General features: G+C 39.9%; 2 protein-coding genes across 2 annotated transcripts; one reads left to right on the top strand and one right to left on the bottom strand.

Annotated features, from left to right (window-relative positions):
* Positions 1-31,961: 31,961 nt before the first annotated feature.
* Positions 31,962-115,970, top strand: SCML2 (Scm polycomb group protein like 2). Its single transcript, XM_053579784.1, has 13 exons — positions 31,962-32,025; positions 36,574-36,644; positions 37,563-37,797; positions 41,411-41,499; positions 49,518-49,761; positions 80,829-81,043; positions 83,999-84,122; positions 93,577-93,780; positions 94,830-95,009; positions 107,364-107,483; positions 108,227-108,460; positions 112,374-112,525; positions 114,508-115,970. The coding sequence occupies exons 1-13, from the start codon at positions 31,962-31,964 to the stop codon at positions 114,646-114,648; spliced, it is 2,073 nt and encodes a 690-aa protein (XP_053435759.1). The 3' UTR covers positions 114,649-115,970.
* Positions 115,971-125,739: 9,769 nt separating this feature from the next.
* LOC128577693 (protein Tob1-like) lies at positions 125,740-127,300 on the bottom strand. Its single transcript, XM_053579972.1, has one exon. The coding sequence runs from the start codon at positions 126,563-126,565 to the stop codon at positions 125,966-125,968; it is 600 nt and encodes a 199-aa protein (XP_053435947.1). The 5' UTR covers positions 126,566-127,300; the 3' UTR covers positions 125,740-125,965.
* Positions 127,301-144,179: the final 16,879 nt, after the last annotated feature.

The following is a 144,179-nucleotide window of genomic DNA, read 5'->3' as shown; positions in this document are numbered from 1 at the left end:
GCAACAAAAAATAGCCGGGCATTGTGGTGGGTGCCTGTAGTTCCAGCTACTTGGGAGGCTGTGGCAAGAGAATCACTTAAGCCCAAGAGTTGGAGGTTGCTGTGAGCTGTGATGCCACAGCACTCTACCGAGGGCAACACAGTGACACTGTCTCAAAAAAAAAAATTTGTTAAGAGGGTAGATCTCATGTTAAGTGTTCTTACCACAAAAACAAAAACAAATGGACACAAGGAAACTTTGGCAGGTGTAGGACGTGTCTATTATCTTTACCTTGATTGTGGTGATGTTGTTTATATGTGCCCAAACCCATCAAATTATACACATTAAATATGTACAGTTCTACACATAGCCATTACACTCCAATAAAGCTATTAAAAAAAAGAAGAAGGATGAAGAACGTGCCAACTATTAGTTGCAGTTCTGGGTTAGTTCCCCAGTTCATGTAAGGACCCCAGGCCAAAGAAAAGTTACTATATGGTGAAAGTCACTAGAACTAAAAATGAGGGGCAGAGGCCAAAGTAGAAACCAATGACAAGACTGGAGCCCCCAGCAGGAAACTGAGACGTTAAGTAAATTTCCAATGGCAAAGTAAGAACCTTGGATATACTAATTAAGGACCCACATCAGAATCAAGTGATGAGGAAGGGTAGTTAGATGCTTATATCTGGCCTTCGAGTGACTGGAGTCTGTTAAATACTTCCTGCCTTAGCTTAGATTCATGCTGGGATCCAGATAAGTGTTGACTTTATAGGTAGGGGTAAGACCTGACACATTCCTTTCTCTCTGATAATTATTTCTGCTGTATATATATCATCTCCTTCACTGGTCTGAAAGTTCCTGAGGTCAAGGCTTTCTCTGGTTCACCTTTCATTGTATCTAATTCAGTGCATTGCATAGACTGAAAGTGGTTGGCAAATATTTGTTGAGTGAGGTGAGGAATAGGCCTGGATTTCTGGGGTGAAAAAACGGGGAATGGGAGTGTGGTTTAGGGAATAAAAAAGGAGCTGTGGATTCAAAGAGCATAGTTCTGGTCCCTCAAAATCTGCACACACAATGATATAGGGTAAGAAGCTGGGACTAGGGAAGAGTGAGAAAGATGCCAGGCTGGAGCAGGGTAAGCTGGGTTGAGTCACTGCAAACCCTACTCTGGCCAGGTTGGGAGAGAAACGGAGTTATGGGGCTCCCCCGGGTAGCTATTGATTATATGAGGAAGATTATATATACATAGAGGTCATATATACTATGAAGAGGGAGGGTAGGGAGTAGCTGAAAATTGAAACTTAATAAATATGTAAATTAGGAAATAATCACATGTATAATATAGTGATTATTTACCTTACAGAAGGATTTGTTACAGGGTTGCTATTAAAAACAAAAATAACAAAAAAACAGGGTCCACTGAGACATATGATATTTGATTCCCACTCCCACAGCTCTACTAGGCATTGCCCTAATGAGAACTCTCTGAGGCAGCTCTGGCTTGGTGGCAGGTTTCTGCTCAGGCCCCCAAACTGTCTGCAACATCTTTCGAAATCTAGGTGGAGGTATCCATGTCCCTACAGCCCCTGTATTCTGCAAACCTGCAGATTCAACATCATGTGGATGCAGCCCAGGCTTACAGCTTTTGCACTTGGTGTGGCGGCCTGAGCTGTACCTGGAAATGTTTGTGCCATGACTGGGGCAGCCAAGGGGTGCTGTACTAGAATGAGGGGGACAGAATCTTGAGGCATCCCTGGGCAGTGAGCCTGTGGAAGGAACCTTGGACCTGAACTCTGAAATCATTTCACCGTCCTAGAGCTCTGGGCCTGTGATAGGAGGGAAGACTCAAAGATCTCTGAAAGGTCTTTGAGGCCATTCCATTGTCTCGATGAATAGCAACTGACTTCTTTCCAGACATACTAATCTCTTTAGCAAACAGTTGCTTGACCACACCCTTGGTATAGGCTTTTGAACACATTTTTTTACTCTTTACATGGCCAGTGTGTGAATCTTTCAAATCTTTTTGCTCTGCTTCCCTTTTAGTTATATATTCTGTCTTCAAGTTATTTGCTCTTGCATCTCAGTGTTGCCATTAAAGTAACCACACAGCAGCCTACTTTGCTGCTTAGATATCCTAGTTCATTGCTCTTAAATTCTGCATTCCATAAAGTCCTGGGACATGGACATGCTTCAGCTAAGGTCTTTGTGACTGTTTAAACAAGGATGGCCTTTACTGCAGTTTCCTTTGCTCCTCATTTCTGTCTGAGACCTCATCAGAATGGCTTTGCTATCCATATTCTACCAGTGCTTTGATCATGACCACTTAAGTAATCTCTAAGAAGTTCCAGACTTTGCCCACAATTCTTTTCTTTTCCTAACCCCTCACCAGAATCAACCTTAATGCTCCACTCATGACAGTGCTGGCTTTTTCTAGCCTGCACTTCTGAATTCTTCCAGCCTCTGTCCATTACCCAGCTTCAAATCTGCTTGCAATTAAGCAGCCAAGATTGGTCCATAGAGACAGGCCAATCCACTTTCAAGACAACACTGGACCTCATGTCCCACAAAAAATGCTGCTCAAACTAGGAAATTCTCGGTCATCCACCATATTCACTAGACCTTACACCAACTGACTACCCCTTCCTCTAGGCTTTGGGCCACTTCTTGCAATGAAAAATAGTCAATTCCCAACAGGTTGTGGAAAAAGTCTTTTGCATTTTCATTACCACTTGCTCTATAGGCTTCTTCACCGCTGGCATAAACAAGTTACCCTTAAGATGGCAAAACTGTGTCAATAGTTTAGGTGCATATTTTGACTAATTGTGCTACTTCTTGTTTGAGATATAATAAACTAAATTTTTGATTAGAAATCAGACATTTCATATTTAATGACCTAGTGATCCTAGAGCAAGACCCTAAACTGTGAATAACTGGGTGTGTTAAGTGATTGTTACCATTAAGTCAGTCAAGGAAATACTGACTTAGACCAGTGCCTCTCAGACTTTCACAGGCATACAAATAGGTATTTGCTTGTGAAACTAATTCTGCCTTTCAACAAGTTCTTAGACAATGCTGAAGCTGTTGATCCACCATTGATTAGCAAAGATCAGTGGTTCTCAACCTTCCTAATGCCATGACCCTTTAATACAGTTCCTCATGTTGTGGTGACCCCCAACCATAAAATTATTTTCATTGTTACTTCATAACAGTAATTTTGCTACTGTTATGAATCGTAATGTAAATATCTGATATGCAGGATGTATTTAGGCGACCCTGTAAAAGGGTCATTTGACCCCTCAAAGGGGTCATGACCCATAGGCTGAGAACCGCTGATTTAGAACAACTCTGTTCAAAATAACTTGATTAGAGATTGAAATGACAGCCACTAGCCACATATAGCTATCCAGCATTTGAAATGAGGCAAGTATGACTGAGGGACTAATTTTTAAATTTTATTTCATTTCAATTAATTTAAATACAAATAGCCACATGTGGAAGCCAATGGAACCCATATTTAGAACATAGTTCAGGATAAATACTGAAGAAATTACTGAAGAAATTACTCTAGAATCATTTCAGGTTAGTAAGTTATGCAGGCTTCACAAGCCTTTGATTTAGATATAGTAAAGACTATGGTTATACATTATTCCTGGAAGCCTCAATACAGCCATGTTGTCTTTATAATATGCTTTCTAGGAAATTTTTATTTATTTCAACTTCTGCAATTTGGCTTCTAAAGTTTGCTTCTCATTTACAAAGTTTTCCAAAGTCATCAATATTCAAGAAAGGGAAATCGAATAACTCATTTATTGAAATAGTTATTATTGAAAAAAATTATCCTAAAATAATCCTGAATGTCCAATTCAGAAATAGTAAAACATATTTGGGGCTGTTGGCAACTCTACTTACCGAGGATTTAAAATACTTAGGGTTGTTCACACTAAAAAACATTTGCAGTCATTTCCTTAGAGAGACCGCCAGAAACTTGGCCCATCCTGCACTGTCAAAACATTTTATGAAAATTTAGAGCTTGCCTGTTATTTGTGGAAACTGTGCTAGCAAATGGGTAGACGACAAGGACCTGATTGTTCATGACACTAAACCTTCAATGTGTTGTGTCATGCTTTGGAAGTTTGCAGACTTAGGCTTGGTATATTTTTCTTTCCCTCTCCTAGCCAGCACTATATAATAAAAAAGGTTTGCACACTATGAGTTTACACAAAGCATCCCACAAAGCCACAGATTTCCATCTTCTTTTCTCAGGCACATGGGTTGATGATCCCTACCACTGGAGGGGAGAAGAGAAGCCATTGTGAGTACTGTGGTATTCAAGGCCTACTCGACCCAGGCCTTTAGACCGTGTGGTTGACTGATTCTCTCTAGATGCCTAGAGGCAAAGTTTGGAAAGACATCTTGCTGGGAATGTGTGAAGGAGAGTTTGTCGGAAATTTCCAAAAATCAGAAGCTAAACAACTCTTTCAGAAAAGGAGAAAAATGTTCTCTGAGTGAATTTTATGTTAGCTAGTCTAATTTCACTGTGTTCTATATTCAAAGTCTACAGTATTTTTTATGAAAGACTATTTTTATTCATTTACATAAACATGTATGAGTTCATTTGTTTAACAAATGAATATCTATTTGAGCCTATGAGTAATACATGAACATCATTGGTCACTCTTACCATTAAAATTGCTTATTTATTTGTTTGCTGACTATGCATCTATCACAGGATCTGGTGTGTGGTAGGCTCAGTAAATACTTCCTGCCTGAACAAAGAGCGAATGTGCATGGCATATCATGCAGATGAGTTACAGTGCTGGATGCTGGCCTTAGCCTGGTGGTCTGGAACAGCCCTTACAGGGGCTTATGTTTGGTGAGATTGTTTTCCATTCACTTTAGAATCCAGTGAACTTTGAATCAGTCACAACCCCCAAAAGGAGTAGAGACTACTTTAACCTAGGTCCCCCAACTCCTTATTCTTTCTCTATTGCTCTCATGAAAGACCCTAAGTGTTCACAAACTATTTACATTGGAAATACAGGTACAGTACTGCTGTAAAGCTCATATAGACTTTTTTAATTTCAGTTATGTCTTTCCGTATTCAAGCCTGTGAATGTCTAAGTGCCCAAAACATTGCCTTTTATTCTTTTCATCTACTTGTTCATTAAATCAACCTTGCTATTGTTGTTGTTCTCCACTAAAAAAATCTTCCTTGGCTGGGCACGGTGGCTCACACCTGTAATCCTAGCACTCTGAGAGGCTGAGGTGGGTGGATTACCTGAGCTCAGGAGTTCGAGACCAGCCTAAGCAGGAGCAACACCCTGTCTCTAAAAAATAGCTGGGCATTGTGGCGGGCACCTATAGTCTCAGCTACTCCAGAGGCTGAGGTAAGAGGATAACATGAGCCCAAGAGTTTGAGGTTGCTGTGAGCTATGATGCTATGGCACTCTACTGAGGGCGATGAAGTGAGACACTGTAAAAAAAAAATCTTCCTTAAATCTTGATGAGAGATTTTGTACTTAAAGCATTCTTGACTTAAACTGTCATTTCAGAGAAATAATTTGAAATATTTTAAAATGGTAAGCCTTTGGTTTTGAGTTTCTCTGGTGTGTGTTTGTCACTGAAGTGGTGTGGATTCAATATTTATATTTTTCCAATTCCTCATTTAAAAACTATTGACAAAAAATATGTTTGCTGGCCAGGTGCAGTGGCTCATGCTTATAATCTTAGCACTCTGTAAGGCCAAGGCAGGAGGATCCCTTGAGCTCAGGAGTTCAAGCCCAGCCTGAGCAAGACGGAGATCCCTGTCTCTACTAAAAATAAGAAAATCAGCCAGGCATTGTGGCAGGTACCTGTAGTCCCAGCTACTCAAGAGAGTGAGACAGGAGGATCACCTCCTGCTACTGAAGAGTTTGAGGTTGCTGTGAGCTAGGGTAATGCCACCATACTCTAGCCTGGGCAACAGAATGAGATACTGGCTCAAAAAAAAAAAAAATGTTTGCTTCTTTACTTGACTCTTTTGAGCATGGCTTTATTTTATTTTGGAGATTTTTCTTACATTATTTTGCCTAAATCCTTTTGTATCAGTGGTTCTCAACCTTCCTAATGTCACAGCCCCTTAATACAGTTCCTGTGGGTTGCGACCTACAGGCTGAGAACTGCTGTTTCATATACTGTCAATCTTAAATATCCTCATTTGGAGCCCTTGATGAACAGCTGGGCTTCTCAGATTTTAACCCACATCATAATCCTGTGGGAGACTTCTTAAATCACAGATAGGTGGACCCTATCTCTGGGCTTCTTTTTTTTTTAATAATAATTATTAGAATGTATTTTTTATTTAATAAAGTTTCAATAGCAAGATTTATTAAATACAGAAGTAGCTTTCCAGTGTTTTCTACATAGTCTGAGCCTAAATAGGAGAATACAGAAACAGACATTATGCTCTCCACTTTTAACAGATGATTTGGTGAACACTTAAAAAAGTACAAGGTATCAGGGGTGGTGCCTGTGGCTCAGTCGGTAGGGCGCCGGCCCCATATGCCGAGGGTGGCGGGTTCAAGCCCGGCCCTGGCCAAACTGCAACCAAAAAATAGCCGGGCGTTGTGGCGGGCGCCTGTAGTCCCAGCTACTCGGGAGGCTGAGGCAAGAGAAACGCTTAAGCCCAGGAGTTGGAGGTTGCTGTGAGCTGTGTGATGCCACGGCACTCTACCGAGGGCCATAAAGTGAAACTCTGTCTCTACAAAAAAAAAAAAAAAAAAAAGTACAAGGTATCCAGTGGCAACCAGCATTGATTAAGTTATAAAAACAAAGGTTGTTTCATCTATGTAAAGATTACTACGCTAATATTCTTGGGAAATATTGTTTGCTGCATTGACAAAATATTTTATAGTTTCTTTGTAGCCCAGATAGAGGACTCCGAGCTGGATGATTGTTGGTCATGTTCACTGATTGTATAAAGTAGTTCTCCGGGTTTCTTATCCAGTGGGTTTGCAGTGAGGCTCAAGAATCTGCAGTTCTGACAAGTTCCCAGGTGAGGCAGATGACGCTAGTCTGCAGACCACGTTTTGGGCTGACCTAACAGATCAAGGCATTAAATATCAACAGCTGCTGACATCATAAAACGAGAGACAACCAGGCATTATGTGCCTTTTGATAGAAAAACACCTAGGAATCATTCCTTTTTTTTTTCTTTTTTTTTTGAGACAGAGTCTCACTTTGTCACCTTCGGTGGATAGAGCGCTGTGGCATTGTAGCTCACAGCAACCTCAAACTCTTGGGCTCAGGCGATTCTCTTGCCTCAGTCTCCCGAGAGTAGCTGGGACTATAGGCACCTGCCACAATGCCCGGCTATTTTTTAGAGCCAGAGTCTTGCTCTTGCTCCGGCTGGTCTCGAACCAATGAGCTCAGGCAATCTACTCGTCTCGGCCTCCCAGAGTGCTAGGATAACAGGTGTGATTCACTGCACCCAGCCCTAGGAATTATTCTTGCAAAAAAAAAAAAATCTTATATCTTATCAAGACTCTAAATTACAAATTTATAGAAAAAACAAGGGACAAAGTAACATATGGGGATGCAATTAGCAAAATTCAGAACTAGGGGGAGGTGCCTGTGGCTCAAAGGAGTAGGGCACCAGTCCCATATACTGGAGGTGGCGGGTTCAAACCCGGCTCTGGCCAAAAACTGAAAAAAAAAAAAAAAAATTCAGAACTAGGGAAACCAGGATTTTTCAAATAAAGTGCAAGAAGAAAAGAAAATGGAGGAGGAACCTATAGAATAAAGAGACTTCAAAGGCATATAAATCAATTGCAATTATGGACCTTATTTTTTCTACAGCTATAAAATGTGTATATATGGAACAATTAGAAATTCAAATGGTGAATGCAGATATTTGATGATGTTAAGAAATTATTTTAAGTTATTTAGAGGATATTACAGTTACGTGGTTGACAGGATAAGAGCCCCCCCATGTCCACATCTTTTTTTTTTTTTTTTTTTAAGACAGAGCCTCAAGCTGTTGCTCTGGGTAGAGTGCTATGGCATCACAGCTCACAGCAACCTCGAACTCCTGGGCTCAATTGATTTTCCTGCCTCCACCTCCCAAGTAGCTGGGACTACAGGCGCCTGCCGCAATGCCTGGCTATTTTTTGGTTGCAGCCGTCATTGTTGATTGATGGGCCCAGGCTGGATTCGAATCCGCCAGCTCAGATGTATGTGGCTAGCGCCTTAGCCACTTGAGCCATAGGCGCTGAACCCCATGCCCACATCTTAATCCCCAGAACCTGGTTCTGTGAATATGTTCCCTTTTATGGCAAAAGGCACTTTTGGATCTCACATAAGGATCTTGTATGAGGAGATTAGCCTTGACTATCCAGGTGTGTCCAATATAATCACAGGGTCCTAATGAGGGAAAGAGGCAGGTAGGAGAATCAGAGTGAGAGAAGGAGATGGGATGATGGTAGCAGATGTTAGAGAGAAAAGGAAAGAGGGCTTTGAAGACAGAGGAAGGGACTACCAGCCAAAGAATGCAGGGGGTCTTTAGAAGTTGGAAAAGACAAGAAAATAGATTTCCCCTAAAGCCTCCTAGAGAAATGCAGCCCTGTTGACCCATTCTGGACCTTTGACCTCCAGAGCCATAAGATAAACTTTTGTTGTTTTAAGCTACTAAGTTTGTGATAATTTGTGACAGCTGCAATAGAAAGCTAACACAATTATATTATTAAAAGAGTCATCTTTTAGAGGCACATAATGAAATATTTACAAAATACATGATATAATGTCTAGGATTTGTTTAAAAATAGTATGGGAGTTGGGAGAATGGAGAGAGGTAGCATGAGCAGGATTGGCCATAATTATTGGTGCTGAATAATGGGTGCACAGGGGTTCATTTACTGTTATATTTTTGTGCATTTCAAAAATTAAACATGCACATGTGCATGCCAGAAAAATAAATTTTAAGGGTTATAACCTAAAAGACTTCCAAAGACCTAGGTTTAGGCTCACCTAGGAATGCTAACACAGCCAGAATGAAAGTATTATCAGGACTGATCGAGAGAGACCATTTTTCAAGGAACTTGGACAGGAGAAGATCCAAGGGGCACAGCCCAAGAAAGACAGGGGGAAACAAATGTTATGAGACCCTAGGAAAGTGGAAGAGTTAAATTAGCAAAGACATCAATGTGCACAAAGAACAGAAAGACAGGAGACTTAACTGGTCAAGGAACAAAAAATATGTTTCATAGAGCAAAAAGTGCTATTTGTCATCTCTTAGGATCTGTGTCACCTTGGTGTTCAAGAGTGGCTTGTTGTTTTAAGCCACTAAGTTTGTGGTAATTTGTGATAGCAGCAATAGAAAGCTCATACAGTTATATTATTAAAAGAGTCATCTTTTAGAGGCACCAAAATACATGACATAATGTATCATGTACATTATATCATCTATAATGGGTGACCACTTCTATACACCATTTTACTTCCTTTTGCCCTCTTTCCAAGTTCTCCTGAACCCATACTTTCCTAATCGCACTCTTCCGTTAGCTGGACTTTGCCTCCTATTTCCATTGTTGCTGTTACTTTGAATTTTTGCCTTTCCAGTCAATTTCTCTTGGTTGTTTATTTATTTATTTTTTTGCAAGACAGAGACAATCAACAAAAAAATTCTCAAATCAGTAGAATACGTGAAATGGAAAGGGCCTTTAAATGTGTTTGCTTTCCCACCCACTATGTTAATTTACAAATCTGTATTTAGACAAAGGGCTCTAAGGGCAAGAAGGGTCAATAGTTTATCTACCCAGTAACTGACACAGGTGTGAAGAGAAACCTGCCCTTGACAATGAATAAAGCAAAGCTTTCATTATTAAGATAAACAAGGTTTAACATAATTGGAAGCTTTAATTAAAGAGAATTATGAGAAGGAGAAGGAGAAAATAATTGGAAGACAAATTACAATAGTTTTAATCAAAAAGAAAAGCTTGTAGGAAAGAGGGGTACAGTGAAGTTGTCTGTAACACTTGCTAAGAATGATGGTGATGCTTTATCAACAGGGAGGAGTCTCAGGGACATAATGTTAAGTGAAGAAGCCAGACATGAAAGAGGACATACTGTATAAATCTATTCATAAGATATCCAAGCGGTCACTTCATACTGGTCAAGGGAACAATACAACAAGAGGACATTACAATTATAGATATTTATGCACCCAACTTAAAATGCTCCCAGATTTATGAAACAGACCTTGATTGGTTTGAGCCATATGATATCCCGTAACACTGAAATAGCTGAGGACTTTTAACACCCCTTTGACAGAACTGGTCAGATCCTCTAAACAGAAATTAAACAGAGATAAAAAGGACTTAAATGTGACCCTAGAACAAATGGGCTTAATAGACATATATAGAACACACCATCTCTTTTTTTTCCTTGCAGTTTTTGGCTGGGGCTGGGTTTGAACCTGCCGCCTCCAGCATATGGGGCTGGTGCCCTACTCCTTTGAGCCACAGGCGCTGCCCTAGAACACACCATCTCAAAGCCAAGGAATATACAGTTTTCTTGTCAGCCTCTGGAACATACTCCAAAATAGATCATATCCTAGAATACAAATAAAACTTCGACAAAATTAAAAGAATTGAAAATATATATTTTTTTGAGACAGAGTCTCACTTTATTACTCTCAGTAGAGTGCTGTAGCGTCTCAGCTCACAGCAACCTCCAACTCCTGGGCTTAGGTGATTCTCCCGCCTCAGCCTCCCGAGTAGCTGGGACTACAGACGCCCGCCACAGTGCCTGGCTATTTTTTGTTACAGTTTGGCTGGGGCCAGGTTTGAACCTGCCACCCTCAGTATATGGGGCTGGCGCCCTATCCACTGCGCCACAGGTGCCACCCAAAATTATATCTTATATATTCTCAGACCACATGCAATAAAGTTGGATCTCAACTCCAACAAAAATGTCCATCCTCACACAAAGGCATAGAAATTAAACAACCTTATGCTGAATGATAAATGGTTCCAGGAAGGGATAAAGGACGAAACTGTTGAATACCTTAAACATAACAATGAAGCTACAAGTTACCAAAACCTGTTGAGATACAGCAAACTCAGTTTTAAGAGGGAAATTTATTGCATTAGATATCTACATCAGAAAAGCAGAAATAGAGTACATGAACAAACTCATGAATCATCTTATGAAAATGCAAAAAGAAGAACAATCTAATCCTAAACCCAGCAGAAGAAAAGAAATAACCAAAATTGAATCAGAGATTAATGAAATTGAGAACAAAAGAATCATTCCAAAAATTAATGAAACAGTGTTGGTTCTTCGAAAAATAAATAAAATCAATAAACCTTTGGCTAGATTAACTAGAAACAGAAAAGTAAAAACCTCTAATAACCTCAATCAGAAATGATAATAGGGAAATAACAAAAGATGTCACAGAAATTTGACAATGTGGAAGAAATGGACCAATACCTGGAATCACACCCTCTCCCTAGACTTAACCAAGAAGAAATAGATCTCTTGGATAGACCAATTTCAAGTGCTGAGATCAAAGAAACAATAAAAAATATCTCCCAACAAAAAATTGCCCTGGTCCACATGGCTTCACACCAGAATTCTATCAAACCTTCAAAGAAGAGCTTATACCTATATTGTAGAAATTATTCAAAAAAATGAGAAGGAAGGAATCTTCCCCAACATGTTCCATGAAGCAAACATCACTCTGATACGAAAATCAGGATGAGAGCTAACTAAAAAGAGCTACAGATGAATTTCATTAATGAATATAGATGTAAAAATTCTCAATAAAATCCTAGCCAACAGATTACAGATACTCATTAAAAAAATTACACATCATGATCAAGTAGGCTTCTTCTCAGGGATGCAAGGCTTGTTTAACATATGCAAATCCATAAATGTAATTCACCATATTAACAGAAGCAAAAACAAAGACCATATGATTCTCTCAGTAAATGCAGAAAAAGCATTTGATAAAATTCAGCATCCTTTTTTAAAACAAGAACACTTACAGACATAGGAGGCACATTTCTTAAACCACTTGAAGCCAACTATGACAAACATACAGCTAATACCATGCCGAATGGAGTAAAACTGAAAGCTTTTCCACTTCAAACTGCAACCAGATAAGGATGTCCTCTATTGCCACTACTATTCAACATAGTGCTGGAAGTTCTAGCCAATGCAATCAGGCAAGAGAAGGATATAAAGGGCATCCAAATGGGGGCAGAGGAGGTCAAACTCTTGCTCTCTGCCAATGAAATAATCTTAGAGAACCCCAGAGACTCAATGACAAAACTCCAGGATGTGATAAAAAAATATAGCAATGTCTCAGGATACAAAAATAAAATCAATGTTCACAAATCTGTAGCCTTTGTATATGCCACCAACAGCCAAATTGAGCAGCTAATCAAGGACACAATTCCCTTCACAGTAGCTTAAAAAAAAAAGAAAGAAATACCTGGGAATATACCTAACAAGAGGTGAAGGATCTCTACAAAGAAAATTATGAAACCCTAAGAAAAGAAAAAGCAGAAGACATTAACAAATGGAAGCACATACCATGCTCCTGGTCGGGAAGAATAAACATTGTTAAAATGTCTATACTTCCTGGTGGTGCCTGTGGCTCAAAGGAGTGGGGCACCGGCCCCATATACCAGAGGTGGTGGGTTCAAACCCAGCCCCAGCCAAAAACTGTAAAAAAAAAAAAAAAAGTCTATACTTCCCAAAGAAATCTAAAGATTCAGTACAATCTCCATTAAAATACCAACATAATACTTTCAAAATTTGGAAAAAATAATTTTGTTTCATATGGAAGCAGAAAAAACCCCACGTAGCTAAGGCAATTCTGAGTAATAAAAACAAAGCTGGGGCATCACCTACCAGACTTTAGGCTATATCACAAGTCCCCAGTGATTAAAACAGCAGGGTATTGGCATAAAAATAGAGACACAGACATTTGGAACTGAATAGAAAACCATGAGATGAAACTAACATTTTACAGCCACCTGATCTTTGATAAAACAAACAAGAACATACACTGGGGAAAAGAATCCCTATTCAATAAATGGTGCTGGACAACTGGATATACACATGTAAAAAACTGAAACTAGACCCACACCTTTCACCACTTACAAAAGTTGATTCAAGATAAAAGATTTAAATGAGCCAGACGCCGTGGCACGTGCCTGTAGTCCCAGCTACTTGGGAGGCTGAGACAGGAGGATCGCTTGAGTCCAGAAGTTCTGGGCTGTAGTGCGCTATGCCAGGTGTCTGCACTAAGTTAGGCATCAATATGGTGACCTCTGGGAGCGTGAGGCAGTGGGGGGAGGTCCTTAGGAGGAGTGAACTGGCCCTTGTCACAAACGGAGCAGGTCAAAACTCCTGTGCTGATCAGTAGTGGAATCGTGCCTGTGAATAGCCACTGCACTGCAGCCTGGGCAACATAATGAGACCCTATCTCTTACAAAAAAAATCTAAGGCACAAAACAGTAAAAATCCTTGAAGAAAGTGTGGGAAAAACACTTGAAGATATCGGTCTGGGCAAAGATTTTATGACAAAGACTTCCGTGGCAATTGCAACAACAATAATAAGTAAATAGCACTTAATTAAACAAAAGCTCTGCACAGCTAAGGAGACAACAACCAAAGCAAGTAGACAACCTGCAGAATGGGAAGAGATATTTGCACATTAGGAATTGGACAAAGGCTTGATAACTAGGACCTACAGAGAACTCAAATTAACAAAAAAAGAGCTAACAATTCCATTTGTATCACTGGGCAAGAGATATGAATAGAACCTTCTCTAAGGAAGACAGACAAATGGCTAACAAACATATGAAAAAATGCTTATTGTCCCTAATCATCAGAGAAATGCAAATAAAAACCACCCTGAGGTATCATGTAACCCCAGTAAGATTAGCCCATACCACAAAGTCCCAAAGCTGTAGATGCTGGTGCAGATACGGAGAGAGGGGAACACTTTTATACTGTTGGTGGGACTGCAAACTATTGCAGCCTCTTTAGAGGGAAGTGTGTAGAGTCCTCAAAGAACTCAAATAAGATTTCCCATTTGACCCTTCAATCCCATTACTAGGCATCTACCCAGAAGAAAAACAATCATGTTACCATAAGGACATCTGCACTAGGTTATTTATTGCAGCTTAATTTACAATTGCCAGGACGTGGAAACAACCTAAATGCCCATCAACTCAAGAATGGATTAACACATTGTGGTACATGCACACCATGGGATACTATTCAGCCATAAAAAAGATGGTGACTTCACATCTTTTGTAATATCCTGTATGGAGTTGAAACACATTCTTCTTAGTTAAAGTATCACGAGACCGGAAAAGCAATTATCCGATGTACTCAATACTAATATGAAGCCAGTAAATGATCTAATTCATGTCCACAGTGGAGAAAAACTCATTTCAGTTCAAGTTGGGGGAGGGGAGAGGTATTGAGAGAGGAAGAGAGAGAGAGGGGGTTGGGGTGCCCTCACTGAATGGGCATGGGGTGGGGATATTTGACACACCTTCTGTGTGTGGAACATAACCACAAGAAGGATTCTACCTAACAAAATCAAATATTTTGAGCTCGTTGTTTGTACCCTCAGGTTAATCTGAAATGAATTTACTTAAAAAAAAAATATCCAAGAACAGGCAAAGCGAATCCCTAGTGACAGAAATCAGAATCATGGTTACTTTGGAGGGGGGTTCCTGTCTGGGAGGAGTCATGAGGGGAATCTTTTGGGGTATTGGAAATGTTTATACTTTGGTATCAGTGTGAGTATATAGGTATATATGCATGTTAAAATTAATTGAGCTATAATTTATGATGTGCGCACTTTATTATGTATAGGTTAAACCCCAATTGAAGGGGAAAAACCAGGATGAGACGTCTGAAGTGGCCTTGTGGAATTGCTGATCTGGCTAGCCTGCTGCCTACTCTGGTCCTTGCTTGTCGCTTTCCCTGTAACCATCAAACCCTATCTTCTCTGACTACCCCCAGCCTCTGCCCACATTAGCTGGCACTCTCCAGTGTGGCTTTTGGAGGACCAGTGACCTATCAAATCTTGTCCTAGCCAAGGCTGTTCTTGCAGAGGTTATGTCTCCATTAGGAAAGGTGAGCAGAGCCCTTGGAGCTGTAGCAGCAGCTAGGGAGGTTGGGATCTGCAACTCTTTCTATAACTTTTCTGCTTGATAACCTTCACTGGCTCCCTATCGCCCACAGAATGAAATTCAGATACCTGGGCACAGCACTCCAAGATCTGACTAAATTGACCCCTTCTTACTTTGCTTGGCACAGGACCCTCCAGTGACTTTTCATGACTTTGTGCACATGCTGTTCCTGATGAGTTTCTGGGTCCGTATGCCAAATTGCATTCTTCCCCTTTCAACTCGAATGTCACTTTGTTTACCCTCTTAAGAAATAGGCACATGAGGAACTAGTAATTGTGAAGTATTTATTATGGATCAGATAGCATTAGAGTGCTTTTCATACCCTATCTTCTTTAACCTTCACTCTAAGACACTTTCTCTAGGTTAGTTTTATCTACTCTTAGCTCACAGTATTACAGTGACTTACATATGACAGTCTGTGACCCCCCCCTGGGTGCACCAGACATGGTGCCTCAGGTCTAGAAGTTCTCAAAGACCTTACAGAAATATTGAGGCCTTCATTCTCACAGTTGGTTGGCATGAAACATGAAAAGAAGACTGTTTCAATAATAGTCCCAGCAGGAACAGAAGATACAGTCATAGTGATTTTAAAGAGAATTTACGATTTACAGAGGTGTGGGCAGCTTTAAGTTAAGGGAACTATCAAGGGATGCTGAAGGAGCCAGGGACTGGGAGATGATGAAAGATGTACCTGCTTTTCCCGCCACTCACTCACCTGCCTGAAGACCCAGTGAGAACCAAAGCTGTGGAGGAGGAGTCCCTGCCAGGAACTGTCATTGTAGAGCTACTGTCGGTGCCAAAACTGAGGTCCCTAGAAGGAAGGGATACAGAGTGACTCAAATGGAGAAAAAAGAGCCCCAAAAATGTAAAATCAAAATTAATAAATATTTATTTACTTATTTTTTGAACACTTAAAAAAATTTATTGGGGGCGGTGCCTGTGGCTCAAAGGAATAGGGTGCCCGGAGGTGGTGGGTTCAAACCTAGCCCTGGCCAAAACTGCAAAAAAAAAAAAAATTATTGGTTCAGGTTCATTGAGGGTACAAAGAATTAGGTGCTGCTGATTGTATTTGTTAGGTAACGTCCCTCCTACAATTGTGTCCCCCCCCCAAGAGATGTGCCATACACCATGACCCCCCCTCCTTCCTTTCCTCTTCTGGCTCCCTTGTTTCCCTGCCCCCCACCTTTAATTGATTTGAGTTTTTCTCTTATGTGGGTATGTATTAGATTGTCTAGTGGTTTCATATTAGAATTGAATATATTGGATTCTTGCTTCTCTATTCTTGTGATACTTTACTAAGTTAATAAATATTTAAATGCCCAAAGGGCCAGTGGTCAGCTAATCAACTGCAATTCTATTTATCCAGTTACACAATATTATTTAATATACATAATATAGGTACATCCATTATAAAAGGGTTTGATATGATGAAGGTATGATAATAGATCCTAGTTCTTATGAGAATCTTAAAACATACATCTGTCTGTGGGTCTGTTTCTCTCTTCTTCGGACTGCTTGTAAACTCCCGGAGTATTCAAATTATCTCAGTCATCTTAGCAGCCTCACTTCTAGCACAGCAGCACACAACAAGCATTCAATAAATCACTGAATGAAAGACTGAGTGAATGTAATAAAGGTCAAGTGTAGTGTAGTAGAGTGCTCATTGAGGTTATGCCAGTTTTCACAGCATATAAAATACTAGACTTGGCCAAAGTCAGCTTAGATGTCATACGTTCTGTTGGCAAAAGACTAATGTAATTTTTTTTTAAAGTGTGGGGATCTGTTAAGTAAAGACCATGTGGTTTTCTGATAGATTTAAATAGTATTTTCTCATCTGTGAAGAAAGTGTAGCAGATTTATTATCTCCATTTTAAAAATGAAAAAAAAATTTCTAAAGAATTATAGTTAGTCGATGATAGACTTGAGATTCCACACCAGAGTTCAGGTCTCCTGTCACAGCCACATCCTATCACTATGACATGTTGGCTGCCTTCCCATCAGACTATCTTTGCTGTTCTTCTAGCACAGATTTTATTTCTTGATATTTTTCCAGGGAAGTTACTATTTTGAAGTTAGGAAAAGAGACTTACTGTAAACAAAAATAACAGTACTAAAACCAACTCATATCTACTGATATGTGCTCTTGGTTTAACAGAAGAAAAGGGCAATTTTTTAGAAACAAGGATTTAAAGATGTTTGTAAATTATTTTTAATTTTAACTATTTTAATTAATTATTTAATACCTACTATATGGATTTTTTTACTGAGGTGAAAATATAAATGGTGAGTTTACTAGTTACACTGTAGTTTTCTAGTTTCTGCCAGACTTAGGCTTCTGTGTTTTAGGAAGAAGTGCATGAAGTGAAGAAACTCAAAGGCGCCTTCACTAATCCTAAGATACCAACTTGAAAACACAGTATTGTTTCAATACAAGGGTGTGTATTGATGAAAATCTAGATTTAACTTGCTTATCTAGGAAATAAAATTATTTTCATTCTGTTTGCCTAATATTAAACTCTGAAGAAAGATACAAAAGGAAGTAATCAAACACACTTGAGTTACAGAAGTAGTGTGCATTGGACTTGGATTGGGTGGGGTTATCACAGGTTTGGAGCTAGGTCAGAATTATAGGAGCAATTGGACAGGAATAATCTGAGGCTTGAAAAATAAATTATGAAAACTCAGATCTCACCAGCCTTAGCTCTTACTCTTTCAGTTTAAAAGTCTCTCATTTTCATATTTTTTTAGGCAAAATTAATTGAACATTATAATAGTAGGTATTCATCCATTCACTCATTCAACCAATTTTTACTGAATTCCTGCTATGTGCATGACACTTCCACGTGATATATATATAAAAAAAAAAACCCAGTGATGTTCTAACATATGTTTGTGAATTAAAATGCAGTCTTAAATTTATTTTGGCAAAGAGGGAAAAGCAGTGTACAAGTAAATAGAATAATTATGATTGAAAGTTTATAAACACAGAAGATGATAAAAGCATGACTGATGACAAGGGTGGAAGGGATAGTCAGAAATATTTGAGTACATGTTCTGAAGCTAACTCTGCCACCTATTTGCTTTGTAATATCCATTTTCCTCACCTGTAAAATAGGAATAAAAGTTCCAAATCATTAGAGAGTACACTTACCTAACAAGAAAGTTGTGCAAGTACATTACAAACATTGGAAATTTGTCTCTAACCAGACTAGCATGATTCTCAGCACATAGCAGGTGCTTAGTAAATGGTAGCTATTTTTATTATCAATAACTGATTTAATATAGCAGTCACACTTCTATAAATCCACTGGTGAACATAATAGTTGAGAAGATGTTCTAATGTAGGTAATGTAAATTACATTTTTAGAGTAAGGGTTTCAGTGATTTCACGTTAAAAACACAAATGTGGAAAGTAGATGAGGCGTGAGACAGGCAATTTAGCAATCAGAGTAGTATTCTTACAGTTTTTTTTCTTTTTGCAGTTTTTGGCCTGGGCCGGGTTTGAACCCACCACGTCCGGTATATGGGGCCGGCACCCTACTCCTTGAGCCAGAGGCACCGCCCCAGTATTCTTACAGTTTTAATAAAAGGTCCACAGATGTAAAACAGGTATAAATGATAAATCTTTTATATATAGAATGTAGAGGTGAATTTCAAATATTTCATTGCCTCACAATTAGAAACATAGTGGTCACTAATTAAGAATTTAAGTGTCGGTGGGGCCGGCCCCATATACCGAGGGTGGCGGGTTCAAACGCAGCCCCGGCCAAACTGCAACCGAAAAACAGCCAGGCGTTGTGGCAGGCGCCTGTAGTCCCAGCTACTTGGGAGGCTGAGGCAAGAGAATCGCCTAAACCCAGGAGTTGGAGGTTGCCGTGAGCTGTGACACCACAGCACTCTGCCGAGGGCCATAAAGTGAGACTCTGTCTCTACAAAATAAATAAATAAAATGAAGTAAAATAAAAAAGTGGATTAAAAAAAAAGAATTTAAGTCTCCCACCCCCAGCCCTGCTATTGTCCATATTAAGGGGTTGCTTAGATTAAACCTCTAATTTCTTTCCATTAAAGATCTCTTTCTAACTTTCAAACATTTTTGAACCTGGATCTTAGACCATTTCGACATTCTGTATGTGATATATATTATACAATTGATGTGACCAAATCTCTTTTTAATATCTACATACCATTGGCCTAGTCTATTTTTACCTTAAAGGTTGCTCGAATTTGATTATTTTTTCATTTTAAAGGATTCAAGAACAACCATAGCAATTTGGTTTTGTGCCATTCACAAATGTTTAGATAGAGTAAAAACACTTTAATTTAGCTTTTGTTTGATACTGCGAAAGTTGTGAATGAAAATAATTTTATTCTACATTATTATGTAGAAAACGGATATATTCCACAGATTATTTTGTTCGTTCCAGGCTCTGATTTCCAAATTATGATTTTAAAAGTGTCCTATATACGATCACGAAAGCAAAACCTCCACCCAGCTATGGAAAAGCGTTGTGGAGAAAGGCAGTGTACCAGTTGTTTACTTTTGATTGACAGAGAACGTTGCGTTATTTTTCAAACAACAGTTTGAAATCAGTTTCTACCTAACCTCGCGAGGAAAGGTTTCGCGCGCTTTCTGAGCGCGTTTTCTGCACGGGATTTTGTGCTGAGCAGTTAGACGGTCGTTCGCTCTGAGGTAAGACATACCCCCCCTTCCTCTTGAAGCGACTTCCACCTGCGCCGTGGGCTCCATCCGGGACAAAGGGGAGGTGGCAGAGGGTACCCCAAAACGCACTGTTGGAGGCTCCTGAGTAAGTGAGCAAATGATTTCTCCTCAGGTTAATCTAGTTAGCTGAAACCTGGGCAGAGAAACAGCTAAATCCAGAAAAGTGGAGCTGGGAGGGAGGGGAAAGCGTGGCAAAAACTCACGAAAAAAAAAACCCCAAAAGCTGTTGTAATGAATATGTAGCAACCCACGAAAGAGTGGCTTTCCTCACCTGCTGAAATGAGTTTTTTCTCTGCTCCTCGAACTTGAGTTCTTAGGGAAGCGCTTGCTTTTTGGGTGCGTGGCCAGGCTGGGTGGTGGCCGGAGTTGAAAGCGATGGCCAAAGGGAGCAAGTTCCCGGAACGCCACTTGACGCGGAACCCGGGGTCCCACTTAGGAGCTAGCTCCCCATGGCATGGGCTGGGTGCGTTGGCTGAAACTGGCTTTGTTTGGGGGTGATGGGCTGCAGCTGGCTTGTTTGGGGGTGCATGGGCTGTATCTGGCTTGTTTTGGGGTGCGTGGGCTGCATCTGGCTTGTTTTTGGAGTGGGGCTGGGGCGGCTGAGGGAAAACTGCCAAGGACTTGACAGGGTTCGAAGTGTCCTCAACATTGGCCACCGCGGGCGCTCGTGCTCGCGCAGGCACACGGCCGAGCCCCCGGCTCGGGCCCCGCACGAGGCAGCGGTCATAGGGCGTGCTCGCGGCAACCGCAGGGCACGCGGACGGGCCGCGAGGGGGGCGGGGCGGCGGTGGCGGTTGCGGGGCATGCGCGTCTCCGCGCGCGTCTTCTCAAACATGGCGGCGGCGGTGTGAAGCGCGGTGCCGGTTCGCGGGACGAGCGTGACAGAATTTAGTTGCTTTTTGCCTACGAGACCCGAGGTGAGTGGCGACTTCACCGTAAGGGACGGAGAGGACGAGCGGTGGCATCGGAGCCCTGACCGTTGCCCGTGGGTGGGTAGGAGGGGAGGAAACCCTCGGCGGCGCGTCCCTCAGGAACGCCCCCTCACCATCCCGCCGGCGTCCCTTCTCGGTTTTTACCCGCACCCCCGCCAGCCTCAGCCCCTTTCGTAACTCTCCTGAACACTATCCTGGGGCCCCTTCGTCGGCGGCGGGCCCACGCAGAGGGGGGCGTTCGGGCGTCTGGCCGCGGACTTCCAACCTCATCAGCGGCGCGGACAGCGCCCTGCCTTTTCGCGGAGTTTCCCGCGTGGGTAGTGGGCCAGGCTGAGGTGCCGGGCCGTTGCGGGTGGGCGGCGGGGCTGAGGAATGGGTTGACTTTGCGTAGTTTGGGCTGAGACGGGCCCGGGCGCCTTCCGGGGACTTATGAGGTTACTTTGGGAGTTGGAGAGGAAAACGTCAGTCCGGAAGGATGCGCCAGTGGCGGGGCGCGGGCGCGGGTCCCAATGCCAGGTGCACTCCACAGAGCTCCTAGCGGGGGTTGAGGGTGCCAGTGGCTGCCCCTCGGGGTGTAGCGGGACCGGAGGACGCGGCGCGGGCGGGGAGGCGACGGGGGCGGGAGTGCGTGTGTGCGTGTGTGTGTGTGTGTGTGTGTGTGTGTGTGTGATTCCGAGTTTGCAAAGGGGCCGCGAGGAGGCTGCAATTGCCGTGTCCTCGCGGCCTGACTTTCGGGACCATTGCTGTCTTCATGTAGAAGCAGCCCCGAAGTGGTTCCTTTTCTGGCTTTTTTCACCTGGATAGTGCTTGTGCGCTATCCAAGTGCGAAGAGCCGGAGGGGGAACCAGAGCGGGAGCGGGCGGATTCCATCGGTTTGGCGCCTTGAGGTTGTACGTACCCCATTCCCCTCCCATCCCATTTGAGCAGCCCAGGTATTTAAGTTACAGGTTCCCATTTCAGACTAGCGATTTCTTGAAAAAGGTGATTAAACATTTGATATCACAGATGGTGATTGCAATTGAAATTTGCCTCTTGTTTGAAGAATGTGAAGATGGCACTTTGATAACTGTGTGGTGACTTTAGACCATCTCTAGAATGTGAATGAATGGATTAGTTAGTGGGGGGGATGAGGCAGTGAAAGTCCGTAACTTGCTTATGATCTTGTGATTTACAAAGTTATCGAACATTTTTTTTTTTTGGTGCCATGGCGTGATACGTCACAACAAACTCAAATTCTGGGGCTTGAGCACTCCTCTTGCCTCCGCCTCCGGAGTAGCTGGGACTACAGCCACCGGCCACGACGCCCTGCTAGTTTTTTTTTTGTTGTTGTTGTTTTGTTTTTAGAGACGGGGAGTGGCGGTCGTCTCACTCTTGCTCAGGCTGGTCTTGAACTCCTGAGCACAAGCAGTCCACCCTCCTCAGCCTCCAAGAGTGGTAGAATTATAGGCTGCTGCTGCATTTTTAATGCCCCCAGAGCTATTTGGAGAAAAAATGTATTTTAAGATGTGCGCTTACGGAGGACAAGTTTCTATGATCAGCAGTTGCATTATAACAATTCATAGACGTGTGTTCTTTACGATAACAGTACTTGGGGAGTGTTTTTCAGTAATGACAATTTCCCCGCCTTTGCCATTTTTTTTTTCTTAATTACCCATTAAATAATGTACTGTATTTCTCATGATGAATATTCTTTCAGGCTGTTTGTGGTTTTGTCTTTTTAATGGGAAGAATGTGAAAATATGCTTTTGGAAATGAATTGGGATTTTGAGAAAGGAGTTTATAAACACCTGAAGCCTTTTGTTTGTTCTGCTCTAGCTTTATCCATAACTTTTAAAACAGTTGAATGGGATGAAAAATAATCAGCCAAACACCATTGAAAACAGCTTTGAAATTTTTGAATTAACTTTATATACAGGGTGTCCGTAAAGTTGGTGTGCAATTTAAAATAGTTGTCTATTTTAAGGCCAGACACTCCTGTAATTTTACCCTAGCACTCTGGGAGGCTGAGGCAGGTGTATTGCTCAAGCTCAGGAGTTTTGAGACCAGCCTATGCAAGAGCAAGACCCAGTCTCTAAAAAAATCACCCAGCCTTGTGGCGGGTGCCTGTAAGTGCCAGCTACTCCAGAGGCTGAGGCAGGAGGATCACTTGAGCCCAAGAGTTTGAAGTTGCTGTGAGCTCTGATGCCACCACACTCTACCCAGGGCGCAGAATGTGACTCCGTCTCAAAAAAAGGTTGTCTATTTTAAATTGCACACAAACTTTATGAACACCCTGTATATCATGGCAACCTTTTGAGCTTTTCTTTCTTTCTTTTTTTTTTACTTTGGAGACAGAGTCTCATTATGTCGCCCTCGGTAGAGTGCCGTGGCAACCTCAAACTCTTGGGCTCAAGTGATTCTCTTGTCTTAGCCTCCCCAGTAGCTGGGACTAAGGCGCCCGCCACAGAGCCTGGGTATTTTTGTTTGTTTAGCAGACCGGGGCAGGTTCACACCCACCAGCCTGGTGGCCTGTGCCCTGAGCCATGAGCCTCTTGAGGTTGTATACCTGTTTACCCCAGAGAACCTGATTTCTTTTGGAACTGATAGTTTGGGGAAAAGGTTAAATATGTACCGAGAACATTGGAGTCAATCTTGAAGAGATGGTGAAATCTGTTATTTTATTTTATTATTATCTTTTTTTTTTTTTTTTTGAGTCAGTTTCACTTTGTTGCCCTAAGTAGAGTCCGTGGAGTCACAGCTCACAGCAAGCTCCAACTCTTGGGCTTAAGCAATCTTGCCTCAGCCTCCCAAGTAGCTGGAACTACAGGCACCTGCCACAATGTCCGGCTACTTTTTTGTTGCAGTTGTTTAGTTGTCCTGGGCTGGGTTCGAACCTGGCTCCCTTGGTATATGTGGCTGGCGCATAACCACTGTGCTACGTGCGCTGAGCCAGAGGTGGTGTCTTTTTCTGACAAGGCAGTCAGTCATTCCTTTGGATTTATGGTTCAAGCAACACATCTTCATTAAGCACCTGTGCTGTCTTTAGTATGGAATTCAGTGTTCAGAACTGGCTGTGTGTACTAGTTTCTGGGTGTTTACGGCTTCCCACCAGTAATTTATTCCTGGAAATTTCAAAGTGGTAGCTAAGAAAATTGATATGAATGTAGAACAAGTATTCCTGTTATTTAAATAACAAATTCAGGGAATATTTTTGTCATAATTTTCGTAATTTTCAAAATTCTGGGTTGTAACTGCAAATTATTTCTGACTTTTGGGATATTAATGTTATGTCTTATGATTATGTTAAGCTGTACATTTTTATGAGACATTTTCTGGGTCAAATAGATAACATACTGGTTAGGCTTGAGGGGAAAAATGAGTTGCTGGCATAAATTGAAATCAGTATGTGATATGTAGATCGGTATTTAAATACTAAGTAGCTTCTATGACTAGTTTAGACTCTAATTAGATTGTAACTGACATTTTAAAGTATTTTCTTATTTCAAAATATTTCAGAAATTTTTCTGAGCTCAAAAATAACAAATAAAAAGTTATGATGGTCAGCTATAAGCCAGATGTGACTCTCATTTTCTTTTGGGCTTGTTCCTTTTTAGCTGCCTGCCTGTTCCTCCCAGATGCTTCCTATCACCCCTCTTCCTGCTCCTGTTGCCTTTGCTGTTGGTGTCTGTTTCCGCATCAGTAAAATGGTCAGGGTAATCCTTCACTGTCTCATTGAGAAATAATTGATGATAGTAAAAGTGCTTTGAAAGGGCTAACTACGAAGTCTTTTGAATGAAAATGATATAGCCCCTTGTTCCATTTAAGGGAGATGGAAATCCTAATTTTAGTTTGATCTCTTAAGGATGGAAGAGGAAATTTTCACTTGAATATTTTACTGTTCCTCTCTTTGGGTTAGTAGAAATGACTATTGTAACTTCAGTAACTGAAATACTGGTGGATGCAAAGGATCCTCTGCTATTTGAGTTTTAGTCACCTTTAGTTGGGCTTTTTTTGGCCAGGTTACTCTGCCATTCACCACCCCCACTTTCTTTAAGCTCTATTCTCATTCCTTGTGAATGGAAATCTTAGGTCATCTTATCCATTAGCTTCCCTCCCTGGGTCTCACTGTCGTCTTCTAGTCGTATTCCTGGTTTTCAGGATATATAAGATAGGAACAAAGTGAGCTGTGTCAGCTTTAGAGCTGTGAGGTGAAGATTGGTTTGGCATTGCCAGATGATGTTTTGAGGTTTGAAATGGGCAAATCAAGCAAATCAGCTATTATTTTTGTCTTAAGCATTACTATATAATATTTTAGAGAATTTGAAGTGATTGCTGATTCTCAGAATCAAAAACCTGGAAATTTTGAAAATGACAAATATTGGTGATTTTGAAAGAAAGAATTTTTACCCATCTCTGGCTTTGGGCTTAATCATGATCTCTTTGTCTTGGGGAAATAGATGAAAGAAACCACTGCTACTTATCTTAGATGAAAACAGTATGATTAATTTATACCATTATGTAAATACTGGTGTAATTTAGTGGTGAGTAAGTTTTCCAGTCTTTAACTAGCTTAGGCTTTGGTTACTTTAAGTATAGAAATGATTTTACTGTCTGTTGTGATAACATCTCACTTATGAATGATAGCAGAAGTGATGGTTCTTAAAGTGGGATAACTTAAGAAAATTTCAGAAACCATCTAAGCTTTGAAATGTGCACGTTCTTTTTTTTTTTAAGTAAGGCATTTTTGCTTATTTTGTCTTTATATTGTCCCAATGGAAGTAAACCTTGACAACCTTAGAAATAATAGTACTGGTGGTTTTCATGCTAAGTGATTTATGGTAAACATAACATCTATAAACATTTCTCTTAATTTCACTTTTTCATTCATGTAATGGAAAAGATTTAATCTAAGAAATGGATGAAATGTGTGAAAAGTTAAAGCTTTTGAAGCTCCTATAGTAGTTTGTATGATAGTCGTGTTCTTAATTAACTGATCATCTGACATAGGCTAGATGAATTGTTTAAAGAGTTAAAAAAGGAATAGGCTTGTTGAGTCTGTGTGAATAAAGACCTGGGAAACATTTGGAGGTAGCATTTGACTACCTACTACTTGTGACCTGTGTTTATGGCTGTGGCTCTGCCCCTTCCTAAGTTTATAGGAGCAAATTGTTGAAAGAGCGGAAAGAGTGCCCACCTTTTGTGGTAATGTGCCATTGTAAACTTCAGAAGGGACAGATGTATTGCAATTTTAGGGCATACCTTGAGGATGCTCTCTTTTCTCTGGGAAAAGTTGGTGCATCTGTCTTTGCTCCTCTTTAGAATACACACTCAATTTTTCTTAACACTGTTTCTCATAAGGATTGACCATTGCTGAATTTGTTTGGTATGTGCCTTGTAGCCTTGACATAGTTTTTTTAAGCATACATATTGACAAAGTCATTTTTTTTGTTAACATTTGGTCACTTCCCACATTTCATTAAACTGGTTTATAAGTTGAATGTATACTTATTTTTAAATTAAACACTGATTCAAATGTGTTTACATGTACCCTTTGCTATGAAACTTGTCTTTTTCCTTTTGAAAGATTTCCAAAAGTATTATTGTATTTGGAGCATTTTTGATACACTTTTATGTTAAAAGTAATATAATCAGTATTTAATTTTTAACTAAGGTAGAGTTTCATAAATCTGTTCAAATGAAATGCCAGCATCTTTGGTCATTAAAATTAAATTACTTGGTTTTAGATTACTTTAGAAACTGATTTAAGTTTTCTGTTTTGAAATTTTGAGAAATTGTAGAAATATTTAAATGGCTAATTTGTTGACACCTGCTTCACGTTTGAAGTATTGTCAGGGATGTTTAGTTTTCTGGGCACTTCAGATTGTGGTTTATTGCATGCTTCTTTGCAGTCTGTTGTCTAGTGGGGATTGTTGTCATCATTTCCATTACTTCTTGTAGGGCCGATGTTAGAAACCGTAAATCTAGACTGTAGTGATAATAGGAACAGGCTGTAACCTGATCCAGTTCTTTTGTCAAAATGTCTCACCATGAGCTGCCTCTAGTAAATTGACATGCCCTGCCATTAACTCCAGTCCTCCACAAATGTCAGTGGGCAGCAGGTCTTTGGGCAATTAGCCTGTGGCTGTGCTTTAAAACCCTAGGAATTTACAACTATAAACTGGGATTTTGGCAACTCTTGTCTTTCATTTATCTGTTTTCTGACTAACATACTTTTTAACTAAATACATAGCTTTCACATAATTAAAATTGCAAGACATTAATTCTTCTAACTTGTAGGCTTTGATGCTTTTTATAACTTAAAAAATTTTGAGAATAGTTAAGTCATCTTGGCTTTGTTTTGACACAGAAAGATTCGTTTCTAATTTGTTGGGTTAGGTTATTACTAAAGCATAATTAAAATTGCTCTTCTGGAAACCTTAATTTTCCTCGAGAAGACTTGATTTGATGAATCCTTGCTACCAAAAATGTTCTTTTTAAAAATAAACCTCAGAAATGTGGAGATAAAATTGTTCTTTTAAAATATTTATTAGTCATACCTTAGAGATGGAATATTAATTGTATATGTAGTTACATTAGAGTTTAGTTTTTTGATTACTTTTATAGATATGTCAGAAAAGGATAGCTGCCATTACCAGAAACAAAATCTTAGTTAAAAGAGAGCTTCTCTTTGTCAAAGAAAGATAGTAACTACAATATATTTCAATTAAATCAATGTTTTGCATTTAGACATAGTGTGAAGTGTTTCTTGAAACAAAATAAGAAACTATTTTCAAGGCAAAATGAAAAATTTAAAGGTGTTTTATGCAGTTAACTCAGACTCCTTATAACATACTGGACGATAAAGAGGGGCTTTTTTGTTTGTTCAAGTCTTAAAATAGTGTCTATAACAAGGATTAAGAAAGGAAGAAAAAACTTTTATACCTGTGCTATTTCATTGATCACTGGTCTATTGTGTATATAACTTTCATCACTTATTCCAACATTTTCTTAGTAACACCAGCAAACATATTCATGAACCTTGAAACTTCTATACATTTGGTGTATTCAAGGGGATGTGATGACACATTTTTGCTATAGATTATTTTGTGAGCACTTACTATCTTTTCCCTTTTTGTGTGTGAATATTGGTTTCTCTAATGTAGACATCATCTGCACAGGGGCATTGCATCATTTTATACATTTGACCAGTGGCTTAAAGTTGGAAATGGCCCTGGGAGATTTCTTACCATTGGACTTGTTTAGTTCCTATTCTTGTCAAACTGTTTTACCCTGATTGACTCTTTAGGCAGTGGTCTCTAATTAGAGACTCAAGGTGTAACTTAACCTTATCTTTAAAACAAAGCAAAACTAAAGAGAAAGGGAAATAGAAAAAAGGAAAAGGAAAAAACCCTCTGACCAAACAAACAAACAAAAAAAAACCCCAGAAAACAAATGAATAATAGAAGGGCCTTATAATCTTAGACTTATAGATCTGTTAATTTACTAATTGTATTCCTTTGAAACTCTTTTCTCAACAAATTGTAGAGTTTTCTTAAGAATTAGATAAGAATAATTGGGAATTTTAGGCTTAATAATTATACTATTAATCTCTATTCTTTATATTATCTAATTATTGAGAGAATGGTTTAAAACAGGAAAGACTTTTCAAAGCATTTATTAATCTGTCAGCTCTTAATTCTGCAACAAGCTAGAACCCATATAACAAATGGTTTTGTACAAGATTTCAGATCATGCTTATTTAATGTTTTTGGGTACAACTGCTAGATTTAGTATAACTATAGTCTTTTGGTAAAGGAAATCTCAATGTCAAATGCTATAAAAATAGTACTAACTTTTCTTTTGGGGCTTACTTACATTTGAATATGCAGTGGAGTTGCTCCTAAATATGCATTTAGTGAAGCAACTTCTTTATGCTGCCTCCTCCCACACACAGTTTTTAATTTTTTTTTTTTTTTTTTTTTTTTGAGGTAGAGTTTTACTTTGTCACCCAGGCTAGAATCTGTGCCATGGCCTCAGTTTAGCTGACAGCAACCTCAAACTCCTGGATTTAAGTAATCTTCCTGCCTCAGCCTCCCAAGTAGCTGGGACTACAGGGGTGTGCCACCATGCCTGGCTAATTTTTCTATTTTTGGTAGAGACAGGTTCTTGCTTTGTTCAGGCTAGTCTTGAATTAATTCCTGAGATCAAGGAATCCTCCTGCCCCGACTACTGCTCTGGGTTGGGGTGTGTGTATTTATTTATTTATTTATTTTGCAGTTTTTGGCTGGGGCTGGGTTTGAACCCACCACCTCTGGCATATGGGGCCAGTGCCCTATTCCTTTGAGCCGCCGCCCTAGGCTTTTTTTTTTGAGACAGAGTCTCACTTATTAACCCTTGGTAGAGCGCTGTGGTGTCACAGCTCACAGCAACCTCCAAATCCTTGGGCTTGGGCTTGGGCGATTCTCTTGCCTCAGCCTCCCGAGTAGTTCAGATTATAGGCACCCGCCACAACACCCGGCTGTTTTTTGGTTGCAGTTTAGCCAGGGCTAGGTTTGAACCCACCACCCTTGGTATATGGGGCCAGTGCCTTACCCACTAAGCCACAGGTGCCACCGGGCTTAATTTTTTTTAACACCAAAACTTTCTCTCCCATGTAACATAGAGAACTACCTTGGGGGTCTTGAGATTTTCTTACAGTGCTAAAGCAGGTTCAAAGCACATTGAAAACAAAGATAAGCTTTTTTGCAGTTTTCCCTACAGACTACTACTATGGAAGTGAGGTGTGTCTTTATTTCTAAAGGAATGTAAGCCTCTTAATTTTTTCTAGAAAGAGCTACTGTCCTTATATCTGGTATGTAAATTGTATAGATATGTTCTTAACTCTGTGGTATAGATGTTATTTGAGGCACTGAGGATTCAACTATCAATTAGTTGATGGTATCCAACAATCTTCTATTCCTTTAATTTATATAATCTAAACCCTTATATTGTGACTAAAAGACAAAAGCAAGTTACTGTGTAATGCTGGGGCATTTTAAGGGGGACAGTAGAACCTCTTATTTTTTTTCAAGTTATAGTCAAAGTTAATTTCTATTAAATTAGCCAATATTCCTTTACGTAGGGTTTTTACAAATTCTTCTTAGTATTTAGTCCTAGGAAGAAGTTTGACTTTTCTGTTGAATTTGTATATACTTTTATATTGTAACGAGACTTACACAAACCAAATGTTTTTCTTTTTGCTAGGAAGCCCAGAGGCGAATTATTTAGGTGAGTACTAAATTTCTTCCAATTAACTAGTACATTTTTATTTGTTCTTAATTAAGAAAACCTCCACTTTAAGTATGTTTTTACATTGACACTGCTAATTTTTTTTTAAACAGCAAAGTATAATACACAGAAATTATATAGAAAATGATTTTGGTGATCAAACATTATCACAAAAGTACTATTCGATAAATACAGTTTTACGCTTAAAAAATTACCCTAACATTCTAGTAAATGTATTTTCATCTACCTTTGTGTTTATCACTTTTTAGATTGCAAAATAAGTGATAACTTTTGTCCTATTTTGAGTGGTGATCTTGAGAATAGTGGAGTTTTTCCATAAGGCATGAGGTTTTAAATGGCATTTATTAGTTGTCCAGTTTTCATTTTAGCTAAACGTGTTGGCTTTATGAATTTATAGCATAGACAGAATTTCATTTGAAGATTATTGATATATAGAATTTAGAGAGTATATATTTAAAAGTGGTTCAAATGTATGTCAAATATGGGTTTAAATACATGATATTTAAAAACTGAAAGGATGTACCAGATGGTTAACAGCAGGTGGTTTGATCGTAGAATTGTAAGTGATTTTCACCATTCTTACTACTTATCTATATTCCAACTTATTTATTTTTGATAATAAATGTGTGAAAAACAAACATAAAATTCAGTTTCTAGTAGTCCATGAGCGCATTTTGGTTCAGAAAGGACCAAAGCCATTTTCAGTACTCACCTACCTTAAAAGAAATAATGTATTTCATGAATTTAAAGTCATCCACCATGACGTAACGTCAAGTTTCCTTTGGCGTTAGCTAGAATATATAACTTTTCTGATAGTACCAATTAGTAGATGATGGCTGCTTTCTTTGTAGTAATGGTATGTCTGATTATTATGAATACATATTGGTTATTACTGCTTAATTTAAGAATGACTAAAACTTGCGATTCCTGTTTCATTAAAAAAAAAAAAAAAAACCCTTTTTGGTCTATACTTTGGAAGAGTAACCAGGTAATGCTTGGAAATCAAATTGGAACATGGTTTCATTTTACAACATAATTTATGTTAAGTGTTAATGCTAAAGCTCACTCATCTCAGGAAGTTTTAATTAGGACAGATGGGGTAGGATAAGGAACAGTTTTTCAGCTTCCACTTGTTTTACTATGCTGGGTGTTCTGCCTACAGTGTCTCATGTTATTTTTATGACTATGCTAAAGTTTAGGTGCTATTAGCCTTAGTTTAAACATGGGAAAACCAAGAGTCAGGGAGAGAAAGTAACAGCCTTAAGCAATTGAAATGATATTTCTAAATGTAATTGTAAATGTAATTGATATAGCATTATTAGTAGCTATGATAACACTGCTGTACTGTAGCTCAGGTGATAGAGTGAGAAGAACAGTTTTTGATATCGTTGGATTAATATCTATCATGCTTGTCACTGCATATGGCTGAACTCGCACTGCTCAGAGATTGCAACAGTGTGGACCGGGGCTTACACGCACACAGCATATACAACATCATACACAACTGAATAGCAATCAGAATATAAATGCAGGGGAGTCGGAGAGTTTGGCTCACATTCCACACATGCGCACTGCAGACCCGGGACGAGTTGGCTGCTAATAAGCAGGACAGGCAGTAGCGGCAAAAACACCTGGCGTGCCGGATAAATGTCCTTGGTGGGCTGCATGTGGCCTGCGGGCCGTAGTTTGAGGACCCCTGCTCTACAGTATATTAGAAACTAAGCCCTATATAGAAAATGAAGATGTTAATTATTAAATTAAAACTGGCTCCTATTAAAGTTTTAGTTTATAGTTTTTCAAATTGCTCTTTCACATTATTTCCGTGGCCTCCCAGTATTGCTGACTCTTTTCTTTTTATTAGATTCAATGGATGTCAAAAAGGAGGATCAAGTGAAAACTTCACAGTTAAGCACATCTTCTGTGCAAGATGGTAGGTTTTAAAGTAGTTTAATACAACATAGTTTTCTTTCTCACTGAGTGTTAAAATGAGCTCTTAGTATTGTTTTTTTTTGGTATAGTCCATGTACAGTAAAATCTAAGCAGTAAGAAAGGTCAAGAAATTGTATTTTGTTTTGGAAGTTTTACTTTGGTTTTACTTAGTGATAAATTGGTATGGATTAAGTAAGAAGATCACTTTGTGGATTTCAGTACAAATTTTGCCAAATTATAGGTCTCTAGTTGTTAGTTACCGTGTATTAACAATTTAAAATAATTTCTTCATTATTAAAAACTCTTCTTTTAACATTGGAGTCAATGTGAAATTTCTTTTTTCGTGATCAAAAGACAGTTCAGCGGTAGACATTGGGGGATCTGGCAGACCTGTTCTAGAATCCTGGCCTCACTCCTTACTGGCTGTGTAATCTTGGGCAAATTATTTAATGTCTCTTAGACTCTTTTCTCTTTTCTGTAGCACAGGGACAATAATAGTACTTACTTCATGGTGCTATTGGAATTAAATAAGGAAAATGAATGTAAAGCACCTAATGTAACACCTAGGTGTATAGTGAATGTTAACTTTATTAACCCTGAATTATTAATTCATATTTAAGTTCTTTATTGTGAATAGCATGTATATAATACTGCATCAGAGACACTTGGGAGATAGTCTGACACGTAGGCCTACTTTTAATGAAAATGAGAAAAGTCATATGTACACAAAAGGCATGAAAAAAATACCATAGCAAACTATTGTTTTACCAGTGATTTCCAGAGATTTTTTTGTTCCTTGTCTTTCTGTTGTACCTTCTGTGCCAGCTCCAAACCCTCCAAGAAATTAGAGGCCGCTAGGTTACAATATTTTAAATATAAAAGCTTTATTGGGATATAATTCACATATCATACAGTTCACCCCCGTTAATAATATATGTAATATATTATCTATATATAATAATTACATATATATTCTTAAAGGTAGCAACTAGTAACTTTTCAAAATTCTCAAAACTTTTGACTAAAAAAATGAGATTACTTAATCAAATTGACAACCATCTGCAGATGTTTCTCAGGACCTAGACCCTAACATCTCATCTTAGAAATCAGAGAAGCTCCAAGAGGATTTTTAAAAATCATTAACTGGTATATCCACTGCACCTGACCTACTCCTAATAGGAATCCAGTCATGAGCATGACAGACATGATTCCTGCCCTCCTTGAGCTCAATTGGCAAGATAGATATTAAACTAATACCTAGTTATAGTTGTGATAGACACTGTGAAGTAGTAGATATTGTTCAGCTGAGAAGCTTCATATGTTTTGCCCATCTTCCTCACATAGCTTGTGAACCCAAGTCTAGCACTAGTAGAAGACATAATTCTGATTTACTTTGAAGAAGACCGGGGGACTCATATAGATTATATTTAGTGCTAACAGGTGTTGGAGCTAATGTATGGACTAGAATAGAGTGCTAGTCAAACAAGAACAGGGACCTAGGGCACATGTGAATAACCATCAGATCACAAGGTTATGTTCTGTACACTTGGGCCTCTTTTCTGAGAGAATATACCCTCCCCCCAATATATTAATAACTATATAATACAGAGGCAGACTGGGACTCCTCAGGCTTAGCTAAGACTTTCTGACTACTTTGATTTCTGGTTGGGAATTCCAGCTATGGTAGTGATGGACACCCATCTATTTTTTTGGTTGCAGTTGTCATAGTGGTTTAGGAGGCCTGGGCCAGGCTCGAACCCAGCTTGAAATCTGGTGTTTCAAATCTAAATTAGTAAAGCCTAGAGCTGTGTATGTTTTCCCTATGTTATTGGTAGAATCTCAGCATATGGGCAGCTAAAATGGACAGTTTTAATCAAGGCAGACTAAAATTTTTGCCTCATGAAAAAAAAAATTAAAGCTCCTAATGATAAGTGCTACATATGGTCATGAGCTAGCAATCTGACAGAAAATGATCATATTACAGAGCACTAGCAATAAGGATTTATTAACTCAAATTATAGCCCATTCAGTTAGAAATGGTGGTACAATATTTTTTAAAAAGTTTGTTAGGGAGATGGATTAAATATTTTCAGTGTCACTGAAAAATTTTACAAATGTCATGGGGGTATAAATGTGAAATGGTTTCATCTAAAATAATCCGTATCAGTCAGTTTTTTCCCCATTCGTGTCTTGTTTTGTTTTGTTCTTTTTACTTTAAAAATTTTTTTTGTTTTGTTCTTTTTTAATGCTCTCCACGATCTTATGGTTGTAGAGCTTCTTTTAGAATCCTGGGTTTCCTGATTGTCAGGTTAGTGCTAGGAGGACTCTGGAATATCTGTTCAGTTTAATTTTGGAGCCATGGATCTCAGTTTTTACTTTTGACAGAGCTATCTAGGATTCATAAATTTAGGTAAAACTATGACATTTCGTTTTTTTTGTTTGTTTGTTTTGTTTGTTTGTTTTTTGAGACAGTCTCACTTTGTCGCCCTCGGTAGAGTGCCATGTTGTCACAGCTCATAGCAACCTCAAACTCTTGGGCATAAGTGACTCTCTAGCCTCAGTCTCCTGAGTAGCTGGGACTACAGGTGCCCACCACAACACCCATCTATTTTTTTGGTTGCAGTTGTCATAGTGGTTTAGCAGGCCTGGGCCAGGCTCGAACCCAGCTTGAACCTGCTAGCCCTGGTATATGTGGCTGGCACCCTAACCACTGAGCTACGGGGCCAAGCCTGACATTTAGTTTTATAATATGCCATTTATGGAGTGATTTGTATATATTCTACTTCATTTAATTCTCAGAACATCTAGTACCATATGTATTACTTTTCCCATTTTGTACATAGATGAAGGAACTGAGGCTGAAAAGTGACATGACTTGCTTTGGGTCACATAGGTAATAAGAAGTAGAGCCATACTAAAACTAGGTAGGTCTGACTCTGACCCCCATATTCTTGACGCTCCTATGCTTTACTTTTAACACTGTGTGTACTGTTTGCTTCACATCATCTGGAAGCAGAATCAAATCTAGTATTTTCTTTAATGAAACAATTTCTTATATTTATTGTGAAAAAAAGCGAGGTGCAAAATGTTACATAAGACATGCTCAATGCCATATGTAACATACAAATACATGCAGTCATGAATGGTAGTACACTGAAGCTGGTTTGTATATGCTTAGGACAGCCAGATGTGCACATCTCTTCCCATCTTCATGGTTGGTGGCTTTACCCTACAGTTAGCCATGACTGTAGTAGTTACATCACAGAAAATTGTAAATGCTACCATTCAGGTTTTTTGTTGTATTTTCCAGAGAGCTTGTGTTAAACATTTATCAACACTCTAGTTTTTTTCTTTTAGGGGAGGTTTACGTGTAGGATATAAAAAGCTGGAGATATAGATTTCTCCAGGAAGGAGAACTATCAACCCCAATATTTTTATAGGGAGGAAACTTAATAAATGTATAGAAAAACCTCATAGTTGATGAGAATAAACTTCATATGAATTAATAGTACCTTCAGCACTACTGACAAGTCTTTTTCTCAGTGTCTTCACAGTTTGGCTGGCAGAGTGAATTTCGTGTTCAAGCCAGGCAATGCACTCTGCTTTCTTTCTTTTTTTTTTTTTTGTAGAGACAGAGTCTCACTGTTTGGCCCTCAGTAGAGTGCCATGGCATCACACAGCTCACAGCAACCTCCAACTCCTGGGCTTAACGATTCTCCTGCCTCAGCCTCCAGACTAGCTGGGACTACAGGCGCCCGCCACAACGCCCGGCTATTTTTTTGGTTGCAGTTCAGCCGGGGCCGGGTTTGAACCCGCCACCCTCGGTATATGGGGCTGGGGCCTTACCGACTGAGCCACAGGCGCCGCCCCTGCACTCTGCTTTCTGATCTTCTCTAGTATTATAAGATGTATCATGAAGATGAAGTGAGAAAGGACAAGAGTTTGTAGAACATGCAGATCACTAAAACAATCCATATCAGTGACTGTACTGATAATTGGTTAATGGCTTTGTTCTGCCACTATCCTCTTGACACTCTGAATGGAGATCTAATAGTCTATTGAGAAACCACTCTGGTTCTCAGATATTGTTATTTCCATAAAGCATTGCAGGAGTGAAATGCTGTTAGATCATGCACCTAAATGCCTTTAGCCCCCCATAAATTACAGGGAAGCATTTTCATATTAATGGGATAAAATTATGAAAACACATTTCTTGAGTAAATTTATATTAGAGACAAATAGACTCTGTTACTCTATAAAAATTCCTTTAGGTATTTCTAGCAGCCACATTTTTAAAATCACTAAACTATAATCCTCATTACATTGAGAAGAACTGGATTGTAATTTATATCAGGACCATTATTATCAGGAAATTGTCTTATTTTTAATTTTCATGCTGATAATCAAATGTACATTGGAAGTTTGAATCTGCTTTTTTAGGAAGTATTTTTTTAAGAGGTATAGAATTAAAACCCATTTTCTTCTTGAAAGATAGTATATTCCTTGTATATACTTAAAACCCCTATTTTGAACATGTGCTTTTTTTTAGATTCTTTTCAATGGGAAAAGTACTTGGAAGAGACTGGATCTGTAAGTGCTCCTTCAGAGTACTTCAGACAGGTATAGTAAAATTCTGTGATATTGTGTATATTAATGTAAACTATTAACTTGAAGTGTTTGATTGTTAGGTTCTTGTAGGGTAGGAGAGATAGTGGGATTGTGGTCATGCCACTGAGGATCCAGATGGCCTGTTTGTGTTCATTCATTAAGAACGTACTCTGTGTCAGGTACTCTAAGCCTTTATGATTGCCCATCTGAGGGAAAGACAGGCATGTAAAAAAAATAAATATGAAAAGCATGATAACTCTATACTGGGAGGGCTTATAGAAAAGGTACTACCCTGTTTTCCCCAAAATAAGACAGTGTCTTATTTTAAGGTGTGCTCCCAAAGATGCACTAGGTCTTATTTTCAGGGACGTCTTATCTTTCCTGTAAATAGGTCTTATTTTCGGAGGATGTCTTATTTTCGAGGAAACAGGGTATATAAGATGGTTGGAATGACATTCCAGGCAGAGAGAACATCCAAAGCCAAGGCACATGGGTGTAAAAGAATCCCAGCGTTGAGGGAGGGCATGAGGTGGCTAAAGGCAATAATGTGGAAATGATGTTAAAGATGTGGGGGCTTTTCAACTGTAGTTGGACTATTGGCAATGGTGAGCTGCTGGTTGACAAGGGGAATGGCCTAATCATGTTCTTACTTTAGAAAGCCACTTAGGATACATTTTAGAACCTGTATTTGGGTTGCCAGGAAGTGGACAGATGAATGAGACCAGCAGCGGGCAGTATTTTTTATGCTACATTGTCAAGCCAAGGAGAGAATTTGGAGATCTTTTTCTTGATCCTTATAGCTCTGACCTAAACTTGTCAGTCTGCTGTGACTGTTACTTAAAGTGTTCCTCACGTATCCTGGTAACATAATTGACCATGTGTTTTTCTCCCATAGTTGCTGCATTTTAACAAAATTTTCTTTATATATAGTCTAAGATTCCACCAACTAATGACTTCAAAGTCGGCATGAAATTGGAAGCACATGACCCTCGCAATATGACTTCAGTATGTATTGCTACAGTTATTGGAATTACTGGAGCCAGACTGCGTTTACGGCTCGATGGTAGTGACAACAAAAATGATTTTTGGAGACTTGTGGATTCCCCAGATATACAACCTGTTGGGACATGTGAAAAGGAAGGAGACTTACTTCAACCTCCACTGGGTAAGAATAGAAACAGTTTTTAAAATAACATATTCTTCAATATTCAATAGAAACACTTTTAAGTGGCCTTTAAAAATCTCTTTTCTTAGGCATTCTTGCAAATAGATGGTTAGTGTGGAGAATGTATGATTCAGTGAGGAACTCAGTACCATCTGTTGTGGAGTTTTGCATTATGTATGCTGAAAGTTCCCCAGCCAGGGCAACGACTTATGCTAAGTCTTCAAACTTGTAATGGCAGAAGCATCTCTACTAGATCATATATACAGATTCAGAAATTCTACTGGGGGAAGAATTCTGTAGTATTTGGTATAAATCACGTTCTCTCTCGATACTGTCCACTAAGCCATTCAGCAGTTTTGGTATGAGGGTGAGCATAGGGGAAGGGTATGATTCCACATTCAGGTTCCATTTTCAAACATGGGAATTTCATCCTCCCTACAGTGAAGAACTGGAGTGAGTGTGTAGGAGTCAGTGCCTTTAGGTCTTTGAAGAGAAGAAGATGGAACTTATAGCACAGGTTTTAGAGTACAAAATATGTAACACTTAATTTTGGCCAAGTTTTTAAAAGGTAAAAAGGGTGTGACTCTAAATTTGGGCAAAATTTTTCTTTATAAAATTTAAATGTACCATGATATGCTGTAGAAGAAAATGATTTAATTTGATCACTATTCTACCTTTTGTGTGAACGGTGGATTTTGGTTTTTATTTGCTTTTTGCCTTTTCTTTCTTCATATCATCTGCATTTTTGCCTTGTTCATACTATTTCTTAAATTCTAAAGAATTATGTATGAGATATAAGTGCAAACCTGAGGCTTAGTGCCTCCCTGTTTGGATTTTATTTCTCTGCAATATGATTATATGTTTTTGCACTTTGTTTTAAAGAAAATCCAGCTATTGTAATTGGCGGCATTCAAATACATAACTAGATTTATGATTCTTTTTAAACTTTTTAGAGTTTGTTTTAGTTAAAAACATAGAAAATGCATAGCAGTACATGCTGATTATTTTGGCAATATACAGGGCGGACATAAAGTGTGTGCAATTTAAATTAGTTTACTATTTAAGTTTCACATGAACTTTATGTCCACCCTGTATGTAAAAATATACAATTGGCACTAATTTGCTTTTTAGGTGCTTTTAAATAACTTAATTTCCATTTTAATATAATACAACTTTTTATTTTTCCTTTTTAAAAGTTTTATTTATTTGGCTTGGCGCCTGTAGCACAGTGGTTATGGTGCCAGCCACATGCACTGAGGCTGGTGGATTCTAGGCCGGTCCGGGCCAGCTAAACAACAGTGACAACTGCAACAAGAAAATAGCTGGGCATTGTGGCAGGCGCCTATAGTCCCAACTACTTGGGAGACTGAGGCAAGAGAATCATTTAAACCCAAGAGTTGGAGGTTGCTGTGAACTGTGATGCCATGGCACTCTACTCAGGGCAATATAGTGAGACTCTGTCTCAAAAAAAAAAAAAAAGATGTATTTATTTAAACATTAAATTCTTTTACAGGCGGACCCCAGGTTACAAATGAGATAGGTTACATAGGTTTATTGTTAAGTTGAATTTGTATGTTAGTTGGAACAGGTACATTTACCTATTAGCCTCCTTTCATAAGTGTGAATCATATGTCAGTTCAGTGTTTATAACTTGGGGACTATCTGTATTTAAAATATTTTTTAAAGTTTTAACATACAAACTAAAAAGTGTATGGCTTTTAACATACAAATCATAAGTGTATGGCTTATAAATGAATACCTGTATAACTACCACTCAAATCATGAAATAGAATATTATCCACCCTTGAAGGCCCACTTCTGCTGATACCCAGCCATAACTTCTCCCTTCCCAAAGGCAATACCATCTAGACTTCCTAATATTAGAGATTAATTTTTTCTGTTTTTGGACTTTTTATATAGGTACCTTAATCTATTTTTGGTCTTTTAATCTATATTTAACTTCAAGCAATTTTGGAATTAAGAAAAATGTTATGTTCAGAAAAATCTTTGTGCATAATGGAACAGGAGAAGAGTGGAGGTTAATAGAAAGGCATACGGACCAGAGAATGATTCTTATGCAATATTCTATAGAGAATGTTGGAGATAGCTAATGAATAATAGAAAACTAGATACAAATAATAATTTTGATTTATTATAAGAGAATATGTAATAAATCACCCCCACCCCTGTTTTTTTTTTTTTTCTTGCAGCAATTGTTTAGTCAGATTAAAGGTAGTTTTGGTATAGGATTATTAGAGGGTGGCTTTTTATCTTACCCTATTTGCATGTTTTGTCCTATTGATGGAGAAAAGGGAAAAATATGTACCCATTGCCAGTGATTCATGTACCTTCCTATCTTAATGCATGAATCTATCTTGATATATGCCAAGTTCTCTCCAATTCTGGCATTAAGGCAGGTGTTGCATGAAACAGATTGCCCCCATGAAGGAATAAAACTAGCAGATGCCCCTGTTGCATGTGTCAGATGCAGTGATATCATTAATTGGAGAGATTTCTAAAAAGATACCTGTTGAGTGTATTTTGATAGCATCTAATACAAATTCTAAAATATCATATTTAGTATGTATGAAGATTGCTAAAGTGAAAGCTATCTTCCTCCTAACATTTATGGAAAATCTCATATAAAAAAGGTGAAAGAATTTTGCAGTGAATACCCACATACGTAGTATCTGGATTCTAGTATTATCATTTTACTATACTTGCTTTATCACTTCTCTATCCATCTATCTGCCCTTCTATCAATTCCTCAATCCATCTTAATTTTAAATGAGTTTCAAAGTAAGTTATTGACATAAGTATTCTTACTCTATAAATACTTTAGCATGTATATCATTAATTAGAATTGAGTATTCATAGTTTTTGTCTTTTGAGGTAAACTTACAGTGAAATGCACAATAGTGAAATGTGTACATTTGCTGAGTTTGACAGAAAACTGTCTTGCAGCCTTTGCCCCTACTTACGGTGGGATGGAAGCTCTTCTGCACTCTGGTTTGGATCACCCATAGTATATTAGCCCATTCCCAACATACATATATTTGTTAGTGAATCCTAGCCAGTGGATTGTCTTAAAATGAGAGTTTCCAGCCCACTGTAGCATTGTTGCCAGACAGTACAGTGGGGACAGTAGCAATAGGAGGAAGGTGCCTCTGTTTTTCTTACCCATGTCTCAAGTTCTTAGATAAGAAAGTCGTTCTCTCAGCTGGGCACAGTGGCTCACGCCTGTAATCCTAGCACTCTGGGAAGCTGAGGCAGGTGGATTGCCTGAGCTCACAGGTTTAAGACCAGCCTGGAGCAAGAGTGAGACACTGCCTTTAAAAATAGTAGGGTGTTGTGGTGGGTGCCTGTAGTCCCAGTTACTTGGGAGGCTGAGGCAAGAGAATCACTTAAGCCCAAGAGTTTGAGGTTGCTATGAGCTGTGAAACCACAGAAGTCTACCGAGGGTGACAAAATGAGGATCTGTTTAAAAAAAAAGAAAGAAAAGAAAGTCGTTCTCTTGAGAAGAATGGTGACTAAAACCTCTTTTTTTAATATCAACTTGCTATAGTATTTCAGGGTAGCTTTTTCATGGTATCTAATTTATTTTATGAAATAGGGTACCAAATGAATGCATCATCTTGGCCAATGTTTCTTCTACGAACACTAAATGGATCTGAAAGGGCACCTCCAGCATTCTTCAAGCAGGTAAGAAAGATGTTATAGAAAGCTTCTATCAGCTGGGCCATGATTCTACTATTTTAGTGGGGATGCTTAAATGCTTTGTTGTCTCTGACATGGAAAAGCAGAAATGCTTTTAAAATTGACAAACGTATTAGTTTTCTAGAGTTGCCATAACAAAGTACCACAGACTGAGTGGCAAACGAGAGATTTATTTTATCATGGTTCTGGAGGCTAGAAGTTCAAGATCAAGATGCCGTCTGGGTTGGTTTCTGGTGAAGCCTCTTTCCTTGGCATGCAAATGGTCTTTTCTGTGTCTATGCACATCCCTGGTTTTCTTTCCTTTTCTTATAAGGACTCCAGTCCTGTTGGATTGGGTCCCTACCCTTATGGCCTCAGTTAACCTTTATTCCTTAAAGGTCCTATTTCCAAATACACATTGGAAGTTAGTGCTTCAACATAAGAATTTTTGGAGGAGGGTGGCGCCTGTGGCTCAAGGAGTAGGGCGCCGGTCCCATATGCCGGAGGTGGCGGGTTCAAACCTAGCCCCGGCCAATAACCACAAAAAAAAAAAAAAAAAAAGAATTTTTGGAGGACACAATTCAGTCCATAATAGTAGCTTAAACAGTGGAAATTTATTTTCTTACAGTTATAGAGACTAGAAATCTGAGGTTAAGGTGTCAGCAGGGTTGGTTTCTTTTGAGGCCTCTCTCCTTGGTTTGTAGATGGCCATCTACTCCCTGTGTTTTCACATGGTCTGTGAGTCTGTGTTCTCATTTCCTCCTTTTTATAAGGATATCACTTATATTGCATTAGGGCCCACCCAAATGACCTCATTTTAACCTAATTACTTTTTTAAAGACCCTATGTCCAAATACAGTCACATTTTGAGGTGCCAGGGGTTAGAGAATCACCGTATGAATTTCTTCCATGTGAGACTTGTTTTAATTCACCTATTTAAAATTGCATAACCTCTTTCTCTACATTGCTCTCTGGATCTTCCTTATTGTGCTTTACTCTCTGTTTTTGCATAGCATTTATTTCTAACATTGTATATGTTTTATTTTAAAAAAATACTTTGTCATTTGTCTCTTCTCATTAGCACGTAAGTACTGTAAGGGTGGGATTTTGTCTGTTTTGCTAATTAATATACCCCAAGAACTTCCAATAGTGTCTGGCATGTAGTAGATACTCAGTAAATATTTGTAAAGGAATAATGAAAGTTAAAGGAATAGAATTCTTGATTAAGTCAAGGATGTAGTTGATTGAGAAGGTAAAAGTTGGTGATACATATAGCAGTTTGTGGTCAGTAGACTTTGTGAATATAAAAGTAAACAAAGTATAAAAATCTCCTCTCCTTATGGAGCTTACCTTCTAGTTGAGAAAATGCTTAATAAAACATGCTAAATAAATAAAGTGTATGCATTATATTTAATAGTTATTTATACCATACTAGATGGGTTGGCTAGGAGAGTCTCACTGAGAAGGTGCCATTGAGTGAAGATCTGAAGGAAGAGAGAGAACCATGAAGGCTTCAAGAGTAAGAATAGTAATAGTAGAAGAGTAATGCAGAGAATGTTGAAACTGGCTTCAGAGTTGGTAGGATATGGAAAGAAATAGCCTTTAAGGAGAACCACATTGTAGGTAATCAAGAAGGGAAGTTAAGGGTGGCGCCTGTAGCTCAGTGGGTAGGGTGCCAGCCACATACACCCAGGCTGACTGGTTTGAACCCAGCCTGGGCCAGCTAAAACAACAATGACAACTGCAACAACAGAAAGCTGGGCATTGTGGTGGGCGCCTGTAGTCCCAGCTACTGGGGAGGCTCAGGCAAGAGAATTCTTAAGCCCAAGAGTTTGAGGTTGCTGTGAGCTGTGATGCCATAGCACTCTACCGAGGGTGACATAGTGAGACACTGTCTCAAAAAAAAAATAAAATAAAATAAAGAAAAGTTAAAAGCTGGGCATGGTGTCACATGCCTGTAGTCCCAGCTGCTTGGGAATTTGAGGCAGGTGGATCATTTGAGCCTAGGAGTCCCAGGAGTGTTAAGTCCAGCTTGGGTAACATAGTAAGAATCTTGTCTCTCTTTTTTTTATTGGAAGGGGGAGGATAAAAAAAAAGGCATTCTTGACTAGTTACCTTCTAGAATAGAACCATTTTTGTCACAATAGTAAGAGAAAAGAGAAAGATACCATGATTATTTTAGCTATTGGTTTTGCAAATTTTATCTTTGTGTTTAGGAAGTTATTCACGAACTGATGATGACAAACTCAAATTCTTTAAAAACCCATTTCGCTTAACATAATCTCCAGTTTCTTTCATGTTGCTGCAAATGAAATGAAGGATTTTTTTTAATGGCTGAATAATATTCCATTGTGTGTATATACCACATTTTCTTTATCCATTCATCTGTTGACAGACACGGGTTGATTCCATGTTTTGGCTATTGTGATAGTTCTCCAGTAAACATAGGAGTGCAGGTATCTTTTCAGTATATACTGACTTCCTTTCTTTTGGATGTATACCTAGCAGTGGGATTGCTGGATCATATAGTAGTTCTATTTTTAGTTTTTTGAGGAACCTCCATACTTTTTTCCATAATGGCTTTACTAATTAACAGTACTACCAAGAGTGTACAGGTGTTCCCCTTTATCCACATCCTGGCCTGAATTTGTTATTTTTCTGTTTGAGAGTAGCCATTCTAACTGGGATATGACAGTATCTCATTGTGGTTTTGGTTTACCTTTCCCTTAGAAAGGCATATCATTAGAGTGATTAATGATATTTGAGCATTTTTTTCATATGCCTATTGGCGATTTGTATGTTGTCTTTTGAGAAATGTCTATTCAGATCTTTTGTCCATTTTTAAATCAGATTATTATTATTTTTTTGCTGTTGAGTTCCTTGTATATTCTGGTTATTAGTTCCATATCAAATTGATACTTAGCAAATATTTTATTCCATTCTTTGTCTTTTCACTTTGTTGATTGTTTCCTTTGCTTTTGGAAGAAGGTCAGTGAAATCAACCAGACATAGAAAGACAAATATAACATGTTGTCACTCCTGTGTGGGAGCTAAAAAGTGGATTTCATGGAGATAGACAGTAAAATGGTGGTTATCAGAGTCTAGGTAAGGAGAAGTTGGTTACCAAGTATAAAAATACAATAAGTGCTAGTATTCAATAGTACAATAGAGAAGTTATATGTAACAATACTATATTGTTTATTTCAATATAGCTTGAAGAATTGTAATGTTCCCAACACAAAGAAATGGTTGAGGTGATTGATATCCTAGTTACCCTAATTTGGTAATTACACATTGTATACATGTATCAAAATATCACATGTACCCCCAAAATATGTACAAATACTACATATGAAAAAATTAAAAAATATATCAAGCTAGACCTCCCATTTGAACCTGCAATCCCATTACTGGGCATCTACCCAGGAGGAAAAAAAATCCTTTTATCATAAGGACACTTGTACTAGACTGTTTATTGCAGCTCAATTTATAATCGCCAAAATGTGGAAACAGCCTAAATGCCCACCAACCCAGGAATCAATTAACAAGCTGTGGTATATGTATACCATGGAATACTATTCAGCTATTAAAAAAAATGGAGACTTTACATCCTTCGTATTAACCTGGATGGAAGTGGAAGACATTATTCTTAGTAAAGCATCACAAGAATGGAGAAGCATGAATCCTATGTACTCAATTTTGATATGAGGACAATTAATGACAATTAAGGTTATGGGAAGGAGGGAGGGGGTGGGGCCTTGGTGTGTGTCACACTTTATGGGGGCAAGACATGATTGCAAGAGGGACTTGCCTAACAATTGCAATCAGTGTAACCTGGCTTATTGTACCCTCAATGAATCCCCAACAATAAAAAAAAAAAAAAAAGCAACTTTGTTATAACCTTTTGTGGACAGCAGAGGGAACCATTTTGCCAGTTATCTAAATCTGAAGGTAGCTTGTGTGTTTGTTTGTTTGTTTGTTTGTTTGTTTGTTTTTTTTTCTTTTTTTTTTATTGTTGGGGATTCATTGAGGGTACAATAAGCCAGTTACACTGATTGCAATTGTTAGGTAAAGTCCCTCTTGCAATCATGTCTTGCCCCCATAAAGTGTGACACACACTAAGGCCCCACCCCCCTCCCTCCCTCTCTCTTTCTGCTTCCCCCCCCATAACCTTAATTGTCATTAATTGTCCTCATATCAAGATTGAGTACATAGGATTCATGCTTCTCCATTCTTGTGATGCTTTACTAAGAATAATGTCTTCCACTTCCATCCAGGTTAATACGAAGGATGTTTGTTTTTTTAATTGAGACAGAGCTTCAATTTGTCACCCTCGGTAGAGTGCTGTGGTGTCATAGCTCACAGCAACCTCACACTCTTGGGCTTAAGTGATTCTCTTGCCGCAGCCTCCCTAATAGCTGGGACTACAGGCGCCTGCCACAACGCCCGGCTTTCTTTGTTTGTTTGTTTGTTTGTTTAGCAGGCCTGGGCTGGGTTCCAACCCACCAGCCCTGGAGCATGTGGCCGGCGCCCTAACCACTGAGCTACGGATGCCCAGCCAAGGTAGCTTGTTTTGAGATAAACCCCCTTCATTTACTGTGTTTGGAGAAAAAAATAGTAGTTCCTTTGATTTTTTTTTTTTTTAAATAAAAATTAGTTTTCAGAGCTATGTTCATATTTATTTATATGGCTTTACTAATCTATATAAAGTTGATAGAATATTGGTGAAATTTCAAAGAATTAATAAACAGTATGAAAATCTTCAGAGAATAAATTTCATTTTGTCTAATCATTTTCTGGTTTTTGTCACTTGCCAGCTAATAGTAGTGTTGACAACATTAGTCACATTGGGATATCTTTTAGGTTATGTAGATCAATCTTAAAATTCTATTTCTTTTTGCTCATTCTCATCTTTTAATTTTGTTTTGTAGCAGAAAATATATATTGTCATTTGAACTTAGTTTAATCTGTTATATGACAGTGTAAGGTCCTGGGATCCTTATGTGTGCCTTGAATGTTTTCTGCATCCTGTGAATGTCCAGGACAGATTAGTCAACCTCCATGGTTATTTGTTAAGTCCTTCCCCTTTCTCTCATGTGCAGTGACAGTTGACCTTTAGCTCCTTCATGTAGCTCTGTATTCATCAAATACTTTGATCTTTGATCAAGCTAACTTTTTTTTATTAAATCATAGCTGTGTACATTAGTATGATCGTGGGGCACCATACACTTGGTTCATAGACTGTTTGACACATTTTCATCACACTAGTTAACATAGCTTTCGTGGCATTTTCTTGGTTATTTTGCTAAGACCTTTACATTCCACATTTACTAGGATTCACATATACCCTTGTAAGATGCACCGCAGGTGTAATCCTATTAATCCCCCTCCCTCCACCTCCCTTTCCCCCTTCTCCCTATTCTTAGGTTGTAACTGGGATATAGCTTTCATGTGGAGGTCCTACATTAGTTTCATAATAAGGGTGAGTACATTGGGTACTTTTCCTTCCATTCTTGAGACACTTTACTAAGAAGAATATGTTCAGCTCCATCCATGTAAACATGAAAGAGGTGAAGTCTCCATCTTTTTTAAGGCTGCATAATATTCCATGGTGTACATATACCACAATTTATTAATCCATTTGTGGATCGATGGGCCCTTGGGCTTTTTCCATGACTTAGCAATTATGAATAGGGCTGCAATAAATATTCTGTTACACATATCTTTGTTATGATGTGATTTTTGGTCTTCTGGGTATATGCCCAGTAGAGGGATTACAGGATTGAATGGCAGATCTATTTTTAGATCTCTAAGTGTTCTCCATATCTCTTTCCAAAAGGAATGTATTAATTTGCATTCCTACCAGCAGTGCAAAAGTGTCCCCTTTTCTCCACATCCACGCCAACATCTCTGGTCTTGGGATTTTGTGATGTAGGCTAGTCTCACTGGAGTTAGATGATATCTCAAAGTAGTTTTGATTTGCATTTCTCTGATGATTAAAGATGATGAACATTTTTTCATATGTCTGAAGGCCGTGCGCCTGTCTTCTTCAGAGAAGTTTCTCTAGCTAACTTTTGACCTGACAACTTTAAGGATAGTTTTTAAGAATCAGATTAAGAATATATAATTAGAGAAAGCTAATAATTAAGGAACTTTCAGATTGTAAGGATATAAAGTACAGGATGACTTTTTCTAATGCCCCCTTAAAACCCATCTCATCATCCTAAGGGGGCATTTGAAAAAGGAACCAGGCCAGGCACACAGGCTGACGGCTTATAATCCTAGCACTCTGGGAGGCTGAGGCAGGTGAATTGCTTGAGCTCAGGAGTTCCAGACCAGCCTGAGCAAGAGTGAAACTCCGTCTTTACTAAAAATAGAAAAAAATGAACTGAGTGTTTTGCCGGGTGCCTGTAGTCCGAGCTACTCTGGAGGCTGAGGTAAGAGGATCGCTTGAGTCCAAGAGTTTGTGGTTGCTATAAGCCGGTCTGATGCCATGGCACTCTACTCAGGGCGAGTGAGACTCTGTCTCAAAAAAGGGGAAAAAAAGAAAAAGGGACCAACCTACCAGGTATACTTTTTTGATTGTTTTGGTAAAAGAATTGAGAACTTGTTACTGTTCTCAGGTGATTTTTTAGTTCTTTCATTTAAAGAAAAAATGCTGGGCGGCGCCTGTGGCTCAGTCGGTAGGGCCCCGGCCCCATATACCCAGGTGACGGGTTCAAACCCGGCCCTGGCCAAACTGCAACCAAAAAATAGTCGGGCGTTGTGGCGGGCGCCTGTAGTCCCAGCTACTCGGGAGGCTGAGGCAAGAGAATCGCTGAAGCCCAGGAGTTGGAGGTTGCTGTGAGCTGTGTGAGGCCACGGCACTCTACCGAGGGCCATAAAGTGAGACTCTGTCTCTACAAAAAAAAAAAAAAACCTAAAGAAAAAATGCTTGATGTTTGGTACTGTTCTAGAAATAACAATATGAATAAAATGTTGGAGTGAGCGCATTTCAAGAGTGGTATCCCAATTTCTAGAGTGGCTATATTTGAAGTAGGCCCAGAAGTGGGTTGGGGTTGGTCAGGGAAGCATTCAAAGAGGCCGGGAGAGCTGGGCTTTAAACTGGGTGATTTAGAGTTGGCCAGGCAGTTGATGGGGTAAAGGTGTTCCAAGGAAGGGGGTCCAAGACAGACTGCCTACGTTTAAAATCTACCTCTGATAGGCAGATGGTAGTTTTTGATTAAATTTGGGGTGAGAGGGATGAGTCTAGGGCAGTGACTCTCAGTATCATTACAATCACCTGGGGGAATTAAAATGTGCAGAAACCGAGGCAGTATTGCTGGTGGTGATTCTAATGTTCAATAAGATTTCAAGCCACTGATTTATGACTGTATTTCTAGGCTTTTGGTGTGGGTGGCCAGGTTGCTGTTACAGGATGAAAATCAGATTGAAAGAAAAGATGTTGATTGCTTTTAACCATAGCACTTAGACTCTCTAAGAATCCCGTTAGCATTTACATGCCTTAACTTTTTATACATAAGGAATACTTTTAAAATAATTCTGGATATTATCTTCTGTTCTTCATTTTCTTTGGACTTCTTGCCTTTTAACATATCCTATATTTATTAGCTTTGTCTCACTGTCTCTTCTAAAATTTCTTGTTCATTGCTCTTCCCCCAACCATTACCACCACCCCTAGAATGTAAGTTCCACCAGAACAGGGATCTTTGGTATTTTTCTTCACTATTGAATCTTACATTCCTGGTCCTGGTAGATAATACATGTTTCTTGAATGAATGGATGAATGAATCAGACTATCAGGCTGGTTTTGTTTCTTTCCAGGTTCTTGGATCTGCTCCAGAATAAAAAAGCAGATGTTGGAAAGCAGAGTTTCAGATTTGCGAGAACTATTTTTCTTCTTACATTAATTGATAATTAAACATAGAGCTTAATTTTTTATCGCCAAGGATTGTAAGAGAATACACTTGAACAAATGGTTCTTAACATGTCTTAACAATGAATTTTTTTAAATGTTTTGGTAGGAACCACCAATGCCACCCCTAAATAATTTTAAAGTGGGGATGAAACTCGAAGCTGTAGACAAAAAGAATCCTTGTTTGATCTGCCCTGCAACTATTGGAAATGTTAGAGGAGATGAAGTTCATATTACATTCGATGGCTGGAGTGGAGCTTTTGATTATTGGTGCAAATATTATTCTCGAGATATTTTCCCAGTTGGGTGGTGCAACCTGACAGGAGATGTATTGCAACCACCAGGAACTAATGGTAAGATAATTAACTACATGTGTTTTTATTTTATTGAAGTTAAATGTAATTGCTGCTGGTGGCATTGTGGTTATATTGGTGACATTAGGGCTTCGTGCCCAACTCAAGGGGCAGGCAGACCAGGAGAAGTACTATCCAGACTCCAGACTTGGAGGTAAAGGAATCTCATGATCAGAATTCTTGAGGGGCACCCCTGTACTGAAGAACATGGGCAAAGCTAAAAGTCACATTTGGACCATTGAAGCCTTGTTGCTGTCAACATTGTTGGATGGGGGCACAATAACTAACCTTTATAGTTATATTCAATTAAAAATTACATGTGATGTTCCATTGTTCATATCCCAAAGATATTTTTAAAAGGTTGGCATAAAAACTGTTATAAACACGTTTTATATGATTTTGTTCCTATTCTTAAATTGATACTTCAGTAGTCTTAAGTAAAATTTACATGTCAATGAAAACTTTTAACTGTATAGATGCCATTGTAGATTAGTATGTTACTTTAGTTATGGTAGTGTTTATTAGTTATAGCATTGTTTCCTAAGTTGAATATTGTGATCATCCAGGTATTTTATTTTAAGAAAAGTGATCAAAATGTTGAAGCTCCTTGGTGACTTCCAGGGGCTTAGATATGCCTAACTTGATCTTTTATGATGGAATAACTGCTGAGACTTAAGTGGGGTTTCAAGCACAGAACTCGGTCATTGGCCTATGTTTAATATAAACTTTTTTTTTTTTAAGGCAAGCATGGAACTAAGTTCATTAAGGAAGAGAATGATAGGTTTACAGAGTAAGAAAGTTTACAAAGCAGGATACATTTGCCATAGACAGCGAATGCGCCTCCATTGTTAGGGCAAGTAGGCAAAGAGGCCTTTTTAATATAAACTTATTAGTGGGATAGAATGTAAACATACTTAAAATTTATCCCATTGAATGTATTTATTTTAATGAGGAAAAAGGAAAAGATACAGAAAATAAGTTAAGGGAGGTGTGTAGAGGAAGACTGGCAAGGTAAGAGCTTATAGCTATATTATTCTTGTAACTGCTGTTAGAATATTCTGTGATTTGGGACTTTAACAGATCCTGTTATAATGCAATACTACATAAACTTTTTATGAGGTACTTATATAACCAGTTTCCTGCTGCCATAATTCTAGGAAGTTAATATTAATAGTTAATGTTATAAAATTTAGTATGATATAGATCTGTGTGCTTATGATGCTAAGATTAAAAAAAAAGCATAGTCTCTACCCTGAAGAAGTTTACCTTTTAGTGGAAGAGAGATGAATTGGAAGGATAGATTTTGTTTTGTTTTGTTTTGTTTTTTAAAGGATACAGAATTAGGAATGCCAAAATATAGATGTATCCTAGATATGGAGTTGACCCAAAACATTCCAGTCTGGGTTGGAGGGAAAGGTGGTTGGGTAAAGGAAAGCGTCACAAAAAGATGTAAAATGGAAGTAATATAGTATTCTTCGCCATTAGGTTTTTGTTTTTCTTTTAGCATTTCGAATATATCTCATTCTTTCCTGGCCTGTAAAGAAACTTGCTTATTAGTCTAATGAGGGTTCTCTTAAGTGTGACTGATGCTTTTCTCTTGCTGCTTTTAGAAATCTCTCTGACTTTTGACAGTTTGACTATTTTTGTATTTTTTGTATTTTCCTGGTGATTGCTGAGCTTCCTGTATCTGGATATCTAAATCTCTTGATTTGGAAAGTTTTTGAGCTATTATTTCATTAAACAAGGCTTTATGCCTTTGGGCTTCTCTTCACATTCTGGGATAGTCAGTTCATTTTTTTATTGTATTTTTCTTTATTTTGAATTCAACTGATTTTTTTAGTATTTTATTTTTTAAATTTTTAATTAATATGAGGGTTCAAATGTTTAGATTATATTATTTGCATTTGTTAGGTATAGTTCAAGTTGTAGTTAAGCCCTTCATCTAGGCGTTGTGTATATCCTTACTTTGTGCCCATTGAGAGTTTACCAATCCTCAACCCTTCTCCTCTTTTCTCCCCCCTGCTTGAATTTAATTGTGTTTCTCACGTGGGGGTGTAGTTGTTTATGTATTGGTTTCATATTAGTGTGAATACTTTGGATATTTAATTTTCCATTCTTGTGATACTTTATTAGATAAATATTCTTCAGCTCATTCAGTTTAATACAAAAGATATAAAGTCTTCATCATTTTTATGGCTGAATAGTATTCCATGGTATACATATACCACAGTTTATTAATCCATTCATGAGTTGATGGGCACTTGAGTTGATTTCATTTCTTGGCAATTGTGAATTAAGCTGCTTTCAAAATTCATATATTTGTTTGCCTTATAATATCCCACATGTCAATGTAGGCTTTGTTCACTTTTTTCTTTTTCCTCCTTTTTGTATGACTATTTTCAAAAGACTTGTGTTCAAGTTCTGAAATTCTTTCTTTTGCTGCTTCTAGCCTATTGTTAGAACTCGCAGAAGATTTTTTACTTTGTTTATTGAAATCTTCAATTCCAGAATTTCTTTTTTTTCTTTTTTTTTTTTATTAAATCATAACTGTATACATTGATATGATCATGGGGCATCATACATTTGCTTCATAGACCATTTGACACATTTTCATCACAATGGTTAACATAACCTTCCTGGCATTATCTCAGTTACTGTGCCAAAACATTTACATTCTACATTTACCAAGTTTCACAAATACCCCTGTAAGATGCACCACAGGTATGATCCCACCGATCCTCCTCCCTCTACCCGCCACCCCCCTCCCTCCCCTACCTTTCCCACTTCCCCCTATTGTTAGGTTGTAACTGGGTTATAGCTTTCATGTGAGAGCCCCAACTTAGTTTCATAGTAGGGCTGAGTACATTGGGTACTTTTTCTTCCATTCTTGAGATATTTTGCTAAGAAGAATATGTTCCAGCTCCATCCATGTAAACATGAAAGAGGTAAGGTCTCCATCTTTCTTTAAGGCTGCATAATATTCCATGGTGTACATATACCACAATTTATTGATCCATTCGTGGATTGATGGGCACTTGTGCTTTTTCCATGACTTAGCAATTATGAATTGGGCTGCAATAAACATTCTGGTACAAATATCTTTGTTATGTTGTGATTTTTGGTCCTCTGCCCAGCAGAGGAATTACAGGATTGAATGGCAGATCTATTTTTAGATCTGAGTGTTCTCCATATCTCTTTCCAAAAGGAATGTATTAATTTGCATTCCCACCAGCAGTGCAGAAGTGTTCCCTTTTCTCTACATCCATGCCAACATCTCTGGTCTTGAGATTTTGTGATATAGGCTAGTCTCCCTGGAGTTAGATGATATCTCAAAGTAGTTTTGATTTGCATTTCTCTGATGATTAAAGATGATGAGCATTTTTTCATATGTCTGAAGGCCGTGTGCCTGTCTTCTTCAGAGAAGTTTCTCTTCAAATCCCTTGCCCAGCCTGCAATGGGATCCCTTGTTTTTTTCTTGCTGATGCGTTTGAGTTCTCTGTGGATTCTGGTTATTAAACCTTTGTCAGAGATATACCCTGCAAATATCTTCTCCCATTCTGAGGGCTGTTTGTTTGCTTTACTTACTGTGTTCTTGGCTGTGCAGAAGCTTTTTAGTTTGATCAAGTCCCAGTAGTATATTTTTGAAGCTGCTTCAATTGCCTAGGGGGTTCTCCTCATAAAATACTCGCCCAGACCAATTTCTTCAAGGGTTTTCCCTGCACTCTCCTCTAGTATTTTTATAGTTTCATGTCTTAAGTTTAAATCTTTAATCCAATGAGAGTCTATCTTAGTTAATGGTGAAAGGTGTGGGTCCAATTTCAGTCTTCTGCAGGTTGCCAGCCAGTTCACCCAGCACCATAGGTGAAATAGGGAATAGGTTAAATAGGGAATCTTTTCCCCACTGAATGTTTTTAATTGGCTTGTCAAAGATCAAATAGCGGTAAGTAGCTGGATTCATCTCTTGGTTCTCTATTCTGTTCCAGACATCTACTTCTCTGTTTCTGTGCCAGTACCATACTGTTTTGATCACTATCGATTTGTAGTAAAGTCTGAGGTCTGGTAGTGTGATTCCTCCTGTTTTGTTTTTATTTCTGAGTAATGTCTTGGCTATTCGAGGTTTTTTCTGATTCCATATAAAACGAAGTATTGTTTTTTCAAGATCTTTAAAATATGACAGTGGAGCTTTAATAGGGAGTGCGTTGAAATTATATATTGCTTTGGGTAGTATGGACATTTTGATAATGTTGATTCTTCCCAGCCATGAGCATGGTATGTTTTTCCATTTGTTAACATTTTCAGCTATTTCTTTTCTTAGAGTTTCATAGTTCTCTTTATAGAGATCTTTCACGTCTTTTGTTAGGTAAATTCCCAAATATTTCATCTTCTTTGGCACTACTGTGAATGGGATAGAGTCCTTGACTGCTTTTTCAACTTGACTGTTGTTGGTGTATATAAAGGCTACTGATTTATGGATGTTGATTTTGTAACCTGAGAAGCCGCTGTATTCCTTGATAACTTCTAGGAGTTTTGTAGTAGAGTCCCTAGTATTTTCCTTTAAATTTACTGAGGTTAGACTTGTGACCTAAAATGTGGTCAATTTTGGAGTAAGTTCCATGGGCTGATGAGAAGTATGTGTATTCAGTTTTGTTGGGATGAAATGTTCTGTAGATGTCTGCTAAATCTAAATATTGGATGGTTAGGTTTAAATCTAAGATTTCTTTGCTCAGCTTCTTGCTGGAGGATCGATCCAATACTGCCAAAGGAGTGTTGAAATCTCCGACGATTATGGAGCTGGAGGAAATCAAGTTACTCGTGTCAGAGTTTCTCTTATAAATTGAGGTGCATTCTGGTTGGGTGCATAGATATTAATAATTGAGATCTCATCATCTTGAGTATTACCCTTAACAAATATGAAGTGACCATTCTTGTCCTTCCTTACTTTTGATGGTTTAAAGCCTACTGTATCTGCAAATAAAATTGCAACACCTGCTTTTTTCTGATTACCATTTGCCTGAAATATGGATGACCATCCTTTCACCCTGAGTCTGTATTTGTCTTTTAAGTTGAGATGTGACTCTTGTATGCAACAAATACCTGGCTTGAGTTTTTGTATCCAGTCAGCTAACCTATGCCTCTTTAGAGGACAGTTTAAGCCATTCACATTGATGGAGAGTATTGATAAGTCTGGTGGAATTTTGGGTATCGAGTTTTTCAAAGGTCCAGTGGACATTTTTAATCCTTTCACCAGTGTGGAAGTTGGAGTTTGATCCGAAGTTTCTGAGTGAGTTTACTTTTGTGGTATAGGATTGGGTTGGTCATTGTGGAGGATAGGTCTGAGAACATCCTGAAGAGCTGGTTTACTTATGGCAAATTTTTTCAACATATGAATGTCATTGAAGTATTTAATTTCTCCATCATAAATGAAACTCAGTTTAGCTGGATACAAGATCCTGGGTTGAAAGTTATTTTGCTTTAGGAGATTAAAAGTTGATGACCACACTCTTCTGGCTTGAAAAGTTTCAGCGGAGAGATCTGCAGTTATTCTAATATTCTTTCCTTTGTACGTAATAGTTTTCTTTCGCTGGGCTGCTTTGAGAATCTTCTCTTTCATGTTAACTTTAGTGAAGCTAATTATGATATGCCTGGGGGATGACTTATTGGGGTTGAATCGTGCTGGGGTTCTGAAGCTGTCTGCTGTCTGAATTTCAGATTCTCTAGGCATGTCTGGAAAATTTTCTTTCATAATTTCATGCAGAAGAGCCTCTGTGCCCTTCGAGGCCACTTCATCATTCTCAGAAATCCCAATTATTCGTATATTGCTTTTCTTCGAATTATCTGAGAGTTCTCTGAGTGAGTAGTCCATTTTTGCTCTCCATTTCTCTTCCTCTTTGAGAGATTGGGAGCATTCGAAGACTTTATCTTCAATGTCAGAAATTCTTTCTTCTGCTTGCTCCATTCTGTTGCTGAGGGATTCTACTGTATTTTTCATATCTTTGAGGGCTGTGAATTCTTGCTTCAGTGTGTCTAAGTCTTTGGTGGTTTTGTCTTTAAATTTGTTAAATTCTTGAGACAACTTTTGAATTTCTCCTCGAATTCCTAATTCCATTTTATTAATCTTGTCTGCAATCCAAATTCTGAATTCGATTTCTGACATCTCAGCCAGTTGTTTATGAATGGGATCTTCAATCACATCTGCCGTATCTTTTCTTGGGGGGGGGGTTGATCTATTCTGGTTATTCATGTTACCAGAGTTTTTCCACTGATTCCGCCCCATGGTCATTTTACTCCCTTTGATTTCTTTATAGAGGGCCCGTACAGTGTTGTGGCCTGAGAAACTGGGGCCCTGTCTTGTGTGGTGGGGCTAAGTGGTTCTGTCTTGTTTTCAGCTGGTTTCTGTTCCATCCTATTGTAACGTTTACTCTGGCTTGAAGTCTCAGCTGTGTGGAAAAACCAGCAATTAAGTCACCCCGCCCACCCACCTCTGGCACCAGTTGGAAAAGGAAAATCAAACCTTCCTACAACAGCATACCCAGGGCACCGCCTGAAAAGTCCTCAGTCTATTAGTTCAGTTCAAAAGGTCCAAATCGATTGTCTCAATCGGCACCTGTCTCGGGTGGGAGAGTTCAAGAGGTTTCTGGGAACTGGATCACAGGGGTCTGGTGACTCCACTGATATGGCTTACTCCAGTGCTGCGTGGAGTCAGGAGGAGCCACCTAGCAAATAGATCAGTCTGGGAAGGTTGATGTCTCTTTCCCCACTTTGCCCCTCCGTCGGACCCAGTCACTGGTATGTCTGCAGATGGCTAACCCAGTTGCCTGTAGTGAACAGATACTCCAGGGGTTTGCACCTGCCTGAATTGCAAGGAAGTCTGCCAGGCCCCTGCAGTCTGCCGCTATCTAGCAGGAGGAGATGGGGCCTGACATCTTTGAGTGCTTGATGCAGGTGGTGGGAGGGAGGTGTTCACTCAGGTTTAGCCCCGTCCCTGATTGATGTTGCGAACAAAACAGAACAGACAACTTTGTGGGGTTCTGTCTCTGTTTCTGCTAAAATCGCCTACAGAAGACAGGCTGTTCTGAGTTCAAATGTCTTTGCTGCTGGAGGTTTGTGTCCAATTACCTCTCTGTGTCGGCCCTGCCCTGGAAGCTTCCCGGGTGTGTGAGCAGTGTCAGGCAAATCCTTTGCTCACTGGTGGCCTCCTCTGGTTGCCCAGGGAGACAGTGGGTGTGGCTTCAGAATATCCAGAAGTTTTGCTTTTGTTTGCGTCCTTGTGATCACAGCTTGCCTCAGCGGTGTTGATGTGCGTTCTTCAACCTTCTCTCTTGGTGTGGCTCAAATCCACCAGGATACTTACTAAATTCCTGTCCCTTAACTCTCCTTCTGGACGGGAGCCTCTGTTGAAAGTTGGCTTCAGTCCGCCGTCTTGTCTCCCCAGAATTTCTTTATACATCTATCTCTCTGGTGAATTTCTTATTCACATTTTCAATTGTTTTTCTGATTTCTTTGTGCTATTTATCTGTATTCTCTTGTATTTCACTGAGCTGCTTTTATGTCATTGTCTTGAATTTTTTTCAGGCATGTCATAAATTTCTTTTTCATTGTAATCTGTTGCTGGACAATTACTGTATTTCTTTGGAGGTGTCATGTATTCTTGTTTTTCATGTTTCTTGTACTCTTACATTAATATCTGTGCATCTGGTGTAACAACTGCTTCTTTTAAGTTTTTGGATTGGCCTTTGTAGGAGAAGACTTTTTCCTGATGATGTGTCTATGGTGGTGTTTGGGTAGGTCACTTGAGCTTTGATTCTGGATGTGTGTAGTAGTGTAGTTTCATGATGATTTCTTTAGCTGTAAACATTGTCAGTGGTGTTTGTGATTTCCTGAGTTGCTTAGGCTGCAATTGTTACTGAAGGCTGCGGTAAGGTTTTGCTTGGGATGGGGATGCCAGATGGGACAGCCCTCAGGCCCCATTGATGGCAGCAGTGGGCTGAGCATGCCTGTTCTTGGGCCCATGTCGATGTATGCAGGCATCAGCGTTAGCAGATCTAACCTGGCCAATTCTCGGGTTTCCACATGGCTTGCTTGCTCAGGTGCAGGCAGTGGAAGCAGTGGGCTGAGCAGATAGGTGGATCCTTGGTCCTCTGGGTAGCATGTTTGGCATAGGCAGTGGCAGTAGCAATTACAAGATAATCCTTGGGCTCTGAAGTAGCACATGTTGGTGTTAGCAACACCTGCAGCAAGCTGGGCAGGCCAATGGCTTATGCAGGTGAGTGCCAACTATGGCTGTAATGACAGGCTAGGTGTGCCTGTCCTCAGGCCCCTGGGAGGAGTACACAAGTGTCACTAAGTAGGGCAGGGAAACCCCCAAGGTCTTTGGGAGTTGTACTCATACATTAGGGTGATAGTGCCAGGCTGAGTGGACCTGTGTTCAGGCTCCATGGCAATGCACTTAGGTACTGGCCATGGTGGGCAGGGTGATCTCCACACTCTAGGTAGAGTGCTCAGGTGGATGCAGCAGTAGCACTGGTGAGTGAGGAGAGCCAGCAACTGTACCACTCTGGTACCTCAGAGTTCCAGCACATGCACTGTGGCCCTGCTGCTTGGGGGGAGCTGCAGGCACAAACAGGGAGTTCTCATGCTCTTGGGGAGGGGGTCATAAGCTTTGGTTCTCTGTGGCTGAAGTGACAGCAATGGAGTAAACCAGGGTATGTGCAAGTGCACACAGGCAGCCTTGTTCCCAGGGGAGGCAGGGTTGCTGCCTGTGGTGCACTCTTAGACCCCTCTCAGCAGCAGTGGCAACTACATTGGGTGGTATTAGAGCCTGTCCTCAGGGCATATGCATAGCTATTCTTCTGGGGAGGTTTGCTGTCTGGGTTAGCCCTCCCACATAAACACTTCTCAGGCTCTAGAGAACACATGTTGGCTTCTATTGCCCCAGGGGGCAGCCTTCCTGGTGCACTGTACTGCACCTCCAGTTCTCTGTGGTACAAGATGGATACTGTATGTGCTAGAGTGCTGGGGGCTTTGCCATTCTGCTGAGTCTGACTATTGTTGCACCCCGATAGCCCTCCTAGTAGATATGGGGTGGGGGATGTTAATGAGGTTCCAGGGATGTGGATATGGGGTCACCACAGCAGGATCATTGTGGTAGCAGCTGGACTCTCAAAATGGCATGATAACTGCAGCTGTTTAGTACTTAGACCATCATGTGGTCTCCAGGCAGGTCTCTGTGCTATTCTCTGGGTCCACAATGGGTTCTCTCATGAGTGGTGCTGCAGTAGGTCATGGTGAGAATAGTGGACCACTGGGGATCTCTTACTTACTTTTTATCTGCACTGGGGATCCTCTCTCAGGTCCCAGCTGAGCTGGCTGTGTTCACTTCCCTCTCCTTCTGTGCCTCTGGTGTTCCCTGTCACCACTTTGTTGAATTTGAGTGCTCTTTTGGATGCTCATTCGAAGTGATTATCTGCTTGCTAGTTTGGTTCTTTGTGGAACAGGCAAGTGTTGGATACCTCTAGTTAGCTATCTTGAAGTGATTTATCTGTTGCGTATGTTTTCATTATATATGTTTTTGTAACCCCATACGCCATTGTTGCTATTGTTTATAGTCAGTATTTGTTGAGGTTTACCCACGTATTTAACATGGTCTTTGCTCTTTATTCCTTTTTGGCATCTCAAACCTTTCGTTTGGGATTAATGTTCTTCTGTTAAATGGATATCCTTCAGAAATTCCTTACTGAAGGTTTTGCTACTGGTATTCTTTTCTTGGTTGTTCATTTGAATATGTCATTATTTCAACTCTGTGAAAGACATTTTTTGTGGGTGTAGATTTTCAGGTTGAGAGCTATTCTCTTTCAGGACATTGAAGATACCATTCTTTTGCCTTCTGGTTTCCATTATTGATGTTAAGTATACAGTTGTCAGCCTATTTCTCCTGTGACTGTTTTTTAATCTAGCTACTTTAATATTTTTGTGTCATTTTTGGAGTTTTGCAGTTTTACTCTGCTACTTCTTAGTATGGGTTTCATTGAATCTTGATATCTTGGCAAAACCACATATAATGATAAGTTTTCTTTTGAGAAGTTTTAAATGTTTGATTTTATATTTAACTGTTTATCTCTATTAAGGATTTAAAACCTCAGAAGTAATTTGAAGTGGTAAAACACTTTTGTTGATAGCCTTTTGAATATTGAGTACTAATAGTTCAAACCACATAAAAGTAGAATTTAGAAGCAGCTAGGGTAAAAACAAAGATGTGTCCACTGGCACCACAGTCTGTTAGTAAAGATTCCCAGAACTCAACAGAACTTTTGGAATTGGGGGAAAGTATGGTTAAAAATTGTTAATTGACCTTCGCCAGCAGGCATTGCACATGTGATTTATTTTGCATTGTTTCAATCATTGCTTATCAATTATGGATAGGTTAATAGTGGTTAGTACTATACTTAGACACAGGGAAATGTTCTTCCTGAGTAGAAAAAACACTTTCTTTAACCAATACATTATTAATTTAGATGGCACCTATAAAATAAAAATACCATATTCAATATATTCTTGAATGCAAAGTGTTTTTCAATTTTTTATTATAATTTTTAGTATAACAATTTTTCTTCTAGATAGTAATAAATGCTTGAAGCAAAGAATTGAGGAATGCTTTCAGAGGTAACTGTGACAAACACTGTGGTATCTGGCTTCATACTACTTTTTTTAATCTCTTACGCATTTAACTTTAGAACCACACGCATACATGGTCAAATCAATGGAGAAATGTTGAAGTAAATTATGTTATAGTTATCCTTTAGTGTTTAGCATAATATAGAATAATTTAGAAGTATGAGGATGTTACACTAAGAAGGAAAGCTAAGACATATTAAAAGGGTAAGTCCCCCAAATACATATAGTATAATACACAAAACAACATAATATCTTCCTTCCTGTTCCTCTTCCTCCTCCTGCTCCTTCCTCCCCTCCTCCCTCATTCCTCCTCCCCTCCTCTCTCATCCCTCCTCCTCCCTTCTCCTCCCTACCCCTCCTCTCTCATCCCACCTCCTCCTCCTCCCTTCCCTTCCTTTCTCCTTCTCTCCCCATTCTCCCTCCTGTCTCTTTCTTCCCTCTTCTTCCTTCCTCCTCCTCCTCTTTCTTCCTCCTGCTCTTTCATCCTCCTCCTTTTTCTTCCTCCTTTCTCTTCTATCTTCTTTCTCTTCCTTTCTTTTTAATGATGGGATTTCGCTGTGTTGCCCAGACTAGTCTCAACTCCTGGGCTCAGGCCATCCTTCCACCTCAGCCTCCCAAGCAGTTGGGACCACAGACATGTTCCACCATGCCGGGATATAAGTATGTATTTCTATATATACCTATAGAAATATGTAGATAAGGGCGGCACCTGTGGCTCAGTCGGTAAGGCGCTGGCCCCATATACCGAGGGTGGCGGGTTCAAACCCGGCCCCGGCCAAACTGCAAAACCAAAAAATAGCCGGGCGTTGTGGCGGGTGCCTGTAGTCCCAGCTACTTGGGAGGCTGAGCAAGAGAATCGCTTAAGCCCAGGAGTTGGAGGTTGCTGTGAGCTGTGTGAGGCCATGGCACTCTACTGAGGGCCATAAAGTGAGACTCTGTCTCTACAAAAAAAAAAAAAAAAGAAATATGTAGATAAATACATAAGAAATCTGGAGTACTGTACATCAGATATATAATACTGATTATTTCTGGGAAAGGAGGTAGGTGGTAAAGAAAGTGGTAATAAGAACTTTTGCTTTTATCTGTGGCTCTTTTTAACATAAATGTATTTGTGTATCATATTTGTGCTTTAAAATAAATTATTTCAGTTTAAAAAGGGATTATGCATATTCTACTTTCTTGCCTACTTTTTCATAATATGTTGCGACTATTTTCATGTACAATTAATGTCTATAAATTGATTTTTATTTCTGCATTGTATTTCATCATGTGGCCATACCATGATTTAGTTAAATCTATTTTGTTATGTATTTATGATATTTGCATGTTTCTTTTATTAAACTAGATGATACAATGTTCTCAGTCACAACTAGGTGATATTATAAATACTTTTATGCATGTACCTTTTCATACTTCTCTGTTTTTGTAGAGTAACTTTGCTGGAGTAAGGGGTATAGTTTTAAGGCTGATAAATGGTCTTTCAAAAAGATATACCTGGGCGGTGCCTGTGGCTCAGTGAGTAGGGCGCCGGCCCCATATGCCGAGGGTGACGGGTTCAAACCCAGCCCCGGCCAAATTGCAACAAAAAAATAGCCGGGTGGGGCGGCGCCTGTGGCTCAGTTGGTAGGGCGCCGGCCCCATGTACCAAGGGTGGCGGGTTCAAACCCAGCCCCAGCCAAACTGCAACCAAAAAATAGCCGGGCGTTGTGGCGGGCGCCTGTAGTCCCAGCTACTCGGGAGGCTGAGGCAAGAGAATCGCTTAAGCCCAGGAGTTGGAGGTTGCTGTGAGCTGTGTGAGGCCACGGCACTCTACAGAGGGCCATAAAGTGAGACTCTGTCTCTACAAAAAAAAAAAAATAGCCAGGTGTTGTGGCGGGCGCCTGTACTCCCAGCTGCTTGGGAGGCTGAGGCAAGAGAATCGAGTAATCCGAAGAGTTAGAGGTTGCTGTGAGCCATGTGAAGTCATGGCACTCTACCCGAGGATGGTACAGTGAAACTCTTGTCTCTACAAAAAAAAAAGATATACCTGTTTCTACAACCCTCAGATACAGATGAAAGTATTTTCTTCCTACTCTGGCCAACCATTGGAATTTTCTTTCTTGTTATATTTTGCTAATTTAAAAAATATTATTTTTCAAACTTTTTTTTCTTAGATTACTGGTGAGGTTACATTTTTTTCTTTCCATGCCATGTATTTTAACCATTAACATTCCTACGTAATTTGCCTGTTAATCGTTATTTTCCATTTTTCTTTTAACATGTTCCTTCCTGATTTAATCAAGCACTTTATTTATTGCACGTGTCAGTCTTGTTAGAAGTAAAAATTTTTTAGTCATTTACTTTTTAATGTTACTGATAGTCTTCTTACTTTTAGAAATATTACTTAATGACTTGAATATTAAAGGATTTAAGGGTCTTAGAGTTAAATAATTTCAAAAGGCACAAATGATACTAACTTAATTGAATTTAATAAATTAAAAACATTGGTATTTTTATTTTGAACATTTCTTAAATACATTGCAAATATTTCTTTTTAACCTTTATATAATTCCTTTTTTTTTTTTTTTAAAGACAGTTTCACTATGTTGCCCTTGGTAGAGTGCTGTGGTGTCACAGCTCACAGCAACCTCATACTCTTGGGCTCAAGTGATTCTCTTGCCTCAGCCTCCCAAGTAGCTGGGACTACTGGCACCTGCCACAATGCCCGGCTTTTTTTGGTTGCAGTTGTCGTTGTTGTTTAGCTGGTTCTGGCCAGGTTCGAACCTACCAACTTTTGGTGTATGTGGCCGGCGCCATAACTACTGTGCTACAGGTGCTGAGCATATATAATTCTTTTTCCAAAAAAATTTTAGGACATACACTTAAAAGTTTTTCAAGTAACTAATGACTAAAGAATTTAGTTACATATATCTTAAATTACAGTGAGGCATCCTCATATACAACTTGATTTGACATTACGTTAATTGCTTTACTGATTTCTTTTCAAGAATAGTAATACAGTTCAATTTAAGACTTTTTAACAATTTTTTTTTTTTATTAAACCATAGCTGTGTACATTAGTATGATCGTGGGGCACCATACACTTGGTTCATAGATCGTTTGACACATTTTCATCACATTAGTTAACATAGCTTTTGTAGCATTTTCTTAGTTATTTTGCTAAGACCTTTACATTCCACATTTACTAGGATTCACATATACCCTTGTAAGATGCACCGCAGGTGTAATCCCATTAATCCCCCTCCTTCCCCCCCTCCCTCCCCTCCCTCCCCTTCCTGTCCCCTTTCTCCCTATTCTTAGGTTATAACTGGGATATAGCTTTCATGTGAAGGTCCTACATTAGTTTCATAATAGGGGTGAGCACATTGGGTACTTTTTCTTCCATGATCAGAAACAGCAAAATTCACATTAGGTTTATTAATGGTAGAAAAATCTACCAGTAAACTTACTGGGATAGGAAATTCAGCAGGCTATGTGGCTTTTTTCCTCTATTTATTTAGGTTTTCCTTTCTAAGCTCTTGTTATGACCTTACAGTCTTTCAAAGCCCTTAGATTCTGGTTGGTGTTGTCACAGCTCATCAGATTTACTCACAAGACTCATACAGAGTGTCTGGTGAGAAAAAGGAAAGAAGCATATGTGCTCCTGTGTCCTTGGCAACTTGGAGAAGGAGGTTGAATCACATAAATGAAAATGAAGCCCATTATAGATTTTCGTTTTGCAGAATTTGAACTTTCTGTTTTCAACTTGTTCCTCCCCACCCCATATTTATATCTTATTTTCTCCTAAAAAATGATTTAAATTTAGGAATACCTGTAAGCTACTGCTTTTTTCTTTCTTTTTCCTTATATTGTCCTTGTGTCTCTGGCATATGCAGTTATAGGAGTTTATAGCTATTCATTTCATTAAGATACAAATAGTTAATACATGAAGGAGTAAGATAGGATAATCTAGCAATTGAGATTCATAACTGGGACTTACTCTTATTTTGAAGGCTACGTGAGATTTAAAAAAAAAATCTTTTTCCTATCTTTTTTGGGGAACTTTGTAAACAATGCATTATTATTTTGTTTCCATAATTTTATAAATATAATAAATGAAGATTTTTAGTGTTTTGCGAAATTGGAGAAATTGAGAGCAGAAGATTGTTTTAAAGATTTGCCCCCAATATTAATTTTTCTATTATTACAGAATTTCAAGTTTTTTTAAAGTAAAAAAGCCACATTGTAAACCATTTTACCTTGCTTTAAAAGTACTTAAATTCTTTTAAAGTGAATTATATAAATTCAAATTTGAACTGACATAGTTTCTAAAATATTAATGCATATACCTATTTAACTTTAGCTTTAGATTTATACATTGTTGATTGTAACTTATTTACCTGCACTGGTGTGAAGTATCATCTTGTGTATAACCTGATTGTTTAAGCATTGTGACCTTCTAAATCAGGAAGGAGGCCAGGCAGCAAACTTCCAGATGCTTTGAGTATAAAGTTGCAGAATCTCAAGAGTATAGAGGAATTCCTCTGGTTTAAAGGGAACTGTGGAGGAGGGGAAAACCTAGGATCAGGAAGGTGTAGCCAAGTATTCTTATCCTCTGGTACCGTAGATTTCCAGTGACCATCTTAACTCTCTTCCAGTTTATTGGTCCCTTCCCCTCACATTTTATGGAAACAGCTTTAATTTCAAAATGGAACTTATTGATAACATGGTATTTTCTTCCCAACTTTGTAAAACATTTTTGATAATGAATATTAGTATAAACTTAGTAAATCTTTCCTTAAATGGAAAATCAAAACAAAGAATTTGGTTCAAATAGCATAGATTTAGCATCAAAGACATCCCTTTCTTCTTACAATTTGATCAATTTCCTATTGGCTTTTTTTTTCTTTTTTTGAGAGCTGGATCTTTCTTTTTTTATTATTAAATCATAGCTGTGTACATTAATGTGATCATGGGGCACCATACACTGGTTTTATAGACCGTTTGACACATTTTCATCACACTGGTTAACATAACCTTCCTGGCATATTCTTAGTTATTGTGTCAAGACATTTATATTCTACATTTACTAAGTTTCACGTGTACCCTTGTAAGATGCACCACAGGTGTAATCCCACCAATCACCCATCCTCCCTCCTCCCTCCTCCCTCCCTTCTCTCTCCTCCTTCCCCATATTTTTAGGGTATAACTGGGTTATAAGCTATTGACATGACTTATGAATAATTATTTGACCAATTAAACCATTGCCATTCTCACCAATGAACCAGTAGCACTCAAGACATCCATGTTTTTCTTGTTGTTTCTTTGTTTTGTTTTACTTTGGTTTTTATGATTAGTTAATATGGATTTCCCTAATTTCTCATATCTAGAGCTAGAGCTTTGGGCAAATAAAGTTATTTGAATATGCAGTATTTTACTTTCACTAATATCACAATTCTATAAAAGAATAATAGAGGAATTAATGTGAAAAAATGAATATTTGATAGACTTGGCATATTAGATTTTCTTTGTTGCTGATTCAAACATAAATTGTATGACCAGAAACTTTCTTCCTAAGGTTAAAGAAAAATAAATAAATAGATCTTTTTTTTTTTTTTTTTTGTAGAGACAGAGTCTCACTTTATGGCCCTAGGTAGAGTGCCGTGGCCTCACACAGCTCACAGCAACCTCCAACTCCTGGGCTTAAGCGATTCTCTTGCCTCAGCCTCCCGAGTAGCTGGGACTACAGGCGCCCGCCACAACGCCCGGCTATTTTTTGGTTGCAGTTTGGCCGGGGCCGGGTTTGAACCCGCCACCCTCGGTATATGGGGCCGGCGCCCTACCGACTGAGCCACAGGTGCTGCCCTAAATAAATAGATCTTAAAAGTAATTAATTATCTTGGGCAGTATTAGCTTATTTGAATGCTAGTTTATTTTATGCTTGGGTAGTAATGCAGAGGAATGTGCGGATTCTGTAATGCTTCACATCTCTAAATTTTAAAACTAAGGCTATGTTAACCAGTGTGATGAAAATGTGTTAAATGGTCTATAAAACCAGTGTATGGTGCCTCATGATCGCATTAATGTACACAGCTATGATTTAATAATAAACAAAAATAAATTTAAAAACTAAGATTTTATAGTTTTTTAAGGCATGTATTTACCAACTTTCTCCTTATTTTTATGTGGCTATGTATGTTAGTAAAAACCACGTAAAGCAGGTGGTGCCTGTAGCTCAGTGGGTAGGGCACCAGCCACATACACTGAGGCTGGCAGGTTTGAACCCGGCCCTGGCCAGCTGACAACTGCAACAAAAAAATAGCTGGGCTTTGTGGCCGGCGCCTGTAGTCCCAGCTACTTGGAAGGCTGAGGCAGGAGAATCGCTTAAGCCCAAGAGTTTGAGGTTGCTGTGAACTACAATGCCACATTACTCTACCTAGGGTGACAAAGTGAAACTCTCAAAACAAACAAAAAAACCCCCACAAAGCAGTGCTTTTCGTTTCTCTGTATTACAGTGAGTCAGAAGTGGCAGAGGTACGCACAACTAAGACTGTAAAAAGTTTAGGATGTGTCCGTCCCACTAGAGGACTTCTGAATAAACACTCAAATATTTGTTTAGATTTTTGCCCTTAATGTGGTTTATTATAAAATATGGACTAATATGCTTGGTATGTTCAGTATTCTTTTTGCTTGGTATAAATGAAACAGTTAGAAATGCAATCAACCCAAATGACTCAAAAGCCATGACATTTAAAACAGCTAATATTTTCTTTTTCATATGAACAGTTAGGAACAAATGTTTTCCTTGTGCAAATGAGATGGCTATCATGATCCAAAGAAGTATCTTTTAAAAAAGCAAATTTTCTTTCTCTTTTTTAAGTATTCTAGCTAAATACTGCAATAATTGCAAGCAGAGCCTGGAGATTTTTCTTTCTTGATACTGTTCTCTTATATATTTTAACAAGTCTCTTGAGACTATTAAAATGTCTTGGTTTTTAGGACATGTGGTCCAGTGGGGATACTTGGTGGACGCAGTGGGTTGGCAGTTAGATTTTGCATGTCTTCTCATTTCTTTCCAGATTCTCTGACCCAAGGTAACCTTTGGTCCTTCTCTGAAGGCAGGAGTGAAGGAAGTTTGAGCAGGTGACTGATGATCAGTGTCCCTACTGCCCACAGACAATACATGAATTACTTCAGCAGTCCAGCAGTCTGTTTAGTCGTCTCCTCCCACTCCTCCCCCCTTAAACCAACAAATGCAAATAGCTTCATCCCCATTTGTTAGAAATTCAGGCTTGCTCTGGCAACATGGGCTTTGTTGTTGACTTGCTTTCCCTAGAAAGGCAGTTTTATCCCTGGTAAAAGGAAGTCTATCAAGTGCAACCTAAATCACCTTAATGGTAAATACAGCAACAACTTGTTTCTCCTCAGTATTTATAAAGGTAGGAGACACCGCCAGAGTTCTTACATTGTAGTAGAAGTGTTAAAGAAATTCATTGTCTGCTTTGTTAGCTTTTGTATATTACATAGCCCAGTGATTTGTGTTATCTCAAAAATTCTCTATTTTGTTCTAAATGTTACTTACTGAAATTGTTGGCACTATTATTTGAATGGTCACGTCTAAAGATTGTTTTATGGTACTGGGAAAAGTCAGTCTTTGGTTATTTCAACCACAATTTTTTTTTTCTTTTTTACAAAAAGAGCAATCCTATTGTAAGTCAAATTTGACCATGTAAATCATAGTTTGTAATGAAAATGTTAAAATTCTTTCTATAGTTTTTAGGAATATGAAAGTAAATTATTTTTTACTGGTATTAGATGAGACTTAACAATATTTTTATGATATATAAATATGAGTTACATTTTACTAATTAAATATATTATTAATACATTTAATTTTTTGTGGAAATTATAGCAGTTGATTGCTATTTTTTTTAACAGTCACATAATGGAAGTTACTCTATTCAGGAAGAGTAATGCTGTGGTTCAAAAATTGAGTGGCTTTTAAAAGCTCATGCTGTTAGATGAATTATGAATTAGCCTGAAACAACTGAAATTGCTTCTTTTTTTGTATGAACTTTTTTGTGAAAATATTAAAAGTATGGAGATTGTCATCTTCTTTAATAATGTCATTCTGACCAAAATCTTGGTTTATTTTGAAGTAAGCATATATGAGTAGCAATTGTGAAACAAAAGTCTTCATGGGAAGCACCCCCTATGAGGCTGAAGAAAATAGCTTACGAAGTGTGGTGAGTGGGCAAGCAGGAAACAAATATATTTTTAAAACAAGACTCTGCAGGCGGCGCCTGTGGCTCAGTCGGTAAGGTGCCGGCCCCATATACCGAGGGTGGCGGGTTCAAACCCAGCCCGGGCCAAACTGCAACCAAAAAATAGCCGGGCGCCCAGGAGTTGGAGGTTGCTGTGAGCTGTGTGAGGCCACGGCACTCTACAGAGGGCCATAAAGTGAGACTCTGTCTCTACCAAAAAAAGTGGCTTAACTTTGGGTGGTGCCTGTGGCTCAAGGAGTAGAGCGCCAGTCCCACATGCCGGAGGTGGTGGGTTCAAACCCAGCCCCGGCCAAAAAAAAAAAGACTCTGCAAGCCCTTCTAAATTCTTTTTTTTTTTTTTTCTTTTTTTTTTTTTTTATTGCTTCCAAATTCTAATAGTGATTTCTAGCTGCTGCTTGTATTTTTATGATTTCCTTTCTAGGATGAATACTTATGAGGATATGATTACATAACAGGATAGGAAAACCATGTAAATTTTATTAAATTACATTTTATTTTAATTTAGCATATATGCCAACTAAAAAAAGCACTATCACAAGTATATATTAGTAAGTATCATTTAATAACTTTAGTTGGACTTTTGTATCTTGTTTAAGTTAGAGAACTATACTTTATCCTTCGATTGTGTTTGGGGAATTTTTCCCAGGAACAATTTTTGCAAATTTTTAGTAACCTTAAGATAGATATTTGTGCAGATTATGATGTAATGTTTTATAAGGTATATGAAGAGTTCCTTCGTTTTTAAATTTGTTTATCTTAGATCTCTAAGCCCTGTTTTGAAATGGGGGTTGAGGTAGTGAATCAAAGCTATTAATCCTTTAAAAATACTTGTTTTGGTTGTGCATACCTAATTTTTTAAAGCTGCTGGAAAAGACATACTAGTACTTCCCAAATGGGGATGCTCTGTCAGACCCCAAAAGCAAACTATTTTAAATGAAATCTTTACTTTTCTCAGTGAATGATGTATTCCATTTTGTGTCGGAGTTATCTTTTTTTATATGTTTAAGGTATTTTTAATACTGTAAAACTGTGGTTCTTGGTGTGGAGAGGTAAACCTACATGGGTCGTTAAGGAGACTCAGGAAAGATGATGGAGGAGCTAAGGCAGGAAGGTCGGGCTTGTTCTGGTTATTGGACTCTGACCCTATCAACTGTCTGCTTGGTAAATGAATAGGGAGCTGGGACAATCCTTTTGGTTAGAATAGGGAAGTTGGTGCAAAGTACATTAAGGGTTAAAATATGAAAAGGCAGGTCCAATTTTCAGAAAAACTCACACTAGTAGAGACCTGGTTTTTCTTTGTAACTTCATCCTTTTTCCTTGTGGTGATTAGTTGTAAAACAAATAGACCTTTGAAAATGAAAGGGCTGGGGACAAAAGGAGCACTTATGCTTTTTGGGAGCACAGTAGGAAAGTGAGCAGGAGATGGAATGAAAAAGCTGTATCTTAGACAAGTCTTTAAGTGATGATACAAGAAGCATTGATGACCTGTGTGAGGCAGGATTGAGGTGTGTGTGGCAGGTGTCTGACTAGTACAGAGGATGCCCTGCTGCTATGAGTGGAGTAGACACTGTGTGTTTCTGACAGCCAACTACTTGGATAATAGAAATACCTTTGTTATGTTCTGCTGAATCAGCTTCTGTGAGCGATTTCTGTCTATGGTACTGAGGCGACACTGCAGCAGTCGATCTACTCTGTAATTCTGAAATTCCTGGAGACTGAACTGCAGATTATTGTGCTTTATTTGTAAGGATTTTAAAGGTCACTGCTGGCTATGCAGTTATTTTTAGTAGATTTGTATATACTGGTCTAAAAATCAATATCTAAATAGAATATGATAGTGCTTATGTTGAATAACCATCTTCTTTAGAGATATCTAAATATTGAAAATGGTTCTATTATTCAAAGAAGTATTTAAGTTGTTGGGGGCATTTTGTATTTTTAATGGAAAAATTTGTATTATAGAACATTTAAAAAATAAATATAAGTGATAAGAGGAAAATCTAAATTTTTTTTATATTCCTGCCATCTGATGATACTGCTAACATTTTAATTAATAAGCCTTAGGATATTTTAATTAATTTTTTTTAATATTTCAGATTATAAGGATACATACAGTTAGGTTACATTGCTTGCATTTGTTAGGTAAAGTTCAAGTTGCAGTTGAGCCCTTCACCCAGGAGGCATGCCATCTAAATTAAAATATTTTTAATTAAAAGTATGTCATGAAACACCTGAGAACATCCTTAAAAGAATATGTTGTGTTCTGTTACAGGTACATGGAATTGTATTGGTTTGGTCCCATTTACTTAGACATTCTTACTTTGTTATTCTTAGTAATTAATAGACTTAAAATGTTATCTGATTGTAAATATTCAAATTAGAGAAATCTGACAGGAAAATTTAAAGAGTCAAGAAAGACAATCTAAAGGTACTCCTCTAATATTTGGTGCACTTTTTTTTCCCTAATGGTATATTTAGCCAAGAGAATTGAAAAACTCAATAAAATTCAAAGTAATTACTTGGTGGTATAATTAAAAAACCTTTATTATACATCAGAGCTGAGGAAAAAAAACTGAAGCATCTAAATACTAGATTATTAAGGGCATGTTGGGATTTATTTTCAGTATTACTTTAAATTGTTTTCTTTGTGGTTTACATATAAGTTACTCAAATTTGAACCTGAAAAAAATTTAACCAAATCATTTAATTCTATATTTTAAGTTTTTACACATGAAAGAAGATGTTTTGATTAAAATACCGTTTCTTTTCATTATTTTCCTCATCAATTAAAAATAGTACCCAGTTGAAGCAAAGAGAATGGACTTTTGGATTAGACAGTCCTGAATTTGAATCCCACTTCTACTACTTCTAGACTGGATGTATGTTACTGGGTTGGATAGTTACTGAACTTTCTGAGCCTCTACTCTATTCATATCTAAAATGGGGATTATAATACTTTGCTTTACAAATCTTATAAAAACAAATTTTAATAACATGTAGTCTCTGGCACAATTAAGATGTGTACATTTTTCTTCCTTTTTTTATTTGTGTTTTAATGAGATGAAATTCATATAACATAAAAATAACCATTTTAAAATGAACAATTCAAAGGCATTTAGTACATTAACTATGCTGTGCAACCACAACCTCTATCTAATTCCAAAAAATTTTTATCACCCTGAAAGGAAATCCTGTATCCATTAAGCAGTTGTTAACTATTCCTTTCTCCTCCTCATCCTTGTTAACCACCAATGTATATTCTGTCTCTGTGGATTTATCTGGATAGTTCGTGTAAAGGGAATCATCTAGTATGTGACCTTTTGTGTCTGGCTTCTTTTACTTAGCGTAGTGTCTTCAAGGTTCATCTGTGCTATAGTGTGTATCAGTACTTCATTTTTTTTATGGGTCAATAATATTCCACTGTGTATATAGCTCACAGTTTGCTTATCCATTTATCCATTGATGGACATTTGGACTCCTTCCACCTTTTGGCTACTGTGAGTAGTGCTGGTGTGAACATGTGTATAAATATACTTATTTGAATACCTGTTTTCAGTTCTTTGGGGTATATACCTCAGAGTGTAATTAGTGGGTCATATGGTAATTCTATATTTAACTTTTTGAGGAACTGCCAAACTGTTTCTCACAGCAGCTATACCACTTTACATTCCCATGAGCAATATATAAGGGTTCTGATTTTTTCACGTCCTTGCTAGAAGTTTTTTATCTTTCCATGACAGCCATCCTGATGAGTGTGAAGTGGTACCTAACTGTGGACTTGATCTGTAGTTCTTCCTTTTTGCATGGAATATATTCTAGAAACTGATTTCTGAATTGGTTGATTAGTATTTGGAGCATATTTTTACCAAGAAAACTATGATCAAGCCATAGCAGTCTATTTAATGCCTTTCTCTCTTCCCCCATCTTCCCTTCACTCCCTACTCTCTCCTCTGTTCTCTTTCTCATCTCTTCCCACCACCCTTTCCCCTTTCTCTAATATAAAATAAACTTACACTTTTGTATCCTAGAAAAGTAGTTGATTCAATACATAAACTTCACGAAATGTTTATATAAGAATATAAGATCAGAAACAAAACTTTGATATTAAATAGTTATTAGTTCAGTAAACATGTATTGGATGCACTCTGTGTGGTGGGCCCTAGAGCAGGTGTTAGAGATATAACAGTGGTAGGACATATAGTAGTGTGTGTGTGTGTGTGTGTGTGTGTATAGTAGTATAGGACATGTAGTATTTTAGTTATTGGCAAGGGAGGGAAGACCTTTCTTGAGAGAAGGATCAGTCTCTACAAAGGCAGAGAGAATCAGAATGTTTGGGAGCCTGAAACAGATGATTATGGCTGACTCTATAATGATAGTTGGGGAATAGATGAGGCTGTGGAGATATGCAGAGGGCAGATAGTAGAGAGAGACTTGGACAGTAGGCCAGGGAGTTCAGATTTTAGCAGATGAGTGATGTGGCATCACTGAAAGTTTTTAAGTGCAAAAGTGATATGCAATTTGTATTTTAGAAAGATCATGGTTACATACTACAAAGTATGGCTTGGAAAGGGCAACCAGGACTGGCAATTAAGAGGCTATCATCGTAGCTTATGTGAGAGATCACGAGGTCCCAAATCAAGTTGATGGGCACAAAGAACACATCTGGGAAATAATTGGGGAGGTTTCCCCAATCTCTAATCCACTGATAGAAGAGGACAAGGAATACTCTCAGGGCTTGGGAAGGCAGGGTGAGAATTCAAACAGGAATGGCAGGAATGGTGATGGTGGTAGTACTACTGGTGTACCACAGGCAGCATTTAAACAGTTTGCCCCAAACCTCATAAGTATTGTGCGAGAAAGTGGATTTGAACCTAATTAATCTGGAACCAATGTTCCTGCACTAGATAGTGAAAAGCAGGGTAAGGAATATTATAAAGAGCAATTGGTCCCAGAGCCCTGTGTCCATCCTGTCTATGCCCGGTTTCTTTTGAGAAAATCCTTAGTCTTCCATCTGGCTTTTGACTTCCAAATGCCTGGGGTGCTAAATACCAGGAACATGTTTCCTTGTTTCAGTTTCTGCTAGTAATAACTACTCCCTTGTAGTTTCCTTCAAGAGTTTTTCTCAGCCTTGAGGTATTCTAAAGGGATTTTTTATTGCTGAAAATAAGGAAATAACCATGCATTTAAAACACTCCTACTAAGTGTATAGAAAGGTAAAGTCACTCTTACGTGACAATAACAGTCCTTGGGTATTCGAAAGACTGTTTTTAGGGAAAAGAAGACTTATGCTGTTATGAAAATTTACTGCATTTTGCTGTGTTCAGTGCATACTTTTTTGCCCAAATTTTTGAGGGACAATACAGATATGTATTAATATATATTTATTACCAGTACATAAAATTTCTTGCACCATAATATCTTAAAAAATAAATGCTAATTTTTTTTATGGTACAAAAACCAAGTACCTAAATATAAATAAACAAAAATTTGAATTAAAAAATGAAAAGTTTTTTTTATTCCTAAAAGTTTGGGCCAAAAATGTGGGTACACATTACACATGTGAGAGCTTGTTATACATGGCAAAATATGGTAATTCTGGAAACAAGGTTGGGCTTCTGGGATGGGATGGGTGGCTCCTCTGATACAGGTAAGAGAGGAAAGAAGAAATGCAGCAGTGCCTGAAGACACTAGTCAAGTAAACAAGGGCTATTGCATGGGATGGCAGCAGGAATGAATGAAGGAAACTCAGAAATTTACACCTGACCTACCTCCCCTTTGCTGTTATTGTTCCCCAATGACTGATCAGTTTGTGGCAACCTGGGTACTGTGGGATAGGGAGCAAAGTTCCAAGCAGAGGTATTGGGCAGTACAGCTGAGTTTATATGAACATCAGGCTTCCTTTAAGTGAAAAGGGTAAAAATTCTTAACCTAATAAGGAAAGAAAAATAATTGTATGCTGAAGTTGCTAAGATCTCATCAAAGAATAAATCTTCCCTCTGTGTAATTGCGAAGAAGGAAAAAGAAATTCGTGCCTAGTGTAAATAGGGTTCAATAACTAACTGCACTTTCAGCCATCCACTGAGGGTCTTGGAATGTATCACCTATGGATGAAGGGGGCTACTGTACTTGTTAATGTTTTTTTCTTTATAATTATGCTTCCACATCTGGATTTTTTTTTTAAAGACCAAAAAACAAGACTTCTTTCAGAGAGTGGGTATTGGTTATATATTGAAACAGTACATAGGAGTCACAGGGTTATCCTTTAGACATTCATTCTTTTTCTTTTAAACACAATGCTACCTGACTTAGGGGAGTGAATTTGATGGTAGCCCTTTTTTTGTTAGTGACTAGAAAGCAGAATGGGATATTGGAGAAAACATGGATTTACTCTTAACCAAGTGGGTGCTCTTGGCTAAGTTGCCTAACATCGTAGAACTTAAATTGCTTCATGAATAAGGTTGGGAAACAATACCTACCTCATAGGATGTTTGGAAGGATTGTGTGCAGTAATGGGTATTAAAGTGCCTAGCATGTAATGGGTAGCCAGTAAATACTGGCATCTGATCCTTTCTTTCTTCAGTTCCCCCTGTGCTGGGCTTCAAGGGCTCCTCTTGGTTTTATTCCTTACTTTCTAGGTTGTTTCCTAATATTTCTTTTCATTTCCACAATTTGTTAATTCTTATTTCTTGGGACATTTTTCTTACCTGAATATTTTCTGTTCTGTCTGAAGAAGCAGATAAAATTTGCATTAGGTATTTATGTAAAATTTTTATTAAAGATGAGTAGCATATCCTTCTCTATATTTTACATAACTTTTCAAAAAGTTTTTACTTGAATACACAGTTACAGTGCTACATACAGTTTTAACCTTATCACCTAAATCCATTTTCTATTTCAAATAGTTTAATTAATATTAATGGAGTTTTAGCATGGCGTGTACATGTTACATGATTGCTCTTTGGAGTTTAATTTTGATATGTAACATGAGGATGGACAATTAAGTTCATGAAGTCATCCTAAAAAAAATACTACATACCTCATTGGTGAATATCACCTTGGTCACCTTTGAAGTATTCCCCTTGGGAAGCTATGTACCAACACCAGCACCTGGTCTACCCTTCAAATGAATTTTGGAACTATTTTTCTGGAATAGCCATCAGAGCTGTTATTGTGTGTGGTCCGACAATTAAGTTCACAAACCCATTCTAGAAAAAGTTAAATTACTTATTTTATATGGAATATACTAGTTTAGGAGGTATAGCATTGACTTGGAGGCTGAAAATATCTTTCATTTATTCAGTGAATATTTTTTTGAAGATCTATACTCCTAGGTCCTGTCTTAAACCAACCTGGCACAAGAATTTGAATCCAGATCTAGAGCCCAATCTATTGCTCTTCTTCATAGTATTTAGAGTAGGGGACTAGAACTGCAGAGATCGATAGATTGGTCAAGAGAATGAAGATTAATTTGGATTTGATAACTAGGCCATTAGTTACCTTGGAATAGAATTTCTTTAAAATATGTTTTAGACTGTATATGGAACCAGCACATTGTACCTCATGATTTCATTATTGTACACAGCTATGATTTAATAAAAAAATAAAATAAAACACATTTTGGGGGAGCTGGGCACAGTGGCTCAGTCCTATAATCCTAGCACTCTGGGAGGCCAAGGTGGGTAGATCGCCTGAGCTCAGGAGTTTGAGATCAGCTTGAGCAAGAGAAAGACCCCATCTCTACTAAAAAAAGAAAAAATAGCCGGACATTGTGGCCAACACCTATAGTCCCAGCTACTTGGGAGGCTGAGGCAGAAGGATCACTTGAGCCCATGAGTTTGAGGTTGCTGTGAGCTATATATGCCACTGCACTGTACCCAGGGCGATGGAGTGAGACATTTTCTCAAAAAAAAAAAAAAAATTAAGAGGCTCAGCGCCCGTAGCATAGTGGTTACGGTGCTGGCCACATATGCTGAAGTTAGCAGGTTCAAACTCCACCCGGGCCAGCTAACCAACAATGACAACTGCAACAAAAAATAGCCGGGTTTGTGGTGGGCACCTGTAGTCCCAGCTTCTTGGGAGGCTGAGGCAAGAGAATTGCTTGAGCCCAAGAGTTTGAGGTTGCCGTGAGTTGTAACACCATGGCAGTCTACCGAGGGCAATGTAATAAGACTCTGTCTCAAAAATAAATATTAAGAAAGAAGAATCTGTTGGGGGGAAGAAAAGCTTATTACAGGGGCTAAGGAACAGAGTCATAAAGTATCAAGGATAAGCGATTCTTCTTGGTATTTTGGTAGTAGGAGGAGGGAATTCACTCAAAGGCTTAAAATATACCAGAAACAGTGAGGTAATTTCAAAATAAGAGATATGTGAAGGTGGTAAGACAGAGCTAGGAGTTGGGGATCAAGTGATTAAATATGTTGAAGAAAGGAGAGATAATTGAAACCACAATATCCCATAGGAACCAAAGAAGGTAGATGTTAAGGCATAAATAAAAGAGAATTAGACTTAGAAAAGTAGAGAGAAAACTTTATGACACAACAGAAAAAAAGATGAGAATGATTGAAAATAAAATTATTTCAAGATGAAGAAATGGGATTGTTAAGGCCACTCCCAAAAGATAGCAATTTATCTTATCATAAAGTGGAAGTCATTTGCTGAATGAAATAGAGACAGGAGATGGAAACTTAAATAAGGAAAAGTGTTCTGCCATGGAAACATGCTTGGAAAACAGCGTGAATTGCAGCAGTGACTTGAAGTTAGCATGGATTTTATAGTGACCAATAGTATCCTCATGTTCTAAAGAAGGAGTTAGCAAAAGATAGCCTGAGGCCCACATCCAACCCATGTAGTCTGTAGCCTGTGAGTTAAGAGTGGCTTTTATATTCTTTTTTATTTTTTTAACCTTTTTTTTTTTTTGTAGAGACAGAGTCTCACATTAGGGCCCTCGGTAGAGTGCCATGGCCTCACACAGCTCACGGCAACCTCCAACTCCTGGGCTTAAGCGATTCTCTTGCCTTAGCCTCCCAAGTAGCTGGGACTACAGGCGCCTGCCACAACGCCCGGCTATTTTTTGGTTGCAGTTTGGCCGGGGCCGGGTTTGAACCCGCCACCCTCGGTATATGGGGCCAGCGCCTTACTGACTGAGCCACAGGCACCGCCCGGCTTTTATATTCTTAATTGCTTGTAAGAAACAAGCAAACAAAGAATGTGTGATAGAGACTTTATGTGGCCTTCAAGGCCTGAAATGGTGCTGTATTGAAAAGGAAGAGAAAGCAGATAATGGTATGATTCAGGGGTGGGAACTGACATGCTAGACATGATCAAAGTTCAAGGAGTGATAAAAGAAGGGGATACTAGTTAGAGGTTAGTTGGCAGAGTTGAACTGTTGGGTGCAGGTTGAATAGGGAATAAAGCAAAGCCAGAAGAAAGCTGTTGGATTGGATGAAAATAGAATGGGCTTGTGGCTAGATGTCATGAGAATGTAAAGTGTGGTCAGTTGGTTTGAAGGAAAGATGACAGGTCGGGAAGTTGGAGGTAGAGAAAGGGGACATGATTGGTTGTTTTGGAGATAGAAGAGTTCTAGAAATTGCTACATATTACCATTTCGGGGAATAGCTGAAATCTCCATTGGTAAGGTCAGGATGAATGAAGCTCAATAGCATGATGATCATATTCCTTAAGATGATAACAGGGAAAGTGTGTAAGAAGAAATAATGTGAGTTAGGTTATTAGAATTCCTGAAAAAAGTAGAAGTGAGCCTGGAATATAAGGCAGATGATGGTAGTTAGGTAAGAAGAGGCTGATGTAAGTGAACTGTTTATAAATGAGGGGGAAAGTAATTGTGGCAGTGAGGTGGTCCTGTTCGCCATAGCTTGTGAGGGTAGGCTATGCCTTCCTCCTGGTTTGGTAAGTCGTAGAAGGTAGGTAATGAAGATGTGCTATTCTCTGTCATAGGTCAGATTAATACATATGTGGTCTTTTGAGTATGGGAGGAGCAAAGCAGTAGATTGGTTTTAGGTTGTAAAATGAAACCCTCAAAAATACACGTAATTGATTTTTACATAGATGTATAAATGTTTCACTTACACAGTTTTTTCTCTAAAGAACTTTTATTTGGCATTAGTACTTAAGTTTTTATTAAGTACTATGCAAATTATTTTTTATAATAATGAGATTATTAGGGAATTAATACTAAAAATAATCTCTTTTTACCTAACTCTGAACACAGACAGCAATAACTTGGCCAGAGATCTAAAAAAAATAGATCTGCCATTCAATCCTGTAATTCCTCTGCTGGGCATATACCCAGAAGACCAAAAATCACAACATAACAAAGATATTTGCACCAGAATGTTTATTGCAGCCCAATTCATAATAGCTAAGTCATGGAAAAAGCCCAAGTGCCCATCGATCCACGAATGGATTAATAAATTGTGGTATATGTATACCATGGAATACTATGCAGCCTTAAAGAAAGATGGAGACTTTACCTCTTTCATGTTTACATGGATGGAGCTGGAACATATTCTTCTTAGTAAAGTATCCCAAGAATGGAAGAAAAAATACCCAATGTACACAGCCCTACTATGAAACTAATTTGGGACTCTCACATGAAAGCTATAACCCAGCTACAACTTAACAATAGGGGGAAGTGGGAAGGGGGGGTGGGTAGAGGGAGGGGGATCGGTGGGATCACACCTGTGGTGCATCTTACAGGGGTATTTGCGAAACTTGGTAAATGTAGAATGTAAATGTTTTGGCACAGTAACTGAGATAACGCCAGAAAGGCTATGTTAACCACTGTGATAAAAATGTGTCAAATGGTTTATGAAGCGAGTGTATGATGCCCCATGATCATATCAATGTATACAGTTATGATTTAATAAAAAAAAATATAAAGACTGTTTGGATTTGGGTTGCAGGGTAACTAGTGGCTACAAATCACTTGGGCATGATAGTGGACTTTCCATGACTACATTAATGTAGAATCTATATTGTTGTATATGAAATTTTATTATTTGACATATAGGCTGCGTGTGGTGGCTCATGCCTGTAATCCTAGCACTGTGGGAGGCTTAATACAAATTGAGGCAGGAGGATCACTTGAGCTCAAGAGTTTGAGACCAGCAAGAGCAAGACCCCATCTCTACTAAAAATAGAAAAATTTAGCTGGGTGTTGAGGCAGGCACTTGTGGTCCCAGCTACTAAGGAGGCTGAGGCAGGATGGGTTGAACCCAGGAGTTTGAGGTTGCTGTGAATTACGATGATGCCACAGCACTCTAGCCTGGGTGAGAGAGTGAGACTCGGGCTCAAAAAAATTTTTGACATATATATGGGAATATACTATATTTTAGCCATTTAAATATATAATTTTAATTTGTCAATTATACTTCAGTAAAGCTGGAAAAAAATTAAGAGCAAGGGAAGTCACTGCCTTTTCAAAGATGAAGCAGGATCCCTAGGCAGTTGCTTTGCTATGTTTTTCTGTATTGATGTACAAGATGATCCCTGTATATGGATGGCATCATTGGGTAGTATTTTGCAAAGATAAGACTTAATTCTGTGCTAAGTACTAAAAATTCAGGGAGCAGCTGAAAGATAAATCGCTAGAAATTTTTACTGAGCTCAAAGTTACTGGTTTCTTTTATAAAAGCTTCTTTATTTTTTTCTGGAGAATTAACTATTTCATAATAATATAAAATCTTAAAATACCTAAAACTTCATTTTAAATAATACTTTATTTTAAGTGGTTTGTAATGAATAACCTTTGGGAATGGTTTTAAAGGTAAAGTAAAATTTATTTTACTTCTTGGTTCGGCACCTGTAGCTCAGTGGCTAGGGCGCCAGCCACATACACCGGAGCTGGCGGGTTCCAACCCAGCCCAGGCCTGCAAAACGACAATGACAACTACAACCAAAAAATGGCCGGGCATTCTGGCGGTCACCTGTAGTCCCAGCTACTTGGGAGGCTGAGGCTGGAGAATCGCTTGGGCCCAGGAGTTTGAGCTGTGAGCTGTGACACCACAGCACTGTACTGAGGACGACATAGTGAGACTCTACCGAAAAAAAAAAAGAGAGACAATACAACTGTGTCATTTACTTTAATATTTTTTTGTTGTGTTTTGTTCTCAGTTTCTGCTACAAAGAATACAGGAAAAACTCAGTCTTCTTCCAAAGCGACCCAGCGTTCAATGCGGTCTTCATCGAAAACTGCTCTACCATTACCAACACAGCTGCCCAGGAGGTCAGGTCGAATTAAAGCATCTGGAAGTACTTCTGTCACCCAAAAGGGCAGTGCTCTTAAAAATGTCACACCAAGGAAAAAAGGTGTAACCTCAGGGAAAAAGGTTAGTTGTATCACCTACTAATTTATATTGTAGGTCTTTGTAGTGTCTACTATTTATAACATACAATTCAGGAATTTACTAAGTATGATGAGGGCCTTTAGGAATGTACTAAAGAGTACTTAGTCTCTTTAAGGTCTCACAGAGCTATTGAGAAACTGATATTTCTTTGGGTAAATTTAAAACTCTTTGTAGTGTTCTATTTCTGTAAAAGTACTGCATGGGTGATGGTTAATTTAAAACTCAGTATAGTTTAAAAATCAGTATGAAGTGAATTTTACTGTATATAGAGTATACCTCAATAAACTGGAGGAAGGGTAGGAATCAGTTTGATACATTCAGTAATGCTGGAGTCAAATCCTTCCTACCTTTAGCTACCTGAAGATACTGAAGACTGAATGGAAGCAGACAGATTCTGGTGGCAGGGGCAGTATACACTAAGAGAAGGGGTGTTATTATTACAAAATAAGTTTCCATTTTTGTGGTTTTTAGCCTTGGGTCAAGTACACTTTGTGTAGCATATGAGGCAGCAGGGGTATTAGTAGAAAATATTCCAAGGAATATTCAGATAATTTTTAAAAAGACAGGAAAGGAGGATCAGAAGAACACAACACAGAGGAGACAAATAGAAAGCAGAAACAAAGGGGTAGACCCAGACCCAAAAATGCTAATAATTGTGTTAAAAGTTAGTAGAATAAACTCTCCAATTAAAAGATTATCAAAATGGATTTCTAGAAGACCCAAATATATCCTGTTTATAAGAGATGCACTCTAAATTTACAGAGTCTTCTCAGATCTGTTGGGGCTAACTGTATTAAATTTTAGTGGTATACAACATTTTGGTTTTGTTTCAACTATTGTTTGCAGGATGGAACAAAATAATAGCATTTTGATTTAAAAATATTTATATTGATACTGTATTCTTATTTTAAAACATTTAAAATTTATAAAATAAAAATCAGAACCCAGTTAAACTATTTCAAATATATAGTTGTAAACATTGAAAAATATTAGATTATTCTAATATAAATCATATCAGATGAAATGTTTTATTTATTTTACTATCTAGTTCCAGAACATTTTTTTAGGATTAGTATAAGGGCACATATGATTAGATTACATTATTTGTGTTTGTTAGGTAAAGTCCAAGTTGTAGTTGAGCCCTTTGGAGGTGTGCCATATTCCCTTATATTGTGCCCGTTAGATGACAGCTTACCAAACCCTCTCTCTCCTCTTCCTTTCCTGATGCAGTTTTTTACATGAAAAATAAAATTAAAAGTTAGTAAGTGAAATTTAAAATGAAATAATATTTTAAATGCATTTAAAAAATTAACATGCATGTGTATTTTCCAGCCGCTGAAAAAATTCTTTGTGATGAGTTGGCATAATGGTAAAGTTATAACTCCAAACAGTTTCTTCTGACTCCTTTATTTTCTGATTTCAGTTCTAATTTGATCATTTTTAAGAGATCTTTTTGAAAACATTATTTAGTGGTGGGAGAGACAGGTACTATAATCTTACTTGGTAATAAACTGTAATTTTTTGTTTCAAATGCAGCATTTTAGTTCACTTTATCTCTTTAGCTTCATTATTTTACCATGAAAAGATGAAGATTTTCATGCAGTTACTCGATATCCCTGTTTTAGTACTTCTGTATTCATAGTTTGGTTATTCAACATCTTTCAAGTAAAAAATTGTTCTTGCCATAGACTCATTCCTTGCCAGCTGTCATTTTCTACCTTTGCTTAAGGATTCTAGAGGTCTAGAAGTATGTTTTCTAAATAAATGTACCTTTGTTGGAATTTGTTCAATTTCAGATTTTTTTTTTTTTTTTTGGTAGAGACAGAGTCTCACTTTATGGCCTTCCCGTAGAGTGCCGTGGCATCACACAGCTTACAGCAACCTCCAACTCCTGGGCTTAAGCGATTCTCTTGCCTCAGCCTCCCGAGTAGCTGGGACTACAGGCGCCCGCCACAACGCCCAGCTATTTTTTGGTTGCGGTTCAGCCGGGGCCGGGTTTGAACCCGCCACCCTTGGTATATGGGGCCGGCGCCTTACCGACTGAGCCACAGGCGCCGCCCTCAATTTCAGATTTTTTAAATATTGAAAGAGATTATCAACACAATAATTGTATTTCATTACTTAAAAATAGTATTTACTAGAATATTGTGAACTCAAATGACAATCATTAATAAGCAAATAATTTTTAATAATACTGAATATTATCCTAATTTTTACTCCTTTGTTCCAGTCTTTTATTAATAAATGTCCTCTATTATTACCTTTTCTAGGTACAAGAGTTGATATTAGAGAGTCATGTTTGAAGGTAGCTCCTAGAAAATCCCAAGAATTGATATAAAATAAAACATCAGTGATGTCTAATTATGCTCAGGAGACATTTGGTTCTTCTATATAGTAGGCATAATTTCCTATAGACTTATACAAGACACTTGTAATTTTGCCAAAATTGTATGAATATAGAAATGCAGGCTAGACATAGTGAAGACTAAGTGAGCAATTGCTTTTTAAATATAAGCTCTGATTTTTACTTTGGGATTTTTTTTTTTTTTCTGTTAGATTGCTTTGGGTTAGAGATTTACAGACTTTAGCAGTGTGAAAAAAACTTTTCTTAAAGGGAGCACAAAGTAAAACAAGTTTTATGGAGTAAGCTAATTAGGCTAAGGAGTGATTGATTGGAGCAGGAGATAGGGTAGAAAAATCCCATCCTTGTGGTCTCTTTTTCCTACCTAGATAGTTTGTGGGCTCCTGAGCAGCTCAGTTTGGAAAGTATTGTAGTTCATGACACACACAGGAGTTTCCAACCTTGAGGACTTCTGATAACTGATAATTTTGCAAGCCTATATGATGTCTATAATTTTCTGACTTCCTTAACTAAGGATATTTTAATGGTTGGTATATACTTGTGCTTCCCCCCCCCCCCCCTTTTTTTTTAAACAGGAGAAATTTATTCCTGTGATGTGTTCTACATCTGCAACTTCTTTAACTGCTCTGGCCAGAGAGCGTGGCTTTTCATCTGATAGGGATGCTGCTTCTGGGACATCAAAAATAGTGATGTCTACAGGTAAATTAGTATTTTTAAAAGAGTATAAAATTGGTAATCTTTTATTTTGTATTACTTTCAGTGTCTTTGAAATCCTGGAAATAAGAGGAAAAAAGATGATAACAGTAAACATTTCTTTTAGCATTTTTCTTTGTTGCTCAGGGTAGAGTGCCATGGCATCAGCCTAGTTTACAGCAACCTCAAACTCCTGGGTGTTCAGGTGATCACCCTCCTTCAGCCTCCTAATACCTGGGACTACAGGTACCTACCACAATGCCTGGCTAAATTTTTTTACTTTTAGTAGAGATGGGATTTCCCTCTTGCTCAGGCTGATCTGGAATTCCTGAGCTCAATGGATCTTCCCACTTAAGCCTCCCAGAGTGCCAGAATTACGGGTGTGAGCTGCCATGCCTGGCCTTCTTTTAGCATTTTTAATATTAAAGTATTTTGAAATTCTTATTGTTCAATTTGATTTTAAGGAAAAACATTCTGTTTAAATATGAGTCACTTGAAAATTCAATTACCTTTAATGTATTTTATGTATTTAAGTAAGAAAATGTACATCATTGTCAAATCTATTCTTGTTTTCTCTTAATCTTATTTCAAAATTTATTTTTTTATGTTATGTATGTTTTCAAAGCTACCTCAAATCTTGTTTTAATGCTTTTTAAAAAATTTTTTTTTAGACAGTCTCACTATATTGTCCTCGGTAGAATGCCAAGGCGTCACAGCTCACTGCAACCCCAAACTCTTAGGCTTAAGCAATTCTCTTGCCTCAGCCTCCCAAGTAGCTGGGCCACAACACCCAGCTATTTATTTTTGTTGTTGTTGATCAGGGCCGGGCCGGGTTTGAACCCACCAGCCCCAGTGCATGTGGCCAGCACCCCAACCACTGAGCTACAGGCGCCAAGCCTTAATGACTTTTACAAACAATTTTTATTGACAGGTCCTTTCTTGTCAAGGAGCATGGTGACCTTAAATTGTTCTTTGTTATGTGAAGAGTTCAAAATGACACAGGCCCAGACGAATCAATCACTTTTATCACTTGCCCATTCTCTTACTCTTTTCTTTTCTAAAAGCATGTTCTATTGCTTCCTCTTCTAGATCCTTCATTATCTTCCTTAGAATCTTGTAGTCTCTGGAGTTTTTCCCCCCCAAGTTTTTCTTTCCTGACCAAAAAAACTATGTAATTTTTTGACTAGAAGTCATTTTAAATATGATTACTGTAACACACGCCATTTTTTCAGTTCAATCTTTAATTCATTAGCCAGGAGAGACGAGCTAAATGAATGTAACTCAAAGGAGGAAAAAAACACTGAAATCCTTGTGTAGATTCACTTGTGTTTAGTAGAGTTTGTTCATGCCATCTACACCATGGGCTGAGTTTTTAATAGCTGTTTTATTTCTGTGACAGTCCACCCTTCCTCTGGCCATTACCACAAAGTTGAATTATCATTTATTTCAACATAGCAAAATTGAGATTAATAGGTTTGTATTATATTAGACTACGTGTACATGAATTTTTTTCAATAATAGTTAAGTAATGGATTAAGGTAATGTGTTTCTTGATTTAAGGGGACAATATATGTTTGGTAATGATGTACCTTCATATTTTTATAGTGTATATTGATTTGCATTTGTTGATAAAGAAAAATTATTAAAACTCAACATTTGTGTGATTATAGAAGAATTATTTCTATAATCATATGCTTTTATTATGCCATGGAAAAAAAATTTTTTTTTTTTTTTTTTTTGAGACACAGTCTCACTATATCACCCTTGGTAGAGTGCCGTGGCATCAAAGCTCACAGCAACCTCCAATTCTTGGGCTTAAGTGATTCTCTTGCCTCAGCCTCCCAAGTAGCTGGGACTACAGGTGCCCACCACAAGACCTGGCTGTTTTTTGTTGCAGTTGTCATTGTTGGTTAGCTGGCCCCAGCTGGGTTCAAGTCTGCCAGCTCCAGTGTTTGTGGCTGGTGCCATAACCACTGTGCATAGGTGCGGAGCCTTCAAGGAAAAATTTTATATAGAGAAGGGGCATTTTTATTTTCTTTTTTCTTTCTTTTTTTTTTTTTAGTGTTAAATCATAGCTGTGTACATTAGTGCAATCACCTTTACCCATTCTAAGATGCACCATAGATGTGGCCCCACCCATTACCCTCCCTCCACCAAAACCTCCCCCCTCTCTTCCCCTTCCTTGGCCCTTTCCCCATAGTCTTGTGCTATATATAGTTGGGTTACAGTCTTCATGTGAAAGCTATAATTTAGCTTCATAGTAGGGCTGAGTACATTGGATACTTTTTCTTCCATTCCTGAGATACTTTGCTAAGAAGAATATGTTCCAGCTCCATCGATGTAAACACGAAAGAGGTAAAGTCTCCATCTTTCTTTAAGGCTGCATAATATTCCATGGTATACATGTACCACAATTTGCTAGTCCATTCGTGGGTCGATGGGCACTTGGGCTTCTTCCGTGACTTAGCAATTATGAATTGGGCTGCAATAAACATTCTGGTACAGATGTCTTTGTTATATTGTGACTTTTGGTATTCTGGGTATAAACCTAGTAAAGGAATTATAGGATTGAATGGCAGGTCTATTTTTAGGTCTGTAAGTATTCTCCAAACATCCTTCCAGAAGGAACGTATTAGTGGGCATTCCCACCAGCAGTGTAGAAGTGTGCCCTTTCTTCCACATCCACGCCAACATTTCTGGTTTTGGGATTTTGTTATGTGGGCTACTCTTACTGGGTTTAGGTGATCTCTTAGAGTAGTTTTGATTTGCGTTTCTCTGATGATTAAGGATGATGAGCTTTTTTTTATGTGTTTGTAGATCTTGTGTTGGTCTTCTTTAGAGAAGTTTCTCTTTAAGTCCCTTGCCCACCCTGAAATGGGGTCACGTGTTCTTTTCTTGCTAATACATTTGAGTTCTCTGTGGATTCTGGTTATTAGACCTTTATCGGAGGTATAACCTGCAAATATTTTCTCCCATTCTGAGGGCTGTCTGCCTGCTTTACTCACTATGTTCTTGGCTGTGCAGAAGCTTTTTAGTTTGATCAGGTCCCAGTAGTGTATTTTTGACACTGCTTCAATTGCCTGGGGAGTCCTCCTCATAAAATATTCACCCAGGCCGATTCCTTAAAAGTTTTCCCTGCACTTTCTTCAAGTATTTGTATAGTTTCATGTCTTAAGTTTAAATCTTTTATCCAGTGAGAGTCTATCTTAGTTAATGGTGAAAGGTGTGGGTCCAGTTTCAATCTTCTTACAGGTTGCCAGCCAGTTTAGCCAGCACCATTTGTAAAATAGGGAATCTTTTCCCCACTGAATGTTTTTAATTGGCTTGTCAAAGATCAAATAATGGTAAGTAGCTGGATCCATCTCTTGGTTCTCTATTCTGTTCCAGACATCTACTTCTCTGTTTTTGTGCCAGTACCATGCTGTTTTGATCACTATGGATTTATAGTACAGTCTCAGGTCTGATAGCGTGATTCCTCCTGCTTTGTTTTTATTGCTCAGTAATGTTTTGGCTATTCGAGGTTTTTTCTGATTCCATATAAAACGAAGTATTATTTTTTCAAGATCTTTAAAGTATGACAATGGAGCTTTAATAGGAATTGCATTAAAATTATATATTGCTTTGGGCAGTATGGACATTTTAACAATGTTGATTCTTCCCAGAGCCATGAGCATGGTATTTTTTTCCATCTGTTAACATCTTCGGCTATTTCTTTTCTTACAGTTTCATAATTCTCTTTGTAGAGATCTTTCACGTCCTTTGTTAGGTATACTCCCAAATATTTCATCTTCTTTGGCCCTACTGTGAAAGGAATAGCGTCCTTGACTGTTTGTTTGGCTTGGTTATTGTTGGTATATATAAAGGCTACAGATTTATGGGTGTTGATTTTGTAGCCTGAGACATTGCTATATTCCTTGATCACTTCTAAAACTTTTGTAGTAGAATCCCTAGTGTTTTCCAGATATACAACCATATCATCTGCGAAGAGTGAAAGTTTGATCTCTTCTGACCCTATGTGGATACCCTTGATCGCCTTTTCTTCCCTAATTGCAATGGCTAAAACTTCCATTACAATGTTAAAGAGCAATGGAGACAATGGGCAACCTTGCCTGGTTCCTGATCTAAGTGGAAATGATTTCAGTTTAACTCCATTCAATACGATATTGGCTGTGGGTTTGCTGTAGATGGCCTCTATTAGTTTAAGAAGTGCCCCTTTTATACAAATTTTCTTTCTTTTTTTTTTTTTTTTTTTTTTTGGTAGAGACAGAGTCTCACTTTACTGCCCTTGGTAGAGTGCCGTGGCGTCACACGGCTCACAGCAACCTCCAGCTCTTGGGCTTACGCAATTCTCTTGCCTCAGCCTCCCGAGCAGCTGGGACTACAGGCACCCGCCACACGCCTGGCTATTTTTTTGTTTTTGTTGCAGTTTGGCCGGGGCTTGGTTTGAACCTGCCACCTTCCGCATGTGGGGCTGGTGCCCTACTCACTGAGCCACAGGCGCCACCATATACCAATTTTCTTAAGTGCTCTGATCATGGAGGATGCTGGATATTATCAAAAGCTTTTTCTGCATCAATTGAAAGAAAGAATCATATGGTCTTTATTTTTTACTTTGTTTATGTGTTGCATTACATTTATAGATTTACGTATATTGAACCAGCGTTGAGACCCTGGGATAAATCCGACTTGGTCATGGTGTGTAATTTTTTTGATGTGTTGTTGGATTCTGTTTGTTAGGATCTTATTGAGTATTTTAGCATCTATATTCATTAGTGATACTGGTCTATAATTTTCTTGTTGGGTCTTTCCCTGGTTTGGGGATCAAGGTGATGTTTGCTTCGTAGAATGTGCTGGGTAATATTCCTTCTTTTTCTATATTTTGGAAGAGGTTTAGTAGTATAGGTACTAGTTCTTCTTTAAATGTTTGGTAGAATTCTGATGTAAAGCCATCTGGTCCTGGGCTTTTCTTTTTAGGGAGATTTTGTATAGTTGATGCTATTTCAAAACTTGATATAGGCCTGTTCAACATTTCCACTTCGTTCTGGCTAAGTCTTGGTAGGTGGCATGCTTCCAGGTATTGGTCAATTTCTTTCTGATTTTCATATTTGTGAGAGTAGAGTTTCTTGTAGTATTTGTTAAGGAGTTTTTGAATTTCTGAGGGGTCTCTTTGTTATTTCATCATTACCTTTTCTGATTGATGAAATTAGAGATTTTACTCTTTTTTTCCTGGTTAGGTTGGCCAAAGGTTTATCTATTTTATTGATCTTTTCAAAAAACCAGCTTTTGGATTTATTGATCTGTTGTATAATTCTTTTGTTTTCAATTTCATTTAATTCTGCTCTGATTTTGGTTATTTCTTTTCTTCTGCTGCATTTGGGGTTGAAGTGTTCTTCTTTCTCCAGTTGCTTGAGATGTTTAAGTTACTGACTTCCTCTCTTCCCGTTTTCTTGAGGAAGGCTTGCAGTGCTATAAATTTCCCTCTTAGGACTGCCTTTGCAGTATCCCAGAGGTTCTGGTAATTCGTGTCTTGATTGTTGTTTTGTTCCAAAAATATGGTGATTTCCTTCTTAATCTGGTCTATAACCCATGTGTCTTTCAGCATAAGGTTGTTTAGCTTCCATGTTTTTGTATGGGTATGCAGGTTCCTGTTGTTATTTAGTTCAATTTTTATTCTATGATGGTCTGAGAAGATGCAAGGAATAATTTCTATTTTTTTTAATTTGCTGAGGTTAGATTTGTGGCCTAGGATATGGTCGATTTTGGAGTATGTTCCGTGGGCTGATGAGAAGAGTGTGTATTCAGTTTTGTTGGGATGAAATGTTCTGTAGATGTCTGTTAAGTCCAGATGTTGAATGGTTGAGTTTAAATCTAAAATTTCTTTGCTTAGTTTCTTTTTGGAGGATCTATCCAGGACTGCTAAAGGGATGTTAAAATCTCCAACTACTATGGAAGTGGAGGAAATCTAGTTGCTCATATCTGTTAGAGTTTCTCTTATAAATTGAGGTGCGTTGTGGTTGGGTGCATAAATATTAATAATTGAGATCTCATCATATTGAGTATTTAACAAATATGAAGCGTCCATCCTTATCCTTAATTATTTTGGTTGGTTTAAAGCCTATTGCGTCTGCGAACAGGATTGCAATGCCTGCTTTTTTCTGCTTTCCATTTGCCTGGAATATAGATGACCATCCCTTCACCTTGAATCTATATCTGTCTTTTAATGTAAGATGCGATTCTTGGATGCAGCAGATATCTGGCTTGAGTCAGACTGGCCAACCTATGCCTCTTTAGAGGACAATTTAAACCATTCACATTAATTGAGAGTATTGATAAGCCTTTCGAGAGACGGTGGACATTTTTAATCCTTTTGCGACTGTGGAAGTTGGAATTTGATCAAAAATTTTTTGGGTGGGTTTACTTTTGTGGTGGAGAATTACGCTGGTCTTTATGGAGGATAGGTCTAAGAACGTCCTGGAGAGCTGGTTTAGTTGTGGCAAATTTCTTCAACATGTGAATGTTGTTGAAGTATTTAATTTCTCCGTCATAAATGAAGCTCAGTTTAGCTGGGTACAGGATCCTGGGTTGAAAGTTATTTTGTTTTAGGAGATTAAAAGTTGATGACCATCCTCTTCTAGCTTGAAAGGTTTCAGCAGAGAGATCTGCAGTTATTCTGATATTCTTCCCCTTGTAGGTAATGGTTTTCTTTCGTCTGGCAGCTTTCAGAATTTTCTCCTTCATATTAACTTTAGTGAAATTGATTATGATGTGTCTGGGGGATGTCTTATTTGGATTGAGTTGTGCTGGAGTTCTGAAACTGTCTGCTATCTGAATTTCGGAATCTCTTGGCATGTCTGGAAAGTTCTCCTTCATAATCTCATGGAGAAGAGACTCTGTGCCTTGTGAGGCCACTTTGTCACTTTCGGGGATCCCTATAGGACAAATATTGGTTTTCTTCAAATTATCCGAGAGCTCTCTGAGAGAGTGGTCTTTTTGTTCTCCATTTCTCTTCTTCTTTGAGGGTTTGGGAGCATTCGAAAGCTTTGTCTTCAATGTCAGAAATCCTTTCTTCCGCTTGCTCCATTGTGTTACTGAGGGATTCTACTGTGTTTCTCAGATCTTTGTGGGATGCAACTTCTTGTCTCAATGTGTGAAAGTCTTTGGTCATTTGGTCTTTGAATCCGTTGAATTCTTGAGATAACTTTTGGAATTCTAATTCAATCTTATTTGCTATCCAAATCCTGAATTCAATTTCTGACATCTCAGCTATTTGTTTGTGCATGGGGTCTTGTGCTGTTTCTGCCCCATTGATCCTTGGGGGAGTTGATCTACCCTGATTATTCATATTGCCAGAGTTTTTCTGTTGATTTCGCCTCATGATTGTTTTTCACCGTTGCCTCTGGCTGTCCTCAGAGTTGGGGAGGTGTCTCTCCAAGATTAGACCCCAGTGGGATCACTCTATTTTTGCTGGATCTTTGTAGGGAGTGACCCTGTGTAGTTCCTCTGGGGCTGCTCTAGCTAGGGAGTTCTGGTTGTGGAAGCACCTCCGGTTTGTGACACACCCGGATCCAGCAACAGGGCTGGGGGTGGTGCGCACGGTTCTAGGAGTGCCAGGCGCCCAGTGACTTTGGCACAGAGAGCCCAAGGCTCCTGCAGTCTCTGGCCAGGAGAAGAGCTCTGCGCAGAGGCAGGGAGGGCTCCAAAGGGCACGCAGCTATCAGAGTCCCTGTGCAGATGAATGGGCTAGTGTGGAAACTGGGAGGACACAGGAGGGAGGACGCAGGGTTGCGTGGCTCCCGCAGTTCCTGGTCAGGGAATGTGGAGGCCCGGTAGGTGCGGGTCACCTGTCGGGGGTTGCTGCACAGCTCTTATGGAGGTCTGGGCTGCACCAAGCCCAGGAGTTTGAGGTTGCTACCAGCTGTGACGTCACAGCAGTCTACCCAGGGCAATAGCCCAAGGCTCCAGTGTGCCAAAACCGTCTCACTCTGCCCCTAATATTTAAGGCTGTAAGGCTGCTCAGTCAGTAGGTTACTTTGACCCGCCCAGTCCTTGCTCTGAGACCCTGAGGGCGGTGCTTGCTGGGGCAGTTCTTTCACGATGGCTTCCTGCACCCAACTCAGTGGCTCAGTCTGGGGCCCCAGACAGTGCCCAAAGTTCTCCACACTCCTGATCAAGCTCTCCCCAAGGCAGTTCAACTGAGTGCCAAGTCCAAGAACATCGAAACAGTTCACAGGTAAGGCCTTTCCGGTTTGCAGTCTCACTGCTGCTTGTACTTACGGTTGCTGGCGTGATTAGGTCGATCGAACACACGCAACCACTTGCCAGTTTTCCACTGTTTTTGTCCTCCTCTTGGGGTCCAGAAGTCCCTTGCTGGCTCCCTGTATCCTCAAAGTGATGATTATAGGCAGATCCCACCAGTCAGAGATGCCTGGAGTCTTGTCTCCCCAGACTCGCTGTTCCCAGTTGCAGGGAAGCTGTTACTCAGCCGCCATCTTTAATCTCTCCTCCAAGTTTTAAGTGTTAAGACGGCATAGAACCCATCTGTGTGCTCATGCAGAGGAGAGAGAAGCTGAGGTGGGAGAGGGAAGCTGAGGCAGTAAAGGCCTCGGAAAGGTGACAATGGGGAGGTCCCCTGCAGAGACAGGTCTGCAGGAGGTGGGAGGGGAGTGTGGAAGTTTCCTTTTGGTTGCTTCTTTTTTCTCAGGGTTCTTACCTGAGTGGAAAGAAGTTGTGGAGGGTCTGTGCAGTGGTTTTTCCTGGGAGAGTAGGGGCTGATGATGAGGAGCAGGTACTGGGGGCTCAGTGACATGTGTGATACCAGGAGTGACTCCAGCGACAGACCCAGCATCTGAGTAAAGAGGACAGCAGGACATTGCAGGTTGGAGTGGGGCAGAACAGATATTAGAAAAGGAGCCCCATTTTTATTTTCTTAAAATTAATGAAACAAATTTCTCTGTCATTAGAAATTACTGTGACACAGAACTTAAATTACTTGGTTACTTTCAAAAATATAACTGAGGTGTGATATTGGGGATTTAAAAGAAATTCAATCAACATGTATACCAGTATGACCGGTTTTGAAGGCGAAATTCTGGTTCATCTAACTTTGTGCCATTTTATATAATGTGGGAATATGTGAAGAATTGTTTTATGATGATGCTCCTAAAACTTCTATAGTTTTTTTTTTTATATTAAGTGTTGACAAGAATCTAAAAAGTTGACAAGAGTCTAAAAAGTTGAATAAACATTTTGATTGTTTCTTGGCAGGTTTAATATTTTTACATGAATGTGAAAATACACTTACCTATTTTTAGGTAGTAGAAATGATCATCAATTGTAACTATATTTAGGTTCTCTTTGAGTAGAGTGGCTAGTAGGATATACTAATTGATTATGTAGCATTTTCATAAAATTGCTTTTAATCAGTCTCATTATTATGTTTGTATATATATTTTTCCTCAAGTCTGTGTCTATATAAACAAACATGGAAACTGTGGCCCTTTCCTGGATCCAAAGAAAATCCAAGCTCTTCCTGACCACTTTGGCCCAGGCCCAGTGAATGTGGTTCTCCGTCGGACCGTGCAGGCCTGTGTGGATTGTGCCTTTCAGTCTAAGATTGTTTTTGGATTCCTCAAGCCAGATAATCGTGGAGGAGAAGTGATAACCGGTATGCTTATCCCTTATTCAGATTTCAAATTTGAGTTTAGATTTCAAGATGGCTAGGACTTTTATTTTTTTAACCAATCCCATGACAGATTAAGAAGTCTAGGATTTTATAATATGTAGATCATAGTATTTATATTCTGTTAACTATAATATTATAATATTTATTATATAGGCTTATAATAGTTAGATGTTTGTAGACTTTTAACCCTGGTTTGGAAAGTTTACTTTCAAAATAGACCAAACAATGCCAGAATAATATTGTAAATCGAGGTCAAAGGTACAGATATTTTCCTTTTCTTTTTTGTTTCTTTCTTTCTTTCTGTTTTTTTTTTGAGACAGAGTCTCAAGCTATCGCCCTGGGTAAAGTACTGTGGCATCACAGTTCCCAGCAACCTCAAACTCTTAGGCTTAAGCAGTTCTCTTCCCTCAGCCTCCCAAGTAGCTGGGACTACAGGCTCCAGCCAGAACGCCTGGCCTTTTTTTTTTTTTTCTGTTGCAGTTGTCATTGTTTTACCTGGCCTGGGCCAGGTTCCAACCTGCCAGCCTCCGTGTATGTAGCCGGCGCCCTACCCACTGAGCTACGGGCCCACCAGTTTTCCTTGATGTTTTAAGCTCACTAATACCTTAGTTGATAATATATTTTAATGTTTATAGAAAATAGACTGATCTATAAGAAGCTCTAAAAAAAAATGTGACTCAGGAAGTCATAATGAGATAAGATGCAGGTGGATATTTTCTATGATAATGTGATCAGATACCATGACATTTGTATCCATGGAATGTTTAGAATAGAAGCAAGTATTATAAATCAATGAATTTCTGTTGTTTTTGTTAACATCATGAGTATTTTTAAATGAGAATGTTTTTATCAATATAGGCTATTGTGTTTGAATGAGAGGAACCCTTTATAATTTAAGATTATTCCCTTGTGAATTACAAAAACCACAAATTAGATTTATAATACATTTCATAAATTAACGGGAGTTTTTGTTAATGTTGTATTTCTTGTCTCTGTAAGATGACTCTGTTGCCTCTCTTTTCCTTCAATAGCCTCTTTTGATGGGGAAACTCATTCTGTCCAGCTCCCTCCAGTGAATAGTGCATCATTTGCTCTTCGCTTTCTTGAGACCCTCTGCCACAACATGGAGTGTGTTAACCTTTTGAGTAGCAAGCCTTTTAGCTCTTCCAAGCATCGTACTTCTACCCTTGTGGAGCAAGAGATTAAACAAGGTGAGAGAAAATGTAAATTTTTACACTCTACTTCTATTTTACATGAGAATCTTGTGTCCTCCTCGAAGTAAACACTTTAGCCATAATGAACTAACTAGAAATGTATAGTATGTATCAATGGCTGTTTTTGTTCATTGGAAGAGTGGGAAGGTAATTTTTTGTTGTATTCATAATAAATAACATCAGCTGGGCGTTGTGGCAGGTGCCTGTAGTCCCACCTGCTTGGGAGGCTGAGGCAGGAGAATCGCTGAAGCCCAAGAGCTAGAGGTTGCTGTGACATCATGGCACTCTACTGAAGGCAGTAAAGTGAGACTCTTTCTCTACAAAAAATAAATTAATTAATTAAAAATAAATGTGAACGTCAAAGCCAGTGGGTTATGTTTGGCTTCTTTGTGACTAGCTCACAGAGTTACACATTTTCTGTTAGATTAAGATGTGGCTTTAAAGTTATTGACCTTTCTAATCTTAAAAAGTTAGCAAAGCATGTTAAATCCATTGGCTGTGAAGATGAAGATTTTGTTACAGTCATTTAGAGATATGACAAATGAGTGACATACATAAATTTAATGTTTAAGCCATGATTGCCTCTATTCCATAAGAACCCCCAACCTGCTGCCTATGTAAAAGGATAGGCTAGTCCTGTAGAACCAAAAGCAGGTTTCTTGCTTCTGATCGTTGAAGCTAGAAAGCTCTTTGAACTTAAATGTTCTTTTTTTTTTTTTTTTTTTTGGGGAGAGATTTGTCCCTTTTTCATCTGATTCATGAAAGCTAACTGTGTTCCACTTACCATGGCAAGATTATGTGTGGATCTTTTAAGAGTGCCTGAAGTTCTCAGGTATTGTATCCCCATGGTTTTCCAGCCAGGGCATGCTGATTCTAGAAATACAGGATATCATCACAGACTCTCTGTTTAAGTCTAGGTATTCTAATTTGCATTCCACTCAAATGTAAAGCTTGAGTACCATCTCCAGTTTCTTCTTAAGTTCCTTCTCTCTCTCTCTTTTTTTTTCTATTCCGCCACACCTTCCCTGATAGACCTTATCTCCTATACTTAAGTGAGATCTCTTATATTCATCTCTCCATTTTTTTAGTCACTATCTGCTTCAGAACTCTATTAAAGCATTCTTTGTTTTGGTAAAGAAGTCTCCTAACTGGAAACCTCTTTCCAGTTTCTCCCCTCTGGGGTAGCTGCCAAATGAAACTTTTTAAAATAAAGTTATGCTACTGTGACATCTGTGTAAAAGTATACATGAGGAGGCAGTGAAATGGAAAGAGCACAGGTGTTGGAGTTGGTCAGGCTTGGGTTCCAATGCTGACCTTATAATCTATATACTGAAAAGGCATGAAGCCTGATAGGCCTGAATTTTAATCCAAATCCTACTGTTAACTAGCTTTGTGCCCATAGACAAAGTACGGAGACTCTCTCTGAGTTTCAATTTCCTTATCTACAAAGTGAATACCTCTTAAGTCATGAGATTAAAAGTAAGCTGCAAGGCCTGGCATGAAATAGAAGCAATAAAAAAGGTAGCTGCCAGAGCTGAGTGGAAGAGGAAGAGTAAAAGTTCATGTTCTTATATGCTGTTATATCCTTTTTTTCCTTCTTCTTAAACAGGTGAGAGGTCATCAAAAATGGTAGGAAAATTGGAAAATGGGTAGAAGGAGAATGGCCACCTGTGTAGGAAGAGAGTTGTATGTGTATTTGATAGATTTTCTAAGAACATTTAGGGGGGATGAGTTAAGAGAAGTTGAAAAGTATAATTTTCTGATTTATTGCACTGAGTATTAAGAGAGCTAGTGATTTATATAACTCCAGTCTTTGAAAGATTTTTACATAAAATGTGATTCTTTTCAAATTGAACACAGAATGTTTGAATTTTCAGGTTAACCAAATAACTGGAATAGACAACTAGAAAAAATACACTGAGTAATATTATTATAAATTATTTTAAGGGTTTATTAGTTTTCTCTCATGGAAAGCTTAACTATTTGAAAATGGCTTTGAACTGGAACATTTATGTTTTTCTTAAGTCAGTTTATAGTTAAAAAAATTGCATATAAATGTGAAGTTGATACTTACCAAGATTTCATATCTAGTATTCCATTTATTTTTCATCTTTTGAATAAGTGTCTAAAAATATTAAGGTACAATGCTCTTCTTAGGAGACTTCAGTTCTGACAAGTCCAGGTTTTCATATTTAGCAGTAGTCATTTTTAAGGTAAAATTACTGAAGTATAACATAGTTTTCCCAAAGTGAACAAACACACCTTTGTAACGAGATTCTGGTTTAAAAAGTAAACATTACCAGTACTCTAGAAGCAATCCTAATGTGTCAAACACCCTTCTTCATACACTACTACTCATTTCCCACAAGGATAACTGCTGTCCTGACTTCTAGTGCCATATATTAATTTTTGCCTGGTTTTGAACTTTTTTTTTTTTTATTGTTGGGGATTCATTGAGGGTACAATAAGCCAGGTTACACTGATTGCAATTGTTAGGTAAAGTCCCTCTTGCAATCATGTCTTGCCCCCATAAAGTGTGACACACAACAAGGCCCAACCCCCCTCCCTCCGTCCCTCTTTCTGTTCCCCCCCCATAACCATAATTGTCATTAATTGTCCTCATATCAAAATTGAGTACATAGGATTCATGCTTCTCCATTCTTGTGATGCTTTACTAAGAATAATGTCTTCCACGTCCATCCAGGTTAATACGAAGGATGTAAAGTCTCCTTTTTTTTTAATGGCTGAATAGTATTCCATGGTATACATATACCACAGCTTGTTAATCCATTCCTGGGTTGGTGGGCATTTAGGCTGTTTCCACACATTTTGGCGATTGTAAATTGAGCTGCAATAAACAGTCTAGTACAAGTGTCCTTATGATAAAAGGATTTTTTTCCTTCTGGGTAGATGCCCAGTGATGGGATTGCAGGATCAAATGGGAGGTCTAGCTTAAGTGCTTTGAGGTTTCTCCATACTTCCTTCCAGAAAGGTTGTACTAGTTTGCAGTCCCACCAGCATTGTCAAAGTGTTCCCTTCTCTCCACATCCACGCCAGCATCTGCAGTTTTGAGATTTTGTGATGTGGGCCATTCTCACTGGGGTTAGATGATATCTCAGGGTTGTTTTGATTTGCATTTCTCTAATATATAGAGATGATGAACATTTTTTCATGTGTTTGTTAGCCATTCGTCTGTTGTCTTTAGAGAAAGTTCTATTCATGTCTCTTGCCCATTGATATATGGGATTGTTGGCTTTTTTCATGTGGATTAATTTGAGTTCTGTATAGATCCTAGTTATCAAGCTTTTGTCTGATTGAAAATATGCAAATATCCTTTCCCATTGTGTAGGTTGTCTCTTTGCTTTGGTTATTGTCTCCTTAGCTGTACAGAAGCATTTCAGTTTAATGAAGTCCCATTTGTTTATTTTTCTTGTTGTTGCAATTGCCATGGCAGTCTTCTTCATGAAGTCTTTCCCCAGGCCAATATCTTCCAGTGTTTTTCCTATGCTTTCTTGGAGGATTTTTATTGTTTCATGCCTTAAATTTAAGTCCTTTATCCATCTTGAATCAATTTTTGTGAGTGGGGAAAGGTGTGGGTCCAGTTTCAGTCTTTTACATGTAGACATCCAGTTCTCCCAACACCATTTATTGAATAGGGAGTCTTTCCCCCAAGGTATGTTCTTGTTTGGTTTATCGAAGATTAGGTGGTTGTAAGATGTTAGTTTCATTTCTTGGTTTTCAATTCGATTCCAAGTGTCTATGTCTCTGTTTTTGTGCCAGTACCATGCTGTCTTGAGCACTATGGCTTTGTAGTACAGACTAAAATCTGGTATGCTGATGCCCCCAGCTTTATTTTTGTTACTAAGAACTGCCTTAGCTATACGGGTTTTTTTCCAGTTCCATACAAAACGCAGAATCATTTTTTCCAAATCTTGAAAGTACGATGTTGGTATTTTGATAGGAATGGCATTGAATAGGTAGATTGCTTTGGGAAGTATAGACATTTTAACAATGTTGATTCTTCCAAGCCATGAGCATGGTATGTTCTTCCATTTGTTAATATCCTCTGCTCTTTCCTTTCTGAGGATTTCATAGTTTTCTTTATAGAGGTCCTTCACCTCCTTCGTTAGGTATATTCCTAGGTATTTCATTTTCTTTGAGACTATGGTGAAGGGAGTTGTGTCCTTAATTAGCTTCTCATCTTGACTGTTATTGCTGTATACAAAGGCTACTGACTTGTGGACATTGATTTTATATCCTGAAACATTACTGTATTTTTTGATGACTTCTAGGAGTCTTGTGGTTGAGTCTTTGGGGTTCTCTAAGTATAAGATCATGTCGTCAGCAAAGAGGGAGAGTTTGACCTCCTCTGCTCCCATTTGGATTCCCTTTATTTCCTTGTCTTGCCTAATTGTATTGGCTAGAACTTCCAGCACTACGTTGAATAGTAACGGTGACAGAGGACAACCTTGTCTGGTTCCAGTTCTAAGAGGAAAAGCTTTCAGTTCTGGTCCATTCAGTAAAATATTGGCTGTGGGTTTGTCATAGATAGCTTCAATCAGTTTTAGAAATGTGCCACCTATGCCTATACTCTTCAGTGTTCTAATTAGAAAAGGATGCTGGATTTTATCAAATGCTTTTTCTGCATCTATTGAGAGGATTATGTGATCTTTATTTTTGCCTCTGTTAATATGGTGGATAACGTTTATAGACTTGCGTATGTTAAACCAGCCTTGCATCCCTGGGATGAAGCCTACTTGATCATGATGAATGACTTTTTTGATGATAAGCTGTAATCTATTGGCTAGGATTTTGTTGAGAATTTTTGCATCTATATTCATGAGTGAGATTGGTCTGAAATTCTCCTTTTGGTTTGGGTCTTTTCCTGGTTTTGGTATCAGGGTGATGTTTGCTTCATAGAATGTGTTGGGGAAGATTCCTTCTTCCTCAGTTTTTTGGAATAATTTCTGCAGTACAGGAATAAGCTCTTCCTTGAAGGTTTGATAGAATTCTGGAGTGAAGCCATCTGGACCAGGGCATTTTTTGGTTGGAAGCTTTTTTATTGTTTCTTTGATCTCAGTGCTTGAAATTGGTCTGTTCAGGAGCTCTATTTCTTCCTGGCTGAGTCTGGGGAGAGGGTGTGATTCCAAATATTGATCCATTTCTTTCACATTGTCAAATTTCTGGGCATAGAGTTTCTGGTAGTATTCAGAGATGATCTCTTGTATCTCTGTGGGATCAGTTGTTATTTCCCCTTTATCATTTCTGATTGAGGTTACTAGAGATTTTACTTTTCTATTCCTCGTTAGTCTAGCCAATGGTTTATCTATTTTGTTTATTTTTTCAAAAAACCAACTCCTTGTTTCATTAATTGTCTGAATGATTCTTTTGTTTTCAATTTCGTTGATCTCTGATTTGATTTTGGATATTTCTTTTCTTCTACTGAGTTTAGGCTTAGATTGTTCTTCTTTTTCCAATTCCATAAGATCTCTTGTGAGATTGTTGATGTGCTCTCTTTCTGTTTTTCGAATGTAGGCATCTAAAGCGATGAATTTTCCTCTCAAAACTGCTTTTGCAGTATCCCACAGGTTTTGGTAGCTTGTGTCTTCATTGTTGTTATGCTCAAGGAAGTTAATGATTTCCTGTTTTATTTCTTCCTGCACCCATCTGTTATTCAACAGAAGATTGTTTAATTTCCATGCCTTTAGGTGGGGTCGAGTATTTTTGTTAGAGTTGAGTTCCACCTTTAGTGCCTTATGGTCTGAGAAGATACAAGGTAAAATTTCAATTCTTTTGATTCTGTTGATATTTATTTTGTGTCCCAGGATATGATCAATTTTGGGGAATGTTCCATGGGGTGATGAGAAGAATGTATAGTCTTTATCTTTGTGATGGAGTGTTCTATATGCGTTTATGAAGCCCAGTTGTTCTAGGGTCTCATTTAAGTCTCTTATATCCTTGTTTAATTTCTGTTTAGAGGATCTGTCCAGCTCTGTAAGAGGAGTGTTAAAGTCCCCTGTTATGATGGTATTATCAGATATCATATTGCTCAGACTGAGTAAGGTCTGTTTCAAGAATCTGGGAGCATTTAAATTGGGTGCATAGATACTTAGAATTGAAATGTCTTCTTGTTGTATTTTTCCCTTGACCAATATAAAGTGACCATCTTTGTCTTTTTTGACTTTAGTTGCTTTAAATCCACATGTATCTGAAAATAAGATTGCAACTGCTCTTTTCTTCTGAATTCCATTTGCCTGAAAAATTGTCTTCCAACCCTTGACTCGGAGCCTTAATTTGTCTTTTGAAGCCAGGTGTGTTTCTTGCAGACAGCAAATGGATGGCTTGTGTTTTTTAATCCAGTCAACCAATCTATGTCTCTTCAGTGGGGAATTCAAGCCATTAACATTTATTGAGATAATTGATAAGTGTGTAGTATTCTATTCGTCTTATTTTGTGAGAGTCCATTGCTTAGTTTTATCTTTTGCATCAGTGTGGAGGTTAGGTTCTGTCCTTTAATTTCTGAGTTCTTACTTTGCTGCTGATTCATTGTGGTGGTCAGTATGCAGAACAGGTTGAAGTATTTCCTGTAGAGCTGGTCTTGTGGTGGTGAATTTCCTCAATGTTTGTATATCCGTAAATGATTCGATTTCTCCGTCAATTTTTAAGCTTAGCTTAGCAGGGTACAGAATTCTGGGCTGGAAATTGTTCTGTTTAAGTAGATTAAAGGTAGATGACCATTGTCTTCTTGCTTGGAAAGTTTCATTAGAGAAGTCTGCGGTCACTCTGATGGATTTGCCCCTGTAGGTCAACTGGCGCTTACTCCTGGCAGCTTGCAGAATCTTTTCTTTTGTCTTGACTTTGGACAGGTTCATCACAATGTGTCTTGGAGAAGCTCGGTTAGAGTTGAGGCGACCTGGGGTCCGATAGCCCTCTGAAAGCAGTGTGTCAGAATCTTTGGTGATATTTGGGAAATTTTCTTTTATAATATTCTCTAGTGTGGCTTCCATTCCTCTGGGGCATTCTTCTTCCCCTTCTGGAATTCCTATAACTCGTATGTTGGAACGCTTCATAAAGTCCCATAATTCTGACAGTGAACGTTCTGCTTTCTCTCTCTTCTTTTCTGCCTCTTTTACTATCTGAGTTATCTCAAAAACTTTGTCTTCTACCTCTGAAATTCTTTCTTCTGCATGGTCTAACCTGTTGCTGATACTTTCCATTGCATCTTTAAGTTCCCTGATTGACTGTTTCATTTCCTTCAGCTCTGCTATATCCTTTTTATATTCTTCATATCGTTCATCTCTCATTTGATTCTGTTTTTGAATTTCCTTTTGGTTATTTTCCACTTTATTAGCAGTTTCCTTCATTGTTTCCATCATTTCTTTCATTGTTTTCAACATGCGTATTCTAAATTGCCTTTCTGTCATTCCTAACATTTCTGTATCGGTAGAATCCTCTGCAGTAGCTACCTCATGGTCCCTTGGCGGGGTTGTTCTGGACTGGTTCTTCATGTTGCCTGGAGTTTTCTGCTGATTCTTCCTCATGAGTGATTTATTTGTTTCCTTGCCCTAATTTTCCTTTCACTTCCTCTTGCTCTTTAAGTTCTCGTGCCTGTGGACGTGCCGGGCGGACGGCGTCCCGCGCGCGGCGGAGGCAGGCCGGTACCGCGGGCAAGGCAGCGGCCACCGCGGCTGAGCTCAAATTATTTTCTTAATAATTTCCCTGGAGATTAGTTAACATCTCAATCTAGTTTGGATTATAACCAATTTAATATTATACAAAAATTTTGCTTTAGTATAGTACTGTTCCCTCCCTCCTCCTTCGTGCTATTATTGTCCCACAAATTAGATCTTTGTACGTAGTTTTATAATTATTTTTTTGTGTAGTTGTCTTCTAAATTAGAAAGATGAAGAATGTTACAGAAATACATTTACTGGTTCTCTTCATTTTTGTCATGTGGGTTTGAGTTACTGTCTAGTTTCCTTTCATTTCAGCCTGAAGAATTGCTTTGTTATTTCTTATAGGACAGCTCTGCTAATGAGGAATTCTGTTCCTGTTTATTTGGATATTTCTTATTTTCTCCTTCAGTTTTTTTTTATTCTTTATTAAATCATAACTGTGTACATTAATGCATTTATGGGGTATGTTGTGCTGATTTGATACACAATGTGGAATGCTTACATTTAACTGATTGACATAACCATCTCCTCGCTTACTTATTTGTTCTGGTAAGACATTTATACTCTATTATTTTTTTTTTTTCTTTTTTTATTTTTGGAGACAGAGCCTCAAGCTGTCACTCTGGGTAGATAGAGTGCTGTGCCATCACAGCTCATAGCAACTCCTGGGCTCAAGCAATTCTCCTGCCTCCGCCTCCCAAGTAGTTGGGACTACAGGTACCCCCACAACACCTGGCTATTTTTTGGTTGTAGCCATCATTGTTGTTTGGCGGGCCCGGGCTGGATTCGAACCTGCCAGCTCAGGTGTATGTGGCTGGAGCCTTAGCCGCTTGAGCCACAGGTGCGGAGCCTATACTTTATTCTTAATAGTTTTGAAATGTATAATTATTTTTGCTGGATATAGAACTCTTTCTTTGACAGTCTTTTTGTTTCAGCACTTTGAATATCAGCCCATTTCCTTTTGGCCCTTGTAGTTTGTGAGGAGAAGTCAGCTACTAATCTTAATGAGAATCCCGTATATGATGATTTGCTTTTCTCTTGCTGATTTCAAGATTCCGTCTTTTGCTTTTCACAGTTTATGTTGTTTTCTAGGTATGAATCTCTTTGTGTTTATCCTAGTTGGGAAATTGAGCTTTTTAGGTGTGTGGATTAATGTTTTCCATCAAATTTGGAGAACTTCTTGGCCATTTTTTTTTGTTGTTGTTGTTTTTTGGCCATTTTTTTTTTTTCCAAATATTTTTTCTGCCCTGGCTCATACCTGTAATCCTAGTGCTCTGGGAGGCCAGCGCAGGAGGAGCCCTTGAGCTCAGGAATTCAAGACCAACCTCGGCAATAGTGAGACCCTGTTTCTACTAAAAATAGAAAAAAATGAGGCAGGTGTTGTGGCGGGTGCCTATAGTCCCAGCTACTCAAGAGATTAAGGCAGGAGGATGGCTCAAGTTCAGGAGTTGAGAGGTTCCTATGAGCTAGGCAGATGGCACAGCACTCTACCCAGGGTGACAGAGTGGGATTCTGTCTCAAAAAAATAAATAAATAAATAAATAAATAACTCTTTCTGCCCCTTTCTTTCTCTTCTTTTCTGAGATTCTCCCATTTTGTTTGTAATATCTTTCTGCTCCCTTCTTTCTCTTTTCTTCTGAGAGTTTACCATTTTTTTTTTTATTAAATCAACTGTATACATTGATATGATCATGGGGCATCGTACACTCGCTTCATAAACCATTTGACACATTTTTATCACAGTGGTTAACATAGCCTTTCTGGCGTTATCTCAGTGTTTTGATACGCTCAGTGGTGCCCCACAGGTCTATGAGAGTATATTTATTTTTCCTCATTCTTTTTTCATTCTTATCCTTAGACTGTATAATCTCAATCGATCTTTCTTTAAATTTGTTGATTCTTTGTTCTGCCAGTTCAGATCTGCTGATGAGTCCCTCTAGTGAATTTTTTATTTCATTATATTTTCAACTCCCCAATTTCTATTTAGTTCTGTTTTATAATTCGTTTTATAATTTTCTCTTTATTGTCTCTATTTTGTGAATAATTGTTCTTATACTTTCCTTTAGTATTTCAGACATGATTTTAATTTTTTAGTTCTTCAAAGAACATATTTATAATAGCTGATTTAAAGTCTTTGTCTAGTAAGTTCAATGTCTGGGCTTCCTCAGAGACAGTTTCTATTGACTAATTTTTTCCCTCTGTCTATGGGCCATACTTTTCCTGTTCCTTTATATGTCTCATTTTCTGTTGTTGAAAAATGAACATTCCTAAATTACATAGTGTGGCAGCCCTGGAAATAAGATTCCTTCCTCCTTTGTAGGAGCAGACTTTCCTAAACTAATTCTATAAAGTCTATAATTTATATTTTTTGTCATATGTGACCATTGAAGTCTGCTTTGTTAGCTTAGTGTGGTCAGCTAATGGTTGGATAGGGATTTCATTAAATGCCTAGAGCCAGTATGTCTCCCAGCCTTAACCAAGGGATTCTCTGTATGTACTGGAACATAACTCCAACACTTCCAACTTCAAGGGACTTTGTAAGTTTGTTTTGCACAGAGCCTCAAGCTCAGCTGCGGATAAAAGATTAAGAGCCTTCTTGGGTCTTACCTGAACATGCGTACATATAGTCCTACAGGTGCACATGACATTTTAGATTCCAGGGAATATGTTAGTACTTTTCAAAGTTCCCTAATGGACATCTTATGACTTAACTCTTCCTTATAAGCTCTTTGATCAACCTCTTGTTAGCCCTAACTGGTAATGGTGTCTCAGGCAGCTGTGAAGTTAAATAGTTGCCAGCATCCCCCGACCCCACGCCATCAGGTGTCCTGGAGAAGGGAGTTTTTACACAGAGCAAGGTCTGATTCATCAAAGACAAACTCTGGGAAGGAGCTTTTCTGTAAACTGTGAGACTGGTCAAATAATGACAGTTCTTTGAGGATGGGGCTTTTGGAGAGCTCTAAAGCCATTGCACACTCCTTCTTCAGTGACTGTTAGGCTGCTGATTTTCATACCTACTGTAGTTGTGAAGCTATTGGTTTTCAAGGCTGCTGTGAAAATCTGATGAAGAGGATCATATTAGGACAAGTTAAAATGCCACGGAATTTGCTGTTCTTTCTGAGATTTCAGTCATTTTTCTTGAATAAATGCTGTTTGGATTGTGGCAAGCTTTTAATTAATTTCCAGAGTTTTCCAAAAGTGAATTTTGACAATTTCTTCAATGTTTTTGTGAAGGAGTGGATTTTCAAAGGTCTTGCATCAATTATCTTGAAAGTGCCCCTTTAATGACTTTTAAAGTATTTTGTAAATTACCTGGCTTTTCTTACTGTAGGAACACTTTCCTACCTTAGCTTACTACAAAACCCAGAAGCAAAAGTCAGTAGTTAATTTTATGTTTGCTTCAGCCCCAGATAGTAGAGCATACCGCAGTGTCCTAAACTTTTCATAAAGAAAGCACTAGTATATTACTAATAAATGTATGTAAAGACTTTTTCTAATATTGCTAAAATTGTGAAGAAACAAATATCTGTGGAAAACTATACCATAGCACTAGCCTTTTCCGTATCATTAAGTAAATACAAAAACCAATTATTTCTTTCCTTAGAATTTAAACATCTTAATTATAGAAACATATGTCATGCATCATATGTGTTGCCTGTTGGTTTTATAGTCCATGATTAAAAATAAAACTCAAGTAGTAAGAGCTTGAGTATATAATTTGTTATGACATAACCTTTATTTTTTAAAAAAAACAACAACAGAAAAACAGGATATTTCAGAAAGTGAAGGCATCAAAGGATCTCCTGAACAACCTCTGCCTTGTGTTCCTTCCTCTCCTGTGTTTTCCAAATCACCGATGTATGCATTACAAGGTAAATGGCATTTGCATGTTCCAGGGTTGGGAAGAAAAGTTCTTCTACTGCCATGTATATTTGTATTCAGTCAGTTACTAGATTGCCGAAGGTTGCTCATCATATGATTTCAGTGCCCCCAGCCAAAATTTTGAACCAGATGAAGTTTGACTTTGGTACTTCGTCTTTGCAATCTTTCCTCCCTTTTGAGGTTTATTATCAGACTTTTTAGATTTCTATTATACCTTATTTGTCCTTTTAGTTGGAGGTTAAACCAAGATAATGTTGATACTTAGGATATAATTGATAATTCAGATTGTAATCATTTTCACAATCATGCTTTAAAGAGTGATCCTTTAGGTAGGTAGAATAACATTTGGTTGAATTATAAGTTAAGCAGTAGGGTTATAGGCATAGCCCTAGCCCAAGATTATTGTCTACAAAATGGAGTATCCATTATACCCTGTCTTTTTAACTTTTGTTAAGTCTTAAGTCCTCTAGCTCATGGAAACAATTTTTCCAAACCTTTTTAGACACAATATAATGGATTGCCTCACTGTCTTCTGAAGTATTTAGAGATATCTGATGGCCTAGAATAAAAAATCATTGACATACTCCTCCTGGAAATGCTTTTAACCCTTGAATATTATTTCAGTGGAAATATTTAATAGGATGAAAGAAACACATTATTTGTGAACAGTCAGATAATTGACACATTATTGATGAATTTACAGTAGGCAAATTATTTAGAAACAGAAGTGTTTCATACTGATAGGAAAATTACTGAGTATATAATTCATTATAACAAAATTTTTTTTTTAAAGAAACAGTAAAAGAGGATATATTGGAAAAGAAAAGCATCAAACGATCTCCTGAAGAACCTCTATCTTGTGTTGTTCCTCTCTCTCCTAAGTTTCCCAAACCACTGATGGATACATTTAAAGGTAAATTTATGTGTCCCAGGATTGGGAAGAAAAGTTCTTCTACTGCCACTTGCATATACTCTTGGGATGGTAGTATTAGGGGTGAGGAGACATATTTGCCCAAATAAGTTTGGCAGTTAGGCTGCTACTTTGGCAGCTTTGTTGAGTATGTTACTCCTTTCAGAAGTGTACAGCTGTCATTTCTCCTCAGATAAAAAATAATCACAACAACCTTTTTTTTTTGTTTGTTTTTTGGCCGGGGCTGGGTTTGAACCCACCACCTCCGGCATATGGGACCGGCGCCCTACTCCTTGAGCCACAGGCGCTGCCCACAACAACCTTTTTAATTCAGTTTTGTATCGCTAGAGACTGGTAGAAAGAAAAATAGAAAAACCTAGTGAAAGTGTAAACTGCCGACCTAGTAAGCAAATGTTAGAAACCAACAGTATGATCATATTATAACAAATCATCGTGAAGAACTGCCTTCCTAAAATGAATGCTTTAGTGAGGTGTTTACAGCTTTGGTAGCAAGACTGGCAAGGGACAGTAAGTTACTATGAAAAATCAAGGTGATTTCATAGAATCAATGTGTCCATTGATATAAATGCCAAGGAAGGGATGCCCCATGTTCTTGGTGTAGATGTTTGTGGTTCAGTATAGCATCAGTTAAGTGAACTGTTGTTAGGGATGAGATTTTCGACCTTTTCATAGTATGTGAGCTGTAAATCTATTGAAGATAACCTTCTTTGTTTCTTTCCCTGTAGAAGAAGAAATACATCCTGAGGGAGATGGCATGCCAAAAGAGGAAAAGCTTTCTGAAGATTCTGATAATTTGTCAACACATTCAGAAAGTGCCTTGAGTCTTGCCCATGGAAATATTATTCGTGCTACTACTTCAGTCTCCAGAGATAATTCTCAAAATATGCCAGGCACCTCAAGTTCACCACTAGGGGGGAGCGCATCATTCACCAAATTACAAATCCACAAGAAAAACGAAGGTATATTTAAAAACAGTGATTCTCAACCATTATTTTTGTCTTTCCCCTTGAGGTTTGCATACCCAACAAATTCCCTGAGTGTATCACATTGGAGAAAATGTCCAAATTGGGGAGGACAGGTCCTGCCTTTCACTTCACTGTCAGAGGGATGCTCCAGTCCTCATGGCATCACAGAACTTTCTCTGAGGATCTGGATCATCAACCATGTCTCTGATATATGGAGACTTTTCAGATTATCTCAGATTAGTGGTTCCTAAACAGCTATAATTTACCATTTCCTTGGTACTACCTGAACTCAAAAACTTCCCATGACTCTGGGGACTGGAAAGACACACTCCCTCTCCCTCTTTCTGGTGTATCTTCTTTCTTTCTCTTGAGACCTTTCCTGGCCCCAGCCTGTGTGTGGTCCCTAGATCTGGGCTCTGACGTACTGTTGCTACAGCCACACCATTTCCACATTGTCCACATCCTTAGACCCACCAAGAAGGCGGGGCACGCATAAACAGGGCAGTATCCTGTTGCCATTTGGAAAGAGACCAGTCTTCCACATGTAATATGTATTACAAACAGGGCTAATACCCTGTGCCCTTTTAAGGATTAAGGATGAAGAAGAGTGAGGTGGGAATAAGTACTTTGTCCTTTTTCTCCAAGTAGTCATCTAGGCAAGGTTGAGGGGTGAAGGAAGTGGGAACCAAATAATTCTTTTGCCTTTCATCACGGATGTCATCTATGGTCAACCATGCTATGCACATGCTGTGACACAATTGTTATCTCATCCTCCACCCCTCTTTATAGAATTGTCTCTGTTTTTAGAATGACGTTGTTTGCAGAGAGTCTAAAGAAAGGTGCCTATTCCATAAGGGGTAGTACACCCTGAATTGTTAAGTATTTTCACAAAATATGACCTTTTAAAGGCAGGTCTTCTTAGTAAAAAATAAAAAGCTCTACAAGTTTATTTCTAATGCTGAACATCTTCCCAATGTTTGCCTAATCACGTTCACCCCCAAATAGCCTGGTTTTGGGCTTCAGAAGACTAGCTTTTGGTCTTCTTAGGAATGGGAAGACTAGCAGTAATAAAATTACTACTAATTTACTCAATTGGTAATAGAAATGGTAACTTAGTGGTACCAATGGTATTACATGAGAATAGAAATCATAATAATTTTCATTACTGTCTGACATTATGTACCACGCACATTATATGGCCTCATATGTTATATCATTATAACAATTCCTTGAAATGTAGATGCTGGTAAACATTTTTAGGTGAGAAACCTGAAGTCATTTGGCTAAGGTCCTTCAGCTAGAAAGTGACTGGGCCAGTCCTTGAACCCAGATACTCTGGCTCCAGGACCATACTCTAAACTCCTGTGCTACCTGCATCTCCACAGAATAGGTAAATATTTCACTTGAAAACTGTCTAGAGCAGGGGTGTCCAACCTGGGGTCCACAGGCCACATGCTGATTTTATGAGGACTTTTTTTTGCTTTTCTGTGGTGTTAGGTATCACAAAGAGTATGCATGGGCCATATTTATTTTTCCTAATCAGCTGTCCTTAGTGTTTGTGTATTTAATTTTAAAAAAGGTTCACCCCTCGCCTATAGATACCATTACTATTATTTTATTTAAGGTATTGGAACTGTTACTTAAAGCTGAACCTACCCCTTATAACCAGTGATGCTCACACAGCATCTTGTCCTGCCCCATTATTTGAATGAAAAGAAATTGCTAACCTTTATTATGGGATAGAAATCCAATAACATGGGGGAGGGGAGCAGGAATCACTTTCATTGTATTTCAGAAATTTTTATTGATTTCCCGGTATTTACTACACACAGGGTGGCCTTAAAGTTTGTATGCAATTTAAAATAATAAACTATTAAAATATTAGTAAAATGTTAAAATAGTTTACTATTTTAAATTGCACACAAACTTCATGGCCACCCTGTATAAAGAAAGCAGAGCCATTCAGGAGAAACACATGTCTAGACTTTATTTTTCACATGACTAGTTTGTTTCATACAATTATCCTAATAACAGAACTATGTTTATAGACTTCTCTGATTGTTTTGAAGGTATGAGCTCAATTAAATTAATTTTCTGTAAGTCTAAAAAGAGAAAATCTTGTGGTTTTATTTTTGGTATAAAATTAGTTTTATACCAGAAATCATACCTTTAAATATAGTTTATCTGTAGTAATCTGTAAAACTAGTTACATCATATTCCAGACATACTAGATGATGACAAAAACCAGAAATCCCACAAAAATGTAAATTAATTTACAGATAGGATTCGCCTTGGCGATAATTTTTTAATGTTAAATTATGTCTTCGCTGAATTAAAGGAGATGGTGTTTCTGTCTAAATTGTCAGAAGGCTTTAGGCATGGCATGGTCACCCTCATGTTTTTCTCTGACAAGTGGAAAGGAGGAGATAGATATAATTTTTTTGACAAGTGGAAAAGAGGATATATATATGTATATATATTTTTCCTTTTCTTTCTTTTTTTTTCTTTGAGACAGGGTCTCATTTTGTCGCCCTCGATAATGTGCCATGGTGTCATAGCTCACAGCAACCTCAAACTCTTGGGCTTAAGCGATTCTCTTGCCTCAGCCTCCCAAGTAGCTGGGACTATAGGCGCCCGCCACAACACCTGACTATTTTTAGAGACAGGGTCTCACTCTGGCTCAGACTGGTCTTGAACCTGTAAGCCCAGATAATCCACCTGCTTCGGCCTCCCAGAGTACACCCAGCTATAAGGATATATTTTGGTATAGAGTTTTTATTTCACATTATAGTTGAGATATTGGAAAGAAAAGAAATAAAATTTAGAGCCACACACACAAAATAATCATTGTGGGTTCGTTTATCTTCTGTTTTTCTTTACCCTTTCCCTGGGTAAATACTCAAAATGCTCCTAAACTGGTTAAAGCCCAGATAATAGGAAATAAAGGACTATATGCCTTTGGCTAATTGACACATACAAAAAAAAACATTGAATTTATGTTGATGGTCCTTGCTTAGAGAAACAAATCATCTTAGCTAATTACAAAAACATTTCAGCCATCACACACTAACTTTAGGGAATTGAGAGCTCTGGTTAACTGAATACTTGTCAGGACACAAAAGAAATTTCATCACAACTTAGTGAAGAGCACAGCTAAAATCGTTTGAGGTATTGATCACTTGTTTAATGTTTATTATTTCTTTTTTAAACATATAAACCTTCAACCAAAATATCTATTACCATGCAGTTAAACATGAAAGAGGAATTAAAATGTTAAAGTCACTTCTTACCTGGCTCAGTAGAAAATAATCTTGTTTTTGTCAAAGTTCAGGTTAGCTTTTAGGACATGAGAGATAAGACTCTAAAGTGATGCTAATATCTTTATTTGAATACATGAGAGAGATAGGGTAAAAGAATTAATTTGGTTCTTAAAAATCATGGGGTTATTGAAATTTATTGATTAAAGTGAGCACATTTAAGCAATTATAAAACTATACATTTGGGGAATTTCCACTATACTTGGTAAAATGAATCTATGTAGATCAAGAGAAAGATTGAGAGAAATTAATTGAATACTTTAAGAAAGTCACAGGTTAGGTTAGATTAACCTCATTTTACCCAAGTAACAGATCTATATTTGCTCGATCTGTTTTATGGTCTTTGAAGCTTTAAGGTAACTTCTGAAGCTGCTTTTGTTGTTTGGGGGAGGTAATATGGGATGCCTTGTGTAGCCATCTTTACATCTTTTTATAGGCTTTTACTAGATTTTACGATTGGAGTCTTGAGTACTGGCTGGGGTACTTAACAGAACATCTCGGGAATGAGACCACTGTTCCCTACTTAACATTTCTTCTTTCAGGATAATAATCAGGTCAAGTATGATTTGTCTTTTTTCCCCCCATTGAAGCTCCAAGTTATATAGCTGTACCTGACCCCAGTGCCCTGAAACAAGGATTCTCTAAGGACCCTTCAACCTGGTCTGTGGATGAAGTGATACAGTTTATGAAACATACAGATCCTCAAATAGCAGGCCCCCTCGCCGACCTCTTCAGGCAACATGTAATGTATCTTTTGATCCGGTTTTCCTGCCATAATGCCTTTGAGTGACCTCTGTGCAGGCCCTTCGGATGGATACTGTGTGGATGGTGGGGGAACCCTATCAACTGATTTTTCCATATGTGAGAAAGGTTATTTTCCCTAAAGTTAGATTCTAAATGGTAGGTTAATGGTCTGTTTTTAAAATGGATATTTAGGCTCAGTGCCTATAGCTCAGCGGCTAGGGCACCAGTCAGATCTACCGGAGCTGGTGGGTTTGAATCCAGCCTGGATATGCCAAACAACAACAACTACAACCAAAAAATAGCCAGGCGTTGTGGCAGGCGCCTGTAGTCCCAGCTACTTGGGAGGCTGAGGCAAGAGAATCACTTAAGCCCAAAAGTTTGGGGTTGCTGTGAGCTATGATGCCACAGCACTCTACCCAGGGCAACAGCTTGAGACTCTGTCTCCAAAAAAAAAAGCGGGGTGGCTCCTGTGGCTCAGTGGGTAGGGCACCGGCCCCATATATGAGGGTGTCAAGTTCAAACCCAGCCCCGGCCAGACTGCAACAACAAAATAGCCAGGCTTTGTGGTGGGCGCCTGTAGTCCCAGCTGTGCGGGAGGCTGAGGCAAGAGAATCGCCTAGCCCAGGAGTTGGAGGTTGCTGTGAGCTGAGGGATGCCACGGCACTCTACTGAGGGCGATAGAGTTAAGACTCTGTCTCTCCCCAAAACAGACAAACAACAACAAAAAAACCAAAACAGAGCGGCAATTGTGGTTCAGTGGGTAGGGTGCCGGCCCCATATACTGCGGGTGGCCAGCTAAAACAGCAATGACAACCGCAGCAACAGCAGCAGCAGCAGCAACAACAACAACAACAAAAGCCGGGCGTTGCAGTGGGCACCTGTAGTCCCAGCTACTCGGGAGGCTGAGGCATGAGAATCGCTTAAACCCAAGAGTTGGAGGTTGCTGTGAGCTGTGATGCCACAGCACTCTACCAAGGGTGACAAAGTGAGACTCTCTCTCAAAAAATAAATAAATAAAATGGATATTTAAGTGCCTAATACGCAAATGGCCATAAGTTCTTACCAGATGATGATTGAGCAGCACCACTTCTTCTGTCATGACAGATACAAGGATCCCCCCCATCCCACCTACTCCCAGCTGGGTCTCAGGACCATGAATAGGAGGGATGACTACAACCTATAAGAGGGTGTCCTCCTCCTGATGATAATCCAGTGAATTCACCAACTCTTTAAGATTAAATGGAGCAGTGACTGTGGCTCGAAGGAGTAGGGCGCCGGCCCCATATATTGGAGGTGGCGGGTTCAAACCCAGCCCTGGCCAAAAACTGCAAAAAACAAAAAAAAAAGATGCTGCTTTATTTTAAACAGGAACTCATGGATATCGAATACTGTGACATAAATTGGTCAATTAAGGTGATCAAGAATTTCAGGAGGATGCCTTGTGACTATTAAGTAATAGTTTCACTGTTTTCTAACAAATCACATTAGTGATCTAATATATGAGGTATCTTTTTCAATATTCTAAGAAAATCAGTTTTAGCATCTAATTTCAGACAAATGACTATTAGCTTTCAACATAAAGACAGCATTGTATAGCACATTTACAGTTGCATTGATGCTGACATATTCCCAGGCCTTCTTAGAAAGTTAATGACTGTCTGAAATTCATGTCTATTCATAGTTTTTGACTCTTTGTCATAGATATATGTAGTATTTTATTCAATATATAGTATTTAAAATCAGTTTGATGCCTATTACATTTGTTGAAGATACAAGGTTAAATTTCCTTTGTCTTAAAATTAGAAGTAAATTTATAAATTATCAAATGCTTCACTGTACAAATTATATTTTTAATAGTTTTCAGGACATAAATGCATATGCAGAGAATACCTATCTGGAATGTACAGCTCCTCTTGTACATGTTCTTCTCTATAGGCAAATATGAAAACATTAATTATGGTAATTTCCTTTTCTCTGTAGGAAATTGATGGGAAGGCTCTGCTACTACTCAAGAGTGATATGATGATGAAGTATATGGGGCTGAAGCTGGGGCCAGCATTAAAGTTATGTTACTACATTGAAAAACTTAAAGAAGGAAAATATAACTGCAAAAATTTATAAGTTTAGGTTGGACATAATTCTCAGGTTTACTGATAATGTTTAAAAGTATTTTTCTTCTCTTAGCAGTTTTATAGATGTATTTAAAAGTATTTTATCAGAATTACAGAACTAAGCAGTTCAGTCTACTTCTTTAAAAACCATTTAATGTGTTAGTATTAGCATTTTCAAAGTGGAAGTTTGTTCTTTTTCTTTTCCTTCTTTTCATTGTACAATTTACACATATATGTCATGCAGTAAACACAGAAAAACCAAAACAGCTGGATCCCAAAGGAAAAAATATCAGAGACTCACACAACTTATAATTAACTTATAATTAAATCCATAAGAGTTTTTCCTCAGCTGAGAATTTAAAGGTGCACCTATAGATATCATCTCTTTCTCTGATACTTTATCTGTCTGATACCCTCCAGTGTTTTGTGTTCTATCAGTTTCCAGAAAGGGAATAGCCATATAAATTATTTTCCTTTCTTTTATTATTTGTCTTTTATATTTGTCCATATTTAAAGGAAAAAAGCTTTTATGAAGTGTTCTTATCAGTTTTTGATAAACTTTTAAAATTATCAATTAGATAGAATGATGATTTTATGCAGGAGATATTTATACCACCAAGGGTGGTTTGGATAGTCTGTTTAAAAATTTTCAGTGAAATAACTTACTATTTTAAAACCTTTCATATTTTTGCTAAGCTTGGACAGGTAACTAGGCATTCATTTCTTACATCTTTATATGATGATATCTATGTCCAAAATTTTAAAAGATATATTTTATTGGATGTGTTTATTCTTCATATGATACTTTACCATATTTATATATTCTATGCCAGTAGGTATACACACGTATTTTCTTTTCGAATATGGCACTTTGCACTGCCACAGAGGTATAATAATGAACTCTGTATGTAGGTAGATGTTTTTATTTTGTTATTAAATGTGCATCATTTTTATCACCAGTACCTCTCAACTTACTCTTCAGGGATAAGAAACAATCTATGGATTGGTTTCCATACAGGGAAGTTTTCTGTCCTATGCAATGTTGCTAATAAATTTGCTTAGTTCTGAGCCACTGATTCTGCTACACTTTGAAAGATATATTCTGACATTCAAAAGGAAATGGTGCTATATGTTAATTGTTATTACTTTGTATGATTTTGATGTAATGTTTATAAGTTATGAGAATGGGTTATAAAAGTATTAGCCATTTGTTATAATGCCAATAAAATGTACACCAGGGGCAAGAATGTATACTTTCTTTTTAGAAAACCAGATGTTCTTTAGATATGAATACAACTGTTTAAAAAATGACTTCATCTATGTTATTCCTTATATAAGACAAGATTCTTACTTGGTCTTCTTTCAAATTGTATGAAGACACTACTCGGTTGAAAAATCCTCAGGTTTTGTTTAATTACTATGTTTCTTAATTTTCAAATTATAAAATACAATAAAAAAAAAAACCACATCAATTAATGTCCAAGCCTCAGATTTAATTTACTTTCACTGCATTACGTTCATGTATGAATTTTGTTAGGATTTAAAAAGAGCCACTATAGAAAATTTGTGGCTTTATATATCCAAATACTTGAGTTTTAAAATCTGTCCTGATTCTACTGATAAAGAGATGCCTAGGAGCAAAGAGCTGATTTCTTATAGTGGGTCTCAAATGAGACTGCCAGGGGCCTTTAAGAAGTTACATCCATGAGCTTTCTCTCTGCTCATAATACTATCAATATTGTGAGTGTGCTGGACAATGCCAGTGCCCCTTGTATCTCTCATCCCATGCGAGTTCCACACCTGCCTGGCAACGCTGGTTGCTCATTGTATCACTGGGGGGACAGAAGCCACGTCTTGACACACCTGCTATTGCCCCTCTTCCTTCAGATGGCCCAGACTCCTCAGCTGGATACCTCTGAGGATCAGCATTACAGCTGAGTAGCCTTAATTATCCGCCCTTCAGCGCCTCTTCACTCCAGGTGCTGCTGCTCTGTGCTGAGGATCCCAGAAACGTAGTGCTCTTGCTGCTCAGCAGCATGTCTGTGGTTCATTGAAGACAGTGGGGCCCTGACGGGGGCTTCCAGAATGATGATCAATGGGCTGGAACAAGGGTGCTGACCTGAGTGGTCGGAGATTTGAGTAATTCAGTGTCCCCCCTTTTCCCCTATCTGGTTTGTAAATTTTTAGTACAGAGACCATCATGCCATATTGCCCTTCACAGGCATTTTCCTAGCTGTTCAAATGACCTTTCCTTGAGCTTTGCCTCCCAGTCTGTCCTTTGACCCTCCGTAGCCAGCCAAATTCTGTACCCTGAGCTCTAAGACCTTCTGGGCACACCTAGCATCGCGCTGGTCTTTTGTCTGTGATTTCACACAGTGGGATGTCTTAAAGGACATGTAGAGTCTAGGGCTCCTATAGGGATAAAAATGCCATGCCCTTCTGTAACTAATATTTGAAATTAAAATGTAAATGCTGTGTCTAGTAGCAGTGTAATTAGGAGAAAAAGCACTGCTTTTTCAAGCTACAGATAGGATTGGACTCAGGGTTGGCTGTGTAAATGACAGTCTCAGTTTCTGGGGCTCTTTCTACAGCTTGATGCTGGGGCTTAACGTACAATCCCCTGATGCTGATCCAGGCAGAGAGGGAGAGCTCTGGGGTAGAGAGGACGTACAGAGGCACCCACCATTGGGATCCGCAGCAGACAGCCAGCTTTCCTTCTCTACCTCCCTGCTCCCCACGTTGTCCATGACATTGGTGAAATGGAACCTTGAGAGCAGCTCTCTTGAGGAAGCACATACTCAGTCTGAGCTTGGCCACTCCTGCTGCACTGGAGGCAGCTGTAAGGCTACAGGATCACCTCTGACTGGAGGGGTGCTATCAGCACTGAGGGGAGATCCTTAAAACGTGAGGGACCTGGCTTCTCCCCTTGAGCTGCCTAGAACCTAGCTGAGATGAGCCAACATTCCTGAAAAGGAGAACCTTGGGACGCTTATAAAACAGCACGTGAGTCCGCTCCAAGTGACAATAAGTGATGTATCAAAATGCCTCAGTAATTGTGTGTCCTGTTCCTCAGCCAGAGAACCAAAGCACTTAAGCACCTTTATTTGTGGAAATGATCCTTCACAGGCAAGAGGGCAGCCACGGCAGGGTCAAGGCCTCTGAGAGCCCCACTCCATTTTGGCCTCACCCCTCTCCTGCTTTGGCCTTGGATGCTCAAGTCCACAGATGGACAGGGGTAGGGCAGGGTGTGCACACTCCCCGGGGGTAGAAAGTTCAGTGGGAGCAGGGCACATACATCACACCTTCCCTTTGCATTCACGTAAGAGGGGAGAGATGAAGCTTCTCTGCAGATAGCATGTGTATTCACTGCTGGAGAGTATTCTGAAGTGCTGGACATTGTTGGAACTTGCCACCACCCCAGCTTTCTCAGTCCCTCCCTGTCATTAGAGGCATGAAAAACTGGAAGCAACATTTCCTTTGCCAGTAGAGTTGGCTTCTTGGATTTGTGCTCTGTCGGGATTCTGGAAGGAGGAAGGTAAGGATAAATGATTTCCCTCTGGGTGGCAGCATAGGCCAGGCCTTTGAATGTCTGTAGAAGGCAGATGTGGGGTTTGGCAGCAGCCTTTGGCTGTCACCTTGGGATTCATTCCCTTCATTCATGCAGGCAGCTGAGACTGTTGAGGAAGCTTCTCTGCAGCCCTTGCACTCCTGGACTTCTAGAAATTTCCTCCCTCACCTTGGACCACTGCCTCCTAGCAGCTGTATAAGATGATAATGTATTAAACCCCTTCCATTCTGAAGACTTAGAAAGGCTTGTGTGTTCTTGGTCAAACCCTGACTTGTCCACCTCCTTCAGCATGCCTGTCCCGTAGAGGTTGCCCACTGTTCAGAGAAGTTCTGCAGAGAGAGGCCTTTATATTACTTAGCTTAAATGAAGTAGTATATTCCATCAAATGTAAGGCCCCTTTGAATGTAAGATGTGCCATTGTTTAATGAGCCAAAAGGGAAAGGAAAATGCTCTCTATTAGACAACCACTCACCTCTGATTATAATATGCAAGCAAATTTCACAGGTGATAAAATGTAGAAAAAAATGGGTGGCTTAAGACATATAAAATGTTAACTCTCAAAAGGTGAACAGGTGGTTGTAAAAGGTTAATGCAAAGAAACTGCATTCACTGAATTGAAGACTAACAGTGTAAGCCCAGGGGAACAGCAAGAAGGTGGCAGAGCTCCTCTGAGCTTTGCAACAATCGCAGTACAAATTAAGACAAAAGCGATCTAATCAGATCTGCTAAAAACAGCTACCAAGGAGACTTTGAAATGTGACATTTATCCATTGTCATAAGCAAAATGCCTTATCATAAATGTGTATTTTGCCTGGGAGTGGTGGCTCATACCTGTAAATCCTAGCACTCTAGGAGGCTGAGATAGGAGGATGGCTTGACTTCAGGACTTCACGACCAACCTGAGCAAGAGTGAGACCTTGTCTCTACTAAAAAAAAAAAAAAAAAAAAAATAGAAAAATGAGCTGGATGTGGTGGCAGGAGCCTGTAGTCCCAACTACTTCAGAGGCTGAGGCAGGAGGATCAGTGAACCCAGGAGTTTGAGGTAGCTGAGAGCTAGGCTGAGGCCATGGAGCTCTAGCCCAGGCAACAGACACACACACACACATACACACAGTCCCAACTACTTCAGAGACTGAGGCAGGAGGATCAGTGAACTCAGGAGTTTGAGGTACCTGAGAGTTAGGCTGAGGCCATGGCGCTCTAGCCCAGGCAACAGACACACACACACACACACACTCATACATGCGCACATGCACACATTACAAAAAAGCCATGTGTGTTTTTACCTTTAGGCATTAGCTAAGAATAGGATGAAGCCATCCAATTTTAGCAAGACTTTTAACAATTTCCTTGCATCCAGCAAGGGAAAAAAGAGGAAGTGGAATGATGATAGAATATGTGTCATCCCTAGTTACGCCTTGACCTTGTCTAGATCCAGATGAACAGAAGCCGACAGTAAAAAGGCGTATATGAGACAATCCAGGAAAAAGTGAACCCCTAGTGGATGTTAGATGACACTGAAGAGTCATTATTCATGTTGAGCAATGACGCTAATGGTATTAATGATTACATTTTTGAAAAGGTGGTGCCCTTGTTGTTTAGAAATACATTCTAAAATTTTACAAATCAAATGAGGTGATATCTGGGATTGCTTGGAAAGAATCTAACAGGGAAGGAGGTGTAGATGGAACAGGATTGGATTCAGGTTAATATTTGTTGAGGCCAATGACATATATATGGGAATCCATTATACAAATCCCTCTCGTATGTTGGAAAATTTCCACAATAAAAAGCTTACGTGATGGGTGGCACCCATAGCTCAGTGAATAGGGCACTGGCCACATACACCAAGGCTGCTAAACAACAATGACAACTGCAAGCAAAAACTAGTCAGGCATTGTGGTGGGCACCTGTAGTCCCAGCTACTTGGGAGGCTGAGGCAAGAGAATCACTTAAGCCCAAGAGATGGAGGTTGCTGTGAGCTGTGATGCCACAGAACTCTACTGTGGGTGACTAGTGAGACTCTGTCTCAAAAAAAAAAAAAAGCTTAAGTGAGTATTCAGAATATGAAGACAAAATTCTCTTTTTTTTCCAGAAATGTCTATATACAAGCAAAATTCAATCTACAGAGAATTTCAGTAAATTAATGATTAAAATTTAAACTCCTTCCCTGACGTTTCTTAATATTATATTAGCCAAAGGCAGTTAAGCCACCTACAACTAAGAAACACCTGTTCCTCCTGATGTGGTTAAAAGGAAACAAAGTTGAAATAATAGATGTAAAACAATATGGTGCAAAACGTCCGTGTCAGCTCTTTGCTTTGTCAGCAAATACTATTGGGAGGCATGAAGGAAACTTCAGGAAGAATTGAAGTCAAAGCTAGGCTGAATCACACAGCGGCAGGTCTGCCATTATGTTGAATGAAAATCTGGGGCTTGTGAACCCCCTCAGCTTACAGTGGGAACTGAACGTGCTTTTCTGCAAAAAGCAATGATCAGAAAGGGAATGCCTCCATCCCTTTGCTCCCATTTTTCCACACTCTGCCTTCTCAAAAGGTGTCTCCACATCTCCCACCTTCTGGCACAAGACTTGGTTGTTCCACAGTTGTTAGCTTTCTCTTGGTTTATTCCAGTTATTATTGCTCTAATTATATTTGCTTTTCAGACAAAGGGACTTATTTCCCTTTCCTCTCTTTTGTCCCATAGGTAATTTTCTTATATATTCCTGGAAAAGCCCTTATGATTCATTTGCAACATACCCCGTTCCCCATGTGTGCAAGTCTCTCTCCCCCAGGGGAGTCCCTCTGAATCAACATCACCGTAACCCGTGTCCTGACTCAGTGGCTTTCCCTATATCATAAAATCCCTGTTGGGCGGCGCCTGTGGCTCAGTGAGTAGGGCACCAGCCCCATATGCCGAGGGTGGTGGGTTCAAACCCAGCCCCGGCCAAACTGCAACAAAAAATAGCCGGGCATTGTGGCGGGCGCCTGTAGTCCCAGCTGCTCCGGAGGCTGAGGCAGGAGAATCGCGTAAGCCCAAGAGTTAGAGGTTGCTGTGAGCCGTGTGATGCCACGGCACTCTACCCGAGGGCGGTACAGTGAGACTCTGTCTCTACAAAAAAAAAAAAAAATAATAATAATAATAAAATAAAATCCCTGTTTCCCAGCTGGTGGTTTACACTCTTAGTAAGAGCAGCCCTCGACACGTTGTCGACAGTTGGCATCACTGTCACATGATAAGCTAGACTGGGTTTTGAAATTGGACATCATGAGCAATCACGGCACTTACACCCCCCACATTTCCTCTTGTGAAAGCTCCGAGTCCGTGAAGCACAGTCGCAAGTGCCTCGGCCAGGCGTCACCTTTTGCTTTTTTCCTTCAGGTTATGTCAGGTCCCAAACACCCAGCAAACTCTAGCCAAGGAGGCAGGGGAAAGCGACGCATTGTTGGGGTGCACCGTGGGGTCGTGCATGTAACCCCACGGGCACAGCACTGCGGGGACGCCGAGGCAAGGAGAGCCCCGACAGGGGCACATGCAGCAAATTGTGTCTTTAAGCCCCGGGCGCAAGAAGTAGGAAGTGGGGCAGGAGAAAACGCACCTGTAAAGGTAGGAAGTGAGGACAGACAGCTCGGCACGTGAGCGTAAACAAAAGAGGCACAATCCTCAGGAAGACTACCGTCTGTCTGCGAAACGGCATGGAAACGTACAAACACCGAGGTAATTACCAAGAGGGCAAAGTGTGGCCAAGGGGAAGGAGCCATGAGAGCTGCGCCAGGCGACCTTTACCTGCTGGGGAAGACTCAGGGCTTGCCTGAGGAGGTGGCATCTCTGCCAAGACCCGAAGGATGACGGGCAGGGCTGGAGGGAGGTGTGTGTTGAAGGCCAAGGACGCTGAGCAGGAGTAAGCTGCTGTCAATACACACCCGTCTCTCCTGGTAGGCGCGTGGGTTTAAGATGTTATCAATACAATGGTGATCATTTCTTTACTCTCCTTTATCTTGTACCCCCATGGAAAAAGTTGTTTGTTCATCATTTACTAAATAGTCCATCTTTGCCCAAATGGTAAAGTTTTCACCTTTATCATATATTAAATTCCTATAAAATGGTTAAAAATATAATGTACTTGTTATATCTGTGGAACAAAATTTACTCCCAAATTTAGCAGCTTAAAATAGTAAACATTCAAGATCTCATGTGATGTCTGATGAATATGGGAGCGTGTCTTCAAAACAGTGTTGCAAAAAAAAAAAAACCCGAATCTGGGAGTGTCTTGGCAAGGGGGTGTTGGGGATGCTTCTGGCTCAGGGTGTTAGAAGTCACAGCCAGGAAGTTAGTTGGGACTGTAGGCATCTGAAGGCTTGCCCAGGACCGGGACCTGCTTCCAAACTGGCTCACTCCTGTGTAGGTGCCCAACTCATCCCGGTTTGCCTGAGACTTCACTGGTCCTAGCACTGAAAGTCTTGTGTCCTGGCTAAGCCTTCAGTCACCAGACGGTTGGTCACCCCACTCACGTTGCACGCATGGGGACTGGAGCCTCCAGGCCTCTCTGCTGTTGGCCCTGGTTCTTCTCTCAGCAGGGCAGCTCATTCTCTCTGGGACAAGCAGCCCGAGCTGAGGCAGGAGGGTGAGACATGATCCGAGAGCGGCAGAGGCATCCATGCACCACGGCACATGTGAAGCCACAAAGAACATGTTGGCCCTGGTTCTTCTCTCAGCAGGGCAGCTCATTCTCTCTGGGACAAGCAGCCCGAGCTGAGGCAGGAGGGTGAGACGTGATCCGAGAGCGGCAGAGGCATCCATGCACCACGGCACATGTGAAGCCACAAAGAACATGTGAATGACCCAAAACAAAAAACGTCTTTTGTAGCCTAGCATCCAAAGTGACAGAGGATCACTTCTGCAGTTTCTACGGGTCATGCGGATGAGCCTGGACCCACTGTGAGTGCACACTACACGGGAGTGTGAGGACAAGGAGACGGGAGCTTCCGGGTCCCCTTGGAGGCTGACACACATGAAAAATGCTGAAGTTAACCAGTAATTGGAGAAATACGAAGTAAAGTGGGATGTATATGATTCTTCACCTTTTATAAATTTAGCAAAGGTCAAAACCAGCATCAAGAGGGCAGTGCCTGTGGCTCAAAGGAGTAGGGCGTCGGCCCCATATGCCGGAGGTGGCAGGTTCAAACCCAGCTCCGGCCAAAAACTGCAAAAAAAAAAAAAAAAAACAAAACAGTATCAAATACCCATACTAATGTGGCATAAATTTGGTGTAACAAGTGCAGAAAGCAGTTTGTCATTACACATAAAAAGCCCAAAAAGCGCACCTATCTGTTGTCTTAGTAATTTCACTAATTCAGATTTATCCCACAGAAGTAACCATCTGCTTAATGACAAAGGTTTTAACAAGCCTCTCCATCATAATATTGTCAGTAACATCCAAGAGTTAATCAATAAATCCACAATAGGGCAACTGTTTAGGTCATGTCACACCCATTCTCTGGGATACGTTGCAGGAATTGAAATACCATAGAAGGGAAGTTATCCGTTTATACAGAGAGCTATTCACACACTAAGGTGATCAAAGCAGGGTTGCAGACAGACTTGTAGCATTACTTCTCCAGGGATTCTACTGTGTGTTTGTATATGGTGTGTTTCCATGTCTAGAAGACATTTTGGGAGACATACTCGGTTCAGTGGGTGGCTCGTGGTGAGTGGGATTCTGAGCTGGTTTGACTTCATTTGGCTTAGCTTTACTTTTTGATTTCTCTGCAGTGTATTGCTTTTATAATAGTTGTTTAATTACAAGAACACAGGCTAAGTCGTGTCCAAATCACTGTGGGAAATAAAACATTGCCATTTAGCAGGTGATAAAAACAATAGAAACACTGGAAAAAAGCATAACATGTCAGAAGACCAACTCGACTTAATGACTTTATGTATAGATAGATTAAATCCCACATTAAAAAGATTCAAGCATTGATATTTAAAACAATTATGTGCTTTTACCTACCTTGTCGTTTCCATGAAACATTAAAAATAAAGAGCTGGGCAAAAATATTGATCAGTGAGAGAACAAAAAGTATGCCACAGTGATGATAGTGGTCCAGGTGAGGTGGAATTACAGGCAAAAAGCAGTCAATGTGTCAGGACTCACTATATGGGACAGGTTCAAATACAGATCATGATCTTGTGTGTGATCAGTTACATAGACTCAGGAGAACGCAAAACCCGATAGACCATATGGATAATTTAACAGAAATGCAGCAGGAATGAAAGACTTTATCTTTTGGCCTTTGACAGATGTAAGTGAAATTAAGTGGCAGATACTGAAGTAATGGAAAAGGCATTGTTAATAGACATCAAGTTCAAAAAGACAACACACACATTTTAGGAATCCATAGAACTTTCACAAAATTGAGGACCTACTGTGCTCCAGAAAACCCTGAATTGTCCAAACATGGTGCAGGCTGCAGTCTGGGACGTAAAGTTGGAAGATAATGAGACCTTGAGACACCAACCGCAAAATCAACCATCCCCATTGTGACCTTGCCAGCCAAGGCTTCCTTCCTGAACTTTCTCCTGAGTTCCTGGCCTGTGTATCCAACTATTGACTAATGTTTCCACCTCCACACCCACAGGCATCTCCTACTCATCATTCCCGAGTCTTTCTTTGCCTGTCTTCTTTTTGTCAGCCTACCCTTCCCCAGTCCCTGCATTCTTTTTTTTTTTTTTTTTTTTTTTTGTAGAGACAGAGTCTCACTTTATGGCCCTCGGTAGAGTGCCGTGGCCTCACACAGCTCACAGCAACCTCCAATTCCTGGGCCTAAGCAATTCTCTTGCCTCAGCCTCCCGAGTAGCTGGGACCACAGGCGCCCACCACAACGCCCGGCTATTTTTTGGTTGCAGTTTGGCCGGGGCTGGGTTTGAACCCGCCACCCTCGGTATATGGGGCCGGCGCCCTACCGACTGAGCCACAGGCGCTGCCCGCATTCTTTTTTTTTAATTTTAAAGAATTTTAATACAAACTTAATATAAACTATTTCAGTCCCTCTTAACATGTAAGACACTGACTCAAAATACTTTTATACCGTTTTTTCAAGTATTACACAATATAGGTACAAAATTAATATTTATGATTACATTTTCTTCCACAATATATAGCAAAAATCTTTAAACCTTTAACAGAAAATAAACTTTTTTAAAAAGCAAATATTCGTACATTTTAATTCCACCACTAAAGGAATATCTTGTACACAATTTTTAGAATAGTTGATGTCTTTAAGATGGATATTTTACAATTTCAATAAAAAAAATACAACACGAAGCTGCTGCTGTCACAGATCACTGTAGTAAAAAGATATAAATGCAATACCATGTCATAGAAACAATATACATATCCTCTGATATTTTATAAACTTTGTACAAAATTAAATTATACAATTAGAAAAGACCAATAAACCCACTTATTAGTGCCAATTTTTTATAAAAAAAAATCAGCCATGTCCTTGCTATATCTTAAATACTATAAGAGGCCATATCTGAGAGTATACTTTAAAATATACTGTCAGTATAAAATAACTTTGGGCTTGGTTGGCAAATGAAAAATGATGCATGTTTTATTTTTGTAATCAAGCTTAAATGTATCCTTACTATAAGCTTAAAAAAAAATCTCAAGGAGGTAAAAGGGGAAAAAAAAAAAAAGACCAAAAGATCCCCCTTGGGCCCATTCATTTTAACTTGTACATTTTTTTTTTTTTTTTTAGTTAGCCATAACAGGCTGGAATTGCTGGTTAGAATACTGCATGTTATTTAAGCTAAAATTCAAGCCATCTACAAAAGACTTCTTATTCAGGCCTCCATAGGCTGCAAACACATCAAAGGCATTACTGTACTGGAGAGGACTGAGGTTAAGGGGGTTATCACCTGGGAACACTCCATTGGTACTACTACCTTGACCCTGCATATTAGGAAAAATAAATTCCTTGGCATTAGGAGACAGAGCAGAGGTTTTCTGCTGCTGTTGCTGCTGCTGCTGCAGTGATGGTGGCTGCTGCTGTGGCTGCTGCTGGCTACCCAGGGTAAGCCCATACAGAGAGTGCATTGAGGATGAGATGGCTTTCTGCTTCAAGAGGTCCTTCACATTCAAGCCGAGGTTGATAGGAGAAGTACATACAACCTTGTTGCTACGGCCACTATTCTTCATTTTGGTAGAGCCAAACTTGGTGGCAGCAAAAGTGGCAGTGGTAAAGGTTAAAGGCTGAGTGGACGGGGGCATGAAGGTAAGGCTTACAGCAGCAGAATGACCAAAGGGAGGTGATGGAGAACTGGACACTGAAGAGGCTAGGACACTTATGGGCATAAAAACCTGGGCCTCTGGGTTGAAGCTGTTTTTGATCTCCTTATCCAACTCACATCCATTTTCATTATTATCATCCACATAAAGCACCTTCACTGGTCCCTTTTCACCAATTTGGTAGGAAACCTCAAATGGGTCGATCCAAACACTGAGATCCTGTGGCAGATTGCCACGAACATCATCAATGTCCAAACCACTCTCTTGTTGATGCTTGTTCAATCACTGGGTCCACTTTCTCCCCTACATGGATACATCTAAACCCTGATCCTTTGTATGGCTTTTCAGGATACCAGTGCCCTTCATATTTCTTCTTAAGAAGTCTTTCAAGCTCTTCACCAAAAATGTTGACACGTCTCCTGGGAAGCTTATTGTATAAATATGAAATAACAAAATTTAGTGCTACTTGGATTTCAAGCTTGCATAGATGCTATGCCACAAAGTTAGGTTTGTTACAATGCTCCCACCAAAAAAAAAAAAAAAAAAAGTGTTCAGTTTGTGGCAGGGAAACAAATTTTCATTCAAAGTGCTGTTATTGGTAGATTTATCCTTCACCTTGAGTGATCTTGTTCGGGCTGCTTCGGGGCTGCTTCCACCAACAGCCCGCCGCTGGGCTAGGGAAAGGGCGGCAGGGCGGGGACACAGGAGGGTCTGAGCGCCGAGCTGGCCAAGTGCAAGACGTGGCCACCGCCAGGCAGAGGGATGAGGCCTCGGGAGTTTGCTGCTTCTAGCTCGGAATGGCGCGGACCGGGGTCCAGCGAGCGCGCTCACTTCACACAGCCCAGTGCCCGGCCCAGCGTCCCCGTAATCGCCCTCTACGCGCCGGGCCAGAGCTTCGCTCCTTCCGCCGCGGCGCGCACCCCGCCTCTAGTTTTATATTCTCCTCCCTGCTCCCCCTTCACCTCCGTAGGGGTGCGCGTGCCCGCCCCGCATTCCCGGCCCTCCCCGCCCCGCACCCCCAGTCCCTGCATTCTTAGTGGTGCCCTCAGGGAGGAGTCTCATCACCGAGTGTGGATCTGCCACCCCTGCTGCCTGCCGTGCACCTGTCTGAGCCCCAAGCACCTGTGCTGACTCTCCCACTTTCTCAATGGCCTTGGACGCTAACACCCCACCTTGAGGTGCAGGGGTGGGGAGGAGAGGAAAGCCCTGATCGCTGAAGTGCCCACCCCTCCCTCCTTCAGTTGTCAATGCGGTAGTTGAGACAGCGTGTGGTTACTTTAATAGAGAGACCACAAATCCAGAAGCTTCCAAAAGACAGCAACTCATTTCTCTTCTCTCCGCACTGGCTGCCTGAAGATGCTCCATTTATATCAGGCATCTGGGGCCCTCTCAGATTTTTGTTCAGCTTTCCTCAGTATGTGGCTTCCACCTCATGGCCCAGCATGGTTGCCCCAACTCCTGCCATCACATCCACATCACCGTTTAGCCACTCCTAGCCTCTGGGGAGTGTTGTGACAAGGTGGTCACATGCCCAGCCCAGAGGCTTTTAATCCAAGAAAGCTGAATTAGCCAACAACCAGCCTTCTCTGCTTCACACATATATTTAGGTTTTTATCCATGCACACACAACAGCTGAAGCTTAACTGGTGGGATGAAAGCTGTAAGGTAGAAAATGTGGCAAGGACCAGGTTTATCAGTAAGTTCACAACATGGGAGGCTGGAGGACATGTGGAGAATGAGTGTTGGGGAGGACAAGGATTTCAGAGGCGGTGCAAGAAATTGAGGCTTTGTGGCCTCCTCAATGATAGTGTAGAGACAAGCAGGTGGTTTGTGTTGAGTTATTTCTGATATGGAACTGTTTCCTTGAGAACCTCCCCAGGTTAACACTGGACAAAATTCTGGGTTACAAACTAGAATGAGAAGAGCAGAGTGACAGAGAACAAATTTTGGGGGGATTCTGATAATCCAAGAGGGGCTCTAACAGAAGTCTGAATGGAAAAACAGCAAACTCACAACATCCCATCTTTCCACCATCTCCTGTGCTACCCTGACACTCACGGGGCAGTCACTTGTGCCCTGGACAGTGACAACATCCCCCCATTATCTGCTGCTTTTGTTCCTGCCCACTGCATCCCAGCATCCATAAACTAGCCCAAGGGATATATATATATAGGATATATATATATATGTAGGATATATATATATATATTTATATCTTTTTTTTTTTTTTTTTTTTGCAGTTTTTGGCCGGGGCTGAGTTTGAATCCACCACCTCCTCCAACATATGGGGCCAGCGCCCTACTCCTTTGAGCCACAGGTGCCGCCCCCCAAAGGATATTTTTAAACTAAACTTTCATTTCACTGCTCTGACTACCACTGGCTACACATTGTGCTTTATAACTCCTGTTGGCCTACACTAACCCACGTGATCTGGTACTGCACATCAGTCTGACCTGCTGTGGTCCACCCCACCGATGGCCTGCCTGTGCCATCTCCTGTTTTGCTATGATCCTTTTTATTTCATTTCATTTCATTTCATTATATTTTATTTTTCAGATTAATATAGGGATACATATAATTAAGTTACATTGTTTGTGTTTGTTAGGTAAAGTCCAGTATTTTGGACTATTGTGGGTGTGAAACATATCCTTACCCACATCCGTGCAATCTGGACCATGCCCCATCTCTTTCTTTCTTCTTGTGATCCATACATACATGTGATCCGGCTGTGCCCCTCCCTTTCTGTCTTCCTGTGATCAATATCCAGAAGAGATCTGGTTTCTACCACTCTCTGTCTTATTATGGTAATTATTCACATGCAGTCTGCTCCTTGTCCCTCTCCATTAAAATTACTGATCCAGGGCAGCGCCTGTGGCTCACAGGAATAGGGCGTTGGCCCCATATGCCAGAGGTGGCAGGTTCAAACTCAGCCCTGGCCAAAAACTGAAAAAAAAAAAAAAAAAAAATTACTGATCCATACCAAAACAGGACCTGTCCCCGCCCACCTCTGCAGATCTTCCTGGGATCCATACAACTCACAATCTGACCCTGTCCCTCTCTTTCTTTTCTTTATTTTTTTATTTTTCCCTTTATTATTATTATTTTTTTTATTGTTAGGGATTCATTGAGGGTACAATAAGCCAGGTTACGCTGATTGCAATTGTTAGGTAAAGTCCCTCTTGCAATCATGTCTTGCCCCCATAAAGTGTGACACACACCAAGGCCCCACCCCCCTCCCTCCGTCCCTCTTTCTGCTTCCCCCCCATAACCTTAATTGTCATTAATTGTCCTCATATCAAAATTGAGTACATAGGATTCATGCTTCTCCATTCTTGTGATGCTTTACTAAGAATAATGTCTTCCACTTCCATCCAGGTTAATACGAAGACTTTCTAACTGTGATCCATACACAAGCATGATCCCATGTAACCTCACCCATATATTTCTGTGTCATTGTGGTACATGATCACTCATGCATTGGTTCAGACCACCTCCTTAAGTCTTCCTGTAACTGAAACCTACACACAATATCATCCCTGTCCCTCTCTAACTGTGATCCATACACACCCATGATACAGCCTACTTTTCTACCCATCCCTTTCTTTCTTACTGTTTCACACCCACACATAATCTGGCCTACACTTCTCTTTCTGTCTTGCCATGATCCACACCTATATGTGATATTCTCCCAGCCCACATCTTTCTTTCTTAGTCTAATATATATCTGCCCATGTACCGTTCCCAGTCCCTCATTTTCTGTTCTACAATAATCTATTCCCACAGGTGATCTGGGCCCTGCCCCATGCCTTTCTTTCCTACTGTGATCCATATTCACACATAATTTGTCCCTGCCAATCTCTCTCGGTCTAACCAAGATCCATACCCACACTTGATCTGGCCCTGCCCATCTTGGTCCAACTGTGACCCACCCACATATGTAATCTGGTCTACCCCTACTAGTTTCTTTCTTTTTTCTGTAATCCATATGCACACGTAATCTGGCCCTGCCCATCTATTTCTGTCTCACTGTGATCCCTCCTTACATAGGATCTGGTCTAACCCACCCATTTCTTTTTTTCTTTTCTTTCTTTCTTTCTTTTCTTTTCTTTTTTTTTGAGACAGAGCCTCAAGCTGTCGCCCTGGGTAGAGTGCCATGGCATTACAGCTCACAGCAACCTCCAACTCCTGGGCTCAAGCCATTCTCTTGCCTCCGCCTCCCAAGTAGCTGGGACTACAGGCACCCGCCACAATGCCCGGCTATTTTTTGGTTGCAGCCGTCATTGTTGTTTGGCGGGCCTGGGCTGGATTCGAACCTGCCAGCTCAGGTGTATGTGGCTGGCGCTTTAGCCACTTGAGCCACAGGCGCCAAGTCCCACCCATTTCTTCCCTTCTTTCTGTGATCCATACTTATACTTGATCTGGCCCTGCTCATTTCCTTATGCCTATGATTCATACATACACTATCTGTGCCGATCCCTTTCTGTGGGCCTGTGATTCAAACCTGTATGATAGCATTGGCTGCTCATACCTTTCTGTCTTATTGCAATCCACACCCAACCATGAACTGACCCTTACCCATCTCTTTTGGTCTAAACATGATCCACCCACGCATATGATTTGGTCTTCCTATGATCCACATCCACATGTAATATGGCTCTGCCCTTTTCATTCTGTCTTCCTGTGATCCATACCTAACATGGCACAATTTCTGCCCATATCTTTCTTTCTTACTATTGTCCACACCCGGACATTAATTGTGCCTCTGCCCATCTCTTTCAGTCCTTCTGTGATCCTTATCCAGAAATGATCTGATCTCTGCTATTTTCTCTCTTTCTGATTTTCATACCCACATAATATCTGTCCTTACTGGCACCCAATCCACCCTTCAAAGCACTTTTTCTAGGACAAGTTTTTGAACTTATTTGTCAAATCTTGTCCAATGGTCTGACGGCCATTCTAGAAAAAGAGTTCCAAAATTACTTTGAAGGGTAGGTTAGGCACTGGCATTGGTGCATAGCTTCCCAAAGGGAATACCTCTAACATGACTGTATAGCACTTTTTCTAGGATGAGATTGTGAACTTAATTATCTGACCACGAACTGACACAGGGTTTACCTGGCCCTGCAAATCTCTGTCTACCTGTGATCCATACTAACACATGATCTGGCTCTACCCATTTCTTACAGGCTTCCTATGGTCCATATCCACAAATCATCTGGTCTGCCTATATCTTTCTTTTATTTTAATTTTTTTTTAATTATTGTTAAATCATAGCTGTGTACATTAGTGCAATCAAGGGGTACAATGTGCTGGTTTCATATACAATCTGAAATATTCTCATCAAACTGTTCAACGTAGCCTTCGTGGCATTTTCTTAGTTATTGCATGTAGACATTTGTATTCTGCATTTAGTAGGTTTCACCTGTACCCATTCTAAAACCCTTTGTATATAAGGCCAACACCCTACTCACTGAGCCACAGGCACCACCACCCCCTTTTTTTTTTGAGAGAGAGCCTCAAGCTGTTGCCCTGGGTAGAGTGCCGTGGCATCCACAGCTCACAGCAACCTCCAACTCCTGGGCTCAAGCAATTCTCCTGCCTCCACCTCCCAATTAGCTGGGACTACAGGTGCCTGCCACGATGCCTGGCTATTTTTTGGTTGCAGCCGTCATTGTTGTTTGGTGGACCCAGGCTGGATTTGAACCCGCCAGCTCTGGTGAATGTGGCTGGTGCCTTAGCAGCTTGAGCTACAGGTGTCGAGCCTATATCTTTCTTTTTAAATTTTATTTCAAAACATTTAGGGAGGCTGGGCGCCTATAGCTCAAGCGGCTAAGGTGCCAGCCACATACACAGGAGCCGGCGGGTTCAAATCCAGCCTGGGCCGACCAAACAACAATGACAACTATAATCAAAAATAGCCGGGCATTGTGGCAGGTGCCTGTGGTCCCAGCTACTTGGGAGGCTGAGTCAAGAGGACCGCTTAAGCCCAAGAGTTTGAGGTTGCTGTGAGCAGTGATGCCACAGCACTCCACTCAGAGTGACAGCTTGAGACTCTGTCTCAAAAACAAAACAAAACAAAAAAATATTTAGGGGGGTACAAGTGTTTTTTGTTATGTATATGAATTGTATCATGTTGAATTCCCATATAAGATATGGACTCTGCTCCATCTCTTTCTGAATTTGATTCATACGAACACACAGAGTGGCTCTGCCCATTTATTTCTGTCTTCCTATAATCAATACTAAGGGATGAACTAGTGTCTAAGACTCTCTCTCCTCTTATGTATACCAACATGTGGTCTGGACCTGTCCTTCCACTTCTAAATTACTGTGATCTTTACCAACACATGATGTGTCCCTGCCCGTCTCATTCAGTCATCTAATGACCCATTCCCACATATGATCTTTCTTTTACCATGTAATCTGTACGTGGCAAAAGAAATCTGTACATGATCTGTCAGCACCAATATTTTATCTCTCACTGTGATCCAAAGCTACAAATGATACAGATCTAACCACCTATCCTTTCTTCCTTTGATCCATAGTGACACGTAACCCATCCTGACCCATCACTTTTTTTTTTTTTTTTAATTTTTGGCCGGGGCTGGGCTTGAACCCGCTACCTCCGGCATATGGGACCGGCGCCCTACCCGTTGAGCCACAGGCGCCGCCCGACCCATCACTTTTTTTTTTTTTTGTAGAGACAGAGTCTCACTTTATGGCCCTCGGTAGAGTGCCGTGGCCTCACACAGCTCACAGCAACCTTCAACTCCTGGGCTTAAGCGATTCTCTTGCCTCAGCCTCCTGAGTAGCTGGGACTACAGGCGCCCGCCACAACGCCCGGCTATTTTTATTTTTTGTTGCAGTTTGGCCGGGGCTGGGTTTGAACCCGCCACCCTCGGCATATGGGGCTGGCGCCCTACCGACTGAGCCACAGGCGCCGCCCGACCCATCACTTTTTGATGTCCTGTGATCCATAACCACAAATGATTTGGTCTCTGCCACTCCCTATCTTTTCTCATAATCCATATGGACACATGCTCTGGTCTCTGCCTCTTCCTTTGTAAATTACAGTGAAACACACCAGTACAGGGCCTTTTCCAGGTCCATCTCTTTCTGTCTTTCTCTGCTGCATACTCACATGTGACGTGGCCCTGCCCATAAGTTTCTGTCTTCCTGAGATCCATATCCACCTGTGAACTGGCTCAGTCCATCGCCTCCTGTCTTCCTGTGATATGTGCCCACACATTGACGTGGCTATGCCAATCTCATTCTGACTTCTTAAAATCTGTACCCACACATGATCTGGCTCTGCCTATCTAGTTTCCTTTTCCTTGAGAGCTTGTTTGGAGGTTCTAGCAGGGGAGCGCAGCTACTAGGATACCCTTGACCGAAGAATGGTCCTCCTCTATTGGGGAAGGTCGTCCTCTTTGACCCAGTGGGCAGCTTCGGGAGGGATGCACATGGAGCGGTGAGGGAGGAAGGGGACACCCGCCTAGCCAGCCAGATCAGCCGAATCAACCCTGGCGATCAATGGGGTGACAGATGTCACAGCCAGATTGCCCTCACATCCCTAGTTTCCTTTTCCAAAAGTCCACACCAACACATAATTGGGCTCTAACCATCTGGTTCTATCTTCCTGTAATCAGCACCCACACATGACCTGGCTCTATCTATCTCTTTCTGTCTTCCTGTGATCAGTGCCCACATACGAACCAGCTCTACTTATCTCTGTCTTCCTGTGAGTCACACCCACGTGTGATTTGTGCTACTCATGTATGTCTGTCTTCCCGAGATCCACACTCACTCGTGATCTGGCTCTGCCATCTCTTTCTGTCTGTATGGGACCCAAACCCACACAAGATCTGGCTCTGTCTATGTCCACCTTTTCTCTTGAGATTCACACCCACACATTTTCTGGCTCCTCCTGGCTCTATCTATACTCCTGAGACTGGATCCACACATGTTCTGGCTCTGACTATCTGTTTCTGTCTTTCTGAGGCATAACACATGCATGATCTAGCTCTACACATCACTTTCTGTATTCCTGTGCCCTCTATCCACATGTGACTTGGCTCTGCCCTTCACTGCCTGTCCTCTTGTGATCCAGATGCCCACACGATCTGTCTTTGCCCATGTTCTTCTGTCTTCCGGAGGTCCATAACCACACATGAGCTGGCTCTAGCTTTCCATTTTTCTTTTTGTAGGATCCAGACTGACACATCATCTGACTGTAAACATTTGATACTGTCTCCCTATGATCTATACCCACACATGATCTACCTCTGCCCATTTCTTACTGTCTTCCTGAGATCCACACCCACACATGATTTGACCCTACTCATCTCTTCTATATTTCTGAGATCCAACACATACATGGTCTAACTCTACCCATCTCTTTCTATCTCCCTGTGATCCATTCTCATACATAATATCACTCCTGCCCACATGTTCTATAATCTACACACATGTGATATAATCTCACTTGACTTATCTTTTCCATTCTTACTTTGATCTATACCCATGTACAGTTTGGCCTTGCCCATGACTTTCTGTCTAATTGTGATCCTTGCTTTGACACGTGATCTGGCTCTGCCCATCTCTTTCTTTCTTTTCTTTTTTTTTTTTTTTTTTTTAGTAGAGACAGAGTCTCACTTTACCACCCTTGGTAGAGCGCCATGACGTCACAGGACTCAAAGCAACCTCCAGCTCCTGGGCTTACGCAATTCTTTTGCCTCAGCCTCCAGAGCAGCTGGGACTACAGGCGCCCGCCACAACGCCTGGCTATTTTTTTGTTGCAATTTGGCCGGGGCTGGGTTTGAACCCGCCACCCTCGGTATATGGGGCCGGCGCCCTACTCACTGAGCCACAGGCGCCACTGCCTCTTTCTTTCTTAATGCGATCCCGTATGATCTAGCCTAACCCTACCCATGCCTTGCTACCTAACTGTGATCCATGCATGCACATGATCTGCTTCTGCTCTTTTCTTTCTGTCTCCCTGTGATCCACACCACCTGGGAACTCACCCCTGCCCTCCTCTTTTTGACTATCTATGATCCTTCCACCCAGTTGGTCTACTCTTACCCTGCTCATCTCTCTCCATGTTCCTGTGATCCACATCCACACACAGTCTGGACCTTTCTGTCTTTTCCACTTTCCCTTGATGGGCTCAGCCCATCACTGTCCATCTTTCTATAATCCACCCCCACCAGTGATCTGGCCCCTGCCCCTCTCCTTCCTTTTTTACTGTGATCCACGCTCATATTTCCTCTGCTTATACCTGTCTCTCTCCATATTACAGTGATCCAAACACACACACGTGAGTTCATCTAACTCTGCTTATCTCCTTTTTTCTTCCTGAGATCCACACCCGCACATGGTATGGTTTCTACTCATCTCTTTCTATCTTACTGTGATTCCTACCAGCCATTTACTTGCCCATAACCGACGCTCTTTTTTTTTTTTTTTGGTTTTTGGCCAGGGCTAGGTTTGAACCCGCCACCTCTGGCATATGGGACCAGCGCCCCACTCCTTGAGCCACAGGCGCCGCCCCCGACGCTCTTAATAGGATCCATACCTACCTGTGATCTGGCCCTGCCCGTGACTTTCTGACAGTGATTAATACATGCACGTGATCTGCTCTAAACCTATCCATCACTTTCTTTCTTACTTTCATCCATACCCACGTGTGATCTTGCTCTGTTCACGTCTTTTGCATTATCATCATCCCTGCCCACACGCAATCTGGAAGCTGCCCGTGTCTTCTGTGATCCACACCCCCATGACCTGGCTCTGTACATATGTTTCTGTCTTCCTGAACCCATCCCCACATCTGTCCTAACCACCTCCCTCTGTCTCTTCCTAACAGTGCTTCTCAGCCCCTCACGATGTGTTTCTGCCCACGTCGTGCTGTTTCCCTGTGGTCCCTGCCAGCACACCATCTCTTCTCCTCCCGCCTCTTGTCCCTTACTCGGGTCCATACGCTCACTTGACGCGGTGCTTGCCCTTGTCCCTGTCCTTCTCGGTCACTCAGGCTGCGCTGCCGCTTCTGTGACCCTCCCTGTGTCAGGCTTCTTCCTCAAGTCATCCCTGCCCTGGCTGTTTCTTTCCTGGATTTGTTTGTCCCCGGGCCTCATGGCTTCCTCTCTTGTACCGTTTCTATCTCAGTTCAAACATCACCTCTCAGAGAAGGCTTCCGTGACTGTCCCATCTTGGTACCTCCTCATTTCCACGTCATCCTCCGTTCTCCTTCACTGTACTCAATATCAGGTGACATCTTCTTGTTCCTTTCTGCTTTTCCTTACCTTCCGTGACCAGAATGTGATGCCTCTGAGGTCAGGGACTGGCATGTGTCATGGCCTGCTCTGTCCCAGCCTTATACTTGTGTGTGGCACCGAGGAGGTGCTCAGTAAGTCTTCACTAAATGAATAAATGATTTCCAGAAGTGATCACACAGCTGGGCAGGAGTGGGGACTGGGCTCAAAATATAAGGAGAGAGCAAGGGAGAAGAACGCTGGGAGCAGCCAGGGAGTTGGAGTCTAGAAAGGCACCGGTAGCTCTGGGCAGAGTGCTACAGGAGGACAGGGCAGGTGCACGGCCAGGGAAGATGAAAAGGAGGAACGGGGGCCATTCAGGGAGGAAAAGAAGTTTGAGAGTTTGGGTGATCAGGAGAAAAAACTGTAGCCTCGAGGGGGTGAAGCAAGCCTTTGGCCCAGGGCTTTGATTTCCTGGAGGGAGGGTTGTCCCTGCTCTGTGTCCCTGTGTCTCCGGGCTGCAGATGGAGGACTTGGCTTCAGGCACCAGGACCCCCCAGGTGGGGTGAAGGTGTCCAGAGGAGAACACGCCCAGAGGGAGGCTTAGAGGCCGGAGCCCTGGCTTGGTGGGGTTCTCTTGTGGGGGCCTCGGGCTCAGTGAAAGGGCAGGGGGGCTTGATGTGCTCCTGGTGCAGGTGTGGGGACAGGGAGGCCACCAGACACGGAGACCACTGGAAATGGCCATTGGGTGAGACAGGGCACATCCCATCCCATTTGGCCTCTTTTTGCGGCAGGATAAGTCGTGGAGCTTGAGGGATGGTCCAGAGGCTTCTCAGGCCATCCTCGGAGGATGCGAGGGCAGCGGGGCAGCAGGGATGGGGCGCAGCCTGGGAAGCCAAGGAAACCAAGGAGGTGACAGTCCGGTCGGGGTGGCCCTGGGGAAGGGCAGTAAGCCGGCTCCCACACCAGTGCTAGAGGACAACATTCTCCAAAGTTCCTCTGTGCCACGGCGGGATTCTCCACTACTCCACTGTGGAGGGTCCTGCTGCTGTGGTCAGTGGGGGTGATGTGCTGGGGCCACTGTCCCCGGGGCCACAAAGGGCCCTCTGCGGTGTTTCCCTTGTCTCTCCCTCGGAGGATCTTCTCTGTCCAGGAGCACCAGTGTCGCTGTGGGAAAGTTACAGAGAGGTTTGAAAGGGAAAGACCAGCCCAAGGTACTGGGGGATGGGACCCCTGCTCTGCCATCTTCTCTCTGTGTGCCTTGGGTCACATCACTTAGGCAATCCCGGTCTGTTTGCTGGTTGGCAGAATGAGGATCGCAGTGCTCCCCAGGTGACAGCTCAGGGACGTCAAAAAGGGGCTCTAACTGTCTTCCCTGTCTGCCTGCATCTACCCTGCCCTGCCCCCTGCGACCTTTTCTATGAACTGTCCACAGCTCATGCCTGATTGCACCAGAGCCCCAGGAAAGCAGGGGTGTGGCCTTGAAATCAAAGAACATTATTTATTTATTTATTTATTTATTATTATTTTTTTTAGAGACAGAGTCTCACTTTATCACCCTCGTAGAGTGCCATAGGATCACAGCTCACAGCAACGTCCAACTCCTGGGCTTAGGTGATTCTCCTGCCTCAGCATCCTGAGCAGCTGGGACCACAGGTGCCCACCACAACGTCCAGCTATTTTTTTGTTGCAGTTTGGCCTTGGCCGGGGCTGGGTTTGAACCCACCACCCTCCGTATATGGGGCTGATGTCCTACTCACTGAACCACAGGCGCCGCCCCAAAATCAAACATTTTAGGGTGGCGCCTGTGGCTCAGTGAGTAGGGCGCTGGCCCCATATACTGAGGGTGGCGGATTCAAACCCGGCCCCGGCCAAACTGCAACAACAAAAAAAAATAGCCAGGCGTTGTGGCGGGCACCGGTAGTCCCAGCTGCTGTGGGGGCTGAGGCAAGAGAATCGCGTAAGCCCAGGAGCTGAAGGTTGCTGTGAGTTGTGATGCCACGGCACTCTACTGAGGGCGGTACAGTGAGACTCTATCTCTACAAAAAAAAAAAAAAAAAGAAAGAACATTTTAAATTTGTTCCTAAATAAACATGAGCAAGGGTATTGGAGTCACTGGCTGTAGAGTTAGTCTGTGTTTTCCTATTTCCGACACGGGGCCTGAAGTTTTCCCCACATCGGATCAGTGTGGACTGTGTTCACACAGTGTCCTGGGTTTTTGTGAGTAAGGAGGCAGTTGAACTACTGGCCTCTGTCTCCATTTTGCTCACTCCACCCCTGGGTAAGTGGAGAAAACTTTTCCCATCAGTGAATTTGGGACGATCAGCTGGCTATGTTCTGTCCAGCTCTGGATTCTTCTGCTTGGGAGCGAGACTACTGGGAAGGGGGGGAATTCCTGAGTGGATTTGTCTGGCTAATACGGGAATCCCCCCGCAGGCTCCCTGTGCTCTCCCACTAGGCCGTGTCCTCTACCTCACCTTCGGTGGGAGAGAGATGCTATTCTAGTCGCCATCTTTACTCTTTATGGCTCAACTTTTCTTTTTTTTTTTGTAGAGACAGAGTCTCACTGTACCGCCCTCGGGTAGAGTGTGTGGCGTCACACGGCTCACAGCGACCTCCAACTCCTGGGCTTAAGCGATTCTCTTGCCTCAGCCTCCGGAGTAGCTGGGACTACAGGCGCCCGCCACAATGCCCGGTTATTTTTTGGTTGCAGTTTGGCCGGGACTGGGTTTGAACCCGCCACCCTCGGCACATGGGGCCGGCGCCCTACTCACTGAGCCACAGGCGCCGCCCTATGGCTCAACTTTTCAGAATTTGAGTGCAGAGAAAAGAGGGATGGTATTTATTGGAGTCACAATGGAAATTTCAATAGGCAGCACAAAGTAGGTATCTGATCTCTCTCTCTCTTTCTTTCTCTCTCTCTCACACCCAGACACACACAGTCATTGTCAGGTTCTGTGGCCTTCTCTAGGATACTGCTGATTCTGTCCATCCCTCTTGGCCTAATCACTTGTTGTGTTTGAAGAGTTGTGTAAGTGAGGTCCAAGTTCAACTTTCACCTTTGCAGGTGAGCTTGGAAGTGGATTCCCACCCCATCATCCATTGTGCCTTCAGATGAGATGTCTGAGAGAGACCTCTTGAGAGATCCTGAGTCAGAACAATAACATAGGTAAGTTAGATTTGAGCTCCTGACCCATAGAAACTGTGAGACAACAGACGTGTGTTGCTATGCAGCAACTCATAACTAAATCAATGACTTCTGCTTTTTCTACCTTTTTTTTTTTTGCAGTTTTTGGCGGGAGCTGGGTTTGAACTTGCCACCTCTGGCATATGGGGCCGGCGCCCCACTACCTTGAGCCACAGGCGCTGCCCTCTACCTTGTTTTGAAAGAAAGAAATTGTGTTTGATTATTATACAATTATTACAAACCTCACTGCCAAACCATTTCCCTCCTGATTCCTTTCTGCCACTGATACTAACCACAGAATCTGGTGGAAGGCTGTCTGTTGCCTATGGGTACATAGGCAATTCTTGATGGCTGGTTCTGTTTTAAAGTTCTGATCTGTCAAATCTAAACTATGGAAGTTTTTGCGTTAAGTCCCAGTGAGATTTTGAAGGAGTGAATACACTTTCTTAAAAATAAAAATATGCAAAATTTCTTCTTGGTACGTGAAATATTTGCTATTTACAGCCTGCCCTTGTAGTTATTTTTAGATCTCTTTTGTGGAGTGCCTGGGTCTGGTTTTCTTCTTTTTCTTTTTAACCTTTTTTTTTTTTCTTTGCAATTTTTGGCCAGGGCCGGGTTTGAACCCGCCACCTCTGGTGTATGGGGCCGGGGCCCTACTCCTTTGAGCTACAGGCGCCGCCTAACTTTTTAAATTTTTAATTATTGTGCATGCATAGTAGTTGTATATCTTTACAAGGGATATGTGATGTTTTGGTACAGGCATAAAATGTGACAAAATCAAATCAGAGTACTTGGGGTATCCATCATCTCACACATTTATCATTTCTTTTTTTGCCTTTAGTTTTTTTTTATTAAGTCATATATACATAGATCATGAATACATTTATGCCTCTGTAGGATTCAATGTGTTGATTATTTTTACAAATTGGAGTGCTTGCATCCTCCTAATTAACATAGCTTTCACCTCATTTACTTAATCACAGTGTTAAGACATTTGTGTTCAATACTTGATAGATTTAACTTGGACCCTTGCAATATGCTCCATAGGTGTGGCCCCACCATTAACCCGCCCTCTATCAAACCACCCCCCTCCCTTCCAAACGCCTGCCCCTTCCCTCCTTCATCCTGGGCTATAGTTGTGATTCATCTTTCATATGAAAGTGTGAGTGATTGTAAATTGGTTTTATAGTAGTACTGAGTACATTGGATACTTTTTTTTCCATTCCTGAGATACTTTACTAAGAAGAATATTTTCCGGCTCCATCCATGTAAACATGAAAGAGGTAAAGTCTCCATCTTTTTTAACGCTGCATAGTATTCCATGGTATACATGTACCATAATTCATTAATCCATTCATGGTTCTTGTTTTCACCTGTCTTTTAATGTTTGTGTATGACTGAATGAGGTCCATTCCAAGGAAGAATAAGGAGTTACTGAACATGATGTGTAGGGGGCAGTAAGGTGTATATATGTAGCTTTATTTTTTCTCCCTCCCTTTTATCCTTTACAAATATTTTCTTGCTGTTTGCTGAGTACATATCTCATTTATATGGGAAGTTTAGCTATAGGGTATAATCAGCATCTAAATGTCACCATCTAGAAATATTGATTGAGTGAGGATTACTGGTTTTTAGTGTTGCATCCTGCTTTATTAATTTACATATCAACATATTTCAGAAGGTTGGCATGGATGCTTGGGAAATCGACTGCAATGTTCCTGAAGTGCAGGTGCACAAGCAATGACTCTGGGGTGGCGCTTGTGGCTCAGTGAATAGGGCGCCGGCCCCATATACCGAGGGTGGTGGGTTCAAACCCAGCCCCGGCCAAACTGCAACAAAAAAAATAGCCAGGCGTTGTGGTGGGCGCCTGTAGTCCCAGCTGCTCGGGAGGCTGAGGCAGGAGAATCGCGTAAGCCCCAGAGCTGGAGGTTGCTGTGAGCCGTGTGACGCCATAGCACTCTACCGAGGGCGGTAAAGTGAGACTCTGTCTCTACAAAAAAAAAAAAAAAAAAAGAAATGACTGGTCAGGAAGGGGTGCCTTGGTATGCCCTTTCCTGAGACTCCTGGGGCAGAGTCAGTGGTATCCCTCCAACCAGGAGACTATAAGAGGCACTGGCCAGGGGAAGGAACGGTGACCGTCACCGTGGAGTTCCACTCCGGGTATTGCCCAATGTTCGCATTACTTGCTAAATGGGTATACTCATGACTACAGTGCAAAGAATTTTAAGTCTTATTATTACATGATAATAAGTAAACTGCATGAGTAAGATATGGTTTTGGCCAATACGCTCATATTGGTCATGATAAGCCATGCTATGCTATAGTAACAAACAAACCCTGAAATCTCAGTGGCTTTTCTTGTTCTCTCAGGCAGTCTAGTCCTTTATAGCTGCGACTTCTTTTGTGTGGCCTGCATTCTAACATGTGGTCCCCAACATCATCATGCCAAGGGAAGAGAGAGATGCTGGAAGGTAGCTCAGGGCCTTTTTCTTGCCTTATCCCAGAGGTGAGATGTGGCACTCCCAGTCAGAGCCCAGTGTTAGCATTCTTTCTATCACAGGCTTTTTTTTTTTTTTTTTCGTAGAGACAGAGTCTCACCTTACCGCCTTCAGTAGAGTGCCATGATGTACACAGGACTCACAGCAACCTCCAGCTCTTGGGCTTCCGTGATTCTCCTGCCTCAGCCTCCCGAGTAGCTGGGACTACAGGCGCCCACCACAACGCCTGGCTATTTTTTTGTTGCAATTTGGCCGGGGCTGGGTTTGAACCCACCACCCTCGGTATATGGGGCTGGCGCATTACTCACTGAGCCACAGGCACCACCCTCTACCACAGGCTTTAAACATTTTTCAGGCTAAAACGATTGCAGACATGCTCTCAGGCTGGGCCTGGTGGAAGTGAAGCTGAGTGAAGCTCCTTGGGTGTAATGTCTACGTGTGCGCAGGTGACCGTATGGGGCTGCGTCTGGCTGGAGCCCACTTGCTGCTCCTGTGGAGGGTAGTGACACGTCCAGTTTTTGCTATACAAGATTTTGTGCCTTATGTTACAGATCTTCTGATTTTTAAAAAGAAAGTAGAAATGTAGATGTGAATGTGAAATTCTCCAGTGTTAAGATGTAGGCTTAACGAGATGAGACTAGGCCACACAAAATGCACCAGCAGCCCTAATGTCACCTATGTGCTGCAGCATAACATCTTAGCTCTTTGGGTTAGACACTTAGGATCTTGAATGGACATTTATTTACCTCTGGGATAGAGCAAACCCCAAATTTCTGAGCAGAATCTTGACTTCGTGAGCATTCTCTCAGTCCACCTTGATTCGGGTTCAAGTTCTTCATCCTCACATTACCCAATGCCCAAGCTGACTGCTGGAGCACCTGTAGCTACACTTAGAATCCAACACAGATTCTCTGCCTTCCAGGTCACTTCCAGGATGTATAATCAAAAATCGTTGGGAAGCCACGGGTGTTAAGCATGATTGGGACACTGGATGGGGATTGGGGAGTTTATGAACATGAAGAGCTGAGCAGGGCCTGGAACATAGTGACCCTAGTTCAGCAGTGGGTGGGATCTCAAGAGCTGTGGGAAACAATTACAGGATTATAACCGGGGGAGGTCACACACTCAGACTAGCATTCTAGACAGATCCTCTGGCAGCCCTTGGGGGTGGGGATGGGAGCCCTCATAAGTGCCAACTGAGCATCCACTGCGCACAGCACCTGGGCATGTTTCCTTGGGGTTGCCTTTTGGGGGTATTGTCAGAGGAGTAGGGGTCCCTCTGAGGGTAGCCTAGGTTATTGGGTTAATTACAGTGAGCAGTTAAGTACAACTACCTTTTTCTTTAAATAATGAAGAAATTAATTTAAAGCTTGCCTGAGTTCAGGGTAGTTCAGTTTTTTGCAATCGTTTTGGTTGAATTTTTGCCTAGACATTTTTAAAGACTGTCATTCCCATTTGCTTTCTCAGAATGGGAACGTCAAGATTAAAAATCCAAAACAGGCAACCAGAAGCCTTGAGTGTTTGTGTTCTGGAGCTGAGGCTACAGACTCCCAGTTGAACTTTTGCACACATGGAAAGTTCTGGGCTGGGTGGGAGGGTAGGGTGAGCTTTAGCCCACCTTCCTGGGGATATGAAAGGGCAGGATGGTGCAAACTGTCCCCCTTGTGAATGTTGGTGCCCAAGGAGGACTCAGAAATGGTCAGGAAATGACATGGGATTTGTTTCCCCACAAGGAACAAGGC

The sequence above is a fragment of the Nycticebus coucang genome, chromosome X (assembly GCF_027406575.1).
Source record: "Nycticebus coucang isolate mNycCou1 chromosome X, mNycCou1.pri, whole genome shotgun sequence".
Classification (NCBI taxonomy): Eukaryota; Metazoa; Chordata; class Mammalia; order Primates; family Lorisidae; genus Nycticebus; species Nycticebus coucang.
Note: the sequence above shows the minus strand (reverse complement) of the source record. Positions and strands in the feature narration are given on the sequence as shown.

What these genes read in the sequence shown, in the direction of transcription:
- SCML2 (XM_053579784.1), top strand. Translation starts at nt 31,962, where the DNA reads ATGGATGTCAAAAAGGAGGATCAAGTGAAAACTTCACAGTTAAGCACA. An exon ending in CTCCAGCATTCTTCAAGCAG is followed by an intron (nt 41,500 to 49,517) that starts GTAAGAAAGATG and finishes ATGTTTTGGTAG; the next exon opens with GAACCACCAATGCCACCCCT. An exon ending in AAAAATAGTGATGTCTACAG is followed by an intron (nt 84,123 to 93,576) that starts GTAAATTAGTAT and finishes TTTTTCCTCAAG; the next exon opens with TCTGTGTCTATATAAACAAA.
- LOC128577693 (XM_053579972.1), bottom strand. Translation starts at nt 126,565, where the DNA reads ATGCCCATAAGTGTCCTAGCCTCTTCAGTGTCCAGTTCTCCATCACCT.